We start from the raw sequence: 131,732 nt of genomic DNA on the forward strand, positions 1-131,732 counted from the left end.
GGGCTGGAGGCACTGACCCCTCAACCACCACAGTGATGATGGGCTCCCTGCTCGCCGCCACCACGGAGGCCCCTGGCGAGTACTTCTTCTCGGATGGGGTGAGGCTCAAGAAATACCGGGGCATGGGCTCCTTGGATGCCATGGAGAAGAGCAGCAGCAGCCAGAAACGATACTTCAGGTGCCCTGCTTCTGAACCCCAGCCCCGGGCAGACCAGCCCACAACCCTTCAGCATCCACACAGCCTTTGATTTCCCAAGATGGTACCTACTCTCCATATGATAGTTCTGGAAACTGAGGCACAGGGTACAAGTAGCAGACATGGGATAGTACCTGGGCCATCTGACTCCGAACCCATGCTTTTTTACACTGCGGCCAGGGAGTGGCAGCTTGGGGGATGGGGGGCTCCTGGTGGTATCCCCTGTGCTGGTACCCTCAAGAGGTGGCGTGGGCTCCCCCGAGCCATGGGCTGCTTGGCTCAATCTCTTTGCCCTCCACGCAGTGAGGGGGATAAGGTGAAGATCGCACAGGGTGTTTCGGGCTCCATCCAGGACAAAGGCTCCATTCAGAAGTTCGTGCCCTACCTCATAGCAGGTATCCAGCATGGCTGCCAGGATATCGGTGCCCGTAGCCTGTCTGTCCTGCGGTGAGTACTGTGACTGGGGTGGGAGTGGGGGCACAGGTGAGGGGAAGACCCTGCTTCCCCTCTGTCCTCCATGTCCCTAACGTGCTCCACTGACCTGCCTGCAGGTCCATGATGTACTCAGGAGAGCTCAAGTTCGAGAAGCGGACCATGTCGGCCCAGATTGAGGGTGGCGTCCATGGCCTGCACTCGTAAGTGTGGTGGCCTCCTTGCCCCAGCTGGCTGGCACTTGGGTTGGGCAGGTGGGGCCATGGTTCAGAGGCCAAGCCGAGGTTTCAGGGAACCCGTGGACCCTCTGCACCAGGAATGGATGCTTCTGCAGGATGACCCCATCACCCTGCCCTACAGGGCCTAGCCCACCCTTAGACCCTGCCCTTTGGACCCCATGCAGGCAGGCCCCTCCCCTCCCCTCGGGCAGCTCCCCGAGCAGGGCATGGGAGATGTGGCTGCTAGCCCCCCTCCTGGGCTCCCAGTCCCTTGCTTGCTCAGAAGCTTGGTGGCTGGTGGCAGGGGCTGGAGGTGCTGGGCTCTTGCTGGTGGCAGCGTCAGGCAGGAGGTGGAGGCTGGGGGCATGAGCCCTCTGGCGGGGAAAAGGGCAGAGAGACACATGCCAGGGCCAGCGCTGGGGCGACCGTTGGGCGGGGCAGTGCTAGTTGGCAGCAGTAGTTGCAGGCATGCGTCCCCGCCCTGGTCGAGAGGGCCTGTCCCCCCAGGCATAGGCGGGCATCTAACTTGTGTCTCTTTCTGCCCCATCCTCCCATAGCTATACCTTTCTGCCGTGTAAGTAACTGCGCTGCCCGGGCCAAGCGTAGAGTAGAGCAGGGGCAGTCTGGGTGGGACCTGGGCTGGGGGCGGGGGCCGTTGGGTCGGGGGTGGCACTGGGGTGTAATCATGGGATGCGGACCCCAGGACTGGCACCGAGCTGGGGCAGCCAACAGTGGCCCCTCGTCCAGTGGAAACGGTCCCTTCTGGGGTGCAGAGAGATGTCCCCAACCGCAGGCCTGAGGTCTCCCTGTCTTGGACTGAACCCAATGACCACAAGGGGCCTTGGCCAGTGTGTGTGCAGGACTGGGGTGGAGACATGGCAGCAGAGGTTCAGCTTGGTCTGAGCTTGCTCTGTGAGGATGGACTGTGTCTTCTTTAGCTGCGTCTCCACCCCCAGCATTGGGCACAGCCTACTCAGCTGTGGCTGTGGCCAGAGGGAGCATGGCTATCTCTGCACCTGGCATGGTTCTCTCAGGAGCCATGGCCTGGGGAAGACAGAGGCACGGGGCCTGCTCTTTCCCCCTCTTGCACCCCATGTGGGGATGCCCTGGCATCCCAAGGCCTAAGGGTGAGGGGATCTGGGAAGGGAGCAGGTCCAGACACTCACTCTTGGCTTCCCTCTTGCCTTGTCCCCACAGTTACGAGAAGCGGCTGTACTGAGGATGGAGGTGGAAGCCAGGGCAGTGGAGGGGGTGCGCCGCAGGGTGCCCCTTTGAGCACAGCCTCCCTCCATAACTGAGTGGTCCATAGATTTGCACTACGGATTCCCCAGTTCCTTTCCAGGGAGAGAGGAGGGGCGCCCCTGAGGGTCTGCGGCCCCTCCTGGCCATCCCCTGCAGAGTCAGGACTGCTCCTGGGGCTCAGCTGCCCTGGGGGCATCCCCCCACCCCGGGTTCCCCCTTCTTCAGTCCCCCTGAGCCTAGCCAGCCTGGGCTCTCAGGCCCTGTGCCTGCCTCAGGTCTTTCTCGCTGCAGCCTGCTCCGGCCTGGCGCCCACCCCTGGGGCAGGTGGCCCCTCCTGGCTTCTGTAGGGCACCTCCCTCCCTAACCTCCATCCCAGAAATGGTGCTCTCCTGGCCCTGCCTCTGGCCCCTTCCTGGGCTGTCGCCCCCTCAGCCATGTGGCACTTCTGGGCTCCTGACCTAGGCCAGAGGGAGGTCTCTGCCCCCTTCCCCTGGCCCTGGACTCCCCGGGCCCTGCTCCTCAGGCCACTCCCCCTGCCCCTGCCCCTGGCCCTGGGGAGGAGGCTGCCCATCATTCCTGACTCACCGCCGTCCCCGGGTGTACCATTCCTGCCCTCTCCTCTCAGCTGCAGTCGAAGGCTTTAACTTTGCACACTTTGGGGTCACAGTTACGTCATTGTATATTAAATAATCTGAATAAATCAAGAGGTCTCAATACCTCTGCCATCTTGTCTCTGCCCCTTGTCTGCTGGGCAGTTGGCACCTACCCTAGTGATAAGCTGGAGCCCAGAGGCCCTGTCAGAGCTGGGCTAGGTGCTGGGGGATCACCAGGCCCAGCGTCCCCAGGAAGGTGAGGAGGGCGTTGTGGTATTCTAGGGGGTACTGGCACAAGTGGGCCACATGTTGGGGGGGTGTCTCCCAGGCCTGTGCCTACATTGGCATGCTCATGCAGGCAGACGGTGTGGCAGAGGAACCATTGTGGCTGTAGAAGACTACCATCGGAAGCCGCACTGGTGACTGCCCCAAAGTCCCCACTGCAGCCTTGTGATACCAGAGGTGGAAGTGGGGAATGGCTCTAACCCTGATCACCAGGCCCAGAGCCTGTGGCCTCATCAGCTGAGACACATGTGTGGGTACCAGGTAGAGAGGCTTAGCTCCCACTGTTCATATGCAGCTCAGGACCCGTGTCCCAGACTCAAAGCCCTCCTTGTGGGGACAGCACTTACATGTGGGCTGCTGAATATTCTCAGGGTTGGGGGTCCTGGGGTGCTCACATTGCCTTTCTCTGCCTCTGTTGTTATAGTTGGGCATTGGGCATGCAGCTGTGCCACCAATGTACAGGCACCACTCAGGAGTGGAAGCAAAGAAGATGGCCTGAATGCTCTAGTGGCAGGAATGAGGAGAGGGTATAGAAACTAAACCCTAGTGGGTGGGTAGGGAATAGCTGGAAACATTCCCCTGACTCTCACTGAGGCATCTTCCAGCCTTGAGGGATGAGAAAGAAAGACCTGGAGGGCAGGACCGTTGTTTGGGTTCAGAGCTGGTTCAATGACCCCTCCAAGAGTGTTGCAAAGTGATGGGTCAACTGAGAGTTCCCAGAGGCCTCGCACCCTGGAGTCTGTGGCCTCAGTGAGCCCCTAAGAGTCCAGAGAGACTCAGCTGGGTGGGAGAAGGATGCATGGGGGATGGACCAAAATGAGGCCATGTTTCATTGTTTGTCTTGCATGTTGATTTGCGAAAACCATACAGGAATCAGCTTGACCAGCAATTGAGATGGGAAAGATCTAAGGGTTTTTAGAGAAATACAGTATCACTTGGCAGCAAGGGTGTACATGGTTCAAAGCGAAAATTTTTCTTTTGCACTAGATGGAACTGGGTGATTAGAACTGACCAGGAGAACAGGTTACCTTGTAACAATGACCTTCCTGTTACTTGAGGTATGTTAGCTTTAGTTTGGTGCTTCTTGAGGAAGTTTAAGCACAATGGTCCTGAAATTTTGGTATGTATCCAAACCCCCTGGAGAGCTAAAAACAAATCCAGAAGCCCAGAATCACTGAAGTAGGACAGAGTCTGGGCCTATGAGCTATCCCTCAGGCCCAGGTGATTCTGACACATACCCAAGTTTGAGAATCACTGTTGAAGAAACCTATGAATCCAGTTAATATGATTCTGAGATTTGTCAAAGCGCGTGCCATTAAGAGTTTCAGACCACACAGCACCCACCTCATGGCCTCATTGTGAGGTTACATGAAAGAATGTACGGAAGGAAGGTTATGAGTGGTCAGTAAATTAGTCTTGGCATGTACTATTGGCCCTCCTCTTCTGCAAAGGAATGGAGGCTGGAGATGAACGCATGCCAGGCTGGCCCAGACTCACTCGCTCTAGGTTATAGAATTCAGCCACTGTAGGCCCAGGTGGGACAAAGGGATAGTCGCTTTAGGGAGGATGGCCACATCAGATCCAGAGGTAGTCCAGAGCCACATTTGGGGCAGATGCAGATCACAGACCCCGTGATCAGCAGAATGTGTTCACCTGGAGTCCAGCCTGGTTGGTGTGGCTTAGGCACTCCCCACCCTCACCCTGGCACACTCACCCAGCTCCGTGCAGTCCAGGCTGCCCATTGCCAGGCTGTGGAAGATGTGGCTGCGCAGGCAGCAGGCCACATTGCTGTGTCACTCCAGGTCCTGGCTCATAAGCAGCAGCACCTGTGTAGGGTTTTAGCCACACAGAGAGAGGGCATGCACCACCAGCAGGTGGGCAGCCAGTGTCCTGGTCTCTCACAGTGACACCAGCATGCAGGCAGCCTGCCCCAGGCTCCAGTACGGGCACTCTCCACGACCAGCACACGGAAGCCACAGACCAGGTAGAGCTGCAGGTACCTGTCCCAGCCAGGGGAGAAGCAGCAGCTGGCGGAGGCCCAGCGACCCTGATGAAAGGAGCCCGAGAGCTGGTGGGCAGCAGTAGGGCCGTGACCAGCCCACCCTGGAGGACAGATGGAGGAGTGGTGGGTAGCGCTCAATTCTGGCCCCACCTTTCCCCCCACATCTGCAGGCGGAGAGCAGGGGCTCTCAGGTGGCTTGACCCAGTAGCTCAGGAGGGGCCAGACTGGCCCTCTGAAGGCTCTTGGAGCTTCTTTGGTTCCAGTGCTGATCAGGAAATGGGTGGCAGCCAGCCCTGAACGGGGTCAGCACCCCAGCTGTGTACGACTCAGCCACCCTCAGATCCCCCTCCATGCCACCTCCTTACATCCGGGAGTGGGGTCTAGAGAGGAAGAGGAGCCAGCCACAAGGAGAGGAGGGGGAGGCAGCTCCTTCCTCCACCCTCACACTAAGCTTTTTATTCCTTCAGGATTCCTCCTGGCTAGTAAGGGCCAGACTCTGACGCCAACCTCTCTGGGTCCATGCCTCACCCCCACTTTATACATAGCTCCCCCCTTATTAGGGGGCAATTTTGTGCACGTCACCCCACCCCCAGCGGTCCTCCACCTCCAGCTGAGCAGGACATCTGCTCAGAGGTAGGGCCAGGGTCAGAGCATGCAGCCCCTGGCAACACCTACCAGGCCCAGCTCCAAAACCCTGCTCCCCATACCTGTTGTCCTTAGGACAGGGCCCCTCATCTACAGGGTGAGAGAATCACCTTCACCAGCCTCCTTTACTTTCCTTCTGCTTCAGTTCCAGAGGGAAGATAGGCAGGGTCAGGCACCCAAGAGACCTTGGTCCCAGCCTCCTGCTCCATCCCCTCTTAAGACCATTGGCAACAGTAGTCTCTGGGCTGAGAGCTAGGTGTCTGGCTCCCAAGTGAGCTGCACCCCCTAGCCCAGCTAGAGTCGGAGGGGATGCGTGTAGGTAACAGGGTGCTGTATTAGCCTGGGACAGGTAGAGTCCAGCCTTTCCCTCTCTGGGTGCCTTAGTTTCTCTACTTGTGATCCTCATTAGGGAAAGAAGATTATCTCACCCCCACCTCCACTCCAGGCATCTCAACAGCTTCCTGTCTTTTGACCCTGCACACGAGGTCCACTCCACCCTTCACCTTTCAGGGCAGGATCATCTCAGGGTGACCAAGGGCAGGTAGGGGCAGATGCCCAACCACTGAGACACCCAGGGGTTCCCGGAGCCACCCAGGTGTCCCAGGAGGAAAGCACTTTTTATGGTGGAGATGCTGGGGGAGAGGAGCAGGGGCAGAGAGCGTTCTGTGCCTGGGGAAGCCGGAAATCCCAGGTCTGGGTACCTTAGGAGCAGTGTGGCACTGCATCCAGCAGGTGGCGCCAGGACCCGTCGACCTGGGAGACCCCGGGACCCTGGAGCGGGGCAGTTTCCTAGGCAACAGGCAGCCTTTTTGAAAGCCCTGCTCTTGGCAACCATTCCCTGGTTGCCCGTGTCCACAGTAAAATTTGGCGTCTGAAGGACAGGAGGAGCACGGGAGTAAAATAATCTCTCAGGAGAGAAGCTGGGTGGGGGTGGGGAAAGGAGTCTAAAAGACCTGCTTTCCGCAGCCATTTATTTAACCAAGCACCAGTCACTGTGGTAGGTGCATGGTATCCTCAGCAATCCCACAAGGTGGTAGTAGCACAAATTCTTTTATTACGGACGGAGAAAATGAGTGCCAGAGAGATAGTGACTTCCCAAGTCACCAGATGATAAGAGGTTAGCTCAGTTAGGAAGCAGGGCCTGCCCAGACCTCCTCCCTTCCGTTCCACTTTGCCTCCTGGTGATGGGCATGGTCCCTCAGGGAAGCTGGGGTGAGGGGGTTGGGGTGAGGCCTGTTAGGGGACCAGGAACATTAGGCAGGGGTGAAGAGAGCCGGAGATGGACCTGCCCTTTGCAGCCTCACCTGCATGGGGCACCCCTCTGCTCAGGGTTCCCCTGACCTTGCACGGAGACTCCCCTCTGTTGGAGGACCACAGAGCTGGAGGTTGTGTGGACTTCCTAGGGAAACCAAAGACAGACAAGCTGTCCAAGAAGGACGAAGCTGGAGCCCAGGACGGTGCAGGAATGGATTCCGTTTCAGCAGTTGTATAAAAAAGGCTGGCTTCCACTGAGTCAAGGGATAGATTTGGAGGATTCAAATTCAGTTCAAATATCTAATGTACTCTCACTCCATTGTGGTCTCGTTTACCTGGTTGCTCCACATGTCCATCAGGACATGAAATAGGATCTCATGCTGAACATAACCATAAACATTTACCTATACATACCTAAAAACCAGGAGAGCAATCCAGTCGGAGCCTATGTCCAAAAGCGGGAGAAGACCAATGTCCCAGCGCGAAGACAGTCCGGCAAAGAGAGCAAATTCTCTCTTACTCAGCCTTTCTGTTCTATTCAGACCTTCAATAGATTGGATGAGGCCCACTCACACTGGGGAAGGGAATCTGCTTTACTCATTCTACAGATTCAAATGTTAATCTCACCCAGAAACACCCTCACAGACACACCCAGAATAATGTTTGACTATCTGGGCACCCCATGGCCCAGTCAGGTAGGCACATAAAATTAACCATCAAACTTCCCCGCCATCATCCCACACCTGGTCCTCCTTCAATCTACCCCATTTCAAAAAATAGCAATTCCCTTCTGGCTGCTGAGAAAAAACGAAAACAAAAAATCGTGGAGCCCCCGCCTTGACTCCTCTTTCTCTCACATTCACGTTAAATCCATCAGCAAATCCTGTTGGCGAGCTTCCGGAATACATCATTGACGCTTCTTCTAGCGTCTCCCCCAGCAAAGGTGGTCCTAACCACCCCTCGTTTGCATCGGCTCCTGCAAGGAGCATCTAGCCCCAAATGTTGCCTCCCCACAGAGTCTTCTCAACATAACTGCCAGGGTCACTCTTTTAAAATGGAGGCCAGAGCATATCCTGCCTCTTCTCAAAACCCTCCAGTGGCTTCCCTGGGGTAAAAGTAAAATAAAGTCTTTACTGTGGCCTACAAGGCCCTTCACGATCCAGCCACCCTATGTCAGACCTTGTTTTCCATCCGTTTCTCCCCACCAGTTCTGTTCTAGCCACGTCGGCCTCCTTGCTGTCCTCAAATGCTCCCACCAGGCCTGTTCCCTCTGCTTCCCCCGGAGATCCACGTGGCTCACTCCTGCACTGCCCTCAGGTCTCTGCTCCAGGAGCACCTGGTTAGACAGACCTTCCCTGGCCCCATGTCCAAAACAGCAGGCCTAGCTGTCCATCCCTATCGCTATCCCTAGCACTTTTCCTGTTTTGTTGTTTTCCAGAACACATCACAAACATACTCTCTGCTTATGTGTATATGGTCTGTTTTCCTTTGTGATGTCTTCATCATGGAAAAGAGTGTTGCTCTGAAATACCTGTTGACTAGATTGAATAAAATTGTAGAACACACATACTGTATGCCGCTGAGTACTGCAAGCAGAGGATGCACAGATCGGGTTTACTCTATGTGGGGCACTGTGTTTCGTGCATTATGTCATTTAATACAGCCCCATGTAGTAGGGACTTACTATCAGCCTCATTTCCGGAAGAGAAAGCAGGCTCAGAGAGGCAAAGTGATTTGCCCCAGGCTGCCCACTGAGCCAATTGTGATCCAACCATTTGCTCTCTAGCCCCAAATTCCCTACCTCTCCCTCTCTCTTAGGGGATCCCAAGAGAGCCCAGGGGCACAGAAAGGAAAAAGAAGAGAGGAAAGGAATGCTCATGCCCCTCAGGAGAGAAGTAGAGCAGGATAGAGCTGGTGGGGCCCTGGGTGACAGGGCACCTCGCCAGCCCCTGCTCGCCTCCTCCCTCCACTCGTGTGGCCTCTACAGCCCCAGGGCTGATTGGGCTCCCTCCCCTGGCACCAGCCTTCTTTGCCACACCCCCGCCCTTGCCTGGGGCCTGGCTACACAGGGATCCCTTTCTGGCCCAGTGAGGCATGTAACCCCGGGCTGACAGGCGTCCGGATGCCAGGACAGCTGTGGCTGGCCAAGGGTGAGGTCACGGGCTGAGCACTCCATGCCCGGCCCTCCTCTCTCATCACAGGCTCACTCCTTGCCCTGCCCCGCTGCAAAATCCCCCTCCATACTCCCTCCTGCACCACAGCTTTGCCCCTGGGGGCTCGGGCCTCTCCTGGCAAGGCTTTGGTGTATTAGTTTACTGTTGCTGCTGTAACAAATTACCACAAACAACACAGCAGCTTAAAGCAACACACATTGATTATCTTACATTTCTGGAGGTTGGAAATCTAAACTAGATCTTCCAGTCTGTGCCCCTTCTGGAGGCTGAAGAGGACAATCCTTTATCTTGTCCAGCAGAATTCTAGAGGCCGCCTGAATTCTTCGGCTGGTGGCAACTTCCTCCATCTTCAAAGTCAGCAGCTCAGCATCTTCTAATCTCCCTGCCTCTCTGACCTCTGCTTCCATTTTCACATCTGACCTCCCACTCTGACCCTCCTACCTCCCTCTTATAAGAACTCTAATGATTATAGTGACCCACAAGGATAATCTCCCCACCTCAAACTCTTACCACAGTCACACTTGCAAGGCCCCCTTTGCCGTGAAAGGTAACATATTCACAGATTCTAGAGATTAGGATGTGGACATGTTTGGAGGGCCATTATTCAACATTCTAGGATCCAGCTAGGATGCTCACTTCCTCCATAACTAAGGGGATATTTACAGCACATTTACCATGAGCCTCAGTCTACTCCATGCTAAACACCATCAATATTATCTCACACCATTCCTCTGAGGTGGGCATGGGATCCCACTGTAAAGTGAAGAGCCTGGTCAGCTAGATCCTTTGGCTGGCCTCGATCCCAAGGCTGCCTCCTCAGACTGGAAATGAGCCCCTCCCTCCTGGAAGCCCTCTGCTTTGGCTCCAAGTCCCTGGGGTTTGCATCTTGATCTGGCCTGAGGCAGGGGTTGTGTCTCAGTCCTCAGGGCCCTGGTGTGGGACAGAAGAAAAGGTACCTGGGCAACGTTGAAATAGAAGGAGAGATCATATTTGTGGACTAGGGTTCAGGGATGGGCTCTGGAGGATCTATGACCGCCTCCTCCTGTGTGTGCAAGGTGGTGTGTCTGTAGTTCTTCTGGGCAGAGGGAGCAGAATGTCCCAGATTCTCAGAAGGGCTCGATTTCTAAGGATCAAGAAAGCCTACTGGAGGGATCCCTGGGTGGCGCAGTGGTTTGGCGCCTGCCTTTGGCCCAGGGCACGATCCTGGAGACCCGGGATCGAATCCCACGTTGGGCTCCCGGTGCATGGAGCCTGCTTCTCCCTCTGCCTGTGTCTCTGCCTCTCTCTCTCTCTGTGTGACTATCATAAATTAAAAAAAAAAAAAAAAAAAAAAAAAAAGCCTGCTGGAGGGTCTGCTCCCATCCCCCTTACCTAGGCTTCCTTCTCTGAACCAGCCCGTCACCTGAGTTCACTCAGCACCAGGGGCCATGGCCAGGGGAGGCTGTGACGAGGTGCTGGGATGAGGGGCTTGTCAATGGAGCATACTGAACAGCATGGTTCTAGAGGATCCACCTTCATCCTCTTCTTCTTCATCATCCATGCAATGATTCCATATTTTTGAGTTCTTACAATGTATCATTGTCTGCCGTCCCCCCCCCATCCTACCAACACTACCCCCCCCCCACCTCCCCACACACTGGCTGTGAGGACACTTTCCTGCTCTTGGCAGAGTCTAGTCCTTCAGGGAGGAGCACAGTCTTCCCCAGGGGGCCGGGAGGAAGCAGGCTTTCCTCACCTCTGGTTCTCCATATCACCTTCCAAGCTCCTGCCTGCCTTCAATCTCCCAGTGGCCCCACCTTCCAAGCTTTTCCTGTCATTGCCCTTGCAGACATGACTTCACCCTCCTATCAGCAGTGGTCAGGCCCTGAGAGAAGGGGTGGAACATTCTTCATGGCTCTGCCCAAGACAGGACTGGAACACAGGTCTCCTGGTTCCCAAGTAAGACCGCTTCAGACACATGGTTAGGATTTCAGAATCGGGGATAGAGTGTGATGAATAGCTTATTTCAAACCTTGTAAAACAAGAAGTGTGTTTTGAGCAATCTGCTCCAATAGCTGGAAGCAGTAGGATTTCTGGTTTGCCCTCTTCGCCTGCGCCCTTCTTGGAAAGGTTTTACAGAGTTCTTCCAGTTTTCCTCCTACGGGCAGCTGATCAAGGGCTAAGCTTGCAGAGGGAGCAGGGTGCAGAGTGCAGAAACATGTAGAACACAGCCAGGGTACCCACAGCCTGCATCCCAATAGTGAACTCCCCACTCAGTGTCCAGGAGAAGGTCCCCTCCTTCATTCCCTGCCGGGCCCAGGCCCTCTGGGAGGTGGGGTAGATTTAAGTGTCCCCAGCATCAATGCTGCCATTTAGTGATCCTGCCATTTACATAACCAAGGCATCGAGTCTCAGGAAACAAGGAGGAAGGCTGAGATGAGGAGCAAAGATTGCTTTGGTGGTAGGGAGGAGGGAGGCCCTCCAAGGAGAACTAGGGGAACTAGGGGAATGGAACCTGTGCTGAGGCAGCCGGCTTCTCCTCTGGCGGAAGGGGGGTGCCCCCTCCATTGACACCCTGACTAGGCCTCACAGGGGTGCCAACGTAGCAGCTCTGTTGTTGTGGTCCATCAGCCCTGCAGGCCCCTCTGGCTGCTCCTCTCTGTTCTCTGAACCCTGAGAGGGATGGGGAGGGGAGGGTCATGGGTAGAAGCGTCTCAGGCTTGTGGGTATCCACTCCCCTGCTGCGGGGAAACAGCTGAGTTCTCAGGACACTTGTGGGAAGCCTTCAAGCTGTCAAAAACCAAAGCCCAGCTGGGTTTGCTCCAACACATTTGTGTGGGAGGAGGGGCTTGTAACGGAGCCCCCAGAGCCACCAGTAGCCTCGGACCTGTCCCCCGCATCTTGTGCCTGGGTGGCCCAGAGTAGGGGACCTCAGCTCTAAGCAGGGCGTGTGCTTTTTTACAGGGATGTGAGAACCAGGACACTTTTCCCTGGGGCCCGCTCTGCCCTATAAAACTTAAACAGATCAACCTTGCAGATGGCATCGCAGCTCCTACCAGCCCCAACCTCTTTACCTCTACCTGCTGGCTAGCCGGTACCTTGTAGCCTAGCCCCTGGTAGGAATCCTCTTCCCCTAGCCACTCTTGTCCCCCACTTGTCCCTACCATGCTCCTGTTCCCCTAGCCCCCACCAATCACTTCTGTCCACTGCCCCCCAACTTCACCACCTCCTCTATTCCCCTGCAGTGCTTTATTTGTCACACCTGGAACCATAACATAGTAACATGGTAGTAAACACTTTTATGGTATTTCTGTGTTCAAAGCACTTCATACATCCTAATTCATTTAGTAGTCTCAGTAAGTTTATGAAGCGAGGATGATTATTACCCCCAATTTACAAATGAGGAATCTGATATACTGGAAAATGATAAGGTTTGACTTAAGTCTAAGGGCTGCAGAACCAGGGAGATAGAAACCCACCAAGCAGACACTTGGGAACAGCTGTCATTGTCAAAAGATTAAAGCGAGTTTTTTTTTTTTTTTAATTACAAAATAACCTGTGCCAAAGACCTCCCTGACCTCTGCCCTATCCACCCTAATCCCCAAGAACTAAAGACACAAAGAGATGAAATGCAGGGACTCACTGGAGGGACCCTTGGCTATCCTACCCCAGCGCCCCCCACCCTAGGAGCCAGCAGCAGGAAGGAGGAAGGACAGGAGATCAGAGCAAGGTAGGGCTCCTTGGTCCCCATGTCTGTTCCTCAGGCCTCCTTCCCCTTACTACTCTGCTTCCGGCCCACTTCCATTTTTCTTCATCACCTGCAGGCACTGGCCTTCTGGATGCTGGGAGGATGCCCTGACCTCCCCGGGGAGGACTGCCCCACAGAGCTTCTATGTAAGGTTTCACCCCATTTGTGTGCATTCCCAAACAAGGCTGAGGAACAAGGATAATCTAACTGAGAAAGAAAAGGATGGTCTCATACTTGGCGGAGACTTCCTGGAGAAGAGATGCTGGCTGAGCAGAGCCCCTGGCTCTTGGGTGGCTTTAGCTACTCTGAAGATTTACAAGAACCTTTTCTGGAAATGTCTGTGAGCAAGGTCACAAGGGAGTCCTAGGAAATTCAGAGCCCACTGCAGTGAGGCTGGGGTGTCCACCGTCCCTTGGAGCTCTATGCTCTCTGCTTCCGAGCTTGCTCCTATCTCCTCCCAGGAATATGGCAAAGGGGAACACCTCCCTAGCAGGCAGAGGGGCCTGGAGGGGAGGACAGTAGCTTCATTGCAAGTGGTCAAGCCAAGGTCAAGTACATGTAAGAATTGGGGCAGGCTCACCTAGACAATTCCAACCTGTGGTTCCAAAGGAGGTACACCGGCATCAAAAATCTTGGTGATGACAGCTGTCAATGTGTCTTCTGACTTAGTCCCCAGGCTCCAATCTGAAGTGGCGTCCCTCTACACATGGTGCACAGCTGACATCTTGGGGTCCCCCTTCACTGTCTTCCAAGGCAGCCCTTTTGCCTCTCTCCTGTGGATCTCCTCTGTTTTGCACCCCACGTTTTTGGCTTTCTTGGTTTATTTCCTGGTTTTGCTAAAATACTCTCTCTAGTAGCTTTTCCAGAAACTGTGCAAGGGAGGTAGATATTTTGAAATTTTATACATCTGGAAATAGATATATCCTATCTTTTGACCTAACTGATAGATTGGACGGGTATGAATTCTAGTTTGAAAGTACATTTTCTTCAGCATTTTTAAAGCATTGCTTTTGACTTCTGTTGTTGCTGTTGAGAAATCCAAAGCCTTTCTGGTACCTAATCCTTTGTATGTTACTTGGTTTTGGAAAATTCTAGACACTTTAATTTGCCTTGATGTGAGTTTGTTGTCATCTACAGTGCTGGGTCCTAGTGGACATGCTTTTAATGATCTGACAACTCATGTCCTTCTGTTCTGTAAAATTTCCTCAAATTAATTCAGTGAGGATTTCTTTCTTTCTTTTTCTTTTCTTTCTTCCTTCCTTTCTTTCTTTTCTTTGGTTCTTTCTTTCTTATTGGAGCTTCTTTTAATTTAGTGTTGAACTCATGCAGCTGTCCTCAAATGTTTTTTATCTTTTGTCTTCTATATTTTGTTAGTATGGTTGCTTTATTTCCTAGGGGATTTAATCAGCTTTATCTTCCCATCTTTCTATTGATGTTTTGTTTCTGCTGTCATGATTTTATTTTTCAAGACATTAATTCTTGCTGTTGCTATGTTCTGGTTGTCCCTTTGTATAGCATCTTGCTCTTGTTTTATGGATGCACTGTCTTATCTCTCTAATATTAACAATGCCCCCCCCTTTTTTTAAACACTTGCTTCTCTCTCTGTATAAACTGTTTCCTGCAAGTGACTTTTCTTATTGTTTGTTTTCTCAATTTGCGTTGAAAATTTCCTGGATGTCTGGTAATCTTTGGCCATGATTAAGGTTGTGGAGGGTGAGAGGGCTAGTCAAAAACCCTGAGCCAATTCACAGGCTGTGTTCACCACCGTAGGGTGATCTAGTTGGGTTGTTTGGAAGGAAACCTCTATGTCAGTATCTTTAGGTCTTTCCTCGGGCTAGTGAAATACCCCAGTGTAGAGTCTTCCAGTTTCCTGCCTAAAGGGCAAAGGTCCTACTCCTAGCTCTTTGGGAGCCCAACAGTACGAGAAGGCTAGGGGCCTCTGGTCACTTAATCTCCTGGTTTCCAGTATTTTCAGTATGGCATCTCGGTTCACAACGGCGTTCAAAGCTTCTCCAATCCATATACCCTCTATCTTACCTTCCTTCAGAGAAAATCTTCCAGACCCTGGCTGGGATAGGCGAGGGACTTGAAGCCCACTGGCTTGGAGTTAGGGAAGGTCCAGGGATCTAACTGCTTTTCATCCTGGCCCTTACTTTAGCAAACCTATTCCACAGCTCCAGAGGGACCTTAGCTTGCCAGTTTCTGTGTCTTCTGAGAACCTTGCAATGTAAATCAAATTGGCTCTCCATTTTCCCCACTGCCAGCTGAGATGTCTTTTTCCTCAGGGCTGATAAGTCAGTAACCACATGGCTGTCTGCCATCCTGCTTCAAAAATTCTGTGGCTGTTGTCTGTTTTCCTGTTCTTTCCATCCCTGAGGATTTATCTCGTGATTTAAAAATCTCTTTATTGAAGTTTTAGTGGGGTTTTGGGAGGGACTGAAATTAGATATATGCATTTAATCACCATCTTAACCCAGAACCCTAACTTCCCTTTTCAATATATTTTTAAAAATATAATTCCTGGGAATAACCCTACTTGGTCATGGAAGATTGCTGTTTTAATGTACTGGGGTATGTTTATTTCTGTCTTTCCATTTAGAAGTCTTTAAGTGAACACGATTAGCAGGAAATGAACCTTTCTATGAGGAGGATTCAAGGGAAATGTCTCTAGCAGGATAACTTTTACTAAGTATATGAGAGAAAACCAGTGGCTGGATCCCAGTATGTAGCCTTCAGGAAGCCCCTAAAGGATTTGGGGGAATTCCCTACTGGAAGAGGGATCCTATAGTAATCCCAGAGGGTGCATCCAGGGAATGCCCTTTGCAATGTTTTGTTTAGGGACCCAGAATAAAACCAGACTTCATCATTGACATTCCATGGAGAGGAAGTCATTTGGTTGCCTGGTTGAAGGAATTCTGTGATTAAAAAAAAAAAAAAAAGCGGTGAGTCCTAGACACCTTTCTGAAGCACAACTCATTGCCCACATGGAGCCCAGAATTATTATTATTATTATTATTATTATTATTATTATTATTATTTTGTTATTCACTTAGCTGATATTCACTGAGCGCCTACCCAGGGCATCTCTTTATGACTCTGTGAGCTCTCTGACTGAGACAGAACTTGCCCTCAGTAACTCAATGAGCAGCACCCCCCAACCTTAGAACTCAGCAAGAGAGGGGGAAATGGAAAGGGGGCCAGAGTCACATCCAAGGCCATAATGCAGTGACAGTAATTTTTCTCTCTGTGGCTTGTGATGAAAGAGTAAGTGAGGATATTCCTAAAGTATTTAGCACAATGCTTGGCATACAATAGGATGTCTGATTTTGAGGGACAGCTTTATGTGGTACAGGGAATCTCCTGTTTTATGTTTTCCTGATACTTTTAAATACTAGCATTTTTGGAGGAACAGTTGAAGGGATTTAGAGACTGAAGATGACACAAACGAGCTGGAACTACTTAAATCAGTCACTAGGACACCCTAACAGGGTCCATAAAGTATCCACAGTGACCACCCTGCTCGTTTGTCATCTTTAACACTGGGTTAGCCTTGGCCTGGGCTCTCTTATATCCTTGAAGCTGCACACTCTTTGATTTCGCTGTTCTCTTCTCCTCTGTCATTGGAAACGCCTTATAATCCACCTCTCACAGGCAGCTTAGGCTCACCATTCATTCTTCCTGGCAGACATTTCTGAAACTCTGAGTATTTCTGAGAGATCAGTTTTAGCCAAAAAAAAAAAAAAGTTACGCACCAATTGGCATTCTGCAGTTCACCTGTCCAGTGTTGCAGGCACTCCCGTGTAGCAGTACAACTGCTGAAAGCCACCCGGGTGTGGAGAGGGCAGCGGATAGAGTACAGTCTCTGCCAAGCTGCGGAATCTGGGTAATGGGCACATTCGATACTTTTCTGAGCCTTAATTTACCTACCTATGAAATGGGGACACCCACAGCTTGCGGTGAGGATGGACGAGACATTACACTTCCACTCACGGCTTAATGAGCGCAGGGGTGGTTCTTGCCTGGGGTGCGGTCCCGGGGCAGGCTGCCGTGGGCGCGGGCGTGTGTGTGCACGCGTGTGCGCGCGCGGGGCTCCGGCCCGCGGCCGAGTGTTCCCGGGCAGCAGGGCGCGCGGCTGCGTGCGGTGGGCCGCCAGGGGGGAGCGCGGCCGTCGGCGCGGGGCTGCGAGCGACATGCCCGCCCCCGCGGCCGACCGGCAGCGCGGGGTGGACGAGCGCGTCGGGGCGCCGGGCACAGAGGCGGGGGCGCTGGGCGCTGCGGTGCGCGCCCGCCTGGCGGCCCGGGCGGGGCGGGGGCGGGGCGGGGAGCGGGCGGGGAGCGGGCGGGCGGGCGGGCGGGAGGGGCGCGCGCGAGGGAGGGAGGCGGGCGGGAGGAGGGCGGGCGGGCGCGCGGTCAGAGCGCGGCTGCCGCGGAGCCCGGCGCGGGCGGCTCTGCCGGGGAGCGGGGCTCGCAGCCAGGAGGCGGCGCCGCGGGGAGGGAGCGCGGGGCGGCGAGCCGGACCGGGCGGGCCGCGGGGCACAGCGCTGCGGGCCGCGGGCCGGGCCACACCGGGGGCAGCGTGGCGGCGTGGCCGCGGTCGCCGGGACGTGCCGAGGGGCGTCGGGCGCGACCCAGAGGACCGGCGAGACTCGGCGCAGCGTGGTCCGGCTGGGCGCCTGGGCCGCCGCGACCTCGGGTCCTCGGGGGACTTGGCAGCGGAGCCCCGCCTGCGGGAGGGAGCGGAGGAGCAGGTCGGCGGGTCCGGGCCGGGGGAGAGCGCGAGCGAGAGCCGGAGCCGGCGCCGGCGCCAGCGAGCGGGCGAGCGAGCCTTCGAGGGCTGGGAGGGTGGGTGTGTAGAGGGACGAAGGTGTGTGATGTCTGTACGGAGTGCGTGGATGTGTGCGTAGGGGTGTGTGTGCCTCTCTGTGTGACTGTATATACTGTGCGTGTCTGTGAGGGGCGTGTGTGTGTGCGCGTGTGTGGAGAGACAGGGAAGGTTGGGAGCTCATGGAGCTTGGGTCTGAACCCGAGTAAGGGAGGGCATTCGGCAGAATCGGGTGTGTGTGTGTGCGTGTACACGTGTGTGTGCAGGGTGAGTGGGTGAGTGTGTCACGGGAGCTAGGTGTGGCCATGTGTGTGATGTAAGGGTGCCGGGTGCACGTGTGTCCCTGGCTTACCCTCCCCTTCCCCCACCAGATGTGTGTGCGTGGAGGGGGTGTTGGGGGGAAGGTCGGACTCCACTGCAGCAGCCCCTTGCCCGGCTTGCCTGCCTGGCCATCTTCCCCAGGAAGCCAGAGCCGGCCAAGCTGCCCCTCCCCCAAACACTTCTAGGGTTAAGGGAAAGGGAGCAGGCCAAGCCCCTGGAAAGAGGGGACAGGCTGAAGGGACCGCTTCTGCCAGACCAGGGCCCCCTGCTTCTCTGGCGGGAGCCTGGCTGCCTTCCCCAGCTCGCCAGATCATCCAGCCCTGGGCTTTGCCCCTCCCAGGGCCCCGTGTTCTCTGGGCTCTGAGTGAGAGACAGTGCCAACACCGTAGCTTAGGGCCCCAGGTGGGCGTGGGAGCAGGTTGAGACTCCTCTGTGAGGGTTTGCTTGTTCACAATTGTATTAGCAGAAGGGTGCTTGGCACATAGTAGGCCTCAATAAATATCTGATTTATTGGAGAGGAGAGAGGGAGGACCAGAGGACAGGAGAGAGGGAGGAAAGGGATCTGAGTCTGGGAATCAGCTATCAGGTGAGGATGAGGGCAGCTGGTTGCCATCAGAGCCCAGTCTGGTAGGGGAGCAGGGCTTTAGGGGGAGGGGAGGGAACCCACAGGAGAGAGATCTGTTCTGGGGCCTGAATGGAGGAAGTAGCTGGCAACTCTCCTTGGGCAGAGCTCTTTGCATCCTGCCCCCCACCACCTGCTTCTCTGTGACCAGCAGCCTCTCTCAGGGGGCATCTGGTCTCAGGCAGCCAGGGCTCATAGCGCCTCTCCTCTCTCCAGGACCTTCAAGCTCAAAAGGTGCTGAAGAACTGAGCCCCTGCCCATTGAGGCCACCCGAGGCCAGGTGGGGCCATGGCAGGGCATAGCTGTCTGGGGCTGGGGCTGTTCTGCTGGGTCCTGCTTGCTGTTCCAGTGGGGCCCCAGCCTGCCTCCTCCGTCACAGGTGTCCCTCTTACCACTCTGACCTCACCACCTCAGAGTGAGGCCTCTATGCTGTCTCTCAACCTGGGACTTAACTTCAAATTCCACCTTCGGGGACCTGCTGCTGCCTGGGCACTCCCTGTCACAGAGACCCAGCCGCTCTCTTCTGGGCCCAGCCGGGAGCCTGAGGAAGAGGTGGCCAGTGGGCTGAGGACTGATCCCTTTTGGGAACTGCTAGTGGGCTCCCTTGGGAACTCCCCTCCAGAGTGGGGATCTGCTGAAGGCAGCTCTACTCCCTGGACCTCCTCCCTGTCTCCAGAGTCCACATCCCCCATCTCTGGGCCCACTGACCGGCCCACTGCTCCCTATCAGCCCAGGATGGGCACCGTGACCTGGAACACTGCTCTGACAGCTACGGCACCTCCATCCAGTGCTCCCAGGCTCCGCCAGAGTGAGCTGGAGCTGAAGTTTGACATGGCGCTGAGAGCAGGTGCGGCCCCCACACTGGGGCATCGAACGCTGCCCCTGCTGCCCAGCCTGAGGGCCAGTCTGGCAGAGATTGCCGGGCGCCTGGGACCCTTTGGTGAGTACCCACCCCATCTGGAGGAGAGCCCCTGCTGCAAAGCCTGGCAGGTAGGAGGAAGCTTCAGCCTGGGCTCCTTTTGCAGGGTTCTTTGGCACTACTCTGTCCCCACTGCGGAACCTCTCAGGCCCAAGCCCCTTAGGCCCAACTCCATCCCCAAGCTCTGCCTCTCAGGTTTCAGATTCTCCAGGTGAGTGTTTATTTCATTGCAACCAACACTTAGGGAATACTTCTACGTGCCAGGCACTGTGCTTTGGGCCTAATCAGCAAACACCCCCCCCCCCTTTTTTTGACTCTTTGTTGCTTCTCCTAGGGCCTGGGACACGGGCCACTGCTCCCGTAGGGGAAATGCCCTGTTTGCCATATGGAGTTTGGTTCGGTCCTAGTAGCTTACCTCCAAGGGTGCATGTGGCTACAATTCCTGTTTGGTATATACTGGCTCCCTTAGCATAAGCTCTGGGGGAAGGACAGTATTTTCTCCAAAGTCCCAGAAGCCAAGGCTGGCTGGTAGGATGGCACTTGAACCCTACATGCTCCCTTTGCAGGGTTCTTTGGCACCACTCTGTCCCCACCCCCCTTCCCCCTGGAGAGAAAGCTCCCAAGCTCAGGACCGTTGGACCCAGCTGCTTCCCTAAACTCTGCCACGATGGCAACAGCATCAGTAGGTAAGTGTCCAATTCACTTGAACATGACATTTATTTAGCACTTACTGCATGCTAGCCACTCATCTGCGTTCTGGGACTTTTTTATTTCAATGTCATCATAGTCATCATCACCATTCTCTCCTTCGTCACCATGGAGATATATATTAACGGTCTGAGAACCAGTGTTGCTGGGGATAGTCCCACACAGAGTTAAGTAATGGTCCTCTGGGAGTTTTGTCATCCCAGGCAGAGCAGGATGTAGACAGTTGTATCAGAGGCAGACAGATACAGGAGCTCCTTCATGGTTCCCACAGTCTCGGTACCAACTCCACCCTTCACGCCAGCCTGCCTGGCCTGCCTCTCCACCCCCTACTCCAACCTTGGGGCTCTCGCCTTTGCTGTGTGATATGACACGACATGTTGTCAACCTTAGCAGAGCTGGGCCCCTCATGGGAAGATGTGGAAGAGAAGACTGTGAGGAGACAGATGCCACCCTTATTCAAGGGAACACTTCAGAATATGCACATAGACAAGCTGGTGGTGCAGAGGAAAGAGCAGGGGCTCTGGAATCTTGAGACTTGGTTCAGAATCCCAGCTCACTTCCAAACTGGCTGGGTGACCTTGGGCAAGTTATTGAACCTCTCTGACCCTGAATTTTCTCATATATCTAGGGTTTAATGATAGCACCTATTTTGTTATTGTGAAGCTTCCAGATAACATAAGCTCTTGGCAAGAGGCTGGGCATGAAGTAGAAGTTTATTAAAGAGTAGCTGTTAATCGTGGTTTTTTTCCCTCCTGCATCCCAAATACACTTCCAGACCCTCCTGCTGGAGCACCACACCCTTGGCCCTGAGATGTGATGGACATCACAACCCACATGGCAGAGTCCACACTCAGGGAGAGGCTGTGGGAGGGGAGGCCCAGGGAACCATGGAGAGGGACCTCCAGGCCCAGCTTTAGTTCTGCAAAGCCTTTCCTGTTGCTGTGAATCCTCTCGGCCACTTCACAGTGGGAACCAGCTCCTCTAGCTTCTTCCAGTTCTAGACTTAAGACAGAACCTGACTCTGGCTCACTCCCCATCAGTTGCTGCACTCTTGGGCCTGTGGGGATTGGGGGGGGGGGGGCGGGGCTGCTGATCCCTCCCCATCCAGCCTAGTGTGTAGCAGTGGCAGGGTCTGCTGTAGGGTGGGAGGGGGCAGGCTCTGTGGCCCCAGGGGAAGGATGTTGGCTGGCGGTCTGTCAGCCTGGGTGACAGTGCTGGCCAGGCAGGTTTAATGAGTCTGGACAGTATCAGAGGAAGCCCAGCTTGCTGCCCTACCTCCTCCCCCCTCTCACTGATGGTTGCAGGAACTCAGCCTCTTCCTGGTTATTTCTCTCAGATAAACCCAGGAGGGCCAGAGGCTTCTTGGTGAGGTCAAGGGCCTTGCTCAAGCCAGCAGCGTGTGTAGGGAGTAGTGTTAAGCACTTAAGGGACAAAGTGAGGCTCTGTGTGTCTCCTCTAGGGCCTTCCTAACCTAGGTGTGGTTAAGCTTTGATTCTAGGGCTTCTCTTCTCTTGCATTAGGTTCCCTTCACCTTGGACAGAACTAGTATTCAGCTGGTATACTCCAGGAGAAGTTGTGCAGGTTATTAACATATTGAAAGACTTTGAAACCAGTTGAGAAGTACCCACTGGCCTTCACCCCCTGAGCACTCCCCTCCACTCCCTGACCACCAGGGCTGATGTCTGTTCTGATTGGCTGCCATCTGTGGCATTTACAGTTGTTAAATATTTCGAATATCTGTTACCCTGACAAAGAGGATCAATCTTCCATGATCCTAGAGGTGGGGGTTGGGAGAGGAATGGGGCCAGGCAGCTGAATGGGCTATAACTTCTACTGGGAGAGTAGCTTCCCAGGCCTTTGATCTGGGCAGCTGGTAGATAATCAGGCCTGACTTTCCAGAAATCTAGCAGGCCCCTCTCCCTGACTCCTCCCCAGCCAGCTGTGACCTCACCAATTACTCACATTGACATCCTATCTCCTTTCTTGCCCCTGAGGTCAAGAGGGGCCACAGGCCCAGAGTGGGACCACCTTGTAAGAGAAGGCCGCTCAAGAGAGGGATCCTAGGAACTCACTATCATCTAGGCTCTTCTTGGGAAGACTGAGGACTCCTTCTGGGGAAGCCTCAAGTAGGGAGATGGGATGAGGTCAAGCGGATTCTTCCAAGGCAGAAGCTGGGTCTTCTCTGCCTGTTGCCACTCACAACATGGCCAGCCCTGAGTACACAGGGCATGCTTACCTCCCCCCAGAAAGCAATGCTCCTACTTCAGAACTGCCCCCTCCGAGACCTGAGTTGTGCCTGAGGTCTATACTTTGTCTATTTTCTGGTTTTAATTTTTTTTTTCTGGCTTAGAAATGTTAAAAATTTGCTCTAGTTGCCATAGTGCTTGGGGACAGAGGTGAGAGATAAGGTGTCTTGTGACCCTCAGGTAAGAAATGGAGCTGGAAGAAGGTAAGGTAGACCAGATCTCTGACAGCTGCAACTTGTCTGCTCAGTGAGCAAAGAGGAGGCTGTGAGGGGTGGCAGTCTGTCTGGCTCAGGCTGTGGAGCTCCTGGGCACGGTCCCATTGCCTTTCTGCAGAGCCCGCCAAAGTGGGGGAAAAGCCAAGCAAACTCATCCACTTTGCAGAAGTGGGTTGGGCAAGAGCATCTGAGGGGACAAAGGAATGAGGTTGATGGAGGGGGTACAAATATTTGATGCTGCTAATGTCAGATTGATACCCACTCCTGATCAACAAGCCATCCCAGCCAAATGATCCTTACTAAACTCATGACTGTGTGTCTTCATTAGGTGTTCAGGGGTGGTTAGTCCATCCAAATGATGTTTTTAAAATAGGGTTCACAAAGTGAAATGATGTGTTGATGTTCACTCATTTGACTAAGGATGTGCTAAGAGACAACAGACTTTTGTTGGTTAAATCAAGAACTAGTTTGAGGCCAGGAATAGTCACGCTCACATGAACACAAACTGATGATTGATGGGTGATAAACATTAGCTGATAATGATGATACCAACAACAATCACATATCGAATGCTTATTATGCACCAGGCTCTCTGAAGAGCTTTGGACACATCATCCATTTATCCTCCTAACAGCCTTATGCAGTAGGTACTCTTCCCATTTCAGACTTGAGGAATGTGATGGAACGGGGACCAGGGCACATGCTGCTGTTCGCAGTAGGCAGCAAGCTGTGTATATTTAAATTTTTGGCTGCTCCCTCTCTGCTCTCCCCAGTTGTCTGATTTCTGTCTTCCCCCCCCCTCTCTCTCCAGAGCCCCTTTCTGCCCCCCTCACTCCTTTTCCTTGTTCTTGGGATGGCTGTTTTGCACATTCCCAGTGTGAACTGGCACTGACTGGGCATGCACCTGGGGTCTTCCCATATTGTACAGCTGAGGCAAGGTGGGAGCATGGCCAGGCGGTTGGGGCAGGAGTCTGCCTGTCAGGAGACCCTCCCTTCCTCATTGTACATCTGCCTCCTGTGCACCTCCGCATCCTCCCCAGGGTGTCTCCATCCTTCACCACCATCTTCCTCCCTCCATACTTGTTTGCAGCTGCAGTTCTGCTGAGCTTGCTAGGTGGAGTAGGGAGAGGTTCAGCCTGAAACATCTTCCTTTGCTGCCTGGCCAGGGGAAGAATCCTTGGATCTCTTTCTAGTTCTTTTCTGGCTCCAAGAAAGTAAATTAGGGATCTTGCTCCTCATCCTCTCTTCCTTGACTCCCTCCCGCCCTTTTTAAAAAAGATTCATTTATTTATTTTCAAGAGAGAGGGAGAGAGAGGGAGCAAGCATGCATGGAGGAGGGGCAGAGGGAGAGACTGTCTTAAGCAGATTCCTCACTGAGCAAGAAGCTCAATCCCATGACCTCGAGATCATGACCCAAGCCAAAACCAAGAGTCAGGCACCCAGCCGACTGAGCCACACCAAGTGCCCTTTGACTTTACTTTCCCCGAGGGATGTGAGGGAGGTGTTGGAGCACAGAATGGGGCCCGGGGGGCCTAAGTTAGCAAATCCTAGAGCACTCGAGGGGCTCACTCACTAAGATGGCATCTTATCCCACTATGCTCTCCCCAGTGGTTCCTTCCTGGGAATTCAAGGGTAGCCTTGAGACCCAGGGGAGTCCATTCCAATGTCACCTTCTGTACAGTGAATTGAGAACTAAAGGGGCATGCACCTTAAGAGCCTTAGACAAATGACTGAGTGACTGAGTCAGCATGGGGACCGCGGCCATGGGAAGCTAAAGTCTGGGGGTGTGGCAGACAGGAAGGCCGGTGAATAGGAAAGATTGTGTTCTCCTCAGATGCTGGGGTCAGGAGTGTCTTACCTCTACCCCCACTGCATGTATGCACATGTATGCAGAGGGGCTTTACCTAAAGAGACAGGGGGCAAGGGGTAGCAGATGAAAAAGGGCAGGGGAAGCTTCTCCTAGCACCAAGGTGGGAGTTGGGAGTCAGGGTTACAGAATAAGAGATAAGCAAACTAGCATTATGAAAAAGGTCTGGAACCATGAGAAGTGTCTCAGACCAATGTTCAGAGCTGGATTCTAGTGGCAGCTCTGCCAACTTGTGACCTTGGGCAAGTCACTTTGTCTCTCTGTAGAGCCTCAGTGTTTTCACTAGGAAAATAAGGGGATTCATTTACGCAACGAGTATCTGCTCGGAGCCTCCTCTGAGCCAGGCACCATTTTAGGCGTGGAGATTCAGATGTGAGCAGAGCAAAAATCTTTGTTCTTAAGAAGCTTTCTTTCTGGTGGGAGGATTGAACTAGAGGGGCCTTCTCCAGTTCCTTCCAGTTGTAAAATTCGGTGGCCTCTTAAGAAAAAACCCTCTTCAGTAGAACCTCAGAGCGATGAAGGGAAATGAACAAAGCAGATAGCTGAGGGTGGGTCAGGGATGCCTCCAGGGATGAGAGCTGAAATTACTGAGGAGTTTGATGGAGTTTGAAGGCCGGCAGAAGGCAAGGGGCTGAGAGACCAGGTGAATCCCATATTTAAGACAAATGTGTCCTAGATGTTATGAAGACTCTGACTGGCATACAGGCTACTGACTGTAGGGAAGTCAAGGGGAGGGCTGCACAATTGCCTCACACAAACGTTCTTTGCCCACAGACCCCACCATCTCCACCTCTGGCCTAGATGAAGCCTCTCCTGCCAGCCTTGGGAAGCCTTCGGTGGAGCCAGAGTGCGGGCCAGGGTCCTGCAGCATTGCAGGACTGCCTGGAACCGAGGGGCAGCCTCCTGGGGCCCCGCTACCGCTCTTCTTCCTGACCCTGGAGGCCGACTGGGCGGAGGCCAGAGCTCGCTGGGGGCTGGCCTGGGAGGCCCACGTGTACGGGGTAGGCACGCTTTTCGGCCTGGTGGCCCTGCTGGCGCTGCTGGCCCTAGCCCTCCTGCCCTGGCGCTGCCCGCCCGGCGCCCCCTGCCTGGCGCTGCTGGACCTGCTCCTGCTCTCGGCCGGGACCACGCGGGCCTTCCCGCTCTTCTACGACGCCTACGGCCACCGCGACCGGCTGCCCCCGCTCGCCTGGCTGCTGCTGCAGGACCTGCCGCTGCCCTGCCTGGCCGCCGGCCTGGGCCTGGCCTGCCTGCTGCTGGCCCGCCCGCGCCCGCCGCGGTGTCCCGCCGGCCTGGCCGCGCTGCTGCTCCTGGGGCTGGGGCTGGCGGCCGCCGCCGCTGTGGGGAGCGCCGCCCACCGCCCGCTGCGGCCCCTGCGGCTGGCCTCCCGCGGGCTGCACGCCCTCCTCGCCGCCCTCCTCTCCGGGCTCCTGCTGGCGCTGTCCTGCTGGGGGGGCCGGCGGCGGCGGGCCGGGGCGCCCCTGGGAGGGTCTGGTTTCAAGGGCGCCACCCCCGTCCCGCAGGCGCGCAGCCCCTTCGCCCCGCGCGAGTCCTGGCGGCGCGCGGCCCGCACGGCCCCGGTGGCGGGCACTTTCGGGCTGCTGAGTGGAGCCCTGCAGGGCTACGAGGTGCTGCACGCCTTGGGCTATGGCGGCCAGCCTGGCCTGGAGGGACCCTGGCCCTGGTGGGCCTTCCAGCTAGGCCTGCGCTTGGGCGAGGTGGGCGTCGCGCTCCCGTTGGCGCTGCTGGGCCTCTACCCTGCGCTCAGCAGTCCCCGTGTGCCGCCGCGCTGCTGGGCCAAGCTCTTCCGCTTGTCCCCGGGCCACGCGGCCCCGCTGCTGCCCGGGGGCTGGGTCACCGGGCCTCCAGACAAGGAGCCCCTGGGTGGCGCCATCGCCCGTGGCGACGCGGAGCTGCTGCAGCTGTGCGCCCTGGCTGGGCCAGGCCCCGATCTCCTACTCCAGGGAGGCGGCTGCCGGGGCTTCGAAGGGGCGGCGGGAAACCCGGCCCCTTCTCCGGCCTCCTCCCCCTGCAGCGATTACACCGTGGACTTCCGCCCGCCCTCCCCAATCAACCTGCGGCGCAGCATTGAGGAGGCCCTCTGCAGCGAGGCCCTGCTCACGCCCGGCCTCTTCCAGGGCCCTGCCTTCGGGGAAGCCCTGCCTGGGCTCGGCCTCTACCGCACCACCTCGCTGGGGGCGAAGACGCGGGCTGGGCCCAGTGGGAGGTCTGAGGAGGCCCCTGGCTCCTCTGCGCCCCAGGAGCTCCCCTCTCCCGGGGCCTGGCCCGCAGGCAGCAGCGCCTCTTCTGGCTCACTGTGCGGACTTTCGCGGGACAGCTCGTCCATGCTGCTGTGCTCCAGCCCGGACAGGCCTCCACGCTGTCCACTGGTCTGCGTCCTCAGTCCACCCAGGCCCTCAGGGTGCAGCCCTAGCCTCCCGGGCTCAGGCTCCTACCAGGCTCTGTCCCCACCCTCCCGTGACTCCCCAGAGCCCACTCCTGAGCTGCAGGCCGCAGAGGCTTTGCTGCAGGAGCAGTTCCTGGACGCCTGCCGACAGATCGATGAGCTGAGTGTGGGCAGTGACACCATAGACCTGTGAAGAGGCAGCCCCCTGGCTGCCCCAGCCTATGCCCCCTCCTGACGCCTGCTCTGCCCGAGACCTGCACACTGTAACCCTTCCCCAATCCTGCCTGGCTCAGATACCTCCCCCTGCTTCCTTCCCCATCCAGGGGTCCCTGGGTGGGTGGGTCAGCAGCCAGGTTCTATTGATTGGGAGTCAGTGCCACCTCCTCTGGAGCCCTGGGTGCGGATCCCTCAGCTGCAATGCTAGGCTGGCAGGGGTCCCACTTTCCTTGGCATTCACCAGCAATAAAGTTCCAAGGTGCTCCACTCCTGACCGCCACTCCCCATTCTGGTGCTGAGTGAGAGGGGCTGTCCTCAGAGGACCCTCAGACTGGCTTCAGTCCCCACACCCACCTCTGCCATGCCCAGGAATCCCATTACTGTGTGAGTGAGACTCCCTGTCCTCCACAGGGTCCTTCCCCATAGAAGGGTCCCCCATAGAAGGATCCATGGCCCATCGAGGAGACTCTACAGCAGTTGGGTGGGAGGTGAGCGCTTTCAGAGTTAATTTATCAATAAAATATTTTCAGAGAAAGGTCTGATCTTCTTGGAAAGGTTTAGATGAGTTAACAATAGCAGCGGTTCCATCAAAACTGAAAGACAAGCAGTGTTTGGGTGGGATGGCTTCATCTTAGACTCCAGTGACCTTCACTCCTGACTGCACAAAGCCTTGTCCTACAGCTGGGATGAGCAAGGACCCTGGGAGTGACCCCTTGAAAACACTCTGACTCTCTGGGAAGTGGCTTGTCAGAGATGAAAGAGGCCCTGAGAAGTTAGGCGGGAATGCTATAGACTTTGGTGGAAATGTCTGCATCCCTAGGAGCCTGGCCGCAGGCTGGGGTGGATAGCTGGCTAGGGATGAGTTAGTAGTAAAGTCCTTCATGGAAACATTGATACACGTGTCAAGGGCTTGATTGCTTTGAGCTGGGATCCCCAGCAATCTCCCTGCCATGTTCCCCGGAGGAATTCACAGAGGACACTATCTGCTCTACCTACCAACAGGGCCTTTTCAAAAGGTTGGACTTAACAACCCTCTTATCCTTCACTCATCTCCCATAGGTGTAGATCCTCCCTGAAGAAAGGCCCCATCCTACCCACCAAAGCAGAACTGACAGTGCAGAGACCCAGGCACACCAGGCACTCTGTAACCTCTCCCTCGTCCAGAGCATTTGGCTCTGAGCTCTGTAGTGTGCATTTATCACTTGGCTAAAATGCAGTAAGTTCAGAGTGGCACTAAAACAGGGTCATAGATGAGGTTTGAAAATGAAAATCTGGCAGTGCTCTGGCAGATGTCTTACACATCACAGGGAAACCTATAGGGGCATAACATACCAGGCTCAAAGTGGAAAAACAGGAATAGGAGTGGTTTTGTCTCCGACTCTGCCGATCAGCTCCTGGGGATTTGAGAAGGGAGGCCGGGGAGTCAAGAGGAAAGCAGGCAGGGAGGCCGGGAGGGGTGGGCCCTCACCAGACCAGGCCCATGCGCCAGTGGGAGAATGAAAGCACCACTCTCCTTGCACCTGAAGATCTGTCTTGCCTGACAGGAATGTGCAGGGTCTCAGACCTCAGAAGGAGGAAGAGTCAGTGATGTTTGGGGAGAGTGAGGGTCATAGTAGGGAAGACCATGAGAAGCAGGTGGGACAGGCGCCGCTGAGGGATAGGATGAGAGTGGTTTTTGACTGTATCTCCTCCATCACCTGGCTCAGCTTGGCTCAGAAATTCTTGCTGCATCGTCACTCTGGGCTGAGGCCCAGAGAGCTGCCAGCCTCCTAATTACAGGCATTTCTCATTGGTGTCGTTGTGGCTGTAGCGTACCCAACATTGGAGCTGCTTTATACCATGGAAGGGGTGCTTGCTGCCTGGAAAAATTGCTCTTTTTTTTCCTCACCAAGCCTTCCATCTGCCTCTACTCACACCCAACTTCTTTTGGCCACCTCTTCCTCACTCTGATGCTTGCCAGCTGGCTCATTCATTCACTCTCCCCACCAGGGATCCTGGGGTTCATGCACACAGGCTCCAGCAGAGCAGTCCAAGCCCCACATACCCTGCCGAGTCAGTCTGTCGGTCGGTCTGTCTGTCTGTCATTCCTCCCCTCCCCGTCCACAGACACCCATTCACAAACTCCTTTACTGTCTGGAAGCTGTGGATGGGGCTGACGAGATGGGGTTGGGGAGGTAGACTGCAGCTCAGTGTTCACCAGCTCCAGCACTTTGGTTTTCCTCAGCAAGAGCTACCTCAGCCCTTTGACTTTATAAAGAGGCTAAGACTTTGGTGTGACAAGCCCTCCCTTTCGTCCCGTGCCTCAGCCCTCACCCAAGCAGGTTTCCCAGAGGAACCCAGGTAGATCTTAATGCATACACCCTTCAGTTTCAATTCTGAGTCCCTGCAGGGAACTGAGAGACAAATTCATTCATTCATTCATTCATTCATTCATTCATTCATTCAATCTCTTTAAAACATTTCATTGAATGCTTACAATATATGAGGTGCTGAGGAAAGAGGTGAACGAGGTGGGCGCCAGCCCTGAACTTATTAAGTGAAGGTCTTTGTGGGTAGGCAGATGCTGATCTAATCATATAGGAGGGCCTGACTGGCTCAGTTGGCAAAGTATGCGATTCTTGACCTTGGGGTTGTAAGTTTGAGCCCTACTTGGGTATAGAGATTATGTAAAAATGAAATCTTAAAAAAAGAATTAATCATATAAATAATTACAGTAGCACTAATGGGTTATGAGAAGTGCCAAGAATAAGAAGGAAGTGGTATTCTAAGAAGGTTTGGCTTGCAAGGGGAAGTGGAACCAGAGGGATGGTGCCTGGGAGGCTGGCTGGGAGAGAGCACACAGCCCAGGCCTCTCTTACTTCCTTTCCAGGCTCCTGCACAGTGATGGATGAGGGAGAAGCCAACAGTTTATTTCCCCTGGAAGCCACGTTGCTGATGTGGTGCAGGGCACCACAACTCCTGCTATTTAATAAAGAACACTGCATGTGTCCTGGGTAGATGGATGAGCAAATATTCCTGACTGAAGCACCACGTGGTGTCCCTAATGTGAATGGATAGGAGAGGACTGGGCTGAGGTTGAGGCTGGGAGACTGAGATGGGGGGCCGGGTCTGAAACTCCGGAAGTGTAGATGGGGTCAGCAGTGTGGTTATCCTTCCCTACAGGCACAGAAGTCCTCCACATTGTGGGTGGCTGCTGCCCCCTGATGGGCATAGGCAGACAGTTTTGTCCTTTAAGGAAGGTCTGAGTGAGAAGTACTTAAAACAGAATTGTGGGGCATCCCAAAGAGGGGGGGGAAAAGCCTTCTTAGGATTCTTTTCCCTCTGAACACTGCAGCCAGCACTGGGAAGGCCTCCCTATAGCTAGAGCCCTGAAGCTTGCAGTTAAGTCTTTGGAGATAGAATTTTGATTTCTAAAGTGGTGAAGAGGCAGGAGAGGAGGCAAAAAAAAAAAAAAAAAAAAAAAAAAAGAGGGAGGAATGTGGAATCCCAAACCGACTTTATTCAAATGACACATCCCACTTCCTTTGTCTATTGGTCTCTGTCTATCCGGGATAGGATTAACCTCATAGCCTTAAAAATCTGTTTTGCATTTCAGAACTTCCTCTCTTGAGTTATGTGTTTAAGAATAACTGGCATTTTCTTTTGAGCATTATTTACTTGGAGGTAGGGCTTGATAAATCTGATGTTAAGTGTTCAGGCTCCCCCCCCCCCATTACTATCAACCAGTCATCCCATCCATCCAAAATGTATTGAAAATAAATGGGGTTTGAAGAGAAAGGGAAATTGCTTTTCACTGTACCTTTTGCGCTTTTTGAACTTTCTACCTACCATGTGTTCAGGTTATACTGTTGAAAAGTTATTATTTAAAAAGTGCATTCTCAGTTGCAACCCCTGCAGGGTGTGGCAGTCTTGCACACAGGTCAGTTCCTGAACCCAATGGAATGGCAAGTAGTCTCTGCCTTCTAGGTTCTAGGAGCACCCAGGTCTACTGGTGGAGTGAGATCCCTCAGCCTTGGATCTGTCTGATAAGCTGACCTGAGGGAAGTTTCTCTCCTGTCTCTGGGAGGACCTGTGTTCTGGGTCTCTGTGTGTGTATGTTATGTTTGTTTTGGGTATGTTCTCATGGTATCTTGTAGTGTACATGCTACGATTTCTTTGTAAGTTTTTAAAATTAATGTCTGTCTACCCCCCACTAGACTTCATTCTCCATGAGAGTAGGGACTAGTGTCTCTTTTTAGCTTACCAATTTTATCCCTAGTGCCTGGTACATAGTAGGAGCTCAGTAAATATTTATTGAATGAATGATTGTGTGTGATCTGTGTCTGTGCATGCTTTAGTAGCTGCAATTTGTCTGTGAACTGTTAGAGGCACAGTTATAGCTATCTGTTATAGTGTGACAGATGTCTCATATTCTCTGAAAATATGAGGATTGTTAAAATGATGTGTACGATGTATGCATCTATGTGCATTCTGGTTGCATTTTATACATGTAATTGGGAGTCTGTGGTGACAGTGAAGAAATAATTTATTAAATATCAATTATATGTCAGATCTTGGGTGAGACCCCCGAACAAAAAACGACTTCCTCTGCCTGCTGTAGTACTTTGGGATCACCTCCTGGAAGTGAGATTTTAAACTGGGTGGGAGTGGGTATTTACCCCAAAGATATAGATGTAGTTAAACAAATGGGACACCTGCACCCCAATGCTCACAGCACAATAGCCAAACTGTGGAAGGATCCACAATGTCCTTCGACAGATGACTGGATAAAGAAGATGTGGTCTATACCTACAGTGGAATATTACTCAGCCATCAGAAAGGATGAATACCTACCATTTGCATCCCTGTAGATGGAACAGGAGGGTATCATGCTGAGCGACTAAGTCAATTGGAGGACAATCATCATATGGTTTCACTCATATATGGAATATAAGAAATAGTGAAAGGGACCATCAGGGAAAGGAGGGAAACTGGGAAAAATTAGAGACGAAGACGAACCCTGGGAGACTCCTCTAACTGGGAAACAAAGGAAGGGTTGCAGAAGGGCAAGAGGGTGGGGGGAAGGGGTAACGGAGCGATGGGCATTAAGGAGGGCGCGTGATGAGATGAGCACCGGGTGTTATGCTATATGTTGGCAAATTGAATTTAAAAAATAATAAATTAAACACACTCAAAGTAAAAATAAACTGGGTAGGAACTAGCAATGCCCCACAGTGGGGGGTAGGCGGCGAAGGGGTCCAGAGGGGCGGTACTGGACTAGAGGTGGAGCCCCGCTTAAGAAGCTCCGCCCCCGGCCATAACTCCATAACTTTCTTTCTTTCTTTCTTTCTTTTCTTTCTTTCTTTCTTTCTTTCTTTCTTTCTTTCTTTCTTTCTTTCTTTCTTTCTTTCTTTCTTTCTTTCTTTCTTTCTTTCTTTCCTTTTCTTTCTTTCTTTCCTTTCTTTCTTTCGTCCTTCTTTTCTTTCTTTTTCTTTCTCTTTCTTTCTTTTCTTTCTTTCTTTCTTTCTTTCTCTCTCTCCTCTCCCCCCCCCTCCCCTCCCCTCCCCCCCTCCCCTCCCCTCCTCTCCCCTCCTCTCCTCTTTCTCTCTCTTCTCTTTGTTTTGTTTCCTATCCCGGAACGTTTTTTTCTCCTTCCACCACGTCCTCTTCCGGACTCTTTTGAATGACGAGCACTTCCGGAACCTCCGGGCAGCTCGGCGTGGTTGGCCTGCCGGAACCGGCTCCTTGCCCGGCGTGTGCGCGGGCCGGGTTCGCTCGCGGGCTCGCGCGCCCCGGTTTCCCAGCCTCATGGCCGGGCTGACCCTGTTTGTGAGCCGCCTCCCGCCCTCCGCCCGCAGTGAGCAGCTGGAGGAGCTGTTCAGTCAGGTGGGGCCGCTGAAGCAGTGCTTTGTGGTGACGGAGAAAGGTAGGGGGCGGGGCTGCCGAGGCTGGGGCGGGGGCGGGGGGCGCCCGGCGGGGACATGCTCCCGGCCTCAGCCAGCCGGTGATGCTGCACCCGCTCCGCCGAGAAGGGGCTGGGAATTGCGTTTCTTTTCTAAACCGACTCGGTTCTGGATGAATCCATAGGGGTCCGTTTCTGGAAGTCAAGGCATTGCCTTTGGGTTACAGAGCGCTTTCCATTTATTACCCGCGCTCACTTTGCAAGATATTAATTCGATAACAAGGAGATAGTGAATGTTTAATAACACGTCAGTAAGGCTTATTGAGAGTCAGTCTATCGCCTGGCATGGTGCTGAATTCCGCACGTGTTAATCTCATTTAATTTCCTCAACAGACTTGTTGGGTGGAGAGACTTAACCCCATTTTACAGACAGGAATCTGGGGCTTAGGTTAAATTTGGTAACTTTAAGTTCGTATAGCTTGTAAGTAGTGGATCCAGAATTTGGTTACTTGACCCGGAGCTCCTAACCAGTATGCTCTTCATTTACTCACTTATCCATTTACTCGTTTATTCATTCAAATATTTTTTGAATGGCTACTCTGTACTAGGCGCTGTTGTAGGTCCTAAGGATGCAACCTTGCATCAAACCAAGCCAAAAAACTTGCTCTTACGTCTTCAAGATGGGGAAGACAGCCAATAAATAAGCAAGATACATAGTTATAAGGGTGGTAAATACTAAGGAGAAAAATAAGTCAGGAAGGATAAGGAGTCTGTGCGAGTGAGTGTGCGAGAGGAGGGTTGTAGAGGAGTGAGGAATGGCAGGTATATAGAAAGCAGCCAGGGAAGGCCTGACCAAGATGAGGGAGTGAACTTGTGTCTCTCCAGGAGGAGTCTCGGTGGAGGAAACAGCAAGCTCAGGAACACTGGAGGAATAGCAAGGAAAACAGGGTGACCACAGTGAGTGAATGAAGGTAAGAGAATTAGGAGATGAGATTCTGGGGTACCAGATCATCTAGGACCTATAGGCCATTGGAAGGACTTTGACTTTGAGATGAGAAACTACTAGTTTTGGATAGGGAGCAGTAAGTATGATCTGGCTTACATTTTAAAAGTTTCTCTGAGGCTGCTGTTGGATAATAGGACAGAAGCAGGGAGACCAGATAGTAAGTAGGCTTTTGCAATGATCTAGGTGAGAAATTATGGTGTTGACCAGGATGGTAATAATGAAGGTGGTAAGAAGTGATTGGGATATGGATATTTTTGAAGGTAGAACTGAGAGGATTTGCTGATGGATCAGATGTGGGGTATGAAAAAAGAGGAGTCAAGTTTGACTCCCAAGGTTTTTGGTTTGAGCCCCTGGGGATATTGATTTGTGTAGTACTGCTATATTCCCCATATTCTGTGTGATGCTCATTGCATCACTGTGTGAAAGGGTTGGCATGTATTGGAATGAGGAAGAATTGTAAGGATTTTAATTGTAGAAGCATTCCTTCCTCTTAACCTAGACTTCAAGGTACACTTGAGATAGGCACCTGATGTTCCATTTAGCTCCCTTCTAGTCAAGAGGCTCTCTCTGTAGGTGGCTGTTGCTTTGCCTTTCAGCAGAACAGCTAGCAAGAACTGGCATCCTGTAGCCCCCCCCCCAAACCCCCCCACCCCGTTTCCCTCCATGGTATCTGCATATGTGATATGTGAGTAGGCAAGTTAACTGTGTGCCAGTAATCCCTCCATCATTAGCTTCTATTTCATTAATAGCAGAGGTTGGAGTTGGGATTGTCCACATGGCTCTGATTGCTATACAAGCCATAACACTAGCCTGGTTCACTGTCATTTTAAGTAGAGATATAGGTGAGTGAGAAAATGAGAGTGCTCTACAGCCTTGTTTCTTAAACTGCAGATTATTACTTGTTAGTGGGTTTTGAGTGGGTCGTGACAAGAATTTTAAGTAATTTGTACACCTAGTGTGAGGCTCAGACTTACAACCCCCCAGATCAAGACTCTCATGTTCCATGACTGAGCCAGCCAGGTACTCCATTGGTTTTATATGAAAAATATATATGTGTACTGGGTTCTACTATAAGTTACATTCATTACTTGGGAGAAACACTGTTGTCCAGTGCTTAGTGGTTCTGTCCTAGGGAAGGACAGGCATTGAAAGGGAATTCTCTTTTGGGTCCTCAGAATATAGCAGAGGTGTAATTTTACCTTGTACCCTGTGTATGTGGTCTAAATCTTAGGGGAAAAAAGGGGGGGGGGGAAGCTCTATTCCCTTTTTTTATTCCCTTTTTTAAAGATTGTATATTTTTCTGTCCAGATAGTCAGGATGTGTTGGAAAGAGTGCTGTACTGGGATGGGAAGAAGGGAGGGGATGTGGGATGAGGTCTTAGTTGTGATGACTTGAAGGCATGCCACTTAACCTCTTAAAGATGGGGATGATATCACAGGATGTTGTGGGGATTCAAATAAAATGAGAGTGCTTTGTGCAAACAGTGAATGGCATTTATTGTGAATACATGTTTTTATTTGGTGCTGAGCTCGTTCACGCATTCACGTTTCAGCTGCTTTGTTTTTGGTTGTACTGATCAGGAAGGGCCCTGATTTTTCTTCTGACTTCTGACAGTGAGTGGGCAGGCCTTGTGAGGAGTCCCAAGAGAAAAGACCTTGATCTCCAGATCACAGTATGCCTTCCTAGGGCAAAGTACCAGCTTTAACTATTTATGTGAATTGGCGTCCTGTGTTTGAGGGCTTGTACCCTGAAGTAGGTTCAAGTGTAGTTGAAAAAGAAGCAGAGCATATGAGCCATGTTTCTTCTTTGGGTAGTAGGCAGACTACCTGGTCTTTTTTCCTTTTTAAAAAATTAATTTATTTATCTATTTATTTATTTATCTATTTGAGAGAGAGCGTGTAAGGGGAAAGGGAGAAGAAAGCAAGAGGGAGATGGAAAAGCAGACCCCCAGCTGAGCCAAGGAGCCAGTGCAGGACTCAATTCCAGGACTGTGGGATCATGACCTGAGCTGGAGGCAAATGCCCAACCGACTGAACCACCTAGGTGCCCCAGTCTTTTTCCTTTCTGATGCAGTAAATGACTTAAAAATTTGAGTACACAAAATGTTAAACCAATAAAAGCATACCAAAAAAAAGGGCAGGGGATCCCTGGGTGGCTCAGCGGTTTAGCGCCTGCCTTTGGCCCAGGGCGCGATCCTGGAGTCCTGGGATCGAGCCGCGTCGGGCTCCCGGCATGGAGCCTGCTTCTCCCTCCTCCTGTGTCTCTGCCTCTCTCTCTTTCTCTCTCTCTCTCTCTCTCTATGTCTATCATAAATAAATAAACAAATCTTAAAAAAAGGGGGGGGCAAAAGTTGGTTATAGTTTTTATTTGCAACTATTAATCGGCTTGGTCCTAATATTCTTTATGGCCTTTATATTGGTGGAGTCCCATGGAAAGAACAGGGGGCTAGTGATGAGGAATCAGTTGAGCTACTAACACTCTGGTGCATTAACTAGTTCACTTACTTTCCTCCATCTCAAATTATTCATTTGGAAAGGATGAATATTACCTACCTCAGTGTGTTCTAGAAGTGAGATAAGAGATTTATAGCTACTTTGGAAAGGTTAAATTTGATATTGATTGCTAAGGCTTAAAAATGGTAATAGTATCTGCAGGCTCCCAAAAACAATGTTTATTGTTTTTGAGGTTCTTTTATCAGGGCCTCGGGCATTCATTTCTGATCTGCTGCATTATTACACTGCAGTTTTCAAAGTTACCATACTTACCTTTCCCATCTTCTCTGGTAATATTCCATTCTCTTTGATGTTGAGTTATTCTTTGGGGATATAATGGATATCATGGATCTCCAGTATTCTCAAGAGTATCAGGAAAGGAGGAAGAAGAGAAGCTAACAGTGAAGACACCAAATTAGAAGAGGAAGCCTAACAATTTCTGAGCAAAGTGGGGAAGGGGCCACTGATGCCAAATTTGTTTCTATCTCTCCTGAAAATTTTGGCAAACTGATAAGAGGATGGTCTGGCAGTATATTTGCTACTGAGGGCCTTGAGAATTTACTGGTTTAAAAAAAAAAAGAATTTACTGGCTTAGGGCTCTTGGTTTATTTTTTATTTATTTATTTATTTTTTAAGATTTATTTATTCATTCATTCAGAGAGAGCGAAGAGAGTGGCAGAGACACAGGCGGAGGGAGAGCAGGCTCCATGCAGGAAGCCTGATGTGGAACTTGATCCCAGGTCCCCAGGATCACACCCCAGGCTGCAGGCGGCGCTAAACCGCTGCGCCACTGGGGCTGCCCGGGCTCTTGGTTTATGATTCTCCCCCACCCTTCACTTTTCAGGGAGTAAGGCATGTCGAGGCTTTGGCTATGTCACTTTTTCTATGCTGGAAGATGTTCAGAGGGCCCTCAAGGAGATCACCACTTTTGAAGGCTGTAAGATCAACGTAACTATTGCCAAGAAAAAACAGAGGAATAAGTCCAAGGAAAAGGGGGAAAATGGTGAGTTTCTAGTAACTGAAGGTAACTTTCCCTCAGGGTGAGGAAGAGAGGGGGGGAAAGGGGATAGCTTCTACATTTAAAGCTTCCTTAAATTTCTTTTTGATGTCCAAAATCATCTAGTGTATTTTATTACTCATTTTTGTCTTTTATTTAATTCTAACTTTGGAAATCTGATGGTCCTGCATGTTGTCATAGTTAACCCTGTGGGAAATGCCTTTTTTTTTTTTTTTTGCTGGTAGCTTCTTTCCTGTGATGTTCTGGGCCTAGAGGTAGGTGATTTTGGATCGCAGACTTATTTTGTTGCCTCTTATTTTTTAGAAAATTCAGAGCCCCCAAAGAAGGAACCAAAGCCTAAAAAACCCAAAGTGGCAGATAAGAAAGCCAGATTAATTATTCGGAACCTGAGCTTTAAGGTGAGTGATGGAGAAAACACTGCCTGTTCTCCAGGCTGTTGGTGCTCATTGGTGGAAATCCTCACCTAGATGATATAATTGGACATATTTCCTTCTGGGGATGAATCTTAGCATTGTTGAATACAGAAAATGGGCCTGTATAAACAATTAATTAAGGATATTAAGTGTGAAGATGCCTGCCTTTTGGGACACTACTACTGAGATAGGGAGGAGAGGAAGAGCTCTTTGATGTCTATCTTGTCTCTTAGATCCAAAGCAAGATGTCTACTGTTTAGAAATGTTTGATATCCTAGTCTCAAGAGTAAAAAAAAAAGGAGTGAGAGTATGCAAGTTCTTTGTAATGAATTGGTTTAACAGTTGATGTTTCACGTTTATTTTCTGTGATAATATCTTTTCTTCGCTTTTGGCATCAGTGCTCAGAAGATGACTTGAAGACAGTATTTGGTCAATATGGAGCTGTCCTGGAAGTAAACATCCCCAGGAAGCCAGGTACCAGTAAACCTTCATTTGTTGTAGATTAGATTAAGATTATTTAAAATAACGGTCTTTTTCCATTTCCACCTTGAACTAACCACAGTTTGAAATAGAAATACAGGGGCACCTGGGTGGATCACTCAGTTGAGCATCTACTCTTGATTTCAGCTCAGATCATGATCTTAGGGTTGTGGGATCGAGTCCCAGGTGGGGCTCACACTTAGTGCAGAGTCTGCTTGTCCCTCTCCCTCTGCCCTCCCTGCCGCCCCCCCCCCCCCCCCGCACATGCATGCACACTCGCATGCTCTCTCTCTCTCAAATAAATAAAATCTTTTAAGCAAAATAGAAATACAAAGTTCATGTCATACTCTTTATGAGCCCCAGATGACATGATATGCCTACATAAAGTATCAGGCACAGTGCTTGACACCTAGCAAAAACTCAAAAAGAGTCTTATTCCCCCAGTGGCATTTTTAATTAGATCAGAACTAGTTTTAGAAGATAAGTTATAGTTCAAGAAAATTGCTCTGCCCAAGCTTCAGTCAGAGCATACTCAGTAGGAGTACATAAGCTACTGCTTTGGGCAAGGGGCTGACTGGTTGGCAGGACTTGGGTCATCTTGTAATGTCCTGCTTGGTGTTCGTTAGCTGCCCACCTGCTGCCTCTAACTTCTTTGTCTGTTTGCACGCAGATGGAAAGATGCGTGGTTTTGCTTTCGTCCAGTTCAAAAACCTTCTAGAAGCAGGAAAGGCTCTCAAAAGCATGAATATGAAAGAGATAAAAGGTAAGTTTTATATACCTATACTATTCATCTAGATATTTCTGGTGTTTGGATGAATTAGTACAGTAACCCACTTTCTACATTTTCAAAAGGTGTTTTGAATTGTTGAGAGTCTTACTGCTAATATAGAAGCTGTTTGGTGAAATATTCCTAGTGCTTGATCTTAGGGTTAAACTTGAAAGAACGCAAGCCATTATTCGCTATTCCTTATTTGGTGATGAGTGTGTACTTAAATCTTTAATAAAAATATATCCCTGAAATAATCATTGATAGATGCAGATTGCTGTCCAGGGAATGTGTGGATTTTGCAGGTTCTCTGTCTTGGTCTTGATCACCCTTGAGCTCTGGTGGGCTATTAAAGAAGGGCTTGGCTTGGAGACTTTGTAACTTCTGTGCAAAACTCTTGCTTAGTCTAACTGGAAACTTGTCTACCTGGAAACACTGTTCCATTCTTTCTTTACTTTTTTACTTTCTCTTACCCTAGGTGTGGGGGCTGTGTAGAAAGGCAAAACAACATTTAAATTGATACAGAGCTTAAGGGTTAAAAGGGGCAGGCTACTCTGAGCTTTATTTTGGAACCAGTGTTCTCTGAATTGGCAGTTTCTTTTGTTTGTTTTGGTTTTGTCACTGTCTTTGATGAATAAGAAGTCATTTACAAGAGATGTTAAAAAGAGGAAGACCTTTCTGATGATACTTTTCTGTCTGACAGGGCGGACAGTGGCTGTGGATTGGGCTGTGGCAAAGGATAAATATAAAAATACACAGTCTGCCTCTGCCCCAGGTAAGATGTGGTGTTGGGTAGAAGGGCTTGTATGTCCTGAGGTGAGTATGGAAACATCCCTATCCTACGGAAAATTATAAGGGAACCTACTAGTAAGGGAACCCAGTAAGAATATTGGGTCAAAGATACAAAAGCACAAGATTAACAGAAAGAATGAGACTAAGGATTAAGAGAAACTGAGTTCTTGCAGGCTCAGAAATGAGCCCAGAGCTTTGTTGATTCATATTGTACCATCTGGTGATCTGGTCTCAAAATAGGATCTTTTGAGTCTAAACCCACTCCTGAGTGTGAATGTGAATAAGGAGTAGGGCCTAAGTTCATTGTCCCCCTGACGGCTGTCCTTTCCCAACTTTTCTTAATAGTGACTGAATATTAAGAATAGAGAAACTGGGGATCCCTGGGTGGCACAGCGGTTTGGCGCCTGCCTTTGGCCCAGGGCGCGATCCTGGAGACCCGGGATTGAATCCCACATCGGGTTCTCAGTGTATGGAGTCTGCTTCTCCCTCTGCCTCTCTCTCTCTCTCTCTCTCTCTCTCTGTGACTATCGTAAATAAATAAAAATTAAAAAAAAAAAAAGTTGTATGCTCTACAAACGGAGCCAACCAAACACCCCATCCCCATTAAAAAAAAAAAAAAAAAGAATAGAGAAACTGGGGCACCTAGATGGCTCAGTCGTTGAACATCTGCCTTTGGCTCATGCTGTGATCCCAGGGTTCTGGGATCGAGTCCCACATCAGGCTCCCCTCATGGAGCCTGCTTCTCCCTCTGCCTATATCTCTGCGCCTCTCTGTGTCTCTCAAGACTGACTGACTGACTGACTAAATAAATAAATAAATAAATAATCTTAAAAAAAAAAAGAATAGGGAAACTTTGGGGCACCTGGGTGCCTCTGTTGGTTAAGTGTCTGCCTTTGGCTCAGGTCATGATCTTGGGGTCCTGGGATTGAGTCCGATATATGGCTTCCCTGCTCAATAGAGAGTCTGCTTCTCCCTCTCCCCCTGCCGCTCCTCCCTGCTTATGCTCCCTCTCTCCCAAATAAATAAGTTAAAAATAAAAATAATAGGGAAACTTAAAACTTGAGGGTTGTTTTGTTTTTGTTTTTGTTTGTTGTTTGTTTTTTAGAAAGCAGTGGCTTTGAAACCACCAGGAGCTCAGAGAACAGAACTCACTGAGATGAAAGTTTGTGGCTGAGCTCCACAGTAAGCATTGTGCTGGCTGTGGTGCACAATGGCAGGCTGTCTGTGGGCACTCAGTTGCTACTTCTCTCATTCTCAGCCTGATTAACCTTAAGGCTTCTGATGAATGGGACAGGCTTCCAGGGAATCTCAGTCATGAGGGGTTTTTGTTGTTCTTTTTGTGGTTTTCCCTCATACTTTCTCTTACATGCGGTAAGAAAAAATATATAATATATAATTTTTTATATTTTATGATATATTTATGTAAAAATGTATTTTTCATAGTTATAAGATCTAGTCCTAGCCCCAAGGAACTAGGAGCTTAGGGTTTTAGTTACTCTGTTCAAATAACCTTGTTTTGGATTCTAAATGAATTCTTGACTTTCTTTATATCTGTGTGTAGGTGAGAAGAGGCCTGAACCTAAACATCAGGAATTAAGTAAAGAGAATGGTAGGGAAGAAGAGGATATGGAAGAGGAAGAAGAAGAAGAGGATGATACAGAAGAGGAAGAAGATGGGGAGGAGGATAAAGAATCAAGGGTGACCAAGCCTGCACAGATTCAAAAGAGGTAAGCAGCTCAGCTTGTTCTGAGACAACAGAAGAAGATCTAGGATTATCTCTGGGAGGAGCAGTGGTCTTCCCTGCCCCCATCACGGCAGATGTAATGTGTGTGATGAAGGGGCATAGACCCCTCTGGCAGCCCAGATCCTTAGTTCTGAACTGTGCCATTGCAGAGCTGTCAGGAGGGCTGCACCTGCAGAGAGCAGTGAGGAGGATCATTCTGACGAAGACAGCGGCCTGAAGGAGAGAGATGATAGTATTGATGGAGAGGAACTGGCTCAGAGTGACACCAACAGTGAAGAGCAAGAGGACGAAGGTTTGCCTGGGGATCTTTGTAGACACTTTTACATTTAAAACCGGTTACTGACAAATGTGCATCAGTTCAGTGCACACCTCTCATTAAATAGGACCCCAAAGTGGTCTGTCAGATTCATGTTTCAGTGCTGAAAAGGATACCCTTATATTCCTTCTAAAGGTTTTTGTTTTGTTTTAAAATTAGTTTGGAATGGCATTTGAAGGTTAAGATTCTCAGGGAATTTAAAACCTGGCTTAATGCTGAGGCACTACTTCTCTCTTGTTTATCCAAGGTGAATGAATAACTGGATAAGCAGGATATTATATTCTAACACCAAGTGGATTTTAAACAACTCTTGTGAATTGAGATAGGGATAAAGACCTCTTGGGGCATTTTGTAAAGCTGTAATCAAACCCAGTTGCCACCTTTATAAAGAATGTTGGGTGTAAACTCATTTATTGAGGGAGGCAGGTCTTTACAGAATGAGGAATGGCCAATAACTGGTTGTTTAGGTTAAGTCTGGTGTGTCAGTTTGGTCATATAAAAAATCTGAGGAAATAGTTTTTTCCATGAGGAGAGAATGGGAGACACCCTAGAATCAGAGAAGCTTCTGTACTGAGGGGACTATGAGACCTTGCATTCAATAACCAGGTTCATCTGTCTCTTAACCATTCTTTACATTGAAAAAAATATTGAGCCAATACATAATAATGGCAGAAAATTTAAAAAGATAGTGCAGTAGAGTGTAATATAGAGAGAAAAGTTCCTCACCAGACCCCTAAGGGTCCCTCAAAGTAACCACTGCTGTTGTTTTCATATTCTTTCAGAATTGTTATATATCTGTAAACATGTATGTCTTTTTTTCTTTTTCCCCTAAGATTTTATTTATTCATTCATGAGAGGTACAGAGAAAGAGAGATAGACATAGGGGAAGAAGCAGGCTCCTCTCAGGGAGCCGGATGCAGGACTCAATCCCCGGACCCGGCCCGGATCATGCCCTGAGCCGAAGGCAGACACTCAACTACTGAGCCATATAGGTCTATTTTTAAAAACAAACAGTAAATCTTCCTTGTACCCAGGTCCTCAGCCACTTTAGGGCCCCTCCCCAGAGACAACCAAAGTTAAAAGTTTCTTGTGTATCTATTTAATACCTTTATAAGCAAAAACAAATGTGGGGTGTACACATACACATACAGGTCCAATAGTTATGTTTGTGTGTGTGAATGTGTATTTTTTTTTCCTCAAATGTTCTAAACCTTTAGACTGTCCTGACAGTATATAGGAATGTCTTTCTTTCCATACCCTTACCACATTGGATTTCATTCTTTTATTAAGTTGTTGCCAATTTGTTGGAATGAAAAACAGTATCTTTTTACTGGTGCTATGTTTTTCTTATAAGTTTGAGCGTCTTTTCCTGTATTTAGGTGTATATCCTTTGTTCACTTTTAATTTTGTGTTTTCTTATTTGTTTATGCAAGGTTTTTATATATCTAAGAAGTTAGCCCCTTGTCATTTGGGTTGCACTAAGTCTTTTTCATTTTGTTGTATTTCTTTTTACTTTAGATATGCAAATCTCAAAGAAAAAGAAGAGGAAGTTACCCTCTGATGTGAATGAAGGGAAAACTGTTTTTATCAGGTATGCCTTTGTACCTCAAGAGGTACTGTTTGTGTTGCCCTCACAGGTTTTCCTTTTCTCCTTTTTTCCTTCTCTCTTTGTCTCTCTTTATTTTTGGAAAGATTTTATTTTTATTTATTATTTTTTAAAGATTTTATTTATTCATGAGAGACACACAGAGAGAGAGGCAGAGACATAAGCAGAGGAGAAGCAGGGAACCCCATGTGGGACTCGATCCCGATCCTGGGACCCCAGGATCATGCCCTGGGCCAAAGGCAGGCGCTCAGCTGCTGAGCCACCCAGACATTCTGAAAGATTTAATTTTTAAGTAAGCTCTACACCCAGGGTGGGGCTCAAATTCAGAGCCCCAAGTTGTGAGTTGCATGCTCCACGGACTGAGCCAGCCAAGTGCCCCACTCTTTGTTTCCTAGTACTATTTCTGGTAGCTAGGCCAGAAAATTGGATCATTAATACATCTGGCCCTAGGAACATAGCAAACAGTGAGAATATAGGAGAATCAGAACTGCACCCAGAAGATAAAGAGCGGGAGTCTCCAGATTTTGTCCTCATTTACATTTCATTCTTTGTAACTGGGGTAGCATCATTTGGAACAAATCAGTTCTTTATTAGAAACATCTTTGTTTTAGGAGAAGTGCTGTAGAGGGGTGATACCACTTGTCCCAGATAATTTCTTTCTTCATACCTAACTTAACTTTCAAAGTAGTGTCGAGAATAAAATAAGGCATCCCATTGGTTTCCAAGAAAATTTAAGGGAGGAAGTCAAGTGGAGATAGGTTTTATCTCATGTTGCCATTGCTGTTATAGTCCTACTGACTGTGGTAAGTTGGCTGTTTTATAGAGTCAGGACATCTTCAGGACACCTCAGGCATGCCTTCTTTTCCTTTCTTAAGTGCCAACCTGCCAGGGCTATTTGGGTCTTATTTTAAAGAGGTGTACTTTATTTTCCTGTAGAGTGCTTTAAGATTGTTTTTATTATATAAGTAATTTATGCTTATTGTAGGAAATTTAGGAAATTTCCTAAATGAGCAAAAAGACACAAGATATTAACCTTAATTATTACTCAAAGAACACCTGCACACATGCCCATATCATAACTATTTACAAAGGTGAGTTTAGCCTCCACAAGCTATGCTATAGCCCATTTTCTGCCTTAACGGCATGTCTCTCATAGTTGTTTTTACCTGGTTGTTTGGAATGGCCATATAAATAATTTTGTATTTGTAGAGGATCTTGTCTAATAAGAAAGGGGAAATGTTATACTTAGGAGCCTGTGATTTTAATACCGAGGATACCATTCCTTACTGTTTCCACATCTTTTAATTAATAAAAAACTTAGGAAAGTAAAGGATGGAAGACAAAAAACTATACACAGACCAATTGGAAGAAGTAACGTGGCTAGGATGTCTTATTGCAGAAAATCTTTTTTGTCTCAGTTACTTTGTAAGATGGAATTGTTATGGGGTTAACTGAGTGTAGAGAAGAAAAATTATAAATATTTATTGAGGACTGTTTTTACCCTAGAAGGGTGTGAATAGCTGGGGAAATGAAGGATCTTTACAGTATATGGAAATTTAGTAGAACAAAATCTTCCAACTTTTTTTAAGATTTTATTTATTTGACAGAGAGAAAGCACAAGCAGAGAAAGCGGCAGGCAAAGGGTGAGGGAAAAGCAGGCAGAGGCAGAGGAAGCAGCAGGCTCCCCACTGAGCAAGGGGCCCCATGCTGGAGAATCCCAGGATCCTGGGATCATGACCTGAACCGAAGGCAGACACTGACTGAGCCACCCAGGCGCCCACTTCCAATATTTTTTAATTCCATGAAAAGGAATAAGTGCTTTTCTTGTTTTGCACTTAGTAAACTTTACTGTGTTTGCTTCTGAGTTATTATTTTGAAGAATTTTCTGACTTTTGTAAAGTTTAAATTGAAACCTCGATTTCACAGCAACACAGAGGGGAAAATGCGTAATTGAGAGAGGCGGGCAGATACACACATGTACACTTTTGACTTGTCTCATTAGCCTGCTGTGAATCTTCTGGTTGTAATAAGAGAAACGAATTTTGGCCAATTTAAATGAGAAATCAGGTTTGTTGGGTGAACATTGAGTGGTTCACTGGATCAAAGCAGGGGAAGAGCAAACCTTAAGAAGGAGATGAAAATCTGGATGTTTTGGGGCTCAGCTGTAGAAGGCTGTGGTCTTTTCTCTGAGAATACTGCCTTTCTTTTTTTCATTTTTAAGGTATATATTCTGTAAAGTGCGTTAATCTAAATGTACAGCTCAGTGAAATTTTTCATACATATGTATCCATGTACCCACCACTCAGATCAAGATACAGGACATTTTCAGATTTCCACTTCCTAGAAGTTTCCTTTGGGTGGGGTCCTGCTATTTTGAAATGAATTTGCATCTACAGCTTCTGCCTTAATGTATGTCTGTTTAAGTTTTAACTTTCTTGGGGAGAGAATCTGATTAACATAGAAAGGCCAGTTAATGCTAGCCATGGGGGAGAGTCACACATCAGAGGTGGGGTCACTGGGGCCTCCCCTATGTATGGGTGCTATTCTTAAACTACAGAGGGTGGTTGTGAGCAAGAATACCACTCCATTTGGTGTCTCACCTTGTACTAGAACATAGGATCTCACTTTTGTAATTGACTTTTCTTGTGACCTGTCTTCCATAGAAACCTGTCTTTTGACTCAGAGGAAGAAGAACTTGGGGAGCTCCTCCAGCAATTTGGAGATCTTAAGTATGTCCGTATTGTCTTGCATCCAGACACAGAGCATTCTAAAGGTATTTGTTGTCAGCTTGTCAGGCCCTAAAAAGGTAGAGACTGTTGCCATGGACACTGGGTTACTTGAGAGCGTAATGTGTGCCATTCTGAGGGGTCTACAGTCCATCCAGCCCAGGTTTCTATGATTCAGAGAAACACCAAGGACATTCTGAGGTTGTCTTCCAAGATATCAAACTCAGCATCTTTAATGGTGTTGCCAGCCACAATTTTGTCTAAGCTATTTTTTAAGCCCTTGCTTATTTACTTTAGGGTAATGAATTCCATTTGTTGTTCTTCTTTGAATTTCAAATGTGATAGCATCTCATGGGTATTAATCATTCCACATTGCTTGAAATTACTGGGATCTTTTTCAGTTGCTTTTGTTAGAGATGGAAGCTAACAAATTTTTTTGCAGTGGCAACAGTCAGAAGGAAAACTGTATATAACAGGACTGCTGCCTTAGATTTTTTTTCCCCTCAAGCTATTTCTTTTGAACTTTTAAGGATTGGCCCCAGTTCATTCTAGTATACTGTTGTTAGGGGAGCAGCATCTTTTCAGTCTATTCATAATCTTTCATTTCATCAACTGCAGTCATTCTCCTAAGCAGTGAGTTCTTAATTCATTCTGGTTCTTGCTTCCTTTGAGATTTAGCAAAAGCTATGAACCTTCTCTCCAGAAAAATGCCACTTCTGAGAATTTGTGGGCTCTCTGGACTCTATTCAAGGGTTAAGAACCTCTATTTTAAACTTTACTTTCCAAATTGATGAGACCTGATCATTTTCAGTTTTTCCTTAGGCAAAAAGATAGAAGTAGGGCAGTATGATGGAAAGAAAGCTGAACTGCTTCCTGGAGATTAGGGATCTAATTGTAGCTAAGCCGTAGACCAGCTGGGTGATTTTGGCAAATTGTTTAACCACTGCAGGCTTCAATTTCTTATCTATGAAATGAGTAGATTGAACTGGAATAATCACTGAAGGTGTCTTCAACTTTAATATTCAACTATACTTCTTGGACCTTCTTCATTTCCAGTATATTTTTTTAAAAATGGGCAACTAAAATTGCATAGAATGTTCCTAGTAATGTAGGATATTGCTTTACTTTGATATCTTTTGTTTCTTTTTGATGCAGTAGTCTGTTGGGTTGGTATTTTCAGAATGTGGTCAATAGTTGACTTTCTCAATCTTTCTTGTCCTATTAATATTAGCTGAGAGTTAATGATCTTAATAAGTGTAGTTTTCATTATTATTTCTTAAATACATTGTCTTTTTCTAGCACTTAATAAATTTTTTTGCTTTCTCACGCAGCCTTGGCTGCCTCCTATCATTTGTCCTTGTTAGCATGCCATTTCACTGTCTAGGAGAGCTAAAAATTATCTGTGGACTTTTAGGGAAGTGTTAAGACTAAACTCAATACTGACCCAGTGTTAAAATTCTTACCCATTCAAAGAGAAGTACCCATTTTCTTCGTATTGGATGAATAAGCTAATCTGTCAATTAGAAACATTCCTCCCCCTCAATCTTCCTTCCTTTCTTTTTGTATCATTTGTTTCTTTTGCTTGAATGTCTATTAATGCCAGATACTATAGTAGGTGCTAGCAGCCTAAAAACATGGCCCTTACTCCTGAGGCATTCGTCCTATTTGGGAAGATACCACCTGACCAGCGCTATAATAGAAGAGATGTGATTGGAGGACCAGTAGATGGGGCACTTCGCTCTGCCTGCTCTGGAGGGCAGGAAAGACCCCACCTAGATGGTGACTTTTGGGTTGGCCTGCCATGTGTTGTCTTAGTCTGCTGCCATTTATTCTCATAGAGGACAAAAGTTCAGTCAATGCCCCAGTAGCTCTAGGAAATATGACAGTTTTTTTTTCATATATGAGGGAATATTTAAATTTGTATAAAGGGATACTAACAAAATATTATGAAACTTGTGTTTCGTTTTTGGAGTCTACTATAAAGTCAACTTTTTTTCTTTACTGATAAAAACTGCTTTTTATCAATAGTAGAAATTAGGATGGGTTGATTGGCTCTGCATCTAACCAGCGATAGGTGAGTTTGTGCAAATTCTAGAGTATGAGTCAAGAATCGAGCTTCTGGCTTTCTGGTTCACTGCTGTATTCATGTGAGAGAGGCCAGGAACTTTGACTCCAAGAGACCAGTCTGCCCATATCTGATGTCTCCCAAGTGGCAGTGAGATGATGTGATTAATTAGTTGATGACAGTGAGATCTGTAATTAATTTCAGGGTTCCTGCCTCATTTTTTAACCTTCTAAAAGGCAAGCATTAAGAAATGCTGATTTAAGTGGAATTTCTCTACTATATCTTGTGGCTTTTTGTTACTAAGGAGAGCAGTAGTGAGACTAAAGTTCTAAGAAGCATTGGAAAAGATGAAGTAATAGTAAAATTCCATTGTAAGCACATGTCCTATCTGTCTTGGAACCTTTGTACTTGATGCAGTGCATGTCTCATAGCGTCTAACAAAAGGACATATTGCTCTGTCTTCCACTCTGTGTTAGGCTAGCACCATTTGTCGTGTCATCTTTGGCATCCTGGTGGGCCATGGGAGTTTGGCATCTCACTCAATTTTGTTTCTCTGTGTAGGTTGTGCATTTGCCCAGTTCATGACTCAAGAAGCAGCTCAGAAATGCCTTGAAGCTGCTTCTCCAGAGACTGAGGTAAGGAGAACATTTCTTCTATCCCATAACTTAGGGGATAGTGACTCCTAAGGCCAGCATTTGCTGTTTATACACAGCTTTATAGTACTGTCAATACTATAATAATAATAATAATAATAATAATAATAAAGCTAATGCTTATTGAGCACTTAGTGTGTGTTAGGCATTAAACTTTACATGTATTATTTAATCCTTAATATCAGTTCTACAGTGGTATATAAGGTAATTACAATTACACCTCTGGGGTGCCTGGGTGGCTTAGTTGGTAGAGGTCTGACTCGACCTCAGCTCAGGTCTTGATCTCAGGGTCATGAGTTCAAACCCTACATTGGGCTCCACGCTGAGCATGGAGCCTACTTAAAAAGATCAATTATTATACCTATTTTATAAGTGTGGAAACATGTGTAATAATGTATCTAATATTTATTGATCACTGTATGTCAGCCCATATTGTAGCCTGATGACATGAAAGTTGGGACAAGAAGGGATTAAGGTCATCTATGAAGAATAAATGAGAGACAATGTAGGGGTGATGGATTTTTCTGTATATTCTGTAACCAAGTATATATTGTTTTGAGGTATCCTGTGTTGCCCATTTATCTCTTAAATTCTCTTAAGTAGAGTTAACACTATCATTTCATTAGCTTTCTTTAGAATTTAACAATTTGGCTATTTACAGATCTGTTTTCCTCACTTTAGCCCTCCTTTGGGCCTAATCAACTCCCATAAAATAAATTACTGCTAACTGCCCTAAGTATACACATGGCCTTTTGCACAGCTATTCTAAAATATTAGGCTAAGTGATCCACTTGCAGCCACCTAGGCTAAGACATCCTGTGGGTTGGTTCCATAGCATAATTGGGGTTTGCTGTTTTCCCTTTCCTTGGCATTCCTTGTCAGGTACTTACTTAGTCTTTAACCTTTTAACTAATTTTAAGAGAGACAATTGCAATCTGTTACAGGGTGGTGGACTTAAACTGGATGGCCGGCAGTTGAGGGTCGATTTGGCAGTGACCCGTGATGAGGCTGCAAAGCTCCAGACCAAGAAGGTGAAGAAGCCAACTGGAACCCGGAACCTCTACCTGGCCCGAGAAGGCTGTGAGTAGTGGAAGGGAGATGTGAACCAGGCTTCTGAGTTAGCAGGCCCTGTTCTGTGACAGTGACCAGCAACAGTATGTTTGGGGGCATGTTTCAAATTAAAAACCCACATGTGTTCTTCAACAATGTTACATCATTATTCCACTTTAGCAAATATGGCTTTCTGTTAGGAAACCGTCACTCAGGTTTTGGATTAACCGGTCTCATTCTCTTTTCTTTTTTTTTTTTTTAAAGATTTTTTTACTTTATTTATTCATAGAGACACACAGAAAGAGAGAGGCAGAGACACAGGTGAAGGGAGAAGCAAGCTCCATGCAGGGAGCCCAACATGGGATTCGATCCAGGGTCTCCAGGATCACGCCCTGGGCTGCAGGCGTGCTAAACCGCTGCGCCACCGGAGCTGCCCTCATTCTCTTTTCTGCTTGTTTGCCTTGAGATCTTTAGGTTGGGGGATTAGCAGGGCAAAGAGGGAGGAAAAGCTCAAATTACCTTTGCTTCTTGTCATGATTTCTGATAGTTTTTCTCAAGGAGTTGAAAATTATGACTAAAATTACTCTTGATTAGTCATAGATTTAAAATTTGCACTCAGTACCTTTCCCTTAATGTCAAAAAGATAATCAGAAATTAGCTTCAGTGAAAAAAAAAAAAGCAGTTGGTTAAACGTCTGCCTTCAGCTTGGGTTGTGATCCTGGGGTCTTGGGATCGAGTCTCGCATTAGGCTCCCTGCTCAGTGGAGAGCCTGCTTCTCCCTCTCCCCCTGCTACTGCCCCTGCTTGTGCTCTCTCTCTCTGTCAAATAAATAAATAGAATCTGAACAATAAAAAACCCCAGAAGAATCCCTTCCTCTAGGTCATACAGTATTTGTCAGCCTACTACTGCACAGCTGCACAGCCTGGACTAGTGATGTAAGGCCTTTAGCTTTTGGTTGTAGGCCTCTGTATGGCCAGGTGGCTGTTTTCAGTTTGGCTTAATTCACTGCTTAGTACTCTCCCCCAAATACATGAGTAACAGCAAAATTCCAAGGGCAGGTTATAGGTGGAGCATTTTTGTTTCCAGAATACCTAAAATGTACGTATTTTCAGAACTTTCTCTAGGCCTTTCCATCTGACATTGGGCATATACATGAAGCTTTTTGTGGGGAGGGAAAAAGAGGAACAAATTCACAAAATGTTCAGTTTTAGTCCTTGATAGCAGCTCAGAGCTGAGAACTTAGCCCTGTAGCCTATTTCTGGACCTACCCAAATGCCACTATGTCCTGGCCAGCATAGTCCTCTGGGCCCTGTACAAAGAGCTTGCATCATTCAAATCACATTCCTCTTGTTGCTCAGTGAAAATTCCCTTGCTGATGTCTTGGCCTTTTTCCCTCTTTTTGCAGTGATTCGTGCTGGGACTAAGGCTGCGGAGGGTGTGAGTGCTGCTGATATGGCCAAAAGAGAACGGGTGGGTAGATTAGGCACCAGCCTTCAGGTTCTGCATGATTTATTATAAATCAATAAATAATAACTATTGAATGCTGGAGGTGCCTGTCAGAGAGCCAAGCATCAATCACAGACCCTGCTTGCTTACACTCTTGTTACAGGGAAGCACACCGGTGAAACAGCAAATAACCCAACATTGTACATCATGTTATATGAGTGTTGTATGCCATTATAAGGACTGTGTCTTATTCTTTAATTCCTAATGCTCAGCAGTAAATGTTTGCCAAATAGTATGCTTCTACATCACGGAGTAGACACTTAGAGGCTAAGGCTATATATAATTAGGTATCAGTATGAAGGCAGAGTAACCTAAGAAAGGAAGATCAGAATGAGCTGGAGTTAATAGGGAAGGGGTAGATGTGGGTTTTAGAAGGAAGAATTAAGATGTCCTTTTGTGGTAGGGAGTTATGTCCAGATTATAAAATCATCTTAGGAAAACTCCACATCATGGGAGTTTCCATTGATAACTGATACCATTGAGTTTTTTTGCTGCTTAATAGTATTCATTCCCAGTAATATTTTAAAAAAAGACTTTATTTATTTATGAGAGAGACAGAAAGGCAGAGACACAGGCAGAGGGAGAACAGGCTCCACATGAGCAGGGAGCCCGATGCAGGACCTGACCCAAAGGCAAATGTTCAACCACTGAGCCACCCAGGTGCCCCTCATTCCTAGTAATTTTTAACTTTTGCCCAAGTAGCCTACTTTCAAAAAGTTAAGGCAGCCTAGAATGATAAAGAGGCATGACCATTAAAAGAATGAGCTTTGGAGCTTGAACATACAGAAGATGAACAGAGATGAGAATATAATGACACTAAGAGGCAGTGTGTTTTTCCTATGTACAGTTTCTAGACTTGGGTTCACGTTTTTTGGTAGTGATCTTCTGGAAATCATGGTATTTAGGGGGCACTGTATGCCCTTTTCTGATCACAATATGATAATGACACATTTAATTTTCCCTTAGAACAAATTTTTGTAGCAAAAAGCTCTGTAGATTATATGCATTATAATTCACAGCAGGTGGAGCTTTCCCTGGGAGAAAAATCATACTGTTGAACTCAGGTATGAGAGTCTCTTCAAATAACCCTTTAATATTCATTTCCAGAGTATCTGTTTATTTTGTGATTTGTTAGTCCTTTACTAAATAAGGAACAGCAGAAATAAGACTTAGTAAAAGACAAAAAATTAAAACTTTTTCAACTAACTGATTTTAAAAAACACACCAGAAGAAGACTATTATCCTCTCACTTCAGCAAATGTTGCCCTGGGACTGGTGTTTTGTGCAGCATAGTTGAGGCCAATGCTCTAGAAGCAAAATTCATTTCCGTTGTGTATGAAGCAAAATTTGTTTCTGTGGTCATGGACATTCTTCTGCCTCAAGGTGGCAGAGTTGAGACAACATTCTAGCAAGTATTCTTTAAATAAATTCCATTTCCTTTTGGAAGGACTAGATAATTAGTTTGAGTTGGTGGGCAGACAAGGATTGGGCATAGATGTTAACCACTGTATTATTTATTATTTGCTTTGGGCCAGGTTTTGAGTTCGGGATTTTTTTGTATATTACCTCATTTCAGCCTTACATCAGTGCTAAGAGATTGGTATTTTGAGCTACAGTTTCACTTTGTAGAGGGAAACACTGAGGCTTAAAAAATTTCATGTAACTTCTCCAGTTAAGGATGAATTTCCAGTTTAGTCTGAATCTAGAGCCCAAGATCTTACCACCTACCCACCATTTTGCCTCTTTGAACCTTTCTTTCCCTATGCTAGGCCTCATAAGGTGGTAGATAGGTGATTTCCCTTCTTTTGTCCATATGAAGGGTTATTGAAGGGTGGGGGAGTGGGGGTGGTGGCCACAGTTCTTTCCTTTTGGAGAATTATGAACCTGCATTTTTATTTTTTATTTTATTTTATTTTATTTTATTTATTTTATTTCACTTTATTTTAATTTTTTATTTTTGCATTTTTAAAGGGTAGATTGTCTTGTTAACAATTTGTTGTTCTTTCAGTTTGAGCTGCTAAAGCATCAGAAACTTAAGGACCAGAATATCTTCGTCTCCCAGACCAGGCTGTGCCTGCACAACCTCCCAAAAGGTGTGGATGACAAAGAACTTCGGAAGCTTCTACTGAATGCCACCAGAGGGGAGAAGGGAGTGCGCCTCAAGGAGGTGAGAGCTGGCCCCACCCACTTAGAAGTTTGGTACTTGTCCTGGGTCAGATTAAGCATTTATTCCAGGCTTTGGTGCTAGCCGATTGACAGAATTTCTTCTGGGAGCATTGTCAACAGATGAGGCTGAGATTGGCAGTTTTCATGTTTATTTGTTTGTTTTCTCTTCTTATAACTGCCTTTCACCCACATTGTCCAGATTGTAGCACAATGTGAGGAAATGTCTGCCCTCATGAATTAATTTGAATTCTTGCTGTGTGCTCAGCATCATAGCAGGTGCTATAGTGTTAATTTTCTTGCAGAGAAAATAATCTGTCTATTTTGCTCTTTAGAAGAACATTTTACTTCCATTTGCAATACTCTTACTGTACGAAAAGAGTCCTTGGTGCTGTGTGGTAAGCACAGAGAGTCATGCGGGTCTTCAGCGGTTGTATTAGACAAACGCTGGATTTGCACCAAAACTTGATGAGACTCCATAAGAGTACAGAGCCTTCTCCTCTGCCCCACCCTCTGCAAATCTTCATCCTGGCACTTATGATTACATGGTCCTGTCGTTGTCTGCTAGTCATTTCTCCTGACCAGCTCTCCTGAGCTCTTTGAGAGCAGGTTTCTCATTGCTCCCAGTCCTTGGCAGGGTACCTGGAACATAGTAAATCTCTCAATCTATATTTATTGAATAAGTAACACAGCCAATATTAGAAATCTACTTTGCTCTGATTTATGACTATAAACTGTTTTCCTAATCCTGGAAAATCTCTTCAAAATGTATGGCATTGGTATTTGGGGAATTACATGAGAGAATGTGAACATATCAGCACATATCTGACACCACTCTTAGTAAAACTGTTCAAAGTGTTACTGGCATAGAGGTCAGTTGTGTAATTTCTCATATCAGCATCTACAATATTTAATAAGTGCTTGTACATTTAAAACCTATCATCAGAGAAATTCATGTGTTTTACTGTATTTGCATTGCATTGAATTTTCTCTTTATTTTATTTTTTGATCCCTCTATTGTCATTTTAAGGGGTCTTTCTTTTTTTCTTTCTTTCTTTCAAGAGTGATTCATTTATTTATTTATTTATTTATTTATTTATTTATTTATTTATTTATTTGAGAGAGAGAAAGAGAGAGCACGAGCAGGAGGCGCAGAGGGAAAGGGAGAGAGAGAATCTCAAGCAGACTCCACACTGAGCATAGAGCCCTATGCAGCACTCGATCTCACAATCCTGAGATCATGACCTGAGCTGAATGCAAAAAGACACTTAACCAACTGACTGTACCTCCCTGGCACCCCTTGAATTTTCTCTTTAATGTTTTAATACGTGTTGGTATAGTATCTCACCAAAATCGTAAGCTTCTTCAGGACAGGAACCTCATTTTAAGCTTTTCTTAACTTCCCTATAGTACATGGCACAGTTCTTGGGACAATGTAGGTACTGGAAGTATACCAAATGCAGCATCCATGTATCCTTAATACCTAGATTTCTCGATTACATGAGAACTACAGCCTTTTCCAAGATATGCTACTATGGTATGGTATCTTTGATGTCCCAGGACACCTATTACATTCAGCTTACGGATTTAAGGCAAATCATGCCAGAGAAGATCCGAGCTCTGAGCAAAGCTAGCTGAAGCTTCAGCTGTAATCCTTAGGCTATATGTTAGGCAGGCCCTTCCTCATACCTGAATGTCTTTCTTAAAGATTTATTTATTTATTTGAGAAAGAGAGAGAGCAGAGGGAGAAGGAGAGAAGCAGACTCTCTGATGAGCAGGGAGCCTGAATGGGGCTCCATCTCACAACCCTGAGATCATAACCTGAGCTGAAATCAAGAATCAAATGCTTCACCAAGTGAGCCACTCAGGCACCCCTCAGTGCCTTTCTTAGCTAAAGCCATCAGGCCTCTTTTCCTTCTTCAGTAATTTCCTTTCTGAGTGGCTTCTTCAGTGATGAGATCTATGGACAGCGCTTCATCCTCAGTGATAACTTACACAATTTAAAGTACCATATACTTTTGAACTTGTATGTATTGTCCACAATTGACTATTTTAATTGGGGGGTATTTTCATCTACATGCTTATTTATAGGTTTTTTGTTGATCTCTGTAAACTCTTAGAAAGCCAGAAAGTATCTATTTAATTGGCTTTGTGCTTTCAGTAGATGTATGCTAATAAGACCTTGGTAAATGTTAGTCCAGTATAATATGGCTGTTGTGGCAGTGATGTGGATGAGGATTCTGTCCCAGCCACCTGATCTCACAGTGAGTCTGTTCATGCTCTCATTCTGTAATCATGCCTTCTTTCTCTTGTTCTACTCATAGTGTCGGGTGATGCGAGACCTCAAAGGAGTGCATGGGAAAGTTAAGGGTCAGTCCCTGGGCTATGCCTTTGCAGAGTTCCAGGAGCACGAGCATGCCCTGACAGCCCTTCGCCACATCAACAACAATCCAGAGATCTTTGGGCCTCTGAAGGTGAGCCTCATCCTGTGAGGAGACCTATTCCTCTGAGGGCCCTTTGCAGAAAACCATTTCTCTGCTTTGTCCAGTGTCCTCTGACTTATGTGTGGTAGGAAAGAGGAGCCAGTTAGTGAGGGAATAAGCAGTGGTTCAGCAGATAAGATGATCAGAAGGTTTTGAAATCTAAATTGGATAGACTGCTTGCAGAATGGCCCCTTACCTTTGAGTAGAGTAAGTGAGCAGGAGAGAGGGCAGTGGTGGGGGATATCTCAGCTCATTGCTCTCAGAAATTAAGAAATCTAATGAATGACATTCTCTTTCTGACACAGAGACCAATAGTGGAGTTCTCATTGGAGGATCGAAGGAAACTTAAAATAAAGGAACTGAGGATTCAGCGCAGCCTGGTACAGAACTGAAATGTTTTTCTGTTTTTGCTTGTTTTTTTAAGTTATGGTCAAATACACATAACATGAAATTTGCTATTTTTAAGTGTATATTTCAGTTAAAGCATTTTTTTTTTCAGGCTACGTTAAACGCCTATTTTATTGAGTTTGTGGTTCTGCACCCTTGAAATAGGTCTCTATCTCATTAGGTTTTTACACTTTACTCTTAGTTCCCTAGAACTCTCCAGGCCATCTTCTCTGCTGGCCTGTCTTGTGATAGCCTCACAGAGGGGAAAAGAAAGAGGAGAATCAGGCTGACGTTACTAGCAATGAGCAATGCCAGTACAGTGTTTGGTTGACAGTACATGTCAAAGGGAATGGCCCAGATGAAAGTTTTACATTGTAGATTTCAGTTCTCTCTTCCATAATTCTTCCTTCTTAGATGGCTCCAGAAGTATGATGCCTGATAGTTTTAGTACTGTTTTTAATCTAGTGTGGTATAAAGGAACGAATGGGAATGGAAATGCTCCTGTTCAGACTCAGGCTGTACCCCTGAGTTCCTTGGCAAGTTAGTACCTCTCTCAGCTTCAATTTAGTTTGTACAATAGGATTAACAGGATTTGCCTCACCTGATTGATAAGGATTAAATGGTAACAGTGCATGGTCAGCACATAGTCAGCACTCTTTCTCTTACTCCTCTAGCCCTCAGATGTAGAAGGCCAGGTATTCTTTTTTTTTTTTTTTTAAGATTTTATTTATTCATGAGAGACACAGAGAGAGGCAGAGACATAGGCAGAGGGAGAAGCAAGCTCCATGCAGGGAGCCTGATGTGGGACTCAATCCTGGGACTCCAGGATCATGCCCTGAGCCAAAATCAGGTGCTCAACCACTGAGCCACCCAGGCGTCCCAAGGCTGGGTTATTCTTGATTCCATAACTCCTACTGCTTTCATTGATAATATACCTTAATTTGCTTATATATCAAACATCTGCACTCTTTGTGGTGTGTACCATGGGCCTGACCAATAGAAGAGCAGTTTCAGTGGTTAATACAGTGGTTCTGAGTAGGAAAATCTGGGATCTGGTTCTTGTTTGAGACAGCTTTGTTCTAGGAATAGACTTACTTACAGCCTTAAGCTGTTGCTTCAGAGTGATTCTGAAACTAGTGGCTTAATAAAAATGATTCAGATGGCTTTATTTGTTGCTTATACTTGTGTACATATTGCTCTTTCTGTGTAAAAGTGTCCCTTTCCCCTGACTCAAGGACACTTCTACGGTTTCCATATTCAGATCAAATGTGCTTCCTCAAGAAGCATTTTCCCACCTCTCTCGAAAGAGGTAAGACCCCATTACTTGTACTTTCATGAACCTTTCCTTAAGGTCTCTAGTTTTTCACTTTGCGTTATTTGTGTGTCTCTTGTCCTCCATTAGGCCAGGAGTCCTTAAAGGTAGTCACTATTCTTTCCCTCTGTACCCTTACTTAGAAATTGAGACGGGCATATTACAGGCATAGAACAATCTTTGTTGTATCAATAATTAGACTAATTTAATGTGGATCTTCTGTTTCTTCTTCCATTACAGTGCAATATAAATCCGTAACATACTTTATGCCTTCCTTCTCTTTTTAAAAAGATTTTATTTATTTATTTATGAGAGACACAGAGAAAGAGGTAGAGACACAGGCAGAGGGAGAAGCAGGGTCCCTGTGGGAAGCCCGATGCGGAACTCAACCCCAGGACTCCAGGATCATGACCTAAGCCAAAGACAGATGCTCAACCACTGAGCCACCCAAGTGCCCCTGTGCCTTCCTTCTCATAGCATCTTTTCCTAGTCTTCATTTCACTATTCCTTCTCTAACGTTCTTCCTTTCTTTATGTAGACTCGAGTTTCTGACCTAGGTCGTCTTCCTTCTCAGAAATTCACTTAGCCTTTCTTGCAAGACCCGTCCCCTGGTGACAAATTCCTTTAATTTTGTTTGTCTGAGAAAGTCTTTATTTCTCTTTCACTTTTGAAGGATGATCACATTGAATACAAAAGTCTAGGTTGGTGTCTTTTTTCCCAAAAATTTTAGATATTTCTCTGTTCTTTTATTTCTTACATGGCTCCTGAAGAGAAATTCAGTGTAATATTATCTTTGTCTCTCTGTAAATAAGGTATTCTTTAGCCTACCCCACGCCCCTTCTTTCCAGATCTTCATTTTGTCTTTGATTTTCTACAGTTTGGTATGATATACCTGTTTTTGGTATATATCCTGTTTGGTATTTGGCTGAGTTTCCTGCATTTGTGGTTTAGTGTCTGTCACTAAGATTGGTAAATTCTCACTCCATGTTTCTTTTCTTTTTCTTTTTCTTTTTTTTAAGATTTTATTTATTTATTCATGAGAGACACACAGAGAGAGAGAGAGAGAGGGAGAGGCAGAGACACAGGCAGAGGGAGAAACAGTCTCCATGCAGGAAGCCCGATGTGAGACTCGTCTCCAGAATCACGCCCTGGGCTGAAGGCAGTGCTAAACTGCTGAGCCACCCGGGCTGCCTTCACCCCATATTTCTTCAAATATTTTGTCTGTTCTTTTCTTTCTTCTCCCTCTGGGATTCCCATCACACATTTGTTTAGTAATTGCTGCCCCATGCAACTGGCTTTTCTTTTTTCTTTCTTCCTACTGGCTTCGAGTCTTGGGCATGCATATACTTTCCTCTGTTCCTGCGTATGGAAAGGGAAGTGGTGATTTTGTGTCCCCCAGGTAACTGTCTGCTACCATGTCAGGGCCTGTGAACTTGTATTCATTTTCCTATAATTTGTAACTATTCAAGGGAAGAATTCTCCTTCTTTGACTAAGCTCCATGAAGCTCCTTTTCTGCTGAGTGTTTCCAGCAGATAAACCTCATCCAGAAACAGATGGCAGTGTCTTATTTTATGCAGCAAAAAGTGAAATCCAAGCCTGCAACTGGTGAGCCCCAGCAGGAACAACCAGCACTTGGAAAAGACCAGCAACAGAAAGCAGCTCAAAACCACACACGGGAACAAAGCAAGACCCCGCTGGAGCAAAAGGGGAAGGTGCATTCTACTTCGTGGACAGGGTTCCAGACCAAGGCTGAAGTGGAACAGGTGGAGCTGCCCGATGGAAAGAAGAGAAGAAAGGTCCTGGTGCTCCCCTCACACCGAGGCCCCAAAATTAGGTGAGATGCAGAATGGTATAGAACAGCAGGTTGCTTCTACAAGGGTTTGGTTTTGCTTAGCCCTTTTCTTCTTTGTGGCTGTTGTTTGGATGAAAGATATGTTTAGTACTGCATTGGTCCCCCAGAAAGAGCTAATGTGCAGGCATCTTGACACCAACAGATGTGGCTCTTGGAACAATTGGAGGCCGGAATAGCACTAGTGGAGGGGTCACAGAGGATCCTCCTCCTGGCGACTTTCGTGTCATCTTCTTCTCCTGAAAGCCCCCTCCAGTCCAGAGGGTTGTCTCTGTCAGCTGAGGCCTATCTACTGAGGGTTATCTTGCAGATCCTGTTTGAGGCAGCAGATTAGTGCTATCAACAAAAGTTAATCTTTACAAAATATTTGTGAAAAAAATGAAGGTTTTTGAGAATCCCTTGAAGTTTTAAGCCAAAACTTTTTAAAAGGTATATAAATGTTGAACCTTCGGGTATTCTGTTATAGTATCCCTTTTTAGAATGACTTCTCCTGGGCTAAGAAAGCGCCAGTGTGAGAAGAGGAATTTTATCTTGTGGCTGAGATAGCCTCAGAGGTGCCAGTTAGCCGGAGAATTCAGAGTGACATTTTACCTGACCTCTTATTTCAGGCAGCGGGACAAAGGCAGAGTGAAGTCTCTCCCTCCCAAAAAGCCAAAGCCCCAGATAAACTCGCAGAAGCAAGAGAAGCAAAAATTACCTTCCAACCAGGTGAGTTCTGTAGGGCACGAGGCTTTGGGATGGCTGGGCTCTGCCACAGCTGGCAGCCACTTTTGTGCCCTGATTAGTTAAGCAAAAAGAAGGGCTTCTGGATTGCAGCTAATGCAAAGCACAGCTTTTTAGAGGGTGTTGCGGTATACAGTTCTAAAAGTGGAGAAAACCTAGGACGCCTGGCTGACTCAGAACAGCACGTGACTCTTGATCTTGGCATCATGAGTTCGAGCCCCATGTTGGGTGTAGAAGTCATTTTTAAAAATAAATAAACTTAAAAAAAAAAAAATAGAGGCACCCGGCTGGCTGAGTTGGTAGAGCTTGAAACTCTTGATCTTGGAGTCGTAGGTTTGAGCCCCATGTTGGGTGTAGAGATTACTTAAAAATAGAAACATCAGACTCTTTTTTTTTCTTTTAAAGATTTTATTTATTTATTCATGAGAGAGAGAGAGATAGGCAGAGACACAGGCAGAAGGAGAAGTAGGCTTCATGCAGGGAACCTGACGTGGGACTTGATCCTGGGACTCCAGGATCACGTCCCAGGCCAAAGGCAGGCGCTAAACTGCTGAGCCACCCAGGGATCCCCGAAGCATCAGACTCTTGATTTCAGCTCAGGTCTTGATCTCAGGGTCATGGGGTCAAGCCCTGGGTTGGGCTCCACACTGGACACGGAGCTTGCTCAAAAAAAAAAAAAAATCTTAAAGTAAATAAGGAATAAATAAATAGGTAAGTAAAATAAAAGTAGAAAGAACCTGTATATTAGTTTCTCTACTTCAACAATTATCTTATTTTACCTATTCCTCATACATAATGCCCCCTGCCCAGATTATATATAGTAAGGCAAATTCTGCTTCAGATGTAAATATGCCTTAGATGAAAATATGGTTTATTGCTCAGAAAAGTACCTCAGAATGCTGGTCTGACTAGACTGACTAGACCTAACTGACTAGGTCTTAACAATATGTGTACATTATGCCATTATTATATCTAATGAAATGAGTAAGAAGCCTTTAACATCATCTAATATGCAGCCCATTTTAAAATGTCCCCAGTTGACTCAAAAATGTTCTTTTGTAGTTGGGCTAGTACAAATTAAGATCCAGAGTCCGCCCATTAATTTGGTTTTTATACCTCTTAAATCTTTTTTTTTTCTCTATAATACTCACTCTGCTTCATCACCCCCCCACCCTTTTTCCATGCTGATAATTTGTTGGAGAAACTGAGTCATTTGCCCTTTAGAATGTATTATATTTTCAGTTTAGTTGCTTGCTGCCTTGTGGTGTCATTTAATTGATGCCTGTGATACCCTGTATTGCCTATAAACTGGTAATTAGATGTACAGGCTTGATTAGATTCAAGTCCAGTTTTCTTTTTTTCTTTTTCCTTTTCTTTAAGATTTTATTTATTTTTAAGTAATCTCTACACCCAGTGTGGGGCTTGAACTCATAACCTTGAGATCAAGAGTCACATGCTTCACTCACTGAGCTAGCCAGGCGCCCCTCAAGTTCAGTTTTCTTGGCAAGAATATTTCATGGGTGGTGCTTTCTGTTGTGTCAGCATCCTAAGGCCCATAACATTTGGTTGCCCCATTTTTTGTGATGTTCAGGTTAATCAGTAGATCTGCAGGCTTGAGGGTTGTCCACCTCTCTTCCATTTGTGAAGTTTCCACCAGCCTCTCACCTAATGGTTTTAGCACCCATTGATGATTACTATCTAGATCCATGATTTCAATAAAAGGTACAGAATGGTGATTTTGTAGGGTTTTGGGGTTTTTGTTTTTTGGTTCTTTTTTTCAGTTCTTTTGCATTGTTTTGGGAGAATTCTAAAGAAAAGAATCTTCCCTTGTCAACTATACAAATGAAATACCATTTGTATAGAAAAGGCAGAATAAATGCTTGATTTCATTTTTCTTTATCAGTTTTCAGAGCAATGAGTTGGTGCCCTACCAGCCTCCTATGGTGACCAGTAAGATCTTTTTAGTATTACAGATTCCTGAGTTTTTATATATTTGATGTGTTGCAACCAAACGCAGTTATAATTCTTGTCCCATCTTAGGCCAGCAGAAGGCCCTACAGGATGGCTCCTGAGTCCTTCCAATCTGACCCTGTCTTTGGTGGTGTCCTTGCTTTCTGGTACAACCAGATGTCCCACCTCATCTTACATAATTCTTCCTTAGTCCTGGCATTAGCCATTTTTCCAAGCAGCCCTATTTCCTTTTAGTAGAAAATTGTGGTTCTACATTCTTGAACATTTGAGGTCAAGCTTTCTTTTCCCCTTCCCTAGTGCCTTTCTTTTAAGTTGCAAGGATGAAAGAAGCAGTAGCTTCTCCTACTCAAGGAATCTGTGTCTCTGACCCGTACCATACTATATCATAGAGCTCTATTTCTGAAATCCCATAAGCAGTATTCTTGTTGAGGGAAAGGGCCAGCAAGAAGATGCAAACTCTGGGCTGACTCACCTGTGAGAAGACTCGCAGGAGCATTTGAGAGCAAGAGCTCTGAAGCACCTACATAGTGGTTTAGTTCAGCCCCTCTCTTAGGCGTTCCTGGTCCGGTTTCTTGCCAGCGGATGATTCCTTTTGGGTTTTGGTAGGAGTCACTCTCTGGAAATCCACCTCTTATGGTAAACAGGATTCGTTATTTTCTCTCTTGAATGGTGTCAACGTGAGGTCATAGTCAATGCTTGAAATTGATATCTTGTTTTTCCTTACCTTTCATTTATAGGCCCCTAGGAAGAAAGCTAAGGGAAATAAGACTGAAATCCGCTTCAACCAGCTGGTCGAACAATATAAGCAGAAATTACTGAGACCTTCAAAAGGAGCACCTCTTGCAAAGAGGAGCAAATGGTTTGACAGTTGATAGTGGCAGCGGACTGGATAAGAAGCTGGATTCTTTGTCAAGCTTCCCTCTGAGGGAAAGACACCCCCTTTCCTCCCCAGTGTGCTGCCACTTTGTTGGGAGCTCCCCTGGGCTGCACACATTTGAACTTTGGGCCCTCCCCAGTGTGTGATTAGTGAACCACAAAGAGAAATCTCAGAAAAACATCATGATGTTTTTTTGTGTATTATCCAAGTTACTGTGTGAATTGTGTCTATAATTATTACCCATTCAGTCCTCTGTTTTAGAAATGGAAACAATTGCACGGAGGATTCTTGAGGGCTGAATTTTTAAGATGTATATTTTGTTAAGTGTCTCCTCTAAATGAGCTGTTTTGTGGCTTTTTAAATAAACTATTTCTCATTTCTAATAGATGTGAATCCTTTATTATTTATGAACATTTTTGACATTCCTAACATAGTTCTACATAATGCAGGAATTAAGTAAGAACAGAGAAAAATGATTTGCAACCTAATCTCTTCCCAGTAGAAGAGACTGGGAAAGTCATTGAGGTCAGTGCAGAAAGCAACACCTGATAACTGTTTGCCAGATGAGTGGGTTATTATGGGCAGTTGACTAGAAATCAGTTTGCAGTAGTCCCCTGTCACTAACCTAGCTGGTGATGACCCACATTTTCTCTCCTCAGATCTTAACAGTGGTAGGGGTTGGAGGGAGCAGTGAGCATCAGGCCTAGCCTTTAGCTTGTCTTGCTTTTACCTAATGGGTAGCCTTGAACCATAAATAGACTCTCTGAGCCTTAGTTTTCTCATTTGTAGAGTAAGAAATTGAACTAAAGTTTTTTTCTGATCCATTTTGGCTCTGCTCTTTTTCTAATTCATTCATTCTACTTCATACACTTTTTTTAAAACTCGGGATAGAGATGACTCACTACTTTCCAAAATTTTAGGGGAATCATAAAAGCTGGGAGGGATGGTAAATAAATATTAGAATCTAGATCCAAAAAAGATCATGATAGCCAGAAGGAATGGGCTGAATCTGATAAGATGAAAATCATTGGGAGTAATGTAAATTCCTTCACTTGAGTTCCAAAAACCCTTCTTCACAATTTCTGGTTGAAGAGTTTGAGTTGATTGAATTCACATTATGAAGGAACAGCGTGGCTGCCACACATGTAATAGGACTGTTAGGCTATAGTAGTAGAAATGGGATGTCACCAGGGAGTCAGCTGCTAGTACTCTGGGTTGGCCATACCACACCTATGAGATAAATGTCATGACCAAGTTGGTGAAGGAAATCAAAATGATAGATGGAAGCACAATTGGTCATGAGTTGGTTGATGTTGAAGTTGGTTGTAGGTAGATGGAGATTTATCATACTATTCTCTTTGCTTCCTTGGACATTTGAAATTTTCCATAATAAGAAGTTAGAAAGTTTAGAAAGTCAGATGAGTAACGGGGAAACTGGTCTGACTTGCCTGAGAAGGGAATTCTTGGGGTGTTATTAGCTGTTGGTAGAGCCTAGAAGGATATATGGAGGCAGAAGAGTAAAACTCACAAGGAATCAGATTTTGGGAGAACTTAAGTGTAGCTGTCAGAGAGACATGAGTCCCATCTCTGGAACAGCCCAAGTAGAGTAAGTCTGATATTGCCAGGGATTCCAGTGCTAGGGGATTGGGCTAGAGGAGGTCATAAGGACTGATCAGCTCAGTAATGTTTGGCCCCAGGGTGACCTGAAGCTGTGCTTTATGTCTTAGTCCCTGAGGCCCCTCCTCATCCTCTTTGTATTGTCCTTCATATGCTTGGTCCCAATGATGTCTGCTCCGGGCTCAATATGGTGGTGTTCCTCCAACAGGCAGAGCCCATGGTTCTGCAGCCCCTGTCACCTCTCCTGCTTGTCTCTATCCATCACTCCCTTTCTTACAGTTTGGCTGCCCAACCCTTCAATTCCTTCAACTCGACCACCTCAGAGGCTTTGTATTTGTTCCTTTCACCTGGAAAACTTTTCCCTCAGATCTTTTGCTTACCACTCAGATCTCCACTGACTGGTCACCCCTCCTGGAACTCTTTCCTGGTAAAGTAGGGCTCTTCATCCCCTCTTGTCTATCCTACCCCCATCACTGGAATCCTGTCACTTTGCTTATTTTCTCTCTAGTGCTCAGTCTATCCGAAGTTATTTGTTCTCCTAGTTAGAATGTATGCTTTGTGAGGGGAACTTGATATCTCATTGGTCCTGGAGATGCAGGACCTAGAATTGAACCTGGCACATAGTAGGTAATGAGTAAATGTTTTTTGAATGAAAAAAAAAATGGGCAAAGGAGGAAATAGTACTCAGTAGGTCAGAGAAAGAAGTGGGAATACAGCCCAGAGGTTTTGACTCTCTGGTCCAACCTGGTGCTATAGTAAATGATGCTCTCTTGAGAACCATTGCAACCCTAGGGATGTGACTGTTGAAATATCTTGGGGGGAATCAATGAATGCTCAAAAAAAATGTCCTTAATTGGCTTAAAAATGGATAAAGGAGAAACCATGAAAATATTTACTCTTCCTTGGGGAAGAACTAAAGGGCAGGGGCTCTATCTCCAGAGTTACCTTCAGACAGTATGACTTGGGGAGTTTGAAACATTCTTGCAACAGCTTGGTCACACATCTGTCCTAGGAGGCTCTGTACACTGCGGAGGGAGCAAGATACTTTATTAAGGTATACACAGACTCACGATCTACCACCACCTGCCTCTTAGCTAATCTGTCTTCTCTTGGCCAACTCTGCTCACCAGATACTTTTTTGGGGTGTACAAATATCTCTAAATTAACATTCAAAAATACATCTTAACATTTAGAATAGATAAAAATTGGTGTCGACTCAGATAGCTTTGCCATATTCTCTTAGATTCAAATGCTTCTGATAGCTTTAGCAACCTTGGAAAGTTATTGCTCAGTTCTTTTTAAAAGTGATAATGCAGACCAGTCATCCGCTTTCTCAACAACCAGATTCCTTATATGGTATTGTCCTTTGGGACACCTTATTGTGGCCTATCTGGGCAGCTCCACTTACCTTTGCCTTGGGAGTATTAATGCATAAGGGTTGTGCTCACTTCTACATGAAATGGAAATTTCATGAAATGGTATTTTCTGAATTAGAGGTACAGACTGCTTAGTTAAAAAACAATGACAATGACATCCAAGACCAAATGTCTTCAGTCAAACTGCCAAGTTTCAATAGCATCTTTCTGCTTGGTTATGGTAGCCTGGCTCAGATATCTTCCCTTTAAATAAAGAGTCTTAAGATTATATGCTATTTCTTAGCTTTTCTGGGGGACTACTTGGTAGTTTTGAGGAATCTGATCCAGGATGTACAGTTCTTTACTTTAGGCTCAGCCTGCAACAAACATGTTTACCTGTCTTGGAAGTAAGATCTGTAAACTTCTATTACAGAGTCAGGACATGTGAAATCATTTTTATTTTTTTAAGGTTTTCATTTTAATTCCAGTATAGTTAACATAAAGTGTTTTATTCATTTCAGGTGCACAATATAATGATTCAACAATTCTATGCATCATCACCACAAGCTTATCCCTTAATCCCCATCACCTGTTCCACCCTTTCCCTGCCTCCTCTCTGTTAACCATCAGATTGTTCTCTATAGTTAAGAGTCTGTTTCTGGTTTGTCTCCTTTTTTTCCTTTGCTCATTTGTTTCTTAAATTCACATATGAGTGAAATCATACGGTATTTGTCTTTCTCTGACTGACTTATTGCACTGAGCATAACACTCTCTAGATCCACCATGTTGGCAGATGGCAAGATTTCATTCTTTTCTATGGCTGAATGTGAATTTATTCTTTAAAATATTTCCAAACATCTTTTGGTGTGTTTTTGCCTTGAAAAGAGTTTTTCCAACTCAGAACCTCAAGGTAGAGAACGTCTTCTTACCATGTATTTGACCTTCAGTCATCTGAGGAAGCAGGAGGTCAAATATGCCAGAGTGAGTGCCAGCCACCTAGAATCTTCAGTCTTATGCCCTCTGATTGACTCAAGTAGCTACTTTTCTGCTTTATATCCCCATGACTCACTTTTTGAGACATGATTGACAGGCATCTGCCACCTCTGCCCATGCAACTTATAAAGTTCTGAAACTAATCTGCTCTATCATGGCAGTAGCTACATCATCAGACTGTGAGGATGCCCAAGATAGATTCATGTTTCAGTTTATTTCAGATGATGCTCACCTATGCTTTCTCCCACTAAGCCCTAACTAGTGCTTTAAGGGCCAGGATGAGGTTGTTTTGTTTCTCTTAGGCCAAAGAAACATTTTCAGACTTCCTTTGTCCAAGGTTGACTCAGTTAGAAGTTACCCACATGTGTTATCTTATTTTGGTTCTCTCATTCTTGTTCTGATGCCTCTTCCTTACCAGGATTAATTGTAGAACCTGAGACAGTTGATTGGGGTGCTATTCAGTGGCCCAGCCATGTGTGAGTTATAGGTACATCTGCAATTGCTTTGGCTTCTGAACTAGTGTTTGGCTCTATCTAGGCTTCTGTGCTTGAGAAAGAATATACTGGGAGGAATATGAAAGATACAAGACTGAGACTGGTAACTAATTCTGGGAAGCAAACTGCAGAGTCACCAGAAAACCTTTGGACCACCCACAAACAGAGCATCTTTTGATAGATGGCTAATCCAGTTTTCCTTAGACTTGTCCATGCTGCCCAGAGCCTTCTCCATTTATCAGACATCACTGCTGCAGAGTCATCCCAAAACCCTTTCACTGGCCATTTGACAGAAGGAAAATCCTTCCTGCCCTTGAGGGCAGGAACTATATTTCACACTTTTCTACATACTCTGCAATATGTAATAATCATTTACACATAGGAGTTCATTTCATTCTGTTGAACTCACCGAAGGCCATCTGTTTCAGGGCTTAGCTGGGCTTATAGAGGACAACAGAGTCATTTCCCGAGTGAGGTATGTGAAAGGGCCCCAAATACAAAGTGATAGAAGAATAAACTGCTAGTCGTGGTCCCTTGAGCACACCACCTGTGTTGTTTTTACTGTTCCTTGTCCAGATTGGTTCATCCCTCCTTTCCACTGGTGTGCTATCCAGCATTCAAGTTCAAGCAGATTTCTCCCTGGCGACCCTACCCAAACCTTAGGAAAAGGTTTCCTTGCAATCCCTCCCTCAGTCCCTGACATTCACTAGTTGGCATCCACTGACAGAGCATATGCTACTGTGGCTCACTTGTCATTTCCTTAGGTCTTGCCTCCCCAAGGAGACTGAGCCACTGGCAGCAGGAACTTGCTCCCAGTAATCCCAGCCCCAGGGACATGGCTAACCTGAGAGATTGATTGTGGAGGATGATGAAGATGGGGGATATGCCAACAGTCATCTGTGGCAGTGACCTCTCCCCAACCTGTCATTTTCTTTTTGCTTAGCCTCGTTTATAGCAGGTACTCAATAAATGTCAGTTCCTCCCCCTCATTTTCTCCTGCTCTTCTTCCCTGCACTATTGTCTGGGCTTCAGCCCACCAGCAACTCCTCTCACATGCTGTTTGGTCTGCCTTATGGCCTGAACCCATCTTGTGCCTATCCCTGTCTGCCTGAGGGACTCCCAGCCCTCATGCATTCGGCTGGATATTAAAGGCTCTTTGTACAAAAACCTAGTTGTAAGACATGGATTCTCAGGTGTCTCCCACTCTCAACCTCTCCATTTTCCCCTCCTTTTCCTCTCTCCTGGGTTGATACTCCATTGTCTATAGGCACTTTTCAACCAAAAGGTACTCAGATGCTGTGCTTTGAGGAGGTTTTCCTTTGGAGAAAAGATTCCATGTCAGATCCACGTTGAGGAAGACCTTGTCATGGCACTTGGCACCTTAGATGGAGAGAGATCCAGAACATTGTTCTTTTCCTATTTGCAATGAGAGGATGGAAGTCTAGTGTACCCTTCTAATAAAACGATGTGCTATCATGACATAATAAGAAATATATATGTGGTATTTGTCTCCTTATCTTGGCACAGAGCTCCCAAAACCTTTGGAATTCCCTGTGAAGAGAGCAATAAAGGTGTCTTTTGTTAATGAGGTGATTTTTGGATGCATCTAAGGATGGGGGCTGGTTGCCAGAACAGCCAACCCTGTGACTGGAGGCTCAAGATTGAGTTCAGTCGTCAGTAGCCAATGATTTAGTCATTCAGGCCTAGTAATGAAGCCTCCATTAAAACCCCAAAGGGTGGGTTTTGGAGAGCTTCCAGGTCAGTGAACACAGGTAGATTAGGGGAGAGTAGTGCTATCCGGAAAGGTCAGGGAAGCTCTGCACCTTTTCCCAATACCTTGCCCGAAGCTTCTTTCCTGTCTGGCTGTTCCTGAGTTCTATCCTTTTATAATAAACTAGTAATCTAGTCAGTAAAATGTTTCTGTAAATTCCATGAGCCACTCTAGCAAATTAATCAAACTCAAGGAGGGGGTTGTTGGAACCTCTGATCTTATAGCCAGTTGGTCAGAAACACAGGTAACAACCTGAATTTGTGATTGGCATCTAAAGAGGCCAGAAGCAGAGGCAGGCTTGTAAGATTGAACCTTTAAGCTGTGGAATCTGACGTTATCTCCAGGCAGATAATGTCAACGTTGAATTGTAGGACACCCAAGCTGGTGTCAGAGAATTGCTTAGTCTGAGGAAAAACCCCTACATCAGACTTGGGTGCAGAATTGTATCTGGTTTCAGAATTATAGACAATACAGACAATAACTTGTAAAAGCACCCCAACGAACATCCCTGCCCCAGCAGCAGAGCGGCTATCAATTGCCAAGTAGGTGAGGCTGTCCAGCCCTCATAACACCACCAACCAGCTGTGCAGGAGGGTTCTGGGGGGAGGGGGGGCAAAGCAGGCCTGTGTTCCTTCAGAGTTGGATAACTCCACAAATAAATGAGGAAGAATGGAGAGACAGAGTACTTTGGCTCCTACCAGGCCAGTAGTGTCCACTGGAAGTCCAAAAGCAGCCTCCCTCATCTCATCAGATCCCAGGCCCACCTTATGTGGTGGGCAGATTGGAGGCTACGATATCCATTTCAGAGATGGGGCAAACAGGGAAGGTGGCACTGAGTGAGGCTGGAATACCAGCCCAGGTCTCCTGACTCCCAGGCCAGAGCTCTGTCTTTTGTTTTGTTTTGTTTTGTTTTAAAGATTTTATTTATTTATTTGAGACAGCATGAGAGCAGGGGGAGAGGCGGAGAGAGAAGCAGACTCCCCACGGAGCCGGAACCTGCCATGGGGCTCGATCCCAGGACCCCCGGGGTCATTACCTGAGCCGAAGGCAGATGCTCAACCGACTGAACCACCCAGGTACCCCCAGTGCTCTGTCCTCATTTCTGTTGCCATGTTACCTGCATCGTGCCCATCGTCACTTTTCCCCATTTGCCTGAGAGTTTCCGGAAGGAGTATGGGTTTCCCTTGTCCTGTGTGTCACCACATCCTTGATGATTCCCAGAAAAGCCTCTAGCTGTTGAGAGGGTTAGGGCCACAGTCATGGGTTCTAGATCGTTAAAGAGAAAACCACAGGCCGCAAATGGTGTCTCTTAGGCCAAGTCACCAAACCCCAGCTTAATGCCTAATCAAACTGCGGATTCAGTCTCCCCGCAAGAGATATAAACCTTAGCCTGTCAATCAGGAACTTTCTCATAAGCACCAATGAAGTCATCTGTCACACTGAAGCCCCCCAACCCCTCAAAGGAAAATGAGGTGATCTACCTAATAAGACCCCCTGGCCTTTTACCTAAGGGAAGGTGACTTTTCCTTTCTTTTCTCTTGCTAATAACTTTCTTTCTCCACCCTCTAAAAAATCCCCCCCCCTTTTTTTTTCACAGAGAGAGAGAGAGAGAGGCAGAGACACAGGCAGAGGGAGAAGCAGGCTCCATGCACCGGGAGCCCGATGTGGGATTCGATCCCGGGTCTCCAGGATCGCGCCCTGGGCCAAAGGCAGGCACTAAACCGCTGCGCCACCCAGGGATCCCCAAAAACCTCCCATTTTGTACATACAGCTCCTCGCAGCTCCCCCCTACTTTAGCATGCCTAGCATCTCCCACTAGATGGGATGCTGCCCTATTCATGAGTTGCTTAATAAAGTCAATTAGCTCTTCAAATACTCTCAGTTGAATTTTGTTTTCTTTTTTAACAGTGTAAGTAGTGGAGTGTGGGCAGTAGAGTAGCAGAGCTGGGGGCTGCCCCTCAATTTCAGCCACCCTCCCTCACCTGTAGAGGAGGTGAGTGGGGGTATCCTCCAACCTCTCCTGGCATCAGGCTTTTCTCCTGATTGGAATAAGAACACAAAGGAAAAATTTCTTCCTTCTTTTTCCTCCTGACCCTTTCCAGAGGGGCTTGGGGGGTGGGGGCAGGCTGGCTGAGTGTTGGAGAAGCTGATGAAGCTTGCCTGAGGAACCTGGGTCTGGCTGTGACAAGTGCAGAGTAGCATCGTGACACCCTCCCCACTAACCCCCCACCCCCACCCCACTTCCCGCCACGGGAGCTGGGCCTGGGCGCTGCTCCTTTCATGTGACAGCCAGCTCTGCGGGGCGGCCTGCTTTCTCAGAGCTTTGCTTACTCTCACCTCAGGTGTTCTTCACAACAGTCCTGGCTGAGGTCATCGGAGGGGCAATGGGTCCTACGCCTCGCAGCTGGTGGCAACTGGATGACTCTCTTAAGATCCCCTGGCCACCAGAGTTGCAACCAGAGCAGGGCTCCGACCTGGCCCAGAGCTGTCTCTGGGGCCTATTTAAGGAACTGTCTTGTATTTCAAAACACTCTTTGCCGGATACATTAAATGTTTTTAGGATAAAAAATGGTTTCTCTTTTTCAAATTATGTGGCAAGAAAAGAAAGGACACTCTCACACGTTCTTTGGATGGCAGCAAAACCTTTTAAAACCTCTTCTATGTCATCTATAATGCCAAATTTTGATGATAAACTTTGACTTAAAAGTGAAGTCCTTTGCTTCACCACCTCCTTCCCCCCAGGGCAAAAGAAAGGAGCCATCCCAGATTTTTATAGTTGCTCTGCCTCTCCTCTCCTTCTCTCTCCCTCTCCAGTGCTACCAGAAGCAGAAAGTACTCATATACATCAAAATAGATGAAAAGAGTTTGAGCAGTGAATGCATTTACTTTATGATTTCCTCCTTACCTTGGCTTTGTGTTTCTGAAAGGGTGGATTGGCTCTACTTGATTTGCTGATGGCCTTTCCTGGAATTCTGCAGACATCTTCAGTTCCCCTGGAGGTCAAATTATGGCTATTTATTTTCCATAGTCATGGAAGTCTCTGGGGAAGAGCCATGGCAATTTGACAAGGACTATTAAAGGGACATTAGGATTGAAGTGGCTGCTCAGGAAGTCACACACACCCTTGCTCCCTGTCTGTGGGGACAGCTGCCAGCCGGGCTCTCCTTTGCTTCCTGTTCTCGTACTCTTCGCAAGAGGATGAGTGCTCTAAACTCAAATATAATAGTTCACAATAGCAGCTAACAATTCCCTAGCACTTAGGCCTGTGCTAAATTATCCCACTGAGCAAACGCTTATCCCATCCCTAACCCTGCACCCAGAGCTCAGATGAAGACGACAGAAGGGAAAGCCATGTAGGTAGCTATGCAGGAGGTCCCTTTGCCCTCTGCTTGCAGACCTTCTGGGAAGGAAACTCACCACCTGCACCAAGCATCTCATGCATTTCCACATGGCTTGGAATATATATCCCAGACTGGGGCTAATTAGCTGAGTCACTCCCCTCTGTACACCCAGAGTGCCTGTGGATCCCTCAGTGGCACCACTGCAAGTCTATTTCTGGGCCTGTCCTCCCTGCTGGGGTACAGCTGCAGGAGGGTGGGTGGGGTGGGGTGTCTTTCCCTCTGTCTGCCCAGCAACTGGAGTATATTTAGTAGAGAGCAGGTACTTAAATGGGTGCAGCTAGAACTATCAACAGGGGAAGGCCCCCCATGGTGAGTCAGGGTGCCCAAACTTTCCAGGAAGCAGAAATGTTCTCAGGGGCAGGGCCCACATGGCTCCCGGGAACCTGCCACAGGCCCTCTGGGTTTTGAGCCTCTCGGTGAGGTTTAGGCAATGTAGGGTTTAAACAAGGGACTAGTTTCCTTCCCCATGGAGGCAGTAAAGGATCTGAGCTGTTCCAGTAAGGTGGGGAACAAAAGAAGGAAAATCTCCTAAGAGATTCCAAGTTCTGGGGGGTAAGAAGCACCACCAGAGCCATGCAGGGCCAGGAGGGTCCTTAGCAGCACTGATGGGCAGGGAAGAGAGTGGGGCTGCGCCTCTCGATGTGAAGCTTGCCCTCAGCCTTTGTTTGCAGCCCATCTCCCCAGGAGGCTTCAATGACACAGGATAAGGCCAAGGGACAAGAGGATGACCTTGGACAAGTCACTCAGACCCTCCAGTCTTCTCTCTGCTCCTCTGTAGAGGTGATAAAGTCTGCTTTGCAGAACTGTTGGTGCGTGCTGAATGGAAAGCGTTGTGAAGGAGTGGGGGACATCCTGGATCAGGGCCAGCAGTCTCTAGGGGGCGGGAGCAAGGGGCTCTGTGATGCCTTTTGCACCCAGTGTCTGGGTAAATTCACAGAAAGGGGGAGAAAAAAAAAAAAAAAGGAAGGGGGAGAAAGGATGATTGTCCTAGAAGGGTTTGCCGCCACCACCAGATGACTGGCTAATTGCCACCTCTCTACTGCTTGGGGTGAAGGAGCCCACCCTGTCCTCAAGGGTAGGAGCATGGCACTGGCTCCATTTCGGCCTCTGCAGGGAGACCCAGACTCGGGGACGAGGCTCTGCTCCCAGGGCAACGTGCCCAACCTTCCCTTCTTCCCCATAAAACTGCAGGGAGAACGGTCTGTCTTGTGTCCATGTTTTACCTGGCTCTGCCATCGAAAGATGGAGTGCTGCGAGAAGACAACAGATAAAGGACACCCGGGCCACCACACTTCCTCCTTCACCTCTGGCAATCATTGCTAACTGATCATGACACTCCCGCCACCCAGCCCAGACTGGACCTCAGCATCTTTTCAACACAACAGTCTAGGCGACCTCACCTAACAACTGGAGTTGGCATGCAAGGTGAAATCTTCTTGCCAATTTTGCGATAAGGGAACGGGCTTCTTTGCCAAAATGTAACACAGTATTAATAACTGCTTCTTATTGGGTTCTTGTTGTATTCCAGGCATCTTGTTAAAGGGTTTGTGGGATTAGCGGCTTTAATCCTCACAAGGTCAGGAGGTGGATGCTATTAGTGTGCTGATTTAATGATGAAATGAGACACAAGATAGACGGCACCTGCCTGCACTCCACAAGTGTTAACTGGGACCCGCCTTCCCGCCAGGTACTCCTGCAGATGCTGCAGAGGGAGGGCACTGAAGAGAATTCAGTTCCCCTGGCTTGGAGCTCACATTCTAGGAACCAAGCCCTGTTTCCCCCTCGCCGGATGTCTGATCCAAGGTTCTCACCCTGCTCTGCTCAGAGCCCTTGGAGAACGGGCAGAGAAGAACCCAGAAGCCAGAGCTTCTGGTCGGAAGGGGCTTGCATGGTCCTTGAGAGGTTCATGTCCAGAGATTGTGCCTCCACCTTGAGCCTCTTTCAAAGCATCCACCAGCATTATACCCAGGAAATTTGGGCTTCAAGGGGAAGTTGAGAAAGGGCTTATATTAATTTCCTAGGGCTACCATAACAAAGTACTACAAGCTGGATGGTTTAAAATTACAGATATTTATTGTCTCCAGTTCTGGAGGCTAGAAGTCCAAAATCAAGGTGTTAGCAAGGTTGATTCCTTCTGAGGGACATTCTGTTCTTTGCCTCTTCTAGCTTCTGACATTTGCTGGGAATCCCCAGCATTGACATGCCTTGGTCCAAGATGCCTTATTCCAATCTCCACCTTGGCATCACTCGGCTGCCTTCTCCTTGTGTGTGTGTCTTCACTTGGCATTCTCCTTTGTGTGTATGTGTCAGTGTCCAAATTTCTCTCTTCTTATGAGAACACCTGTCATATTGGATTAGGGCCCACCCTGATGACATCACAACTTGATTACATCTGCAAAGACCTTATTTCCAAAGAAAGTCACATTTTAAAGTCATAACCCCTAACCAGGCCTTAGGACTTCAGTGTATTTTTCTGAGCAACACAAATCAACCTATCACAGGCATAATGGGGTTTCCAGCCTTCTTTAAAAAAAAAAAAATCTTAATATAATTATTTTTGAAATAGGCAACACAGTCACATGGCACAAAATTAAAAGATACAGTATCTCTATCCCTCCTAACTTTGGTCCCTTGCCTGAAGGCACCAGTGTTAGAATTTCTTGAGCACCCTTCCAGAGATAGTCTCTGCACTTATAAGTACTTGGCTACATATAGTGGAGAATATTTTACTTGGTGTTTGCACCAGGGTTTGTTTTTGTTTTTGTTTTTGTTTTTGTGGCATCTCTTGGAAATCTTTCTGTTCTTTTTCATGGCTGCATAGCATTTGATTCTATTACTGTGCCACTACTTAACCAACTCCCTCTCTGATGGAAATTTCATTGGCTTCCAATCTTTGCTATGACAAACTGCTGTAGAGAGAAACCTTGCACATACATCACTCTATTAATGATGTTTTTTATTTTCTATATTTTATGATATTTTGACATCTTGGAACCTTGACTGTCCTCCTAGGGTTAGCTAATTCCTAGGGATAGTTAACACCTTGCCTGAGAGCACTCCTTTTATATGCAAATCAACTCCTTTATATCTACCTCTCTCAAATCCGTATTCCCCCTGCCCTAAATCACCCCACTGCCAGGTACCCAACCCCTAGGAGCCATCCATTTAGCCCAAAGCCCACTGAAATTACCCAAATTAGCCAATCCTAAATCTGTCCATCTTAGCTTGCCTTTTCATTGCCATGGAAATCACAATAAAAGCTTGTGCCCACACTTTTCCCTTTCTCCTTTAGCTTTCTACATGACCCTGGTGCTTCCCTGTGTGGCAAGGCAGGCCCTGTCCTCTTGAGAATTGTAAGTAATAAACTATTCTTGTAAAGCAGTTGTCATGGAAACATAGGAGCTGGTAGGTGTATAAACTAACCTTATTGGGGTAATCATTTTGCAATATATATGCATATCAAATCATCATGTTGTATACCTTAAACTTACAGTATGTTATATGGCAGTTATACCTCAATAAAATGAAAAAAATACAGGCAATGGTCTCAATGTCTATCACCTTACCATGCCTGACTAAAACAAAACCCAGGTGCATGTTAAGATAGTCATTTTGTCCATGTGGACTGCCCTTGCTCTCAGTTAAAGGGAAAATTTGAGCAATTTTTTGCTTGGTTCCAAGGGAGCAGTGCTTTATGTTTAGAGAGAAGAAAGAAGGTCAGTGGGAGATGTTTGAAAATAAAAATGTTCATTTTTTTCTGATGATACTACATGCTCGGTAGAGAAAATCTGAAAAATGCAGAAGAAATTTTTAAAAAATTAAAACCAACCATTCCTCAATAAGTTAAACATAGGATTATCATATGATCCAGCAATTTCACTCCTTAGGTATATACCCAAATAATTGAAAGCAGGAACTCAAACATACACTTGTGCACTAATGTTAACAGCAGCATTACTCGTAATAGACTAAAAAGGAAAACAATGTCCATCAATAGATGAATGGATAAACAGGGGATCCCTGGGTGGCTCAGCGGTTTAGTGCCTGCCTTTGGCCCAGGGCGTGATCCTGGAGTCCCAGGATCGAGTCCTGTGTCGGGCTCCTCCGGCATGGAGCCTGCTTCTCCCTCCTCCTGTGTCTCTGCCTCTCTCTCTCTCTCTCTCTCTCTCTCTCTCTATCATGAATAAATAAATAAATAAATCTTAAAAAAAAAGATGAATGGATAAACAGCTTGTGGTATATGTTTCGTATACTACAATATCAACTGTAAAAAGGAATGATATTCTGATACATGCCACAACATGGATGAATCTTGAAAATATTATGCTAAGTATCTTGGTCTGATCAGGCTGCTGTAATAAAATACCATCAAATGGGTGTCTTATAAACAACAGAAATTTATCTCTCACAGTTCTGGAGGCTGGAATTCCAAGACCATGGCAACTGCAGATTCTGTGTCTGGTGAGAGCCTCCTTCCTCATTGATGGTCATCATGTCACTGTAACTTCACATGGCAGAAGAGGTGATGATGCTCTCTGGGGTGTCTTTCATAAGAGCACTAATCCTATGTATGAGGGTTCCATTCTTGCCCAAAGGCCCCTCCTCCAAATGTCATCACCTTGGGGATTAGTATTTCAATATATGAATGGGTGGAGGCAGAAACATTCAGTCTGTTGCACTAAGTGAAATGAGCCGGAAAAGAAAAATATTGTATAATTCCACCAATATAAGGACCTAGAATAGGGCAAACTCATAGAGATTAGTGGTTATCAGGGACTAGGGGAAGGGGAAGTGGTAGCTATTGTTTCAGGGTTGTAGAGTTTCAGCATGGAATGAAGAAAAAGCTCTCAAAATAGATGAAGGTGATGATTATGTGGCATTGTGAATGTAGTTAGTGCCATTGATTAACATACTGAGAAATGGTTGAAATAGTAAATTTTATGTTATATATATTTCATCCCAATAAAAAATTTAAGACCATGCATAAATCATGCTGTTCAGAAGAAAGGTAATCTGGTTTATGTTAACTTCTTTCTTCCCTTGCATGTGTGTGTTTTATAAAATTTGGGTTATAATATATATATAATAGTGAGCTCTTTAGTTTTACATTTTTATTATGAATATATTCATATCATTAAATAAATTGAAATCACCTCCTTTAATGGTTCTATAATTTAGTATTACATGACGGTGCAACCATTGTCCTCTTGTTGGATATTGAGGCTGTTTCTAACTTCTCGTTATTATAAATTATGCAGTGATGAACATCTTTGTAGATAAATATTTGCCTACATTTTAACTGTTTCTTGAAGATACAATTTTTTTAGAAGGAGAATGACCTTATCTTAATTAATTACATACACAATGACCCTATTTCCAAATAAGATCACATTTTGAGGTGCTGGGAGTTGGAACTTCAATATACATCATTTATTTATTTATTCCAAGGGATATAATTCAACCCATAACAACATTTAACTCTTTCATCAACTGGAATTTACTTATTTGGATGTGTGGCATGAGAGAAGGTATAATTTTTTTCCCCAGACAGTTAACTAATTGTCTCTATGCCACTGATCAAATAATGCTGCCTCTTCCACCAGGACTGTGATGCCAACTTCAACGGCCACTAGATTCTTGCACTCTAACTTCTGCTTGTGAGTATGACCCACAAGGGTGTCTGCCAATTCTTGCATCAGGGTTACACTATTTTCATAATTTTAGCTTCATTGTATATTTAATATCTGATAAAGCAAAATTCCTCTGCATTCATCTTCAAATTTTTTCTTAGCTGTTCTTGCCTACAAGTGAAATTTAGAATAACTGTGGCATGTTAAGAGCCACAAAACAACATATCTCCTTGGACTTTCCATTGGATGGTGTTAAATCAACAAGCTGACTCTATCGTACGTTCACTCTTCCCTTTTAGGAACATGACATGCCTTTCTATCGAATTAATTATGGCATGTATTTTAGAAAGTTCATCAAGTTTTAAGATATAGTTTTCCCATTTCCCACATTTGTTGATAAAGTCAATCCTGGGCATTTTGTTATTGTTATTACTGTTGTGATTATGCTCTCTTTCCTCTGTCCCGGCCCCCACATTTTATTTTCTAATTGGTTGTTGCTAGTTGATGAGGAAGCTATTGAATTTTGCATGCAGCCACTTTATTAAATTCGCCTGTTAGTTCTAATAGCGTTTCAATTTATTCTTGTAGGCTCTCTAGAGCCTTTTGCACAAACCAATTCAAATGAATAATTAACTCTCCAACTGAATCAATGACCTTCCTTAAATCAGGTCTCTTATAAATTTAAGAGTTTGGCTGCAGGAGAATGAATGCTGTGTAAATGCAATGTGAATAGGGCCTTGGACAGTTCTAGTAGCCTCAAGAATGCTTATATTATTTAATTCCTGATTTCATTGCTCAAATATGAGCTTAAAAAAAGCGATCAGAACTGTGGACAAAAGAATTCAGGTATCAAGACGTGTATTGCAATGTTTTTTATTTATAATAATGAAGATTGGAGACAACCTAAATTATTAACATTAGTGAGTTGGTTAGGTCAAGTGGTTGCTTTCAGCTCAGTCCCATTGATCCTCAACTTCTACCCACTCTATATAGGCCTTGACCTCTCCCTCAAACTGCAGCCTCAAATATCCTGCTGCCCGCAGGAGGCTCTGGTTCCATTCCAGAAGCTCTCTACACCTCTTCCTCCCCTGCCTAGATTGGCTGGCAGGACACACTCTGAAGCAGAGGTTTATGTCTAGTTCCTGGGGAGGACTTGGAGCAGCATCTGTACGGGAGCAAGGGAAGAGGACCGGGCAGGAGGAGAAGTTAAACTGTGATGTAGTTACACCAGAGTCATCAGTCGATCCCATGGGGAGATCTACAGCTGGGATGGCCCTTCAGAGTTGTCCTAAAGAGAGGTGAGGGGGTTGGGCTCTGGTATCTCCCACATCCTCCAGTCATTGAATGAGGGCTGTGCTTTGAGAGGGTGTAACTCTGGGGGAGGACAGTTCTTGGAGAAAGACCCAGCTGTGAGCAGCCAACCTTCCCAGCAGGGAGACCAATGCCTCCATCTGGAAGGGGAGCTGCTTGGCTATGATGCTTCCCTTTATGTGTCATCTTGACTCAGCCACCATGTGCCCAGATATTTGGTTAAATATTATTCTGGGCGTGTCTGTGAGGGTGTTTTCCGGGTGAGATTAACATTTGAGTCAGCAAACTGAGTAAAGCAGATTTCCCTCCCCAGTGTGAGTGGGCCTGTACAATCTGCCGAAAGCATGAGTAGAGTCTGAGTAATAAAAAAGTATTTCTCTCGACCTCATTGTTTTTGAGCTGAGGCATGGGTCTCTTCCTGCCTTCAGGCTCAGGAGAGGACTGGAACTTCACCATAGGCTCTGCTGAGTCTGAAGGCAGGAGACCAATGCCAACCACATGGAAGAGAGAGAGGCCCTGGGGGAGAACCAAGGTGCTGAGTCACACAGTGGACCTTTTAGCTCACTCAGTGGTTGAATGCAGACTCCCCATTGAGCACAGAGCCAGGTCTGGGAGTAAGGGGGGCTACTCATGGGGCTCCATCTTATAACCCTGAAATCATGACCTGAGCTGAAACTAAGAGTTGGATGCTCAACCAACTGAGCTGCCCAGATGCCCCAAGCAGACACTGCTCTAAATCCATTACACACATTCACTCATCGCATCCTCACCCTGAGATAAATGATATCATTATCTCCCACTTTGCATTTACAGATGAGGAAGTGGAAGCTCAGGGTTAAGTCACCTACCCAAGACCTCTCAATTGATAAGTTGCAGAGCTAAGATTTGGGCCAAGAGTTTGCTGCAGAGTCTGGGTACTTAGCAGTACATCACAGGTACTCAGTGTCTCATTTTGTATTTTTTTTTTGCTGTTGTTACTTGTTTGTTTTTTAATTTAATTCCAGTGTAGTTGCCATAGTTCCAGTGTTGTATTTGTTTCAGGTATACAATATAGCGATGCAACAATTCCATATTATTACTCAGTACTTATCACAATAAGTGCATTTTTTAAAAAGATTTTATCTATTTATTAGAGAGAGAGAGAGCACAAGTAGGGAGAGTGGGAGAGGGAGAAGCAGACTCCCTGTGGAGCAAGAAGCCCCATGTAGGACTCAATCCTAGGACTCAGGGAACATGACCTAAGCCAAAGGCATATATTTAACCTACTGAGCCACTTAGGTGCCCCGATAAGTGCAGTCTTAATCCCCATCACCTATTTCATCCATCCCCTCCCCTCTGGTAACCCTCTGTTCTCTGTAGTTAAGAGTTTGGTTTTCGGTTTGTCTTTTTCCCCCTCTGTTTCAATACCTCATTTTGAATAAATACATGGATAAATATATGATACAGCTTTTGCATTAGCTGAGGTTCTCCAGAAAAGAGATCTATCTACTCTATCTCTCTTTCTATCTATCTACCGAGATTTATTATGAAGAATTGGCTCATTCGGTTATGGAGGCTAAGAAGTCCCACAGTCTGCCATCGGCAAGCCAGAGACCCAGAAAAGCCAGTGGTGTAATTCTGTCTGAGTTCAAAGGCCCAAAGACCAGTGGAACAATTGTGTAACCTGAGGCGGGGAGACGTTTGAGGGGGAGAAGATGGCGTAGATGTCCAGCTCCTGAAGTGAGGCAAGAAGAAGGGGTGAGTTCTTCCATCCTCTGCCCTTGTTCTTTTCAGGCCCTCAGTGGAGGGGATGAGGCCCACACACATTCGGGAGGACAATCAACTTTACAGAGTCCACTGATTTATTTATTTATTTTTTATAATTTTTTTTTTTTAATTTTTATTTATTTATGGTAGTCACAGAGAGAGAGAGAGAGAGAGAGGCAGAGACACAGGCAGAGGGAGAAGCAGGCTCCATGCACCGGGAGCCCGACGTGGGATTCGATCCTGGGTCTCCAGGATCGGGCCCTGGGCCAAAGGCAGGCGCCAAACTGCTGCGCCACCCAGGGATCCCTTTATAATTTTTTTAAATAAAGATTTTATTTATTTATTCATGAGACACACAGAGAGAAAGAGAGGCATAGACACAGGCAGGGGAGAAGCAGGCTCCATGTAGGGAGCCTGACATGGGACTCGATCCCAGGTCTCCAGGATCAGGCCCTAGGCTGAAGGCGGTGCTAAACCACTGAGCCATCGGGCTGCCCCGAGTCCACTGATTTAAATGACAATCTCATCTGGAAACAACCTCACAGATAACACCCAGGAAGAGTATTTAATCTGGGTGACCCATGGCCCCATCAAGCTGATGCGCAAAATTAAGTTAACCATCACATACAGCCTTGAAAACAACACCCGGAAGGCTTTAATACCATAGGGAACAGCTTATCACCTACTGCTAAGGGAGGCAAGCTGCGTAAAGGAAGAGAGCAGAGCAGGCTGGAAGACCTTCTGCGGAAGTTTTACCAGAGATTGCTTCTGGGTTATGGACCGTCAGTAATTGTTTTTATGTTTCTTTACATTTTTCTGCACTTTTCATACTTTCTATAATGAACAGGAATCATTGTGATAAGGACAAGACTTAAGAAAGCAAACCCTGAGGGCTCGAGAAGTGGTGGGATCTCTTTGCTGCCCAGAAGAATCAGTTCAGGGAGGGCCTCCATCCCTTGTGGCCATGGCCTCCCCAGTGGGGAGCAGCCCCCTAAGGGTAGAATCAAGCTGCTGCAGGACAGGAATTCTGTCTGGGACTGGGGTGCTGAAGGGGTCCTCTGGGCCCAGCCCCCCACCCCCACAACGGCCACCCACCCCAGGAGCACTGGATGAGACCAACTGGAGGGATGTGAGGGAAAGGGCAGGCACAGGAGCACTGGGCCTGGGTCCCTCTGCACCACCTCTTGTCTGTCCTTCTCCACACGCAGCCTGAGGAAACTGCCAGGGGCTGCCAGGTCCTCTCTGTCCCATCCAGGGACACGGGGAGGGGCAGCACCCTGTCCTGTCCTCCTGTGGCAGGCAGGGGAGAGCAGAGAGAGGCAAGGAGACTGGGGGCAGGGGCGGTGCAACAGGTAATGCTGACTCCGCAGGAGAACTGCACGGGGGGGGGGGGTGGGGGGGGGGTGGGGGGGGGTGGGGGTGGGGGTGGGGTTGGGGGGGTGCTGCCAAGGTCCCTCCTCCCTTCTGTTTCCCCAAGAGGCCCTTGATTGTGGCCACCACACCAAGGCCCAGGCTTCTTCCATCTCTTAGACTCTCTCTGAAGATGAGCTGCCAGGGAAAAAAGCACAGGCTACAGGATTCCCTGGCTGCCCAGAAGAAAGGTCAACAGATAAAATCTAAATAAAACAGAATCCCACACTCTCTCCTTTCCAAATCCCCAAACAGTTAAAAATCAAATACCTTGGAGCATCTGGCTGGCTCAGTCAGTGGAACATGTGACTCTTGATCTCGGGGTTGTGGGTTCTACACGTTGGGTGTAGAAATTACTTAAATTTTTTTAAAAATGTTAAAAAACCAAAACCAAAACCAAATACTTCTTGACTGCAAACATCTACTGAGACCAAAAATATACATGGGCTGTTTTAGTGTTACCTGGTCCCCAGTCTCACATCACTAAGAGTAGAGATAGTTTCCTATGCCAAAGGGCCAGCCAAATTGGGAAAAAAATTTCACTCCCCCCCCCCCCCCCCCCCCCCCCGTTAGATTGGGATGAAGGCTGTGACAAAGTCCTCTGTTGGCCCACTTCCAGCCCTGAGGCTGGTGGGAGTGAGCTGGCTTCCAGGCGTGAGAGGAGGATTCACACTCAGAGCATTGCTGCCCCTGCCCTAGACCCAGGAAGGACAGAGAGGCTTCTGGCCTTACAGGGAAGTGAATTAATACTTCTCTCCCCTTGCCCTCCCTCAGCCCCAACGTGCTATCAGTCTACTGTCCTTCTATGTGTCTACCCAGACAGTGGGCAAATGGGTGAGCTCACGGGCATCAAGACTTATTTTTTTTTTAAAGGACTGTTATTTTTTTTAAAAAAGATTTTATTTATTTATTCATAAGAGACACAGAGGGAAGGGAGAGACATAGGCAGAGGGAGAAAGAAGCAGGCTCCCTGCAGGGAGACTAATGCAGGACTCAATCCCAGGACCCTGGGAATCACGACTGGAGCCAAAGGCAGAGGCTCAACCACTGAGCCACCCAGGTATCCTGAGACTGTTATTCTTTTAACAAACATTTTTGGTTTTCTTTAGGCCTTGTCTGTTGGAGTAATAACACCAGGATTTTCTGTCTGCGGTATAGAGTCGGTTACTATAATGGCCATAGTACTCAGTGGCCCCCGTATTTGGTGTCTATCCTATTTGGCGGTCATATTATCGAGTGGCTGTAGAATTTGGTGACCTCCTTGAACCCAGTGATTAAGAATGTGCTCTGACTTCTCTTTGCTGCCTGTGAACAAACTGCCCTCCCAGCAGTTCTTCTGTCTGCCCTGTCAGTTCAGCTGTTCCCTGGGCCCACATCCTCTGCTCATAAGCAATTTTTCAGTCCCTTGGCCCAGCTTCATTGAAAAATGCACTCCTCTGCAGCGCCCGAGAGATTTTTCTGCTGTTTTTCAAAGTTCAGCTGTTTCGGAATCATTTCCTATACTTCTCCTTCCACTCCTTCCCTTGCCCCCAAACTGAAGTTCTTTTCAAAGTGGAATCTGGATTTTTCCGTCCCCTGTCTCTACCCACAGAACGAGAAGATGATTTGGCTCAGGCTTTGGTTTGGGACTAGATGGGCAGGTGTTTGTCTGAAGGGATCATTGGATCATTGAACCGGTGAGGAGAGAACTACTTGCTGACCTAGTCCCAGGGGGCAGCTGGGGGCCGAGGGGGTGGTGCAGAAAGTCCGTTGCTCAGGCCCATCCCACTGGCCAGTCAGCCAGGGGCTTCTCTGAACCCGAATTTTCCTGGCTGATACACTGGACATAATAACAGTCCCCTCCATGGGCTCAGCTACTTGGAAAGTGCTCCGCTCGGGGGCGGCACTCACTGCCTGTGGAGCAGAGCTGTGACCACAAGCACCTGAACTGGAACAGCAGTGCCCCTTGGGGCAATTTGAGAAGCTAAGACAAGGCTCTCCCCACCTTTGCTCCACCAGCAAGAAAACCTTCCACAGAGAGTTGGAAGTCCACCATCAGAGTTCATTACCTAATATTTTCCTCTCCTTCCTATCTTAAATTTAAAATCTGGCTGGAAGGGAAACATAGCAGGCCTCCCAACCCTTTCACTGAAACTCTCTCTCTCTTTTGAAGTAAATTCTGTTTAATTCTATAAACACTTACTGCGTACCCACTAGTCTACTATATGCCAGACACCAGGCTAGGTAGCACAAACACATAGGTGAGTACGAAAGACATGGTTTCTGCAATCTGAGGAAACTCCCACCATCCTTACACTCCTAGCGATGAAAGAGGGGTTTTCCTGGTTCTGCATTTGGGTCCTTGGAGGAATCAGACTTGGCCAGCCGAGATCTGGTCCCACCTCCTGGCTTCTGGTTGGTGCCCCTTTGCTTTTGAAGCCTCCTCCCTCAGACTAACCCAGTAGGCAGCCACTCATGCCTGGGAGCTAGCCATCAGTCCAGTAGACTGACAGGACCCTTTCATTTTCTTAGTTACGATTTGTCCTGTGATTTGGGACACGCTCTGAAGCATCTAATAAATTCAGACTCTTCTGACAATTTAAGAATTGCAAAGGCAGGAATTTAGTTTGGTCCCTGGGGTAATTGAGATTCTCAACCCAGCCCCTTAGCCTTTTTGATTAAATAGAGGCATTTAATATAATTAAATAGTGTTCCTAAATAGCCTCTAGCTCTACACATTAGCTTTTTCTTCTTGACTCTGCTAAGAAGACTTTTCTTTGTTTCTCCCTTGGTCCTCTTCTCCCTCTCACCTTCCCTCTCTGATACCCATTACTTCTTGCTGTGCTTCCTCCACTCCAAGTCCTGCCACCATCCATGGAGACCCCGCCTCTGTGGAAATGTCCAACTCCTGGCCTCTTACACCCTGGGCTCCTCATCCCCAGGGCCCTGCCCTCCATGCCAGCCCATACCCGTGGCTGGGCTATACACTGGAATCCAGTGGATACAGGCTGTGGCTCATCCCCAGGATGGTGCACTCAGAGATTGACTCCTGACTGCAGCCCCCATGCTTTCGGCTCACCAGCTCAGTCACTTCTAATGCCCCCGCTCTTCAGGCTTTTTGGGACCTCCGGCTTGCGGATACCTCCACACTGTCTCCACTATCCAGTCTTTGCTGCCTTCACGTACCTCCCTTCCCAGCTCAGATTCCACACTCCCACTTCAAGCACTAATTGTCTATATCCTAGACTCCTTCTCTGTCCTTGTTCTTCCCCTGCAGGCATCTGGCAAAACCCCAACCCTCAACAAATGCAGCCAACAGCTTTCCAGAATTCTAGGTAGCCTGGCCACCTTAAAGTCCTGGTCTTTGCCCTCAGCTGAGCCCACAGCAGCATCCAGCACCCCAACTTGTCTCTAGGCAACTCTTGATTCTGTGTCCATAAGGACTACTCCACTTGCTCAGACTCCCAACAAGCAGGCCAGTCCAGGGGTGTGCTGGCAGAGGTTTAACAACAGGCCCGGGGGTGAGGAAAGCCCTGATGTACAGCGTTTGCTGATTCTTGTGCTATAAATAGCCCCATTGTGACCATTTCAAGCTACCAACATGACATCAGTAAGCCACCATGAAGATACAATAGATGTAAATAGCCCCTAGAGCAATAGATAGTAGTGAGAGAATTAGGAAGTGATTAGTTTTTAGTGTTTACATTGTATATATTTTTTAATATATATATTTTTTTATTTGAGAGAGAGAGAGAGAGAGAGCAGGGGGAGGAGCAGAGGGAGAAGGACAAGCAGACTCAACACGGAGTGCAGGGCCCTGAGATCATGACCTGAGCCGAAACCGAGAGATGATGCTTTACTGACTGAGCCACCCAGGTGCCCTGAGAGGAAAGGGTCCTAAACAGATTCTGAGCTGAGTGCAGAGCCCAATGCAGGGCTTGCTGTCATGACCCTGAGATCATGACCTGAGCCGAAATCAAGAGTCAGACACTTAACTGACTAAGCCACTCAAGTATCCTATGTAATTTGATTCTTTAAATATTTTATTTTGCAATAAGTATATATTTGCATGCGGTTGTAGGAAATAATACAGAACGCTCCCTTATATCCTCACCCAGTGATAACCTCTTATAAGTACCACCTTCCAGCCAGGAAGTTGACATTGATACAATCTATCAGCCTAGCTCAGATTTTGCCAGTTTTGCATGTACTTATTTGTGTACGTTCCTATGTGTGTGTTTCTGTGCATTTAATTCTGTGCAGTCGGGATCCCTGCGTGGCGCAGCGGTTTGGCGCCTGCCTTTGGCCCAGGGCGCGGTCCTGGAGACCCGGGATCGAATCCCACGTCGGGCTCCCGGTGCATGGAGCCTGCTTCTCCCTCTGCCTGTGTCTCTGCCTCTCTCTCTCACTGTGTGCCTATCATAAATAAATAAAAGTTTAAAAAAAAAAATTTTAATTCTGTGCAGTCTTACTACACATGCCAATTTCTGTGACCACCACAGTTGAGGTATAGAACAGCTTTATCACAGGGACCCCTTAAAGCTGCAGCTCTCCTGCCCCCACCCTCTGACCCCTGGCAACACACAATCTTTATACTTTTATCATTTCAAGTTATGTTCTATCAATGGAATCATATGGTATGTAACCTTTTAAAATGTATTTTTAGGGGCAGCCCAGGTGGCTCAGCAGTTAAGCGCTACCTTTGGCCCAGGGCCTGATCCTGGGGACCCAGGATCGAGTCCCATGACAGGCTCCCTGTATGAAGCCTGCTTCTCCTTCTGCCTGTGTCTCTGCCTCTCTCTCTCTCTCTCTCTCATGAATAAATAACATCTTTTAAAAAATGTATTTTTAAATTAAACTTTACTTTGAGGTCATTGCAGATTCACACGGAGTTGTAAGAAATGATACAGACAGATATCCATACTTCTATCCAGCTTCCCCCAGTGGCAACACATTGCACAACACTACAGGCAGGAGACTAGTGTTGACACAGTCAAGTTACAAAACATTTCCATTACCACAAGGATCGCTTCTGTTGTCCTTTCAGAGAGACCTCCTTTCTTCCTCTTTCCATCCCTGACACCTGGCAACTACTAATCTGTTCTCTGCTTCTATAATTTTTTCATTTTGAAAGTGTTATATAAATGGACACATATGGTACAATATCTTTTGGAACCGGAATTTTTTTTTCCTACACAGGGTATTATGATGAGTTAAAAAAAAATCCAATTCCAAAAGTACATATGCTGAGTGATCCAAGTTGCTATACGTATCCATCGTTTGTTCCTTTTTCTTATTGGTTAGCATTTCATGGTAGGGATGCACTGTTCACCCACTGAAGGACATCCAGGTTGTTTCTAGTTTTTTACTATTACAAATAAAGCTGCTATGAACATTCATGTGCAGATTTTTGTGTGAATGTTAAGTTTTCATTTCTCTGGGATAAATGCCCAAGGGTCCAACAGCTGGGTTTTATTGTAGGCACATGTTTCATTTTGTAAGAAACTTCCCATACTCTTGTCCAGAGTTGCTTTACCATTTTGCATTCCCAAAAGCAGTGTTTGAGCAATGCAGTCTCTCCACATCCTTAACAGCACTTGGTGTTATTATAATTTTTAATTTTAGCCATTCTGGTAGGTGTGCCATGTTATCTTATTATGGTTAAATTTGCATTTCCCAAAACGTGTAATGATCTTGAACATTTTTTCATGTGCCATTTGCCATCTGTATATCCTCTTCAATGAAATGTCCATCCATGCCTTTTGCCCATTTTTCTAACTGAATTGTTTTTTACACTGCTGAATTTTGAGAGTTCTTTATATTTTTCTAGATATTGGTCCTTCATCAGATATGTAGTTTGCAAATATTTTCTCCTAGTCTTTAGCTTGTCTTCTGATCCTCTCCGTGAGGCTTTTCAAAGAAAAAAAGCTTCTCATCTGATGAGGCCCAATGGCAACCATTCATTGAAACAGCAAAATGCTTTTGCAACTTTATAAAAAAATAATTGAGCATTTTTGTGTGGATTTACTATAATTTAATTTAATTTTTTTTATAATTTAAGTTTAATAACACCTATGTTTAATAACTGGCTCATGAAAATCTTGGAAATTTAACAGTAGACTCTCAGAGCCAGTTCAGGCATATGCTGGGCCAGCCCCACCATTTTGCCTACAGCCTCAGTATCTGACCTCTTCCCCTGCTTCAATGACAAAATAGAAGTTGTGCGGGAATTCCCTTCCCTCATCTCTAGACTTACAAACCCTGGCACCAGCCACCTCAGCGCTGCCCCTTGTTCCCTCGAGCTAAGAAGAAAGGGGCCCATCCCTCTTCCCACCTGGCCAGGCTCCTGGCTGCTGATTCTGGCTCCACCCACCTCCTTAGAAACCCTGCACAACCTTGGAGCCCCTCCAGTCCAGGCTGTCAGAATTGAAACAGGTTGCTTCCCTCTTACCCCTAGCCCTCCCCACCTGCCAGCTCTACCCCTGCATCACTTCTCCCCTCCACAAACTTGTTCCAAGAATCAGTTTCTGCCTCTTCCTCCTCCATTCATCCTCCTCAATCTACATCTGTCTCCCTTCAATCAAGCTGCGGTCCAGCTGTGTCCCCTCAGGGTCACCAGTGACTGACTGGTCCCTGAATCCAGTGGACACATGCATGTCCCTACCTGCTTGACTCCTTGTGATGTTCCACATGGCGGGCCATACCGTTTTTCTCAAGACACCCTCTCCTTTGGGCCTCTCCCCAGGCTCTTTTGTCCCAATAACCGGTCCCCAGTCCCGTTCCCCTGGGACACACACCACTCCTTTCTCTTCTCAGCCCTCCTTCCACATCCCACCATCTCCAGCTCTGTTGTTCTGTCAGTCACTCTCTCAAATCCTACTTTTCTCTTTCCCTGCTGCCTTGGCTCAGGTCCCCATGATCCCTCATCTAGACTATGGCAGCAGCCTCCTACCTGGACTTTCTGTCCCCGATTCAAAGCTTCCCTGCACTGCAGCCAGCCTGGCCTTTCTGAAGTGCCAATCTGACCGTGGGGCTTAGCTTCAAAGCTTCCCGTGGCTTCTGTAGCTCTCAGATCAAGTCCATCTGAAGGGGGTCCTGCATGCTGTGGCCTGGCCTACCTCTCTCTTTTGTCCCATGTGGCCTGGGTTTCATTCAGTTAGTTGCTCATTGGGCTTCAGGTTCCAACCCCACTCCCTTTTTGAGAAATGGTAATTCACATACCATGCAATTCACCAGTTTAAAGTGTAAAGTTCGTCATTTTAGAATATTCGCGAAGTTGTGCAACCATCACCACTATCTAACCCTGCAACATTTTTATCCCAGAAAGAAACCCAATCTCATTAGCCGTCTCTCCTCATTTGCTCCCTCCCAGCCCCAGCCTCTACTGGTCTATATTCTTTCTTTATGCACCGACCGATTCTGAACATTTCATATAAATAGAATCATACAACATGTGGCCTTTTGTGTCTGGCTTATTTTCACTTAGCATAATGTTTCCAAGGTTCCAGAACCTCTCTCTTGTTTTGGGCACTTCAAAAACAGTTACTCTAACCCCCAGCACCCTCCTATGACCCCTCTATCTGGAGAACTCCTGCTCAGCCCTCGGGTTTCAGCTCATCTCTTCTTTAGGGGATCCATTTCTACCCCAGCTCCCTGACCGCGGGGCACAGCTGGGACCCTGCTGTGTGCTGCTTCCAGCAGAGCCCTTGTCACATAGTGTTACTTACCTAGTAATTTATTCTCCTGTTAGATGTACGCTCCATCAGGACAAGGCCCCATATCCATAGGGCTTAGTGCATAAACATGTGCTGCTTAAAAAAATCAGTCTACTGGTTCTCTGGCAGAGCCCATTGGTAATTCAGCAGACATCTCAAAGTCTCGCTGTCCATCATCTTATTCTTTCCTGTCTTCCTCCTCTCTTGCATCAAGATGGAATTAGGGGTGTGCAGGGAAGGGCTTTGGACAAGATCCTGCATCCTTTTGTAACATCCTGGTGGCCAGCTGTGAGGCAAGCTGCTCACCTGGGCAGGGGTGGGGAGAGGGCTTGTGAATTTAGGAGGAGGTTGTAGAGCTAGGGGAGGAGAAAGAAGAGATCCTGGTGAGTGTAATAATTGGCAGAATGGAGCAGAAATAGGAGTGACCTGGAACAGCTCTTCCCCAACCCCCACAAACACAACTAGGCATTCTGTGTTGTGCCTCTAGAGGGCATTTCTAGGTAGGTGCAGTCCTAATGCAGGATCCCTAAGCCCAGGATTGCCAGATTTAGCAAATAAAAATACGGGGTACTAGTTAAATTTGAATTGTAGATAAATGATGGATCATTTTTTAGTACAGGTATGTCCCCGACAAACAATAGGGACATATCACATGGGACATCCTTCTTGTAAATACATATCCTGGTAAACTTTTAGATCTGAGTGTAGGATAATATTTTGTGGGCAGGGACCTTTCAAATATTCCTTCAAATCTTAATGCTTAGATGAAAAATTGCTAGCTTGCTATACTCTGATTATTATATTATTATTGCTTGGTCTGGCTGCTGAGAGCAACAATGTGGGATAATAATAGGATCACTCACGGACCAGTAGTGAGACTGAAATGAGGTCAATGTAAAGCATTTGTTAAAGGGTCTGGACTCTTTGAGGTTCCGCGAGCTAAGAAGAAAGGAGAAGCATTTGCAGGGAAGGGAGCTGCAGGCAGGCAGGCAGGCAGGCAGGCAGGGCTCTGGCCACGACAGCCGCCAGGGCCCTCCGAGGGCGCGGAGGGGCAGGCGCGGCCCTGGGCTGACGAGCGCCGCAGCGCGGGTGCGGGCAGCGGGGGCTGCGGGACCCTCCGGGCCACGGGCCCTGGGGGCGCCGGGCGCGTCTGTCCTTCGCCCGTCCCCACCTGCTGGACTCCGCGTTGCTATCTCGAGGGAAGAAAGGAAAAAGAGAAAGGGGGGGAAGCCAACACACAAAACCGGGGAAGGGAAATTTGCCGAGCCGGTGGGGCTGCGCCCCCAGACCCAGCCCGCTGAGCGGCGCCGCCTCTGGCCCGGCCCGGCCGGATCGCCACGGGGGAGCCCTGCGCCCGGAGACACTGAGCCCGGGGACCGGCTCGGAGCACGGAGCACCGCGGCTGCCACCCGCCGCCGGCTGTCGGGCTCGGCTCCAGACAGGGGCAGGGGCTGCGGGCCGCGAAGGCATTTCTGGAAGTGATAAATCTCCTCCAGGATAAAAAGAAAAGGAAAGGAGCGACTCAGCTGTTTCAGGAGGATTTGGGGGTGGGCTGTCTCCTCCAACTCAACTCTCCCCTGATGAGATTCCTAATTACCTTTCCTGGGAGAAGCAGCGTGAACAGCCAGGGCGATGGCTGGGATGAAAGGAAGGAGATGATATAACAGGGCAGGTCCCTGTGCTGGCACACCTCCTTCCGGGACCCTCCCAAGCCCCCCACACAGGCCTGGCCATCCTCCCGGAACATTGATTATGTGCAGGACCCCATGCAAGGATTTTGTGTGCATTATCTCATCCATCACCACAACCAGCCCAGAGCTGCGAGAGATTGAGTAATTTGCCCAAATCACACAGCTCATACATGGAGGGGTGTCTGCCTCTGAGTCCAGCTTTTAACCCTAAACCATCATCATGTCGCCTGCCAGACCAAGATAAAGCTTCAGATTCCTTCTGAACACAGCACTCCAAATAGTCACTACCCACAGACCTGAGTTGGCACATGAAATAAAACTTGTTTTCCAAATGCCTTATATTGGTGTATTGGCTCAAGCAAATAATTGTGGCTGCTGGATGACTTGACTGTCTTCCCATCTGACACAATTATTTATGGAATTGTACAATAGTAAATCTAGAACAGACCTAAGAAATGGAGTCCAGCATGCAGATTTGCAGATAAGGAAACTGAGGCCCAGAGAAGTAAACACTCTTGCCCAGGGCCACCCAGGACCGGGATTGGAATCCCTGTGTCTGGCGTCCCAGCTCAGGACTCTTGTTAATCCTCCTACATGGCTGTGCTGTTCTCCTGGAGCCCAGCTGAACCCCAGACTTTAGACTACTTCCTTTAGACTACTTGGAAGCCCAGAGGTGGACCAGGACCCCATGCTTTCAGCCCCAAGGCACCATGGTTTCTGGACTGGATGGAGGTGGGCAGTAGAGGAGGTTAGGTACACGTTCCTGAGCATCAGGTGTGGAGGACGAGATTGGGCCTCCTGGCCAAGCCCACATGGTGGTGGAAGTCTGGTGAGAATGTGAGTCTTTGTGGTCCAGACACAGCATCATGGCAGTGGGGTAGGAGGATGGGCCAGCATTTGTTGGGGAGCCACCAGGCACTGGGAACAGCTCAGGGTGCAATCAGTTTGAAGGACTGGGAACTGGGCATCACAGACCCACAGCCTCCCCTGCCCAAATCCCAGGGCCACTTAGTTCCCATTGAGCCTATTTTAGATGGTCCTGAGGCTGTCTTTCCAGACACTTGATGCAAAGTCACAAAATGTAGCAATCACAAAGATACCCCCCCTACACACACCCACGCACACTTTTCTGTTTACCCTCGTTAAATATTGTATTATTTCAACGATGATTTGTGTATAAATGAGTGTGAACAGTGATCCATAAAGAACTGGGGCACCTGGGGGAGTCATTTGGAAGAACATTCGATTCTTTTTTTTTTTTTTAATTTTTATTTATTTATGATAGTCACAGAGAGAGAGAGGCAGAGACATAGGCAGAGGGAGAGGCAGGCTCCATGCAGGGAGCCTGATGTGGGACTCGATCCTGGGTCTCCAGGATCACGCCCCGGGCCAAAGGCAGGCGCCAAACCGCTGTGCCACCCAGGGATCCCAGAACATTCGATTCTTGATCTCAGGTTCCTGAGTTTGAGCCCCATGTTAGGTGTAGAGATCACTTAGAATAATTAAAAAAACAAACCCTCAGCAGCAAGCATGAACTAGGTGTGTGACGAACGGGTGCATCACCACTGTGGGCTGAAAACAGGAAAGCTCCTGCGGAAGAGACCTGCCAGTGGCACCCTGGGTTCTGTGCTTCCCACCTGTCATGTCATCTCAACAACACAGAAACCCCAGGGGGTAGGCTGGAGGGCTTCAGTGACTTAACCCCACTCACCCAGCTAGAATGACGAGGCATGGTCCAAACCCCAGATGTCCTGACTCAGGCCAGGAGATTTATTAAGGAGCACCCCCCAAATCCCTCCCCCTCCACAGATCTGTCAGGATTCCTAAAAATTTAATATTACAGTTCCCCAACCCCCTTACGATTGGAGGGTTTCTGGTGGGCTTCAAGAACGTCCTTTTTAAACAAACCATGCTGGAAGGAGCCCTTCTTAGTCACTATGACTGGATGAGGATTTAGGCTCCTGCAGAGGTGAAGGAGTAGGGGAGGGTATGGCAGGGGTATCAGGACCCCAAAGGCCACACAAAGGTGTAGTTTGTGTGGTTCCCACAGCTCGGGGAGCCTTCTCTTTCCTCCAGGCAGCTGCCTTGCCCACTGGGTTCTCTTTTTGTTCCTTCTTGCTTTTGCTTCTCCAGAGCCTGGCACATAGTAGGCACTCAAGAAATGTTTACAACTCTTTACCTTAGCTCCACATATGCCAGAATTTAATTGGCCTGATCAGAACCTGCCAGGATTGGCTACATGGCTACCCTTTGCACTCCTCCCCCAACCCTCCCACCCACTGGCAGACTGAGGATGAGCATAGTGGCAAGGAGGCCACAGGATTCCTCTAGAAATGTTTTTCATAATCTAGTCTCTGGCGAGGGATTTGGGACATCCTTAAACAGCCAGTGTGCACTGGGGCATAAACACTTGGCCTGCCAGCTCCCCAGCATGTCTATTAAAGGCATCAATCAGCCAGCCCTCCTGGCCAGGCAGGATGGGGCAGGGCAGCTCCAGACCTCCAGGATGCTGCGGGGAACCCCTTGGGGCTGCCCGTTCTGGGCCAGTGCCTCCTTCTTCACCCTGAGCCCCCCTGCAGGCCGCAGCTGGCCCCTGAGACAGCAGTTGCTCATCCTCCTTCCTGGGCCTGGGACACATCTGCATTTGTCAGGGCCCAGATTAATCCCTATTACCTTCCCTGCTGACTATGCAGGAGCTGAGCAATTTCTCCGCCCCCCACCTCTGTCCCCTGGGAAAACAAAGCCTAATGTTCCCGCAGCCAATGTCCTCACTAACCAAGGAGATTATGGCTGCATCCGGTTCTCGGAAGAGCAAGGCCAGAGTGTGTTCCTAGGAGGGCAGGGAGGCACTGAGGGATCTTGTAGCTCCCCAAACGGGGCAAGTAGAGCGAGGCTGTGAGACTGATGATGCAATACTAGCAAGTGGAGACAGGAGAAAATTCGAGAGAGAAAGGGGTGAGGGAGGAGGAGGAAAGGCTCTTTTGCAGATTTTATTTCTAGTATCTTCGAAGTCGGACTACAAGTAGAATCAGGAGCAGAAAAGCAATGAAGAAGCAGGGAAGGAAAAAAATCGAGGTGTCAGGCAGCTGGTGCATGCTTTGGGACCTGCAGGGTTGAGGTGGCTGGCTGTGTGTCCCACCCCAGACCAAAGGCAGAATGCCAGGAGTCACCCACCCTTCGGGACACAAACAGGTGACCATGAGAGAGGAACTTCTCAGCAACATTTTGTTGGGAGACAGTAACATCCCTGGAGAGCTAGGGCCATGGTACTCTGGCTCATTTCTGTAGCTATTATGCCTGGTACAGAGCCTGGCACACAATAGTTGCTTAATAAATAAGAGCTCCGTGCCAAGAACTACTCAAAGCACTCTGCACATCTTAACTCACTTTATCCTCTCAAAAGTTATGAGATAGATACTAATACCTTCATTTTGCAGAAGCAGAAGTGGAAGCACAGAGGGGTTAAGTCATTTGCTCAAGGTCACAGAGTTAGGAAGCAGCAGAGCTTGGATTCAAACCCATGCAGATTGACTTGGAAGACTGTGCTTTTAATGTTCTACAGACTCTTGAAAGAGCAGAAAGAAAGAACAGCATCTTTGTCATGACGTTGAACAAGACCCTGGATGCCATTAGAGCCAACTCTTTGTTTTATCAGCTAAGAATTAAAGAGGAGAAGAGACTTGTCCAGAGCCTTGGCACTAGGCAGCAACTGGCAGAGCTTGGATTAGAACCCAGATCTCCCTGGGGCTTTCTATCCCACCAGCTTGTCTTGGAAGAGAACAACCAGTGCCCTCCAGCATTTTTGTAAACTGGCCTTTTAATAGTCGTGGTGTCCCTCAGGCTTGGGAAACCAGTGGCAACTGGACCTCTTTTCCCTCTCCCCAGCCCTCCCCACCACCATGCTCTGGCTGAGTTGGTTCCACGGGGCATTTCTGAGTTCTTCAGGCCTTGGCACCCAGCTGAACAGGAAGGCAGTGAAGCTGCAGGTGCGGGGGAGGTGAGCAGGGGGTGTCGATGCAGGAAGCTGCGCAGGCCAGTCCTCAGGAACCGGGGCTCTGCTCTGTCCGAGGCGCCTGGTCTGCTGAGGCCCAGTCTGGGACATGTGAGTGTCCAGGGTGGACTTTCTGTGCTTGCACTGCAGCATAAATTCCCAGTTCTTTGGCAACCTGAATACTTAACATTTTCAGGGTAATTTTTCTCCCAAGGCATTTGTTCTGGATTGCTAATGTCTGGTATGTAAGATATCATTTTTGATTTAACATATTTAAAACTCATTTTTCCCCTAGACAAGACAAATTGAATTTGTATCTTCCCATATGGAGCTTTTCAAAAAGATCAGTGCTGGGATGCATTGGGTTCCCAGACTGATGTCATTTGATTAGTCTTGACATTCTTTTTCCACTTATAGGGGGTGAGTAATTGCAGACGTTCCAACTGGGAGAAGGTGTGATTGTTTTTTTTCTCCTGTGGGGGAAATCCTTTCAGATGGATAAGTTTCTGGCATCTGATATTTTTCTCTGCCACCTGGCGGAAACTTCTAGAATAGAAGTGTCTCAACAGCACACAGCCTGATCATCCAGGTTAAGGCTTCACCTACATTGGGGAAAGCATAATAAGCTGACTAGGATCCTCTTCTGGGCCATGCAGGCTTTGATAAGCCCTGTCCCATTCAGCTCAGACAATGCTAGAAAGGGGTTCTGATCTACTAACCCCCTCATCGTGGACTCTGGGGCCAATGCAGTAGGTTTCCCAGAGTGCTCTGGGGCTGAGTCACTTCCTCACTGGCCAGTCTGTCCTACTGAGCCCTCAGGACCTCCACGATGAGTACTAGGGACAGGACTAGATGGTTGGAGTCAGGGCCCAATTTTGTAGGGGGTGTCATTTACCTTGTTACTCTGTGGCTTGCTCAGGATACTGGCAGAGTGTTGGGATGAGAGGATGGTCTAGAAGTTTCCAGGGACAGGACATGGAATGGAGGGTGGTCCCACAGTTCCTCAGAGGCTCTTCCTTCTATGAAAGGGACACTGTCTTCTTTAGCTACTCTGGGTCCCTTCTTTTCTTTGGCAGCGAGCAGAATTTGTGAGTTGTAATGGAAACCAAACCAAAGAGGACCACCAGCTAGCTCTCTGACTGGGCGTTTCAGCAAAGAGGATCAGCACAGAGGAGAAAGGCAAGGAGGTGGGTAAGGAAGAGGAGAGTCCTTGGAAGGGAAGCTCTCAGCATATCAGGCTGGAGCTTCTACTCAGGCTTGAGATTTCCCCAGCATTTCAGGCCCTACCAGATTTGTCCCTTCCCTGTCTGTAGACCAAAGCCTGGAGTCCCAACCGTGACCCAGCCACCAGCCTCTCTGAGGAGAGAAGGAGCGAGGAAGGAGTGCAGGGGTTCCACAGCAGGGCTGAACCACAGACATAGGCTCCTGGGTGCTTGTCTGGGACCTAGACCTACTCTTTAGGGGGCAGGGCTGGGACTCCATCTCTTGGACTTGCTCATGGGGGAGCCCAAGGGCCGGTGTGCTGGGCTGGGCTTCAGTCAGGGCTGTTGGTGGCACTGTGACCCTGTGTTTGTGTTTGGGTCCTTCTGAGCTACTATCGTTTGCATACTGCAAACTAGTTCTTCTGGGGAATAAGCCCTGATTAGCTTTGCAGCAATAAAGTCTAATCTTGGTAAACAAATGAAGCCTCAAATAAATGCCTGTCTAATCATTGCCAATGTTTTCCTTCCACCCAAGGCAATGTAGCTCTGTGACCTTCAGTCAGTCACTTAACCCCACTCAGTCGATTTCTATATCTAAAGAAAATAAAGGAAAAAAAAATAAAGAAAGAAAATAAAGGTAATACCATACTCCTCCACCCTGGTTACTGCGAGGATCAAACAGTAATGCCTGTGAATGTCCCCTCTAAATGGCAAGGTGTTATTCTATTGTAAGGGATCATTGTGGTCATCATGCTTATTGTAAAGCACCCAGAACAGCCATGTCTTATAGGATAAAGTAGTGGCCACATGGGCTCCATTATAACATAGGGAAAAAAGGAATCAATTTTCTCAATAGGAAAGAGTGACCCTGGACAAAGCAGAGAGACCAATAAAATAACCTGAACAAGCGCAATGACAATTTGGATGATTTCATATCAAGGCCCAGTCCAGTATAGCTACTGACAAAAATGTTCTTCATTCTTATCAGAAGTTCTCAGAGCCAAGGACAATTGCTCTACTCTCTTCAAAGCTTAGGGTCAAACATCATTTTTTATTTGATGCTGTGTGGTTGAAGTTAAGAGCCAGTTGAAACTGGTTTTGGTTCTTCATACAAGAAAGTAAAGGGTCAAAGTGAGCGTCCTGTCTTCATGCTCCTAGAAAGAAATCCATACTGGAACAAGGTTCTGGAAGGCTATCAGGAATCAGAGGCCAGGACAGAGAATCTCAGAACAGAACCTTCTGGAGAGGTTGTCTGTTGTTTCTGCCTTCCCAGGATCCATCCCTCTTTCTTTTTTGGAAATAGAACTTTTTTTTCCCTTTGGGAAATTACCCCCTACCCATTCTTATTCCAAGGGAGCCCTTCTCCAGTTTCTGAGATGACTCAAGCTCAAACCTCTGCAGAGTACTGCATCCTCCTGGCTACTGTGATTGGCTTAGCAAGAGGCATGTGATCCAAACTAGGCCAATGTGAATCAGCCCTGAGACTTTTGCTGGAACGATCAGGAAGGAGAAGCTCTTTTTCTTTTTTGCGGGGGAGTTGCCAAGCTGCAAGGCAGAAGCTTGGAGGTTATGGTGGTCACCATTGCTGCTGCCTAAGAATGACCCCAATTTTGAAGGAAGCAGAACTGAGAGACAGAGAATGATTTCTATTGATGTAATTTGGACACTGGTTCAACCACACCAGAAGGCAAGGTGAGGAAAGGCAGCGTAAACAGATTTAGGATTGGCCAGTTTGAATAATCTGGGCAGGCTTTGAGGCACAGGGGCTGTCTCTAGTTATCTGCTCCCTGGCCTGGGGTGATTACAGCAGGGGGATAGTGGCCCTGAGTGTGAGAACCCAACAGAGGTGGTGGCTGGTGGTGTGGGCTCTGCATCGGTTGGTTTGTATTTGTATGCTCCCTGCAGAGCTGTTGGGTATCCCAAGGCATTAGCTAACCCTGGAAGGGGCAGTCCCTCCAGTATCAACAAGGCCCCCAAATGTCAAAGCATTAGAAGGCACAGGTAATTAAAAACATGCTTAACAGAGCTGGAATGGCTGGGGCTCCTCTCCACTTGGTGGCTCATCCTCTGGGAGGCTAGTCTGGGCTGGCTCCGTGATGGCCAGAGGCTTTCCGGCAATGAGAGAGGATAGGCCTCAGAGTGCCAGCACTTTTCTAGGATCTGCTTGTATATCACTTGCCATCATCCTGTTGGACAAAGCAGGTCACATGGCCAAACCCTGAGTCATGTGACAGGAGAGACTACCCAAGGAAGTGGAGACTGGAAGGTGCGACTCACGGGAGCCATCACTGCAATAGTCCACCGTATTGCAGGTAGGACCGCTCTACCTGCGAGATTAAGCCAAAGTTTGCCTTCTGCTAAATTCCACCTGCTGATCTCCAGTCTTCCTCCAGTCTTGTCCACATGTCAAGGCTTTAGCAACTCTATCTGCCCGGGATCCTCTAAGTAGATAGACTGCCCAGAATCCTGCCTCCCCTCATGGATCTTTCCTTTGCTCCTAAATTCAATGGCCCAAATGCGAAGTGTATACGGGCGTTCAGCTCTTAAAGTCAGGCACTTATTTAGCCAACAACCACCTGTTTTGTACTTACTCTGTGCCAGGATCTGGCCAAGGTGCTAGAGATATTGTAGGAAATAAAACAGACCTGAAGACCATGCTTGCCTCTTGGGAGCTTATGTGTGTTGAGTGGGGGGTGAGGGTGGAGAGGAAAATGTTAACCAACAAATGTATAAGTAAAATATATCCAAGTGAGGGAAGCTAGATGGGTGAGGGTTGGTTTTCGGATCCGAGATTTAAAGAGCTCCTTGCCCAAGGACAGGTGAGTAGTGCGGGAGGCTTTAGGAATGTTATTGGGGAAGGTGAGCAGACCTATGAGTGAACCCTAGAGCCATCTGTGCAGGCATCTGCTTACATTATGTGTGAGGGTACAAGCAACCCACACTGGCAGCTCCTCAACATCAGGACAGTGACATGGCCAGCAAGTGTTTTTCCAGATGGCTATTCCTCTGGTGAGGAGAGGTGGTGCTGGTGGGAAGGCAGACAGAATGTGTGTTTGGGCCTGGGTGGGGTGGGGAAAGATGGGCAAATACATTCAGCCTGGGTATTCTGAAGCTGAAGGCTCAGGTTCTAACCCTCAGATGTGAGCCTTGGGTAAGTCTCATGAGACCTCTAAGCCATCATCCATTGCAGGGGATAAGTAACAAACACCCTGCCTTGCTCCTCCAAGGGAGGAAGGGTCATAAATCCCTCTACCCGGAAGTACCGAGGTGGGTTCTGGACCATTCCCCCGAGCTCCAAATTATTACTGGGCTGTGAGAACCACTTCCAGATTTTGAGTCAGATACAAGGTCCAAGCCCAAGTGTGGAAGGGAGCAGGGCTTCCCCTTTCCATCAGGGTCTCAGGCCTGGTGGGGTGGGGGTGGGCAACTCCACTCACACTGCACCTGCCAGTTTTCTGTCCGGCAAATACACACATTTTATAAACAGAAAAAAATGAAGCTGTGACGGTTGGTGTTTCCTCAGTAATTATGGCCCAAAAAAGGATAGGAGGGTGGAGGCAACTTCAGGGTTGGTTTCCTGGTCTGTGATACTCCTTGGGGACATCCGCCTGAAATGAAACACTGGCCTTTGACGGGAAGGCCCTGTCTGGGGGTTCCACAGCATTCATTGCCCAGGGCTCTGGCTTAGGCCCAGAGGGGGAGGCCTCCCTCGCCTTCTGAGTCGGTCCCTCGGCTTGCCTGGCTCTGCACTCTCTGGATCTCCTGAAGCTTGTGTAGACGGTGTGCAGGTGGCTGGGTGCAGGTGAACAGGGATTTGCTCCTGCACTGGGAGGGGTCTGATGTTAAGCCAGTGGAGAAATGGGCTGAGCCTGCCTCAGGCTGCAGCCAGATCCAGAGCCCCAGGGACAAAGTTTGAAGGTAGGGATGAAGTACCTTTTGATTACAATAACTTAGGTGAGGAAATGAGACAGCAATCCCATTTTCCTTCACAAACGGTCCCAGGGCTTTTCACTGTATGGAGTGTATTTAATATGGAGGGATAGCCTTGGAGTGGGGACACCACGATTCCCCCTTGGGAAGGAGAAGGGGAGTTCCATGGTTTCCATGGGGCACCCCAAGGCCCAGCAGGGCTAGGGCAACGTCCAGCACTCTCATTTCCACTCCTTTGGTTTTTTCTTCTAAGCATCAGGACTTGACTTTCTAGTATCTCGCAGCTGGCTCTTACCACTGTCTCCTTGTTTGATTTGTCAAATCTCTGTTTCAGTTCACTGTTTCACACCCATTCTGGCAGGCTGTCACCCCCGCCCCCTCCCCTTAGGCCCTGGGACATCTGCCAGGCAGTGAAATCAAATGTGAAGTTAAATAAACTGGGCTCCACATCATGTTAGCCCCCTTCCTCTTCCCTGCAACCCCCCCTCCCCTCCAATCCCCAGAACACACAACACCCAGGCAGTGGAGGGGCTGGGCTGGATGGCACCTCACCCCGAAGTGCTTCTTCTCCAAATTCTGCCCCAAAGTAGAGGGCTTGCTATAACAAACTCTTGCTTTGCAGTTGTCTTGCTCTGGATTCCTCCAGGAGCAGCACCGGAGACAAGGATTCTGGTGCAGGGGGTGTATTTGGGAGGCGGACCCAATTTTAACAATTATCAACATTTTATTGACCTTATTTGTCTACCCTCTCATATATTTTTTTCTGAAATATCCCAGACATCATTGCATTTTATCCTAAATGACTTCAGTGTGAATTTCTAACAAATAAGGAAGCATTTAAAAATAGGGGCTGCCTCAGTTGGTAGATCGTGTGACTCTTGATCTCAGGGTTATGGGTTCAAGATCCACGTTGGGTGAAGAGACTACTTAAAAACAAAATCTTAAGTTTTTTTTTTTTTAAGGATTTTATTTATTCATGAGAGAACAGAGGGAGAGAGAGGCAGAGACAGAAGCAGGCTCCATGCAGGGAGCCCGATGTGGGACTTGATCCCAGGACTCCAGGATCACTCCCTGAGCCAAAGACAAATGCTCAACCGCTGAGGCACCCAGGCATCCATTTTTTTTTTTTTTTTTCCCAATAGGGTGCCTGAATGGCTCAGTCTGTTAAGTGTTCAGCTTCAACTCAGGTCATGATCTCAGGGTCCTGGATGGAGCCCCCTGCATCAGGCTCTGCATCAGGCGAGATAAGTTGTCTCCCTGTTCAGCAGGGATTCTGCCTCTCTCTCTCTCTCTCTTTCTCTCTCTCTCTCTCCCTCCACCCCTCCCCTAACTTATGTGCACTCTCTTGATCTCTGTGTCAAATAAATAAATAATACCTTGTAAAAGTATTTAAAAAATAAAAATAATTAACCACCATGCCAATACAATTAGTAATATTTCCTTTCATCATTTAACATGGAATCCATACTCAGATTTCCATCTCTGTCTCAACACCATCTTTTACAGTTGGTTTGGGCTTATATCTTTGAACTAAAAAGGAAGAGATTTGCTGAGCAAATTAAGAGTGAGCAGAATTTTAAGTTTAACCTTTAATGATTAGGACTGTGTGAGAAGCTTTCAGGATTTTCACAGAACTAGTTGACCTGATATAATGTTAATACAGGAGTCCCAGTCCCTTTGGTCACTAAGCAAGCAAGAGCTGAGGGCCTGCCGGACACAATAGCCAGGTGCAGGGGTGAGGCAGGGTGAGGCGGCCCTGCCCACAGAGGCTCACATCCCCAGGCAGGGAAGGGAGGGCTAGAGACCCCAACAGAAATGATTCCCTGTGAGCTGTGTGGAGTGAACAGGGGGCTGCGGGAGCTCAGTGTAAGGAAGAAATGCTAATATTAGGTCCCTTTATTGTAAAAAGACATTGTAGGCAGCTGATAGTCAATGATCGAGAGAACTTTGATTTGGCCTAGTGTTATTTTAAACAATAATTATATACATAATAATCAACAATTAGATTGGTGCCCTTGTAAAAGAGACCCCAGACATCTCCCTTGCTCCTTCTACCAGAGGAGGACACAGTGAAAGATATGGTCTATGAAATAGGAAGCAGGTGCTCACCAGACACGAAATCTGCTGGCACCTTGATCTTGGACTTCCAGCCTCCAAAAGTGTGAGAAAGAAATGTCTGTTGTCTATAAGCCACCCAAACTCTGGTATTCAGTTACGGCAGCCCAAATGCTGGAAGACGCGATACTAACTTTATATGTATTTCTTCTCTTTACATTTACTCCTTCCTTCCTTCCTTCCTTCCTTCCTTCCTTCCTTCCTTCCTCCCTCGCTCCCTCCCTCCCTCTGTCCCCCTTCCCTCCTTCCTTCTATTCCTTATTAATCTCATACTTCTTCCATTTAGTAGATTCCTTTTTTTGTCTTGCTCTCTCTTCTGTGTCAAGCTTTCCTGAAGTGGATTTCCTTTCTCCCATTGTACAGATGACAAGCTGAGACTCAGAGTGGTTAAATAACTCGCCTAAGACTTAAGCATCCTCTGCACTGGGAGCTGGAGTTCCAATGAGGCCTGGTGTGGAGGCTCCATTACCTTCTTTATAAACCTGACTCTACCACCTTCACGTCAGAGACAGTACGTTCCTGAGGCAAGGATCCCAGGGGGCTGAGGATGACAATGCGCCAGTGAACTTAACTCAAGTGGGTCTAGTGGGCAGGCAGCACCAGACTCAGATCCTGATGGTAAAAGCCTAGAAAAACTACCCCAAATTCTTTTGGGGAAAGTAGGGTATATATATTTTTGACTTTGTGCTGTTGTGCAGACTTCTTTCTCACTAGACTCTGCAAAAGTCCTGCCTTTGGACTTTTGGTCCATGGTCAGTTGCTGCTCCCAGACCCTGCCAGCTGTTTGGGAGATGTGAGCTCTACCTCGGGGGAGAGCAAGAGAATGCCCAAGGTTGGAAAAGGTTCAGGAAGCATAACTTGAAGAACATGCCCTTCCACTATGACCCTCACTCCACTATAACATTTCCAGGCCTCTGCTCCAAGACCCCTGTTACAGTGGGCTGTACTTGGGGATGGGTTGGAGGGGGTTGCTTCTAAGGCTCATGACTGCTTGGAAACAAGACATCTCACATAGTTCCAGATGGCCACCAAGGGTCAAACACATTGTCCCCAAGTGCCTGTGACCCACCTCAGGCTGGTAGAGACTGGGTGGGTCATGGCACGGGTGCCTTTCTAGGTCCCTGGAGATGAATGCAGAGGCAAGTCTTTTAAGAGACAGACTATAGCCCGGACTTTTCAGCAACGTGGGCCACAAATCCTCTCTTTTTATTTAAGTTTATTTCCATCGCTTGCAGTTAAAGAAGTCTTGACTGGTGTACAGAGACCAGCTACATCCCCAAGCTGCCAAGTGACCTACTTACTTAAGCTGTTCCAGGCATATCTGACACCCTCCTAGCCTGCTACAGCTTCCCCTCATTCCTCCATCACTTAAACTAGTACTGAGGGAAGGGTTGGCAGTTGTCAACTCTACTCTGAAATCACCCAAGGAAGTGACTGTTTGATGGGCCAGTCCCCTCCTCCATCCTACCCTGCCCCCCTCACTCCCAGTCCTCCCCAGAACCTGGGTTGAAACTGTCAGGTTCTAACTGTATCACAGAGATGATTGTCTGTGCTCTGTGCCTGCAACGAGATAAGTTGTCTTTTCAAGCCTGTGCACCTGGTTGGGTCTGCTATTGGGCTTCATGTTGTTGTTTGCTTGCCAGATTTTTCCTTGTTGTTCTTTTTTTTTTTTTTTTTTTAAGTAATTTGGTGCTTCTCAAGGCTGATTTGCAGACCACACTGTGCCTCTGGGGCAGAATGTGCTCATTTTGCCAGCTCTGTGCTTTGGGGGAATCCTTTAGCCTGAATAACTGGTGGCCGGTTGTGGCCAAGCCTGGGCAGAGCTGACCCTGGTGAGGGAGGGAGGCCAGCCAGGCCTTGCCCTGTCACACACAAATAGCTCTTCTAAAGCCCCTCCACAAAGGGTGACAGAAAACAAAGACCAGGGGCAAAGTTAATTTATTTGACTTTTTTTTTTTTTAACAAGAAAAAAAATTTTTTAAGTTACAAAAAAAGACATTCATTTACATTTTAGAACTTTCACACTCTGAGAATGAGCCATGGTGCCAGGTTTGGGTAAGTGAAAGGCTTAAAAGATCCCAGCCTGGCTGGGTGGTAATGATTATCTAGGTCATACTCTCCAGAACGGGTCTTACTCTGTCTATCTCATGAATCTCCGTTCTAGAACTTTCGATTCTTGACCCTTCTGATATCAAATTTCTTTGACCACTGAAGACCTCTTCAACATGTCACTTTCCCTCCCGCCTTGCCTTTGGCAGCCTTTCTTTATAACTGACTGCACATACCTTCACCCCGGTGTCTCAGCATGAACAAAACAGCCTCCGCCATTCAGGCAATTCACATCCCTCACCTCCTGCAAAATCACCTCCAAGTCCTCTCTCCCTGTAAGCACTTCTGGTCTCCCCTGCCCAACCCTATTTGCACCTCCAGGGAGCATTACCTGGCTCCCGGGACACTCTGGGAGTCAGAGGTCCTGAACTCTAGTCTCGGCCCTGCTACTTGTCTGCCGTTATGGTCTTAGGTATGTTCTTAGTTCTTATTTTTAAATTGTCAGCTATGCTGCTGCTTCAGAGGGATGTGGCTACACAGTAATAAATGCTGCCGTGCCCTGAAAAGCAAAAATGCTACGAAGTGGGAGCAGGGTTAGCCTGTGGGCCCCTGAGCACTGACACTCTCAGTTCAGCATTTCCGCCTGCTGAGGAGTGCGCTGGTTCAGCTGCTCAGTTGCCATGGTGCGAGGCCAGCCTTTGCATGCTGGTGTGTGGCATTTTTACCATCTGGAATGCAAGGTCCCTGAGGGTAAGGCTGGATTTTAACGTTTACTTGGTGAGCTTCTCTAGCCCATAGCACCAATCAGGACTGAGCACAAAGTAGGTGCTCGGTCTTAAAGTTAATAGCTTTGATTCAAATTTCCTTGAACAGATCCACCACCTAGAGTATGATGGCCTCATCATAGTGGCAGGATGGTGGAAAACCCAAGCCTCCTTGTTCATCCCACCAAACGTGACCTCTGGTGGGAAGGGCATTCCTGGCGGCCCGGCACTCACCAGTGCCAGTCCAGGTCTTGGGACTATTCGCTAAAGCCCTAGAACTTCCCCCTGGAGTATAAATCTACCCCGAATGAGAGGGAAACATGGTCTTGTTTGGGTGAGCCAGTCAGATGAGAACCACAATTTGGCATGCAAATCCCAAGTAGGGGTACTTCCATGTTACAAATCCAGTGTGGGATCATCCCTAGACCATTCCAAGGCCCATACTAAGGACCCCTGCTCTGGGGATCACCACCTCCAGTGAGGGATCCTCATTCCCTGATAAGAAAGACCTGTCTCCAGCAATTGGAGAAGGCCAGCGCTCACAACTGCCCCAGTAAACAGTCGTCAGTGCCACTGCCCCCCCCATGGGTGGCTGGCAAAACCCCACAACCCCCGCTGAAGGAGTCATATCCTTTGTTATTCTCATTAAAACCACACTAAGTGGTTGCAGAGATGAGAACATGAACCCCCCTCCATTCGAAGAGCCCATCGCACAAATGTAATTCAAAAAATACATCCTGGATCCTTCCCCTTCCTGCTAACACGTTCTCCTACCTCCAGGTACACACATCTATATATCACACATGACAAAATTCATCTTCTTTTTGAAATAACCTGGTCCTTGGAGATCCGCTCAGGGCAATGCCATTGCAAACACTGTAATTTAACATCCGTCACAGTAGAAACATAGCCAGTTACCAAAGAACTAACTTGAGAGCCCTCAAGTCACTAGAAATGGGTTTGCCTCAGCCAGGCCCACCGATGGGATTGGAAATAGCATTCCTAGCTCTGGCTGGCCCCAAAGAGCCTGGAAAGGCTGATGTTTTGCTTTAAATCCATCCAGAATAAAATGCATAATAAATAATGTGTTGCTTGGGAGTTTGCAGCTATGTGGATGTAGCTTTCATGGTGCTCCCAGAATTCTCAGACAGAACCTTGCTTGATGGTCCAAAGGCTCAGCGGGTGCCTCCTGACATCACCCCAGGTCACGCTGAAGCATGCAGTGAGGGGGGAGGTGGCACAGGAAGGAAGCCTTTTGTGAGAACCCCAGATGCAGGTCACTGTTTGCCAGGTGGGTCCCCCTTCCCGGTGAGCATGGAATCCTGCATTCTTATCTTTGGTTTTGTGCCGTGGAGGCTTATGCCTTTGGAAGAGTGGCTCTGTGGTGTGAGAGAGAAACGGCTAGGGGCCAGGATAAAGGACACCCATACGGTCTCTCTCCTGGAGACACCTGGGAGCCCAGGTTCTCTCCTCGACTTGGGGAAGAGAAGCCTTCGAGGTCTCAGCACCCAGGGCTGAGGTCCAGCCGCCGAAGCATGTCCTGGAGGGCCGCCTGCAGTCTGCTCAGAGCCACCACCTCTGTGGAGTAGAGTGAGGCTTCCAGGACGCCGCCCAGGCTCTCAAAGGTCTCCAGGCCCCTGGCCCGGGGCAAGGGGCAGCTCTTGGAGGAGGCCAGCAGGTGGAGAAGGTCCCGGAGGTTCTCCAGGTCATTAGATATTTGGACCACATTTCTGGAATGCAGACTGTTGAGGATCTGTTGGTAGATGGCCAACGTCTGGTCCATCCTGGACAAACTCAGGACTGGTTGGAGCCCAGGAATGAAGTCCAGACCAGCGACCCTCTGTTTGGAGGAGACAGACTGCTGGGCCAGAGGAAAAGGGAGAGCAGGATCTCAGACAAGTCGGTTCTGCAAGGTGTCGGCCTCTCCCATGAGCGTGGAGGTCCGCTCTCTTGCTTGCCTCCTCTCCTCCTTCCTCACCACCCTGGCCCAGGCCCTTGTTTCTTGTGCCCCAGGGGCTGCCAAGCTTCCAAGCTGTTTCCTGGACTTCTGTACTCCTACTCTTCCCAAATCACCCTGCCCTCCCCTTCCAGACCAATCCTCGCAGGTGGTTCTCTCCTGGAAATGGCCTCTGCTGTAGACCCAGCCATGAGGCCTGATTCTTACTTAGTGAAGTCTCTTCCCCAGGCACTGAGGTCCTCCTGAAGTGCCCCTTCCCCAGACATCATCACCCTCTTTTGCCCCCAGAGGATTCCTTGCTCCCAGTCAGGTTCTCCAAGGCCTCTTACCCCCTCAGGAGTCAAGGCTGGACCTCCTCCACCACCCCCCTCCCCCGCCAAAGAGTGTCCCATCTCACTCCTCTGCTCCAGTAACACTGGTTACCAGGAGTTCTCCCCTTCTCCACTGCCTGTGGCACTCACTCTCTGCACCACCCAAGCCGGGACACTCTGGACCTATCATGCGTGGCCCCATGAAAGCAAGGAGACTCATAGACTTCTCTCTTAAAATGCCCAAGGCTCTTATCTAGTTCTGAGCTGTCCCTGCTTCTGGCCACCTAACTTCTTCCTGGCTGCCCAAGGCCACTGTCAGACATCCATAATGGGCAGGAGATGTGGAAATCTCTAGATTGCTCCGTGCTGGGCTCCGTGCTGGGTGAGCAAGCAGGCTTTTAAGACCAGGGGCTACTAAAAACCACAACTAAACTTTTAATGAGGGCATGCTGTGTTCTGGTTCTGTTAGGGTGGGTGAGGGGAGATCACTTGCTTTAACTAACTGAATCTCCTAACAATCTTGTGAAGTCCCTTATGATAGTCCCACTATCAGGCTATGGAAACTGAGGCTTCAAGACATTGAGGAATTAGCTTAAGATTTTACAGATAGAGAACAGAAGCGTGAAGATTCACATTTGGTCTTCCTAATTCCAAATACAGCTGTCATCTGGGAAATGGCTGAAGGTCTAGGCCTGTGGACCCCAGGGCTAACAGTAACAGGGAGAAGCTTCACGGGGCTAGAGTTCATCTAGGAAGAATGCCCAATGATGAGTACATTCTAGAGATGTGACAGAGGCCTAGAGGGGATGCAACTAGGAGTCTGGTCACCTGCCAGTGGGACACAAAGACCTTTATGGCTCTCTTTGGTCCTAGGCACTAGGACTTGCATCAGAGAGGAAGGAGAGGGAGAAGGTGGGAGATGGAGAGAGAGGAAGAGAAAAGGCTGCTGTTTGTACCACGGGGAGGTGTCAAGGCCACCATGGCCCCTATATGTGGCTGCACAGGCCTCAACTACCATCTGAGGTCCTGGTTTCCCCAAGGGCCGGTCTTGGTTCTACTTTGTCTTCCCAGACCCTCCCTACCGTGTGTGAAATGTCATTGATCCTGGCGACAATCGTCTTGATGAGGGTTTTGGTGTCATCCTGGACTTTTCGGATTGGCACAGCTTCAACACAGGACAGATAGGGCCAAAGCCACAGGAATCGGCACAGAGGTCCACAACGCATTTTCCTTCCCCGGCTGTGCTTCTTGGGCCTGAAAACAGAAGGAACCACGCATAGCAGGTTGCTGGTATCTCAGAAAATACCCATAAGTCCTGTTACCAACCTCATCATCGGATGTGGATAAAAATGAGACTTGCCTTCTGCCATAGCAATCATCTCAGTGTCAAAGACAATTTGTTATCTAGAATTACATTAATGAAATGCATGTCCGTGGGGAAGTAAGACCTGACCAAATAAACAACAAAGTGATGTGGAATAGACCACAGAGCAGTAAGCCAGTGCATGAGTGAATGGATGTCGTGGTATGACTTTATTGCAAGCTGTGAGGAAGAGATGGGCTTTTAAGGTCTGGTCTGAATCCAGCCATTTAATAGCTGCCTGACTTTAAACAGATCACAAAACCACTAAAAACTCCACCTTCATCTCCTGCAATATACCTATCTCTAGACTTTTATGAGGATCAAATGAGACAATGCATGTGCAAGAGCTTTAAAGGTGTTGTGAAATGTACTATATTACTATCCTTATTACTAGAGATTATGTTACTTGCCGTCTCCATTACTCTCCCATGGCAGCCTACCGATACCTCTGTGATGGCATTTATCACTGGTTTTATTACTTCCTTTCTCTCCTACTGGGAGCCTGAATGCAGCCAGCACTGGCAGAAGATCTGCTAATGTGTCAGATACAGCGCCAGGCACCAAGGATAGAATCGTGAACAACAGATGCTCTCTACTCTCAGGTTGCTTATGCTTTTTTTTTTTTTTTTTTTTTAAGATTTTACTTATTTATTCATGAGAGACACAGAGAGGCAGAGACATAGGCAGAGGGAGAAGTAGGATCCCCATGGGGAGCCTGATGCAGGACTTGATCCAAGGACCCTGGAATCACAACCTGAGCCAAAGGCAGAAGCTCAACCACTGAACCACCCAGATGCCCCACTTATGCATTAATAAGAGAGATAAACAGGTAAGCAGACCATTCCAATACAGGAAGAATAAACTTCACAAGAAGAACAAGTGCAAGATGTCACAGGAGTACAAAGGGGGCTCTCTGAAAGAGGTGTCACCTGAGCTGGGTATTAAAAACCCAGTATGGGTTAGTAAGAATGGAGAGTGGTTGCCACAAGAGGCCAGAAAACAGTTGGTTTAAAGGCATGGAGGCAGAAGAGACTATATAACGTGTTCATCCAGAATGTTTGACACTTTCAAAGTCATGGCACAATGAATTCTAATATTAATAATATGCAGATCCTTGAATAAGCAGCAAAGTTTTAATGAGATACATAAGACAAAAGGTAATAAAGTTAAATGTATGCGAGTCTGTGATCCATGCTAAGGTTGTGTGCATGAGCCTGAAATGATAATCAAATGTAAGTAAATATTAGCATGAAGGTTCTGGAGAAGGCAAAAGGGTTAATCTCTGCTTTTTATGTTTTGTCTCATCTGGGTCTTAATAAAAACAGATGATACATTTTCTGTCCACAGGTGGCAATATTAGTATAATTCATATTCTGGCAATATAATAGAAATAAACTATTTATATATTATTTATAAGGCTTGCTCAAAGGTATGCTTTTGTTTTTAAAATTTTATTTATTTATTTAAAAGAAAGAGTGAGCACAGGCAAGGGGGAGGGGCAGAAGGAGAGGGAGAAGCAGGCTCCCTGAAGGGAGCCTGATGCAGGGCTCCATCCCAGGACCCCGGGATCATGACCTGAGCCAAAGGCAGATGCTCAACCACCGAGCCATCCAGGTGCCCCAAAGGTATGCTTTTAATCTGAAATTTATAAAAAGGGGGAAAAGGAGGGTCAAGAAAATGTGTTAACTTGCTCAAACAAGCAAGTGGCAGAGTCAGGCTTCTGCTTAACCCAGAAAGGCTGGGGTGCTTTCTACCCACCCTACAGTTTCTCCAGCCTCTAGGGAGAGCCCCAAATTACAAACCACCCCAATGCTCAACAAGATACCTCCTGGGACCATGGCCTTTGGAAACAAATACCTTGCTCTAGGCTGATGCTATGCGATTGCACCCCCACATCGACTTCGAATATGAAAATATCCTTTTTTTTTTTTTAAGATTTATTTATTTATTCATTCAGAGAGAGCGAAGAGAGAGGCAGAGACACAGGCAGAGGGAGAAGCAGGCTCCACGCAGGAAGCCCGATGTGGGACTCGATCCTGGGTCTCCAGGATCACACCCCGGGCTGCAGGCAGCACTAAACCGCTGCGCCACCAGGGCTGCCCCGAATATGAAAATATCCTATGTAATTCAGGAGGAGGCACATCAGATGTTTCTATGCTTGTTTTCTCTCTTAAAAAGTGGAAGCTCCCTCTATTAACTACTGATTATGTGAGTAAACATTTCCACCAAAGGTTTTTGGAATGGAGTTAAATAGAACTAATCCCCAGTATGATTCCATGAAGCCCTAGCAAAGGTGGAAAGTATAGTGGTTAGGTCCCAGGGTTTCAGTGAGTCCCTAGGCAAATTCTTAACTTCCCTACAGAATCCGTTCCCATTAGTGAAATGAAATTTTTTTTTTTTTTTTTTTTAGTGAAATGAAATTAATAACACCACCTGGCTCTAAAGGGTAAATGAGGTGAACCTGTCAACCCTCTGCCTGTTGTGCGTTTTTGTGCCGAGGGGCAGGGGATGGGGGAGGTCAGCAATTTGGGAATTGTGTGGTTACTGGGCAGGGCTTGAAACACTGGGGTAACATTGCCTGTAGCCAACCCCAAATCTAGCATTTGGCCCGTTGCCTCCCTTGGGCATTCTCAACAGGGTGCCTGGTATTTCTGGGTGTTCCCCCTGCAGCACAAGATTGAATGGTACCCTTTTCTAGGATTCTTGGGTATGACACCCTCCTTCCCGAGAGAATTTATTACCAGATTAACTCTGCTCGTAGTCGCTCTCACATAATGGCCACCATGTAACATCTGAGTGGGAAAACAGTTTTACAAGCCCCTCTATTACCGCTGATAATATGCTTCAGTGGATGCAGAAAATACATTGTAGTTCCTTGAAATGTGGAACTGAGAAGCTGCTGGTAAATCTGCCTAAGAGGAGGAGGCCAGATTTAGGGGAGTTCTGTAGAGAATCCATACCAAGTCCATCTGAGATCCAAGTGGAGGAGAGAACGTGGCCCACCAACACACACAATACATGTGCTTGCATACACAACACACATCACATACACAAACACATCAACACATCAAACCCTTTTAGTAGAAGCAGGTAGTTGTCTCCAATATCTATTCTTTCCTTCTTCCCAAGTAATAGAATATCCAAGTTTAGATGGTGATGTGCCATCGAGAATAAATACTACACTTCTCAGCTTCCCCCAACTAGGTTTGGCTATGCCACTAAAGTCTGGCCATTAAGTATCAGCATGGGTGCTGTGTGGCAGCTCTTGGGTTGTGTGCCTCTGCCTCTTCCTTTTTCATCCCTTCCCCCATCCCATGCCTGAGCTGCAGATGTGGTAGCCGGGGTTCTGGTGCCATCTTGGATCACCTTATGAATGGTGGGCTAGAGAGCTGGAGACCAGGTCCCTGAGGACTTTGTGGAGCTGAGTGACATACTGGCTGCAGACTGCCCCCACCACGCCCCACCCAGACTTGTGCTATGTGTGTGAGAGAGACATAACCTCTGTCTTGGTTAAGCCACTGTTATTTTGGGTCTCTGCTAAATGCAACCAAACTTAATGCTAGTTGATTTATATGCCTGGACATGGGCATCAGGACAAAGTGGATGTTGAGTGTTCCTGGGTTCACCTGAGTACCTGGGTGGGGCCTGGCTGTGGCCCAAGAAGATGGCTGGCAAGAGCAGAGTTTAGGGACCAGAGAGGGGAGGGATAATTCAAGACAGCAACTACAACTTCACTAAGCACAGCGCCTGACACATAATAGTTACTCAGTGGATAGCAGCTGGTTGACAGCTAATGTGTACTGATCGCTCACTGTGGGCCACGTACAAAGATGAAATCACAGGAGGGTGGGAATCGGGACTAGGAAGGGACAAGGCTGAAGACTGCTGGTTTTCTCAGAAGCCCAGGGAATACACTGCAGTATTTAATGTTGTCAACTATTAACACATATTATTTGTTAGAGACAAAAGTAAAGAACAAAACTGTGCTCTTGAACAACCAGTTTGCATAATTAGCTGTAACTCAAGGAAGAATGTTTAAACAGACAGCATGCCCAGGGTAACTCAGGGGAGGGAGACGTGTGTAAAATTATGAGCTCTAGAGTTCAGCAGAACTCTGCTTGAGTTGGAGTTCAGGACCTTGGGCAAGTTTGCCGAACTCTCTCACACTCAATTTTCTCAGCTATAAAATGGGAATGATACAAACTGTCATTCCCACTTGAGGCTGTCCTGTGGATGAAATGAGGTAATGTGTGCAAAGTGCTAACTCCTTGCCTGGCATATGGTCAACCCCAATACACCTTAGCTGTTATCACCACTATTTCCAGCTAAGGAATCAAGGAGGTGTCTTGGAGGAGGTGGCATTTCATAAGGGCCATAAGAGTCTGGAGGAATTGGGTTTGTGAAGGTGGAGGAGAGGAGCAGCCCAGCCGAGGGCTCAGAGGCTGAAGAACCCCTGTGAGCTCAGAACACGGTGGCTCACAGCCTGCATGAGAGGTGTGATGGGCCAGGAGGTGGGGAGGGCTTGGGCCCTGAGTGCCGAGTAAGGAGGCTAGGCTTCTTTCATGGAAGTGAGGAGCTCTGACCATTCCCAGGCTAATGCTTTCAGCCCAGGTGACAAGAAGGATGGAGATGGAGATTGGCAAAGGCACGGGGAGGGAGTTGCAACACCACTGATTTGCTCAGTTTTGCTTGATTTGCTGGTTACGGCTGGTGGAACCTCAGGCAGACCTATCCAGCTAACAGCTGAGATTGGGAGTCCCATTCAGAAAAACAGGGCCACACAAGTAGACCGAGCAGTGCCCAGGTGGAAAGAGCCAAGGTGGGAGGAACAGGGAGGACAAAGGTGATTGTCAGCCAGCTGCCTGGGCTGCAAAACCTTTTCTCTCTAGAAGTTTCCAAAATGGTTTTGAACATTTAGGAGCTGTCATTGTCTGAGAGTTAAAAGGTGAACTGTTGACATGTTAATACAACATCCTGTCTCCTTTATTTCTCTCTGCCCATTATTCAAGCGGGGCCTGGGGAGGGAGATGGGTACCTCCGGGGGTACCAATGGGTGGCTTGCACACTGGCCAAGGCCTCCCATTCACTCTGCTGGTGCCCTGCTCATCCTCTGGACTTCCTGTTCACCAGCTTTCACTGTCACTTTCCCTCTCCCTAATTAAGACCCTGCCACTCCCCATCATCTTTACCAGCATCCCCTACTATTCCCCTATACTGGTGCACTGGAGAAGAAAGGAGAAAAACCAGAAAATGGAGCCTCCCAGGGAAAAGGAAATGTCACCATAGAAAACAGTTCCAACAGTTCCAAGGCCAGGAGGAGAGGTGCACATAACCACACCTTCCATGCCACCACAGTTTCTACTGCCCAGGTTCACCTGGGGCCTGGGTGCCGGTCCTACCTCTATTCATCTTTAGCTGACCCCCCCAACCCTGCCCCACTTCTATGAAGGCCCCCTCACCTCTGCCTTCACCACAGACAAGCTCACCCCTTCCTTCCCCCAAGAAGCTGCTGGCCTCCAGATATGACCTCCTTCACCTTCACTCTGGTCCTAGGAAATGAGGCAGACCAGCCTCTATGCCAAGATAGGGGGTGTGCTTCTCTAGATCTAGGCTGGATGGTTTGCTGGGCCAAGGTCAGGCCTGCCTATAGCCTTCTGATGAAGGCAGTGGGGGGCAAGGAGAGCTTAGGGTCACAGAGCCATTTGCTGGTGGGGACTGCTAGCCTTGAGCTATCCAAAGTCCCACGTCTTCTCCTGGTTGAAAGCGCCAGAAGTTAACAGGGACCCAGCACATACTTCTCTCTTCCTTCTCTTCTCCAGCCATGGGGATTTCTACACCCCTCTCTTCAATAATCCTTGATGTGCTAGTGTGAATTAAATTCAGATAATGTGATATTTGCTATTAATTATGAGGGAAAAGCTTTGGATGGTCTAAGCCTTTCCTTGCAGAAATTCTTCCTGTGGGCTCCCTCTCATCCTTTCCTTCTACTCTGCTTTCCTGTCTCCGTAATTCTAAGTTGGAAGGGACTTGGGGACAAGGAATAAACAAAGGATGAATAGAGACAGAGAAGCCTGGATGCTGGTCATTCAAGCTACTCAGAATCCAGTGGAACAAACAGAAGCTTAAATAACTCACTTTAATACAATCTCATCAAGGTTATGAGGAAGGAACATAGAATCTGGGGAGCATAGAGGAAAGAAGTAACCCTAGAAAGGTGAGGACAGCTTTGCAAATGAGACAGTATTTGAACTGAGACCTTAAGGACAGGAGTCCTCCAGGCGGAAGAAGGCAAGCAGGGCATTCCAGACCAATGTGACAGTGTGGAGTTGGGAAAAACTATGGTGGGTTTAGGAGAATTCAATATGGCAGAATGATAGAGCATGTAAGGCTAGAGAGCTAGAATGTCCCAGGCTGGATTCCACCTCGTGGGGGAATCTGCCCTCTCAGAACACACACACACGCCCTGGAGGGGCATGACCAGTGGTAGGCAAGAGACCGAGAATACTCTTCTCCTCCTTCTATCTCTTTCTCCTCCAAACCCTGATCCGGTCAATTACCATCTCTTCCAGGAATTGAAAGTAGGGCTTCAGAGAGCCCAGTTTGTCTCTGTTGAGGGCTCAGAAGCTCCAGGTTAGCTGCGATTGCCCTCATGTGCATGGAATAGCTGAGGAAGACCAGAGTTCATCCTGTAACAGGTGGGTTACAGTCAGTGCCTATGCTCCTTCCTGAACCTTCTTTCTGGTTCCTCACCTTGTTGGTTCTGGACCCTCCCTGTCCTTAGCCTCCACTGTGAGATACTCTTCCACGTAGACTCGGGTACATTTCAGCTCTCTGATTATATTTTTTAATCCAGGGGATATAGATAAACACAAGTAAGAGGAACAAATGTCAAGAAATCAAATTCACTTACTGTGAGTGATATACTCCTAAGAGTTCTGTTTTTTAAATGTGGGTTGCAATATGTTGTTTGACACACTGAGCTAGCATGAGTGGTTTTCTCTTATCTGCAACTGAAAGCCTTGTTTCAGAAATGTTAACCTACTTAACCAGCAGCCAGAGTGTGGGTGTGGGGGTTATAGTCTTCGTACTCCTCATAAACCACCCTCAGATCTGATCCTCATTAGGGATAACACATGGGTTTCCAGTGTCAACTCTGATCAATTTTTAGCAGCTACCTGGAGCACTGTGTGGAGGCGGCCCTGAAGTTCCTCAGAGGCGAGAGGGTACCTCCATCAACTAGTGATGTCTTCCAGGTGCAGGAGTCGGGGACGTGCTACTTGTTCCAGCATTTCCCGAGGGCCTGGCACACAGCAGGTACTCATTAAATAATTGTTGAAATAAATCAAATATTTCCCATCTCTGATCTTCATTGTCTCACCAGGTTAACCTACCTCTACTGTGGTTCACCTGCGCCTGTCTCAAAGTCACATCGTAGAATTCACTTTTGCCCAGCAGGAATCCCTAGGAAATTATTTTTTAAAAGATCTTATTTATTAATTAGAGAGAGAGAGAGAGTGCACAGAGGGAGAGGGGGAGAGAGAGAAGCAGATTCCCTGCTGAACAAGGAACTCAATGCAGGGCTCCATCCCAGGACCCCGAGACCATGACCTGAGCTGAAGGCAGATGCTTAACTCACTGAGCCACTCCAGGCACCCCCCTAGGAAACTTTCTTAATGATAGAAATCACTTTGGCTTCCACATCTCCCTTTAACGGGTCTCTTGGTTGGCTTCCTGCACCTTTTATGTGTCCTCCAGCACCATGTGGATCCCCATTCCTTTCAGCTTCCTTAGTTCCATTCATCAGCCTGGCTCCAGCTGCTCTGGGCCTCCTGCCCTCCTCAGAGACCCCTCTCCCTCTTTTCTTCTCTGTAGCCCCCGCCTTTGCACTCCTCCCCAGCCCAGTGCATCCCCAGACTACAAGCACAATGTGCACACAGGTGGGGATGAAATCTTCAATGAAATCAGTGAGATGTCGGCATTGGCACCGAGCACGAATCCAGTTCTGGAGCGGGGCAGGGGGGATACTGACAAACTGAGCAGGAAAGCTTGTAAAATGCAGTTTGCACATCTGTTGTCACACATAGAATAAGCACAAAGAACTCCCTGAGCCCAGGCATCAGGTGTGCTGTTTTTAAGCAGAAACAACCTCTTTCTACTTCTCTAAGACAACTGTGTGGACAAAGTAGAATTTCAAGGCTCTGGGCTGGCAGGCCAGAACGGAGCTGCTGCCATGGAACCCTACTGCTGGGAAGGACAGGGTCTACTGATTGACTGCAAGACAATTTGGCTCAATTTTCCTTTAAATCACACGCATGCTGTTCATGGATGCATACCTCCCAAGGACTCCACTTCCCTGAAGCCCTATCTCTCTCCTCAACCCCCTCATCCCCTTGGGTGACATCTAGGCTGGAGCGGGGACAATGACTGGGTCTGTGAGTAGAGCTCTCCCAAGTGGCCACCTCCACACCCTGCACAGGCCACTCAGACATGAAAGGCATCTGCCTGCGGCTGAAAGGCAGGAATTCATTGCAATCTCCCTGGCTCTGTCCTTGGCGCTTGGAGCCATTTCCTGGAACGGAGGGGGAGGAAAATATTTCCCCCAAATACCAAGAAGAGTTATTTTGGGCATAAGATGTACAAAATATGAGAAGGACGCTCCTTTGGCCAACATGGAAACGTTCCCCTCAGCCTAATGTCCTCTATTGCTAGAAAAGGGAAGAACCTAAAAACATTCACTGTTTTTCTCTTGCCTTCTCCCCCTACCTAAGTGAGAGAAATGATTGGCTTGACATCTCTGCTCATGAGGACGTTAGAATGGCAGCGACTATGGTTCTGCAGACCAACCTGGTGGGAAAGAGATTGGGTATCTCTCTCCCACTAGTCCCAGCTCACTGCTGCCCACCTCAGAACTCTACAGGGGAACTTAAGAGGGATGACAGTGGTTAGGTCCTACAAGGGGGAGGCAAGGAACTATGCTCCTTGGTCTGGCCTACAAGTATCTGCCCTCTGCCCTGCCCACCCCAAAGACCACCCTTCTAGCAGAAATCAATCCTTTCATCCTCTCCCAAACTGCTCTTCTCAAATGACAAGCAGGCCGCTTGTCTTGGATCCAGCTGTAAGTAAGGATTCACAATTCCAAAATGCCACCATCTTGAAGCTCTAGAAACTGGAATGGGAAGACAACCACACTCACAGTGAATGTAAACCAGGCCAGGAGAGGAGGGGACTCGACCTGGGGCCCACCTGCCAACAGCGGGTATTTGCGGTATTGACTAGAGAGGCCGTAACAGTTGGGAAACATGCAGTAGGCCCTTCCGTGACCTGCTGCTCTGTCACCTTAGAAAACCCCAGTTTCTTTTTTTTTTTTTTTTTTAAAGATTTTATTTATTTATTCATGAGAGACACAGAGAGAGAGAGGCAGAGACACAGGCAGAGGGAGAAGCAGGCTCCATACACGGGGAGCCTGACGTGGGATTCGATCCCGGGTCTCCAGGATCACGCCCTGGGCCAAAGGCAGGCGCTAAACCGCTGCGCCACCCAGGGATCCCAGAAAACCCCAATTTCATCCACTGTGAAGAAGACCGTTGGCTTGGCTTGAAGGCCAGATGTGGTGAGACTCGTCAGAATCTCTCTGAGACATTTGGGGTTCTTCCTGAGTTTTCTTTCCGCCTCTACTCCGCAGTGCTTCCCTTCCTAGGCTTTGGCCTTATACAAATCCTTGCAATCAGACACCAGAGATGAAGACCCCCCGCTGGAAAATGATGCCCGAATTCTTAGCCGCGGAGCAAAAGCTAGTCCTCAGAAACCCAGCGCTCATCCCGAACCCCCAGCGCCCTCAACTTCACCGCCTCCGGATGGGGGCAGGGTACCCTGATCTTTGGGGATGTGCTCGAGGCAATTTCCACAGCATCTCAGCAGCTGGGCCGCGGGCTCTGACAGTCTCCTGGGGCCCCGGCGGCTCCATGGCACAGATTCCTGCTCCGTGGGCACCGGCACAGCCCGGCCCCGAATCCAGATCTCCCCGCTGCCTTCCCTCCCGTCAGAACCCCGCCACGAAGCCGCCAAGGTCCAGAACCAAGCCATGCGCCCCGCCCCCTCGCGCGCCTCAGTTTCCCCGGCGTTCGGGGGGGTGGGGGGTGGTGCCTGGCCCAGAAAGACCGGCGGAGAGGGAAAGAGCAGCGCGCCCGGGCCCTTACCTCGCAGCTGCTGGCGCCGCGACTCCTCCGGGGCTCCATGCCTGCCCGCCCCTCTTATAGCCGCCCGAGCGCAACTTGCGCAACTGGCCGGCAGGCCCGCCGCACCCCGAGCGCCAGCCCCCGCCCCGCCCGGCGGCGGCCGCGGGCCCGGGCCTCGAGGGAGGGCCTCGGCTGCCGGAGCCCGCGCGCCCCCGGGGCGGCCCCAAGGGCGGGGGCGGCTGGCGGGAGCGCCGCGTCCTCGAGGGCCCGGGCCCGCCGGGGACCTCGACCAAGCGGAGCTGCCCCGACGGCCCGGCTCTCCGTGCGCCCCGCGCCCGCCGGGATGGGCCGGGGTGGGGTCGGCTCCCGCGCCCAGGCGCGCGCTCCGCCCGCTCCACTGGGCGCAACGCCCCGAGCCCGGCCGGGCACGCGGCCCTCGGAGCGGCTCGGACGCCCCGCGAGTCCTCCTCTACCCCGGGTTTCCCGCGTACGCAGGACGGTGCACGCAGCCGCATTTCCTCACCCGGCCTGGGAGTAGGAGCCTGAGCCTTCGTCGGGCTTGAGGGACGCGGAAAACTGAAGTCCATGGAGGTTCAGTGACTTTCCCCAGAACCACCAGCTGGGAAGGAGTAGCGATGGGCAGGGAGCCCCGTTCGCGTCCCCACAGGGGGAGAGCAGCCCTGAAACCGAACCGTTAAGCACCAGCCCATCTTTTGAGGGGCCAGTTGGCAAGTTCTTTTTATTTATTTATTTATTCATTCATGAGAGACACAGAGAGAGAGGCAGAGACAAGAAGCAGGCTCCATGCGGGAAGCCCGACGCGGGACTCGATCCTGGGTCTCCAGGATCCCGCCCTGAGCCAAAGGCAGGTGCTAAACCGCTGGGCCACCGGGGCTGCCCCGGTTGGCAAGTTATGTGGGTGAGCCAAATCCGACCACCACCAGGACCACCATGGCCCCGAGCTAGGAATGGTTTTTGCATTTTTAAAGAGTTGAAAAATATAAAAATAAAAGAAGAATAGTTATGGACATGACCATTATATGAAGTTTACATTTTGGCATCCCTAAGTAAAGTTTTGAATTTTATCCAAAAAATTCCGGGGGCAACTTTTCCCTCTTGTACCTACATACCCTCTGATGTCGCCTCTTGGTCTGAAAAGCCTAAAATGTTTATCATCCCACCCTTAGAGAGAAAGTTTGCCAACCCTGGAACTAGAAAATACATTGCACGTTAGCTCTTCTGGGTCTTTATTCCTGCCAGTCGTGGGCGGGCATGCAGGACTGCTCAATCAGGCCTTCTCCAAGCACCGGGGTCTCTTCTTCCTGGTTGAAGTAGCTTGTCCTGGTCACCTTTCCAGCCAACTCCCCTCATTCCAACTGGCTTGCGTGACCTCTTCCCACCTCTGCCCACAGGCTGTAAGTGGAAGGCAGGCATCAAGTCTCCCTTTTATAAGTCCTGGTAACCGGGGGGCCGCCTGGGTGGCTCAGTGGTTGTGTGTCTGCCTTTGGCTCAGGTGGTGATCCCAGGATTTTGGGATCGAGTACCACACAGGCCTCCCTTCAGGGAACCTGCTTCTCCCTCCACCTATATGTCTGCATCTCTCTGTGTTCTTGATGAATTAAGAAAAAAAAAAAAAATCCTGGTACGTTTGCAGTGCCAGGTGCATGTGCTCAGAAGAAGTTTCCCGAACAGAACCTCAGGGGCAACATGCACCACAGAACTGATTATTTCTGACCTTCAGTATTAGTGCCACCATAGTGGGGGGACTCCTCTAGACTCAAGGCCACCGGGAAGCAGATATTTAAAATGTGGGAAAACACACCTGCAGTGATGATGGTGTGGAGGGGACATGGAACGGTAGGCTGACATAGGTCCTGGCGGCACCATCAGATCACATTGGAGACTTTCTTATGGAAACATGTTCCCCAAAGGTTGTGTGCTCCATCAAGACTGCAGGGCTCTGTTTTGTTCACTGCTATATACCCAGCTCATAGTCCAGGATCTAGCATGATGTATATCATTTTTAAGACATCTTTTTATTTTTTATTTTTTTTAAGATTTCTTTTATTTATTCATGAGTGACACAGAGAGAGAGAGAGGCACAGACATAGGCAGAGGGAGAAGCAAGCTCCATGCAGGGAGCCCGATACAGGACTCGATCCCGGGACTCCAGGATCACGCCCTGGGTCGAAGGCAGATGCCCAACCGCTGAGTCACCCAGGCGGCCGTTTAAGACATCTTTTTAAATGAAAATTTCAAACATATGGAAAAGTATGCATCACCTAGATTTAATGATTATTGTCTTCCCATATTTGCTTCATTTACTTTTTGGCTAAAATATTTTAAAGCCAATTGCAAACATCATGACATTTCATCCTTAAATACTTCAGTTTGTGTCTCTAAAAGATAAGGAAGTGGGTGCCTGAGTGGCTCAGTGGTTGAGTATCAGCCTTTGGCTCAGGTTGTGATCCCAGAATCTTGGGAATGAGTCCCGCATCAGGCTTCCTGCAGGGAGCCGGCTTCTTACTCTGCCTGTGTCTCTGCCTCTCTCCATGTCTCTCATGAATAAATAAGTAAAATTTTTAAAATAAATAAATAAAAATAAGGAAGCATTTCCCCCATAACCACGAGACTATCATCAGACAATTATAATTTCTTAGCATCACAAAAGAGCAACACTACATTCAAATTCCCCCAAATATCTCAAATATGTCATTTATAGTTGCTTTGTTTGAGCCTGGTTGTTTTGCACTTATTTAATAACTATTTATTGAAGGGAGGAAGAAAGGAAATTGAGCTAATATTTATGGAAGTCAGAAAGTGTTAGCACTGCCTATGATTTGTAATTGTACTGCCACCAAAAAGATGGGAAACCAACTAAATGTGCAACTTAAGAAACTGATAAGATTATTGAAAAGCCACCACTTAAAAGCAATATGCACACATTAAAAATTATGTGTTAAATTATTAAATATATTAAATGATTAATATATCAAAATATAATATTTAATGATGCAGGAAAAATAATTCTGTTTTGTGAACTGGAAAGAATCTGATTACTGGGCATCTGGCTGGCTCAGTTGGTAGACCATGTGACTCTTGATCTTGGGGTTGTGAGTTCGAGTCCCACGCTGGGTGCAGAGCTTACTTAAAGAAGTAAACAATAAATAAATCAAGAATCCAATTATAAAACGATGTTTTCTGATCACACACATTCACACTAAAATATACGATATTGCTTCTGGCAGTGGGATTAGAAATGATATTTAATCTCTTTTTTGTGCTTTTCAGCTTTTAAAAAGTGTCTACAATAGAATTACTTTTTTTTTTTTTTTTAAGATTTTATTTATTTATTCATGAGAGACACAGAGAGAGAGGCAGAGACACAGGCAGAGGGAGAAGCAGCTCCATGCAGGGAGCCTGACTCGATCCCAGGTCTTCAGGATAAAACCCTGGGCTGAAGGCGGCACCAAACCGCTGGGCCTTCGGGGCTGCCTTGGAATTATGTTTTAAAGAGAAATACTTTACTGTGCTTTGTGTTGTTTTCATATACCAGCTGTTGAACTCACTGCAATCAAGCTTTCCTTGTCCCCATCATCTTTATAACTTGGCTCTAAGTAAGGGCTTAGCTTATTTGCAAGAGGTCCTGGCAGCCTGGGTTATTTGTCTCAGTGGCACCGTCTTCAGGGTTGTGGGCTGGATTTGAACAGAGCTCTTGCATGAACATCAAGCAGCACTTGAGACTACATTGCATGGATATGGGCTGCCTATCTGTCTATCCATCACCTATACTTGGTTGGTTAATAAATCTTTGTTATTTTATTTTTAATGAAATATTATCTAATAAAGTATTATTTTCATAATTCAAAAGGGACAAAGAAATACGAAAACTCAGTCTCTTTCCAATCCTCCCTCTTTCCCTAGAAGCAACTGTTACTACCAGTTTCTAGTGTGTCCTTCCATGGATGTTCTTGTTCTATTCTTCAGCCAACTATTTGCTTAAAAAAAAACCAAAACCCACACAAATGATATTATAGTAAATACAGTACTCTTCCTGCCCCTTGTCTTGAAATATGTTTTATTTTGGCAAATTTGAAATCTCCATAATACATTTACAAGAAAACATGACCTAACAAATCCCCACGTACCCATCATACAGCTTCAACCATTATTTTTTATTTTTTATTTTTTTTACGTTTTTATTTATTTATGATAGTCACAGAGAGAGAGAGAGAGAGAGAGAGAGAGAGGCAGAGACACAGGCAGAGGGAGAAGCAGGCTCCATGTATCGGGAGCCTGACGTGGGATTCGATCCCGGATCTCCAGGATCGCGCCCTGGGCCAAAGGCAGGCGCCAAACCGCTGCGCCACCCAGGGATCCCAGCTTCAACCATTATTAATCTCACTTCTTCCACGTAATATATCCAGAATATCACTTCTTACCAGTGTACATATATCTTAATCATTTCAAATATAATTTCTTATCAGTGTACATAGACCTGTGCCAATCTTTGTAAAGTCATGTATTTCATTCTATGGATGCACTGTCATTAATCAAACCATACTGTTACATACATGATGTTAGAATCGATATATTTATTTAAGTTAATTGATATTTAATGTAATTACATTTCAATATACTTATTAATAAATACAGTGATTTAAGTATAGTTACTAATATGTGAGTATATCTGTAGGAGAAATTCTGATAACTCTGTGATAGAATAGTTGACTCAAAGGGTATGCACATTGAAGTAGGATATATTACCAAGTTACATTCCGTAGAGGTTGCACCAACTTCCATGTGCAAATGGCTGCAAGTAACAGTGATTTAAGCATTAACAACATTTAGTTATCTCTTATAACCAGAAGCCTAGAGGAGGGCAAGTGCAGTAGCTCAGTGGCATCATCAAGGACCCTGCTCCTTCTAAACATGCTTGGATCAAAGGCACACAGATGTATATAAGGGCAGATTTTGTTGGTTCAGATACAATTTTCTGCCTAAGACATTCACACATAAATGTTCCATTTCCTTATCTGACTGCGCTTTGTCTGTTTGACCCTGCAATAGAATTCGGAAGCAAAACTTGAAGAAGAAGAAGAAGAAGACGAAGAAGGAGAAAAAAATCTTGCTCTTTCTGATCTTCTATTCTTCCATTGTGTCCTTGTGCTTATTGCTTCACAGTTGCGAGATAGATCTACTCCTTCAGGCATCATGTCCTCACATGAGTGCCCAGTAAGACAGAGGCAAAAGGTTTTCTTTTCTTGAAATTCTGTTTCAAGTTGGGGCAGGGAAGTCACATTTTCCCTTATTTCTCATTGACCAGAACTGGACTTATGCCCACCCCTAGACCAATCACTGGCAAAGTGGAATGTGATTTCCATGACTGATTTAGACCAATTATGTCTCCCCCTGGGGCTGGGGCAAATCAGAGTGGATGAAGGAAAGCTCTGTCTTTACCTGAAAGAATTAGGGTTCCATGAGCTTGGAAGGGGAATAGAAATGGCCCTTGGGTACAAATAGTGCTTGCTGTATTCAACTATGGTGTGTTACAAGCTTCTGATAGACTTGACGTACTATTAAATAGTAAAACTTAAAGTTTTTTTGTTTGAACCCTGACAATCTTCACAATAAAAAAAAAGTAATCGAGTACTTTATATTTGAATATTGCTTTTTCTTTTTCAAAACACTTTCATGGGATACCTGAATGGCTCAGCGGTTGAGCATCTGCTTTTAGTTTGGGTCGAGATCCCCGGACATGGTCCTGAGATGCTGCATCAGGCTTTCTGCAGGGGAGCCTACTTCTCCCTCTCCCTATGTCTCTGCCTCTCTCTCTGTGAGTCTCTCATGAATAGATTTTAAAAATCTTTTTAAAAAAGTTAAAAATGCACTTTCACGATCTAATTAGACTTTGAGAGCAACCCATAGAAAGAGGTAGGGTGGGTCTTATTCCCATGTTACAGGTAGAAGTGTAAGTTACAGAATGGTCCAAGGACTTCCTTGACACGTGGTGTCATTGGATGCCACAGTTGTCGGTCAGGATGGCCTCTGTGGTTCTGCACTGTTGTCATCCATAAGCTGCAGTCTGGCAAAGGTGTGCTGGGGTCTGAAGGTGGCTTCACAGAGCCCTGTCCTTTGCAGAACCACTGGTGGTGCCCTGTTCAGGGAGAAGAAAGGCAGACAAAGATTAAATCTCTGTTTTGAGTTTAGGTAATCTCAAGAAGCTTTTCTTGTATGAAATATGCCTTTCTATCTACATTGAGGAGGAGTCTAAACTGGCTGATAAAAAAAAAAAAAAAAAACTGGCTGATAAATTGGACTAAAAAAGCAACTGGGGATCCCTGGGTGGCGCAGCGGTTTAGCGCCTGCCTTTGGCCCAGGGCGCGATCCTGGAGACCCAGGATCGAATCCCACGTCAGGCTCCCGGTGCATGGAGCCTGCTTCTCCATCTGCCTGTGTCTCTGCCTCTCTCTCTCTCTCTCACTGTGTGCCTATCATAAATAAATAAAATAAAAAAAAAAATAAATAAAAAAAAAATAAAAAAGCAACTGGATACTTCAGTCAAATAATAGGTCTATTAAATATGTGAATGGGGTTTGGACTGCATTGGCTCTTTTGGTATGTATGTGGTCTCTTACTGATTGGTTTTTTTGGGTTGTACATGGTCCTTTATGGATGAGCTCCCCAAGAGCAAATACCATATCTTATTCACCTCACCGTTCCCAGCCCCTGACACAGCACCTGATACATGACAGGTGCTCCATAAATGCCTGTCAGATGCATGAATGCTCTAAGTTTAGATGCTGCTGATGACTGATGTTCCTCCTATTATCATGTAGGGGACCCTAAGTATTTCTACATAGAACCAATCAAAGAGTATAATCAACCAATCAATTGCTAATTACTAATTTGTCTATATTTCTGTCTGCATCATAAGAATGTAAGTTTCATGAGGGTCAAGGCTGGGTATGCTCAGTCCCAGCTCAGAACCTGATACATAGTAAGGGCTCTATAAACTGTTAAATGGAGTTTTGAGGGACACCTGGATGGCTCAGCAGTTGAGCATCTGCCTTCCGCTCAGGGCGTGATCCCAGGATCCGAGATCAAGTCCTGCATCCGGCTCCTTGCAGGAAGCCTGCTTTTCCCTCTCCCTCTCTCTCTCTCTCTTTCTGTGTGTGTGTGTGTGTCTCTTATGAAGAAATAAATAAAATCTTAAAAAAAATAAATGAGGTTTTGAACAATTATTTGTATCCCTAGTTCTTAGCAGTGGGCTCCTAGTAGGCCCTCAATAAATATCCATGGACTATCCATCCCTGACTGCACATGGCAGTGACTTAATGAAAACATACCTCTCACAGGGATGGGTGAAGTAGAGCAGGGCCAGGGAGCCAGACAGTCCTGTAGTATCCCAGGTGCACAGACAACACAGCATGAGGTCTGCTGGCTTCCATGGGATCACACCTTGAGGGGCGGGGTCAGCTGGCAGAAAGACTCAGGTGAGAGAAAGATCAAATCCTTTACAAAGGAAGGTAAAGGGGCACCTGGTTGGCTCAGTGGTTGAGCCCCTTCCTATGGCTCCAGTTGTGATTCCTGGGTCCTGGGATCAAGTCCCTCATCAGGCTCCCCAAGGGAGCCTGCTTCTCTCTCTGCCTATGTCTCTGCCTCTGTCTCTGTGTCTCTCATGAAGAAATAAAATCCTTAAAACAACAACAACAACAAAGGAAGGTAAAGAGGGGCTGGATTTTGAATGGCCTCGATAGTGGCAGCCATTAAAGGGACCATGTGAATGATTCGCATGGTCAAGTCACTATTTTGGGAGATTCAACTGGCAGAGAAATATAGGAAGGATTGCAAGGAAAAAACTAAAATCAAGGAGACAAATCAGAAAGGGTTATTTTTTGTCCATTTGTTCATTTATTCATTCAACCAGGAAGCATTCATAGAGAGCATACATGTCCTGGGCCCTGTACTAGATCCTGGAGATGAGAAAATGAGTAAGATTTATTCATGGACCTCTCCAATAGTTCCAGAACCTGAGGGAGGGGCATGAGGACACAGAGAAAGGGAAGACCCAAAGGACATTTTGAAGACAAGAACACCAGCCCTCCCTTTTAACTGAATGACCAACCATAGGAGGGAAAAGCAGCCATGATTTCATAAGCTGTCTTGCTTACAAGTTAGTGACAAGGCTGTGGGAGGTGCCTGGCTATGCAGGGGAGAGGGAAGGCTGGGACCACAATGCTTGCGACTGTGGCTGTTTGGAACATCCGGTTGCAGATTGTCCAGCAGCTAAATGGAAGCTGACGTTCACATGAGGGGCAAGGATGAAGACGTGGTTCCAGGCATCATCTTCAAAGACAGGAAAGATGATTTCTCATGACATCGAGGTTGTAGGCAGCAGCATTCTCGGTTTGTGAAATGCTGTGTAATCTGTAAGGTTCAAGTATGGTGGTGTGCAGTGGGGGAGGTGTGAATGAAGGGGGGGATTTGCTGGGGTAAAGGTCAGAAGGTGCTCTGAGGAAGCCCCACAAAGTAGAGGATGCCCTAGAGCTTAGCAGTCTACAGAAAGTTGGGGGAAGAGCTCTGGGAAGAAGGGAACAAGAACAGTATGGCCGCCGCTGCCCCCTACCTTTAATTATTTAATTGCCCAAGTAATCATGTTCATTGCAGGAAATTAGAAAATGCAAAGAAGCAAAGCCATGAAAAAAAGCCGTCCTTAATTCCCCCATGCTGAGATAACCCCTGTTAATATGGCTGTGCTGATTTGCCCAGACTTGGTAACAGCCTCTTCCATCCCAGGTTGGAATCCAGCCTGGAAACTCTGAAGAAAGAAATGACAGCCAAGAGGTCGACTCCAACAAGCTCATGCTCTGGGCTGCATGCTCTTTCCCTCACCAACTCTCTCTTCCCAGTTGGAGTGGAAGGACTCAGGACATGATCCTGTGTAGAGCTGGACCTTCCCCAGGAACCTGGGGGACTGAACAGGCATTCGGGAAGATGCTGTGGAGAGGCAGTAAGAAGCCTTCGATGTTACAAGCTGGCTGAGCACTGATGCATCCTGAGGCTTCCAGAGTCTCCAGCGCAGTGTTTGTCTGTTGTACCAGGCTCCTTGCACAATCGTCTGTAGACATGTCTCTAGCAGCTGGAGGCTAGCTCAAGAGGACATACCCACTTCTCCTAGCAATTATGCTGGGTGTGCAGCACCTCCTCAGGGACCCTTGAGGAATTCAGTCTTCCAGGAAAAATCTTCCAGTCTTCCATTCAAAATCACCATGGAAACATGACAGTGACATCAGTTGTCTGCCAGGGGACCTGTGCGGCATGGTGTCTCTGAGGGCTGGCCCTAGGGCCACACTGCCTGGGTTTGAATCCTGACTCTGCCATTTAGTAGCATGTGCTTTGGGCTAAGTTACTCACCCTCTGTTGCTTCTGCTTCCTCCTCTGTGACAAGAGCATTGTAGTAACAGCTCATAGGGTTATTGTGAGGGCAGCTTGTGTTCATTCAGGCAAGGCAGCCGGTGACCCCTCTACAAGTGTTACTTGCTAATTAGAGCAAGGGCATTCAGAGCACCCTGCATGGTGGGGTCAGTCTGGAAGGCTTCCTGAAGAAGGCACCAGGTTTGTACAGGCTGAGCAGTCAGGGAGGGAAGGAGTTCGAATGTGCTTGCTCTGCTGAATGGAACACAGTGACCAGGAAAGCCTGAGTCCTGGTTTGCCCCATTGTGGCCTGTAGTGAGGCCGAAGGGTGGGAAGACCTGTGTGCCTAGGGCGGAGGCAAGGCGGCCAAGGGGGATTCTGCAGTACATTTCATGAGTAGGGCTGCTGTGTGGCACCGTGCGCGGCTAAGCAGCATGGTCCAGCACCCAGGAACTCTGGAGGATCCTCCTGAGCTGGGCCTGCTCCCAGAAACGTGGCTCCCTAGCACCTGGCTCCTGCCTGAGCAGGTCTTGTCCTGTGCCCAAGGAGATGTCACTTTATTACACTTTAAAAAATAGAGTATCTTTGACTCTGATTATATAAGTAATGAATATGTCTTGTAAAAAACATCCAGAGAAGATACTTTAAATTTCTTGTAATTCCACTACCCTGAAATCACTGTTTTATATTTTTTATGCATAACTTTTTGCTCCTTCTTATATCTTGCTATATGTGCATATATACTTTTTTCTGTCATAAATAGGATCAACCAGTGCATATTGTTTTGCAATGTGATATTTTCAATCGTCTTCAACTTTCTTTTCACATCATTAAGTATTCCTCCATGATGTAATTTATAATGCTAGCATTGTGCGAATACGCCATAAATTATTTAACCTGTCTCTTAGGGTTGAAAATTTAGATGCTTTTCAATGATTTTTTTTCATCTCATAAACCATGCTCTCATGCATAATCTTGTAGATAAATCTTTCACATATTCATGCTTACTTCCTTAGGATCATCCCTAAAGGCTGGGCTAACAGATATGCCTATTTTAAGGTCCTAGATGCCTACTGCAAGGGCTCCCCAGATGAAACCCCCAGTGATGGCTTCCCTACCCATGGACCTGAGAAGGCCCAGCTATACCACCTGTAAGGGAGCTGGACAGATACCACCAAGCACCTTAGAAATTCCTCCACAGATGAAAAAAAAGTGACTGGGGCAAGGAATATGGCAGAAAGTCGTGTCAGCTGATGTGCAACTAAAAAATGTAGCTGTCCCTTGGAGAGCCAGGCAACCCAACGAGAATTGGTGGAATCCGGTGACTCTGTAGAGGTGAGTGTGGTGCCTCAAAGAGAAAGGACTCAGGAAGGACAGACTTTCTAACTCAAAAACCTGCTTGTGGCTTTCAAGGGAGCCCCAGCTTTGCCCACGCCTCCAGACTGTGGTCTGTCTATCCCACTAGACGGAGCTCCCCATGGGCAGGGATGTGTCTGTTCACTTCTCCATGCCCACACCCAGCCCAGGTGCTGGTAAATATTTGTTAAATTGACATGACAAACTCCACCCCCACTCACAGTCTCTGTAATTTCCTTGCCCTGCATTTCTAGATCAAGGTCAAAGCTGCTGGCACCCACCTTACTGCCAGTAGAGTATACATTAGAGCATCTTTTCTGGAGGCTGCTTGAGCAATGTGCACCAATGGCTTTAAAATATGTACAACTTTTGGGGACCCCTGGGTGGCTCAGCGGTTTGGCGCCTGCCTTTGGCCCAGGGATTGAGTCCTGGAGTCCCTGGATTGAGTCCCACGTCAGGCTCCCTGCAGGGAGCCTGCTTCTCCCTCTGCCTATGTCTCTGCCTCTTCTCTCTCTCTGTCTCTCATGAATAAATAAATAAAATCTTAAAAAAAATAATAAAATAAAATAAAATAAAATATGCACAACTTTCAACCAGG

The 131,732-nt window shown here is 47.4% G+C and overlaps 4 protein-coding genes and 2 long non-coding RNA genes across 13 annotated transcripts in view; 3 read left to right on the forward strand and 3 right to left on the reverse strand.

Moving 5' to 3' along the window:
* IMPDH1 (inosine monophosphate dehydrogenase 1) overlaps positions 1-2,804 on the forward strand; it is a 16,392-nt gene extending 13,588 nt beyond the window's left edge. Inside the window, exons 12-15 of one of the 2 annotated variants that reach the window (XM_025471568.3) lie at positions 34-178; positions 500-643; positions 748-831; positions 1,404-1,443. In XM_025471568.3, the coding sequence (XP_025327353.2) occupies positions 34-178; positions 500-643; positions 748-831; positions 1,404-1,428 (398 nt within the window). In that variant the 3' untranslated portion in view covers positions 1,429-1,443. Of the gene's footprint in view, positions 1-33; positions 179-499; positions 644-747; positions 832-1,403; positions 1,444-2,043 lie in introns of those variants that run through there. The other variant, XM_025471569.3, reaches the window with a different exon arrangement.
* Positions 2,805-17,332: 14,528 nt separating this feature from the next.
* Positions 17,333-27,646, forward strand: PRRT4 (proline rich transmembrane protein 4). Of its 3 annotated transcripts, XM_025471567.3 has the most exons (5): positions 17,333-17,516; positions 18,750-19,473; positions 19,559-19,663; positions 20,019-20,138; positions 25,263-27,646. In XM_025471567.3, the coding sequence occupies exons 2-5, from the start codon at positions 18,822-18,824 to the stop codon at positions 27,086-27,088; spliced, it is 2,703 nt and encodes a 900-aa protein (XP_025327352.1). In that variant the 5' UTR covers positions 17,333-17,516; positions 18,750-18,821; the 3' UTR covers positions 27,089-27,646. The 3 variants fall into 3 exon arrangements, with proteins under 3 accessions (XP_025327352.1, XP_025327351.1, XP_048949335.1); XM_025471566.3 differs by lacking the exon at positions 17,333-17,516 and having other exon boundaries at positions 17,611-19,473; XM_049093378.1 differs by lacking the exon at positions 17,333-17,516 and having other exon boundaries at positions 17,611-19,473; positions 26,524-27,646.
* Positions 27,647-32,775: 5,129 nt separating this feature from the next.
* Positions 32,776-63,774, forward strand: RBM28 (RNA binding motif protein 28). 3 transcript variants are annotated; one of them, XM_025471564.3, is made up of 20 exons: positions 32,782-33,016; positions 33,878-33,963; positions 37,335-37,493; positions 37,812-37,906; positions 38,320-38,395; positions 39,072-39,164; positions 39,871-39,942; positions 41,521-41,686; positions 41,853-41,995; positions 43,538-43,610; positions 46,289-46,398; positions 48,978-49,051; positions 50,014-50,149; positions 51,525-51,589; positions 53,634-53,792; positions 56,113-56,262; positions 56,577-56,651; positions 59,549-59,805; positions 60,429-60,528; positions 63,252-63,774. In XM_025471564.3, exons 3-20 carry the CDS (start codon positions 37,376-37,378, stop codon positions 63,384-63,386), a joined length of 2,097 nt encoding a protein of 698 aa, XP_025327349.1. In that variant the 5' UTR covers positions 32,782-33,016; positions 33,878-33,963; positions 37,335-37,375; the 3' UTR covers positions 63,387-63,774. The 3 variants fall into 3 exon arrangements, with proteins under 3 accessions (XP_025327348.1, XP_025327349.1, XP_025327350.1); XM_025471563.3 differs by lacking the exon at positions 33,878-33,963 and having other exon boundaries at positions 32,776-33,016; XM_025471565.3 differs by lacking the exon at positions 33,878-33,963 and having other exon boundaries at positions 32,782-32,976.
* A 2,178-nt stretch (positions 63,775-65,952) lies between these two features.
* LOC112675048 (uncharacterized) lies at positions 65,953-72,756 on the reverse strand. The gene is made up of 3 exons (XR_003145732.3): positions 72,527-72,756; positions 70,739-70,887; positions 65,953-66,033 (listed from the first exon to the last, which is right to left on the reverse strand). It is a non-coding gene; the product is annotated as an uncharacterized LOC112675048 (long non-coding RNA).
* A 14,357-nt stretch (positions 72,757-87,113) lies between these two features.
* On the reverse strand, positions 87,114-92,492 carry LOC112674823 (uncharacterized). Its single transcript, XR_003145588.3, has 3 exons — positions 92,411-92,492; positions 90,826-91,169; positions 87,114-87,514 (listed from the first exon to the last, which is right to left on the reverse strand). It is a non-coding gene; the product is annotated as an uncharacterized LOC112674823 (long non-coding RNA).
* A 13,170-nt stretch (positions 92,493-105,662) lies between these two features.
* Positions 105,663-120,506, reverse strand: LOC112675047 (leptin). Of its 3 annotated transcripts, XM_025471560.3 has the most exons (5): positions 120,383-120,412; positions 117,578-117,647; positions 117,362-117,486; positions 109,906-110,077; positions 105,663-108,416 (listed from the first exon to the last, which is right to left on the reverse strand). In XM_025471560.3, exons 4-5 carry the CDS (start codon positions 110,047-110,049, stop codon positions 108,057-108,059), a joined length of 504 nt encoding a protein of 167 aa, XP_025327345.1. In that variant the 5' UTR covers positions 110,050-110,077; positions 117,362-117,486; positions 117,578-117,647; positions 120,383-120,412; the 3' UTR covers positions 105,663-108,056. The 3 variants fall into 3 exon arrangements, with proteins under 3 accessions (XP_025327345.1, XP_025327346.1, XP_025327344.1); XM_025471561.3 differs by lacking the exon at positions 117,362-117,486 and having other exon boundaries at positions 120,383-120,402; XM_025471559.3 differs by lacking the exons at positions 117,362-117,486; positions 117,578-117,647 and having other exon boundaries at positions 120,383-120,506.
* Between the last annotated feature and the right edge of the window lie 11,226 nt (positions 120,507-131,732).

This window comes from Canis lupus, chromosome 14 (assembly GCF_003254725.2).
Source record: "Canis lupus dingo isolate Sandy chromosome 14, ASM325472v2, whole genome shotgun sequence".
NCBI classification, from domain to species: domain Eukaryota; kingdom Metazoa; phylum Chordata; class Mammalia; order Carnivora; family Canidae; genus Canis; species Canis lupus.

What these genes read in the sequence shown, in the direction of transcription:
- LOC112675047 (XM_025471559.3), bottom strand. Translation starts at nt 110,049, where the DNA reads ATGCGTTGTGGACCTCTGTGCCGATTCCTGTGGCTTTGGCCCTATCTG. An exon ending in TCAATGACATTTCACACACG is followed by an intron (nt 108,417 to 109,905) that starts GTAGGGAGGGTC and finishes CCTCTGGCCCAG; the next exon opens with CAGTCTGTCTCCTCCAAACA.
- RBM28 (XM_025471563.3), top strand. Translation starts at nt 32,899, where the DNA reads ATGGCCGGGCTGACCCTGTTTGTGAGCCGCCTCCCGCCCTCCGCCCGC. An exon ending in CCTGCACAGATTCAAAAGAG is followed by an intron (nt 41,687 to 41,852) that starts GTAAGCAGCTCA and finishes GTGCCATTGCAG; the next exon opens with AGCTGTCAGGAGGGCTGCAC. An exon ending in TGAGGATTCAGCGCAGCCTG is followed by an intron (nt 56,652 to 59,548) that starts GTACAGAACTGA and finishes TATTTTATGCAG; the next exon opens with CAAAAAGTGAAATCCAAGCC.
- PRRT4 (XM_025471567.3), top strand. Translation starts at nt 18,822, where the DNA reads ATGGCAGGGCATAGCTGTCTGGGGCTGGGGCTGTTCTGCTGGGTCCTG. An exon ending in TCAGGTTTCAGATTCTCCAG is followed by an intron (nt 19,664 to 20,018) that starts GTGAGTGTTTAT and finishes CTCCCTTTGCAG; the next exon opens with GGTTCTTTGGCACCACTCTG. An exon ending in GATGGCAACAGCATCAGTAG is followed by an intron (nt 20,139 to 25,262) that starts GTAAGTGTCCAA and finishes CTTTGCCCACAG; the next exon opens with ACCCCACCATCTCCACCTCT.